The sequence below is a fragment of the Phodopus roborovskii genome, unplaced genomic scaffold, assembly GCF_943737965.1.
Source record: "Phodopus roborovskii unplaced genomic scaffold, PHOROB, whole genome shotgun sequence".
In the NCBI taxonomy this organism is placed as follows: domain Eukaryota; kingdom Metazoa; phylum Chordata; class Mammalia; order Rodentia; family Cricetidae; genus Phodopus; species Phodopus roborovskii.
In genome coordinates, this window is record NW_026126525.1 from 10,063,857 (window position 1) to 10,208,035 (window position 144,179).

Below are 144,179 nucleotides of genomic sequence, written 5' to 3' on the forward strand. Positions count from 1 at the left end.
AGTGTCTATATCTATGTCAATGTCTGTCAACTAGTATTTAGCTCCTTCAGGACAGCTGCCATTATCTTTATCATCTTTGTGTCCTCCAGAGCAGCCAACTCAGAACTCAACTCACAGAAAGAAGTACTCTGTGGGTGCTGAGTTGAATGTGACTAAAGGTGACCTGCACTGTAGTTCATACAGCATAAAGGTCAACAGTAAAGCTTTACAATTAAACACCAGCTCCTTTATTCATCCTACAAATTCCTTATGAGCACTGAGATAGGAAGGTTCTGAGGGCATAGCAACAAGTATGTTTTCTTTATAAAAAATGTAACCCATACGTTCCAAGTATAGTGTTAGAACTTCCTGATGTTTAGGAGAAAAGCTGTACCATGTATATGGCCCTGTCATGTTTCCTGGCTTTCCTTCCCAGTATAGTCTCTAAAGGAAATGCTGTTGAAACAAGCTCAGAGGGGAAAGATCTTCTAAATCAAGCATCAGGGATAAATGACTTTCTTCTGGTTTCACAAATTACAGTTAAAAGTTTGCTAAAGACTAGGGGAGAAATGGCTGATGCTGAATGAGAAATGTAAACATGACAGGATCTAGATCAGTGGTTTGCTATTTTTTCTTTTACTCTTTGCTCTTTTGGCTCTTTGTGGGTGCCTGCCACAAAACTCCCAAGTAAACCACACTCACAGAGGCTTATTCTTTCTTATGAACACCTGGCCTTAGCTTGGCCTGTTTCTAGCCAGCTTTTTCTAAAGTATTCCCTCTACCTTTTGCCTCTGGGCTTTTGTCTTTATCCTATATGCCTTTCTCTACCTCTTACTCTGTGGCTTGCTGTTTAGCTGGGTGGCTGCCCCTGGAGTCCTCCTGCTCTCACTCTTTTATCTCTCTCCCCAAGATTTCTCCTCCTATTTATTCTCTCTGCCTGCCAGTCCTGCCTATCCTTTGTCCGGCCTTGCTATTGACTGTTCAGCTCTTTATTAGACCAATCAGGTGCTTAGGCAAAGTAATACAGCTTCACAGAGTTAAACAAATGCAGCATAAAAGAATACAACATGACTTTGCATTATTACATTACTATTCCACAGCATAAACAAACTTTAGGTAATTTAACTAATATTCCACAACAGTGGTTCTCAACTTCCTAATGCTGTGAAATTTTAATACAATTCCTTGTGTTGGGGTAACCCCCCCAACCGTAAAATTGTTTTCATTGCTACCCATAACCATAATCATGCTATGGTTGTTATGAATCATATGTAAATATCTGTGTTTTTGGATGGTCTTGAGAATGAATAATTTGATCCCTCCAATGGGGTTATGACCCTCAGATTGAGAACCACTGATCTAGGGTCCTCTGGGACACAGGTCTGTGGCAATGCCTGTGAGTGAAGAATTTCATTAACTGAGGTACAAAGATCAACCTACTGTGATGGCACTACTCCCAGGCTGGGATTTGAACTGGTTAACTGGAGAAAGGTGCTGAGCAGCAGCCATCACTCCCTGCTCTCTTGCACCTGACTGTGGGAGCTCCTTCCCCTTGGCTTCACTGCCAGGATGAGGTGGATTGCTGAGATGGCTCTTCTCCTTTAAACTGCTTTTGTCGAGGCATTTTATCCCAGCAATAGGACAGAAAGTTAGTCTGTCAGTCATTGTGATACCAGTGCTTATGAGGCTGAAGCAGGAGGATCATCTGAGCTCAGGAGTCTGAGACAAGTCTCTAAAACATAGTGAGACCCTGCCTGTAAACTAATTAAAAGACTTGTGGGGTGGGAAGCTAGGGGTACAGAACAGTAGGGCATGTACTGGGCATGTCCCAGGCCCAGAGTTCCAGCTCCAGCACCACAAATAAAGAAGAGAATGGAGGATTATAAAAAGGGGATAGCAGAGAACAGTGTGAGGTACCTTTCAATCTGGAGACGTAAAAGGCTGACATGAGATGGTTGCTTGAGCCCAGGAATTTGAGGCCAGTTTGAGCGATACAATGAGACTTAGAAACAAAAACAAGCAAAGACCCTCTGAGCATGGTGGTGTGCTGGTGTGCACCTGTAGTCCTGTCTTGAATGAAACAGTAGGATCATAAGTTCACGGCAAACCTGGGGTAGACAGAGCTCTCTCTCTCTCTCTCTCTCTCTCTCTCTCAAGAAAATGAGCCTAAATCATAACATAAATTTGCAGAATCTGTGCTGAAGTTTTACAGTTTTGCAAAGTTCTTGTACTACTGCAGTTTAGGATCACGGGTGAGGAGGAGTACAGGGAGAGGGGCAGCTAAAAACTATAAACACATCTGTATCCTCACTTCTTGGCTTCCTGCTTGGTATAGTATGGTAGACGATGGAGTAATCTTTAACCAAAAATTACTTAATGGTGTAATTCCAAACATTTGGATTCCTTGGCCTTTGGATATCAGATCTCATGCCCTATCAGTTCTGGCTCATTCAGTAAAGATTTTCTATCTGAAGACTATCCTGTTCCACTTGAAAATATCAAAAAAGATACCATCCTTCAGACAGAACTCTACTTGCTTCATGATAACTGATCATAACACAATGAGCTGAAATGCCTCTGGAGTCATGTACATGTACAGAAATGGAATAAGTGGGAAAATTAGTTCTCTAATTAGTTCTTTTATTTCTTCGTTCATTCCTCATTAGACAAATGGGCTGTATATATTTAAAAAAACACTTACAAAAGGTGAGTGTGCATTCATGTATGTGCTCTATTCCTTATAAAATCACACAGTACAAGCAAGGCATGGTGGCCACGCCTTTATCCCAGTACTCTGGAGGCAGAGGCAGGCTGATTTCTCTGAGTTTGAGGCTAGTCTGCTCTACAAATCAAGTTCCAGGACAGCCAGGACTGTTACACAGAGAAACCCTGTCTCAAAAACAAACCAATCACAGAGTTCAATTATGGGGGTTCCAGCCAAACCTACAAATCTAACCTACTCACTTTCCAAAGGTCCCACCTCTAAGCACCATGGTCAGATCAAAGTTTCACCATCTTAAGAAAACTACCATAAACATATGCAGATTAACTCAGCCATGAGCTGGAAGCTGGGAAAACAAACCATATTTAAACTAGTTGTACTCAGAGAGGCACGAGGGTTACATGGAAAGGATAAAAGAAAAGAAACTCCTCAGTCTTCTCAAATGCCTCTTGTGTGTGTATTTGTTGTGATCCTGTGTGGTGCGATCCTGTGTGTTGGTGTGATCCTGTGTGTTGGTGTGATTCAGTGTGTTGGTGTGATCACAGAAATGCTTACAAGAACCTGCTCATGGAATCCTCACAGCTCTGTAAAGAAGAAAGTATTATGCACATTCTATAGGTGTGGCAATGAAAACATGGAGATGTGAGTAAGTCTGCTAGTCACCCTCACCTGCTGGCCCAAGAGCAAGTGATCGCTGGGCTCATCACTTTAGAGCAGACCAAAGATGTTTACTCATAGCCTAAACTAAAAGGAGAGAAAGAGGAAGAGATGGCTGTCCCACAGTCCCTTCCTCTTCCTCCTCTTAGTGCTCCTCCTACCCCATACTTCCTCCTCTTTTTGTTGTTTGGTTAATCTTGTTTATTTGTTTTTGTATTTGTATTGGAGTTGTGTGCTGGAGATTGCTGTACTCAGGACATTCTACCAGTGAACTTCACCCCTTCCCACATCCCCTTTGAGAACATGCACTCAGTGGCCTGGAGACCTCCCACTACACCCCATCTCCTAAAGTGTCCAGCATTTCATAAGTGGGAGTAGGCTGGATCCAGGCTTTTACACGTGAGCTTCTGGAAGACTTCATAGACTCAAACTATACCAAAGACTGTTCATCTAAACATCGTTATAATTTTTGTGCCAATTACATTGAACTCGGCTTCATGGAAACCAGTCAACAAGTAATTATTATGAATTTGTTATGTACAAGCATTACAATGCACTGCAGAAGGAAGAAATCAGTATATACTCTTTGTTCTCCAACTGTTGCCCTTCTAGTAACAGAGAGAGAAAGGGGAGGGAGAGAGGGAGACAAGGGGCAGGGAAGGATTCTAATAATGAGAAAATATTTTGAGATACAGCCATCTAGTAGCTTGAAAAGCAAACAACTGATGAGGAAAATGAGATGATAAATATGAAACAGTATACTCCCTAGGCATGTTGGTGCAGGTTTAAAAATCTCAAGCTCCTTTAAAAATTGAATTTGCTAGTTATATTGAGTCATTCATTCAGAGATAGCCTGAGGGTAAGGACATTAATTAAAACCAATTGTAGCAGATCCAAATACAGCGCAGAGCACTTAAAAACTTAAAAGGGTGGAAGAAGAGGTGGGGAGCAGCCTCCCATGCTTCCAGACAAGAATTGTTCTACAGGGGTCAAAAAGGGAGGGCATTCACAAAGACAGTTCTATCAGAAGGTAATCGAGTGGGAACGAAGGAGCCTGGCTACTCTAAGATTATATTTGGCAATATATTGTAGTGGCAAAGCATATGAATTCTAACAGCACAAAGACCTGTTTTGGATCTTGGCTCCCCTGAAGAAAGTTACTTGACATCTTTGAGGAGAAATAATTAATAATACTTACTTGATATGGTGCTTTTATAGTTCAAATAGGAAACATAAATTAAATACCCAGGAAACTGTGAGCGCTTACTAAATGGTGTCTATTGTTATCATTCCACAATTTAAGGAAATGCTGTTAAATTCGGTAAGTATCTATTAAGTTGGTAACCCCTAATGCCATATTAAACAACAGGAATGTTATTAGGCTAGGTGGTCTTTAAAATGTTTTCTATATTAACAGCTTATGACCAGCATATCTCTACTTATGAGTATGGCCATTGAGAATTGATAAGGAAGGATTTTGGATACCAAAATTAAGAGAGGGAGCTGTCATAGGAAGCAATATTTGAGATAATTGAAGATTCAAAAATTCTCAGGAAGTCCTACATATGACCAGATGAATCATGCATGACCTTTAAATGTCACAATGAAAAGTGACATGCCCTTGCCATCAGGGGCTGATGGTATAGCTTAGTGTTAAATCGCTTGCCTAGGATATGTGAGAACATGAGCAGTTCCTAGCACTAGGAGGAAAATTCCCTCTGGACAAACAGGAAAAGCATGTTTACAACGATCCAAACCTAGAACAAATTCTATTTTACGTATAAGGACTTGGGATTTTAAGGAAGAAGATTAATGCAGTCTTTTTATAGAAACACTATTATGTAACTAAGAAAGAATATGATTGTTTTGCCTGGAATTTTACCAAAAGTAATTCACCATTTTAGAAATGTCATGTCACTTTTATGGCCTACCACACATAAGAGCCGGTCTGTTGTTATAGTCATGGGACTCACATTAAAGCTACATGTAGATACAAGCTTCTAACGTCTTTATTTTGGCATCCACTGTAGTCAAGTCTGAGCATTTCATCACAGTATTTAATGATAAATTACTTTGCTTTTAATTATCATATAGCTTATAACTAAGACATTATATTATTTTTAAAGAAATTATTTACGTACATAAAACATATGATTTATGTATGCCAGGTCAGAACAGGTCAGGATAACAAAAAAAAAAAAAAAAAAAAAGATTACAAAATACTTTCTTTAAATGAGAATGTGGGATCTGAAGTGATTGAGCATAATACTTGATGGCATCACATATCACATTCCATTAATACTGTACACAGAGAGGAAAAAGTAAATTTCACAGTGTTAGCTACATTCTATTCTCAAACACATAGATGTACAAACAGACACACACCAAAAGAATCTACACTCCTTTTACAGTATCTTACAGACTATTAAGAAGAAGAGAGGCAGTAACTCCACTATAGAGGCCTCTTCCCTATACCCTACAGCATTTTAACTCACTGTCTTCATTTTAAAGCAGAGAATTATGGCAGTGTATTGTTTGGGTTCTAATCCTGGCCAGACACTTTTCCCCACCCACCATTCTTTCTTTTTCTAATCATTTGAGTTCCGTATATGTATATGTATATAATGAATTTTAGTATATAATTTATGTATATAATGAATTTTTCACTTTCCATCACCCTCTTGTGTCTCTCCTCTCACTGAAACCCTTCTTCTTTCCAGGCCCCTCCTACTTTCATGCTTGGTACTTGTATGAGTGTGTGTGTGTGTGTGTGTGTGTGTGTGTGTGTATGCCTGTGTGTGTCTGTGTGTGTGTGTGAGAGAGAGAGAGTCTAAGTGTATACCCATGTGTGCATGAGAGATAGAGAGACCCACTGAGTTTAGAGTTGCTTGCATGAACACAGGGGTGGGGTTATTTACTGAAGCATAGATAATTTGTCAGTGGCTACACCACAGAAGAAAATGACATTTCCCCCATCTAGCAACCATCTAGCTGCCAGTACTCCCTCAGAACTCGACGTAAAAAAACAGGGCTTTACACTATATATTAGTTATCTTTGAATCAGTGTTGCCTTGACCACATGAACAAGGGAGAAAAAAAATTATTTTGGCTTGTGATTTCAGTCCATGTATTGTGGTAAGTCATGCTGAAAGCGCCTCGGGTCATGGTGAGCATGGGTTCACATCACCATAGACCAGGAGACCCTGGGTCTGAGCAGGAATTGCCCTCAAAAGTCATCCTAGAGGCCCACTTCTCTTAAGTTTCACCTCCTAATGGCTCTGCAGTCTTCAAAACTGTTCTGGACTTCAAGCTGGGAACCTACAGCTCAAAACATGAGCTTGTAGGTGACATTCCTGATTCAAACTATTACAATGACATATGACTTCTTACTTAAAGGGCAACCCAGATGGCTGGGGCTGTGGGAAGGAACTGGGAGGAGTAGGGGGAGAGGAAACCATAATCAGAACATATTGTATGGAAAAAAATCTATTTTCAATAAAAGGAAAAATCCACAAATGAACTTATGACCATTCTAAGCAAACAAACAATAGACAAAAACCATGTATGTGCCAACAAACACCAGGATAGTAAGACATACAGCTGCTAATAGGCATTTATGGTCAGTATACACACTAACTACTTTTCTAGTTGCTGTTGTCAAACATCTAACCAGAAGAATTGAGGTGCGGAAGGAAGGAGATATTTTGACTCACAGTTTGAGAGTGCTTGGATCAGAAGAGATGGCAGAAGCTCATAGCTGAGCAAACCTCTGAAGCAGAGAAAAGGGAATGTAGGTGTTTGTTTGACTGGCTTCCTCCTTCTTCCCATTTTACTCTGGGCAGGACCCCAGCCTATGGAGTGATGCTTACTTACCATATTCATGCTGGGTCTTCCGTCAGCTAATCATCCCTCAAAGGCACTCCTAGCTGTGTGTTATATAGGTGAATAAAAATCCAGTCTAGAAGGCAATGAAGATTAGCCATGACAATACATTTGGGAAAACACTGTGCTAAACAAACTAAGCATGTTTTATAAGACTTAATTAAACTCCTATTCTGGTGTAGTTCTTAGGATCCAATCCAGACCCTTATGTGTTTTGGGGCAAGTACTATGTCACAAAGCTAAAGTCACAGACAACAAACCAAAACAAAAATAAAACTAATTTTCCTTATTGAACTAAAGAGTATTCTGTTTCTGAGGATAAAATGCAGTGTGTAACGTGTCTACACACTGACAATCTCTTAGAAAAGGATGTTTAGCATAGCAGTTGTGGTAACTGACTAATTCAGGTAATGTGGGGGGGGCGTATTTCAGAGTCTTTTATCTTCAAATGAAAGTCCCCAGGGTGTACTTTCAGGCATTATAGCATGCAAAGGGGGAAGGGGTATTACATAGTGATTCTCCAAAGTCGTATTATATGAAGGAATTCTAACTTGTAACTTCATGTTGACAAAAAAAAAAAAAAAAAAAAAAAAAAAAAAAAAAGGGAACTGAGGAGGTTAACCGGAGAACATAAATTAGAATGTGTGATTAGCATGAGTCATTTTAGAACTCAAGTAAAATATAGGCTCCTTCTTCATAGCAAAAATTAGCTACATTGCATAAACATGAGAAAATATGTGTTCATTCAGTTCAAGTATTGACATTTGGGACAGCAAATGGAGGTACAGAAAGAATGTGTTATTATTTATGCAAAAATAACTGGAAGAAGTTAGAAAATTTGTGGTATTAGAAATATTGTTCTTAGCCAAGTGGTGGTGGCCCACCTTTAATTCCAGCACTTGGGAGGCAGAGGCATTTGGATCTCTGTGAGTTCAAGGCCAGCCTGGTCTACAAAGCTACACAGAGAAACCCTGTCTCACACAAAACAAAACAGATTGTTCTTTCCTGGGTCTTTTTTTTTTTTTGAGGGGGTGGTAGACTAGCAATATTGACACACTAAACAAAGAAGTAGAATACAATTCTGAAATAACATAATTTCTTCGATTAAGATCATTTTAAGTCAGATGGTGGTGGTGGCACACACCTTTAATCCCAGTAGTAGGAAGAGGCAGGTGGATCTCTGCATTTGAGGCCAGCCTGGTCTACAGAGTAAGTTCCAGGACAGCCTAGGCTACACAGAGAAACCCTGTCTCAACCCACCCATCTCCACCCCTGCCCAAAAAGATAATTTTAAAGGTCAGCTGTTGGAAGTTCTCCTAATTTATTGGACACAGGTGTATTAGCACTTGGTTCCTTCCTCTTTCCTTCCTTTTTCCTGTCCCTCTTCCATTTCCTTCTTTGCTGCTGGTGGGGACAGAACCTGTGTTAAGCATATGTTCTACCATTAAGTTGTCACCACCCAGGCCGAGGCTTCTTTCATGACACATAAAGTCCCTGAAGTTAAACCAGCACTGAATATTATACTTTACTGAAGTATTAACCCTTACATGCACAAGTCAATCAAGCTGATTTCTGCGGTGGGAATAGGGCATCATCACACAAGCAGGGATGCAAATGTACTTGTTGTGGCTTAGCCAGACTTTTGTATTATTTAATTAGATAAAATGAAGTATAGAACACATCTATGATGTATCATAACAAAATGTTTAATTTTAATCCAGTAAATCTTTAGCTATAACACATAGTTTCCAGAAAACAGAGGAGATGATGGAACAAAACAAGTGCTGATATATCTATGTACTCAAACAAAGCAGAGGTTTGCCATTGTTTGGAATGATTGTTCCTTCGGTAAGTCAGGGCTGTAAACAAGGGAGTGAATAAAGTTAGACCTGAGAGCCATATTAACAAGGCCCACGGTGAGACCCTGGATTGGAGAGTGGATGGGACAGAGCTCTAGAGATCTTTATATCTGGAGGAAGCACCTCTCTAATCCTGTGGATACGGATGGCCTGCCATCGTCTCTCCTTCCTGCAGCTGTCTATTGACGATGCTTATTCCATTCCAGCTCCTTATGCACGATGTCATAAATCAGCTAGCCCAGTTTTTTTCATTTTCAAAAGAAAGGATCCCCTACTAGGGTCTCTGCATAGTGGTGTTCTCTTTGTCACATGGGAAATGCTGTTACCCTGAAACTGGACATTTTTATGTTTCAGGTGAAGTGAAGCAGTTTCTCCAAGATTGCATGGTAAGTAGCAGAGCCAAAAATCTGTATTCAAATCTGTATTCAAGTATATACTTTTCTAAAATCATTTGGTGCCTGCTGTACCTAGTTGACACATCAGACTATAATTCCTCAATACATTGTAGGTTTTCACAGGGGAACGAGGATGTGGTCCGTTGTAAGAGCATCAAGGAAGGCCAAATAGAGGAAGCCAAGAACAATGTCAACCAAAAAACCAGAAGGGGAAAGCTGGGACATGTGTAACAAATTAGGATAAACTAGAGAGTGCTGAATTTGCAAATGGTGGAGTCTAGGTTATTAAGCATCCTGGAAAGGCAATGGGGAACCCTGTAGAGTTTACTGGCTTAGAGACAGTTACAAGCATAATATGCACACACTCCTGAAAGTTCAGTGTTATTTGGGACAAGAAAAGGACCTTCCTCTTTAGAAGAAAGTTTTTCTTTTTAAAATTTACAGAGTAAGGGAATCCTTCTATTGGACATCTCAGGGTTTAAATATAGATGGTCTTGAGAACGCCATAAACAAGCTCTACTGACCTTTCAGAGAGATAAAGAAACAAAGGGAAAAAGGGAGTAATTAATTATGAGCTTCTAAAAATAGACCATGAAAGTTCTGCTTAAAATGCCTCACTTTAACTTAGATGAGCATAATAATATGCCTGCTTTGCCAGCATTAAAGCTTTGGTTACAAAACTAAACACACTATCTTCACTCTTATTACTCTGGACCCCCAAGCCACTCAATGTTGAAGTGATGGATCCTGTTTATGCTGCCCAGTGGTTTACTTATGGTAGCAATGTGTTGAACAGAAACAGTTTCTCAGCTTCTTTTTCAGCTAATTAGTGACTAAGCAAGTATTTTAGGCAGACCTTCCAGAAAAGTGCTTACGGGTGAAGATAAAATTTGTGTTGTCATAAATCAGAGAGTTGAGAATTCCAAATCCACATCTTTTCTGTCTCTGAGCAGAAGATGCTCCCATTCTTGTAGATGAGGAAGAAGTTCCTCTTCTGATTTGAGCATCTCCCACTCACATCCCAATCAGCGGTGTTTGCAGTGAAGTGCGTGGCTCTGTGGGATGGGCCCTGACTATGCTGGACTATGAAACAGAAGTCACGCTGTAAAGATAATATGGTCTTGTTGGCCATGATGGTCCCTGCATTGACCATTGGCAGACTTCTCTGATGTGAGAGAAAAGAACTGTTATCTCTGATTTGTTTTACTAGTAGATAACTCCTAGTAAATTTAAGATGTCATGGACTAGATGTGGTACCACTCTGTAAAAAGCAGTCAGAAGACAGAGCAGGAGGATCATGAGTTTGAGGCTAGCTTGGGCTGAGCTACACAGGGAGTTCCAGGCCAGTCTAAGCTACATAGTGAGACCTTGTCTTGAAAAATAAGAAACAAACAAAAACGCTGAAACATCTATTTTAGTGGTAATGATGCTCCAGCTAGAAAAATTGTGGAATACAGGGAAGCACTAAGCAGAGTGCTGATGGTATTAACGGGATAGAGGCGTGGGATCTAAATGCTCAGTAATCAAGGGTTTGACATAGATAGTTTATAAGGACAATGGCTAAGGAGGACTTTAAGAAGAACTTTGCTTACTGTCATGGTGGATGACATACATGCTACAATAGTAACAACAGTGAAACACATTCATCTATTAAGATTGTGATTTGAGCTGGGCCTTGGTGGTGCACCCCTTTGATCCCAGCACTTGGGAGGCAGAGGAAGGCAGATATCTGTGAGTTTGAGGCCAGCCTGGGCTACAGAGCATGTTCCAGGACAGCCAGGACTACACACACAGAGAAACCCTGTCTCAAAAAACCAAAAACAAAAGAGTTGTGATTTGAATGTGAAATGTCCCTTAAGTGTATTCGAACACTTGGTGCCCTGCTGGTGGTGCCTTTTGAGAAGGTTTGGAACATTCGGACCATGGAGCTTCACTGGAGGAAGTGAATCACTGGGACAGGCCTTGAGATTTTAAAGCTCGGCCCTACTTCCTTCACTCTGTGCTCCCAGACTGTGGATGCAATGTGATTGGCTTCACCCTGATCCTGTTGCCCTAAGTCAGTACAAACCATTCCTCCCTTAAGATGACACTTGTCAGGAATTTCATCATAGCAACAAGAAAAGTAATGCATGAGAGTAATCCTCGATGATACCCATAGTCAATCTGGAGAAAGGGACAAGGGGAAGGGCAATGGAAAGAGCTGATGGGTTAGGAGAACAGAAACCCTGAGTAAGTCACCACTCTTGCATGTGCACAGCATTGGTAGCTGAAACTTTCACGAAAATTAAGAAACAGCTTATCATGCCTGTAATTTGAGCCCTTGGGAGGATGAGGTAAAATTGTCACAACTTCCAAGCTAGCCTGGCTATACAGCAGGCCATCACGACCTATAATGTGAGATCTTGGCTCGAAAACAAACCAGCACATAACAATAACAACAACAGGGGCTTGGGATATAGTTCAGCTGGTAGAGTGTTTGCTTAGCACACACAAAGTCCTCAGTTTGATCCTTAGCAACCAGGCATGGGGGCCCAGTCCTAGAAACAAAGCACTCGGAAGCAGGATGATCAGAGGTTCAAGACCATCTTCACTGCATAGCAAGTTCAAGGCCAACCTGGTCTACACTAAATTCTATTTCCAAACAATCCCCAGAACCCACACTTAAAATGTCAGATATCAGGGAGGTGCTGGGAGGAAGGGAAAACCATAATCAGGCTACAGTGCATGAAAAAACCCTCTATTTCCCATTAAAAAAAAAAAAAAGTCAGGTGTGGTCTTGAATTTTTGTAATGCAGCACCAGGGTAGGATAGACAGGTGTATCTCTAGGGCTTGCTAGTCTGTTAGCTTAGCCTACTTGGTGAGCTCCAGGTCAAAAAACCCAACCCAACCAACCAACCACTAACAACAACAAAAAAATCCCTAGAAACTAACCCTCCAAAACCACCAAATAGCAAATTGTGTACACAGATGTTGAGAAATGACACATGAGGTTGAGGTTGCCCTTTGGCTTCCAAATGCACATATGTGTGGGCACCAGACATGTACACATCAGTACATACAGGGAACGCACACACATGAATAAACATCAATCAAGATAAAAACAATAAAAAAGAATTACACAAGATAGAGAAAGGAGAGGGAGAGAGAGACAGTGGCATCAATGATGAGAGCACAGAAAATGCAGTTCAGTGAAATACAGATTGTGTCACTTCAGGGAAATAATTTGGAGGTCTTGTGAGAAGGTCTGGGAAGTAAAAAAAAAATCTTAATATATATTTGTGTGCATTTGTTCTATGTACATTGGTATATTGCCTGCATGTATGTCTGTGTGGGGCTGTCAGACTCCCTGAAGCTGGAGTTTACAGAGAGTTGTGAGCTGCCATACAGGTGCTGGGATTTGAACCAAGGTCCTCTGGAAGAGCAGCCAATGCTCTTAACTACTGAGCCAACTCCCCAGCCCTGTGTGTGCATTTATATGACAAGTTCATATAGAAGTGGGCATGTGCATGTGTGTGTGTTATGTGGAGGCCAAAAGACAACTTCAACTCTTGTTCCTGACATTCTAGCCACTGTCTTTTCTTCTTTTTGGCTTGTTTTGTTTGCATTGTGTCTTACTGGCTTGGAACTCACCATGCACACTAGGCTGGCTAGTGAGTCCCAGGGATCTTCCTATCTTCCAGTGTCCTCTGCCTCCTGATCTGTATCTTCATGCCCAGCATTTTTCCCCTTCCTTTTTTGGGTAGGTAGTTTGCAGATTAAACTCAGGTCCTCTTGTAAGAAAGCACTGACTGAACTGCCATTAGGCACAACACTTATTTCACAACATGTTAAAGTTGTCTGCTTATTTGTTTATGGTGCTGGGAAACAAAACTGGGTCATGTGCAACAAAGTGATATGTTTGAATACATTCCAGACCAAGTTAAGGTCATTTTATATTTGTAAAATGGAGTAAAGTACATTTGTCTTACCAACATTAATGTTTATTTTTATTCATTTGTGTATGTGTATATCTCTGTGCATATTCACCATGTGTATGCAGGTGGCCTTGGAGACCAGAGAAGGTCCTTGGACCCCCTGGAGCTAGAGATAGAAGCCCAATATAGGTGTTGGGAACAGAACTAAGGTCCTCTTGAAAAGCAGTAAGCACTCTTAGCCACCAAGTCATCTCTCTAGCCCTATTTTACTAATTATATCTTAATCAAATAAATCGGAGCGTGACTTTTTAAAAAAGTTATGAAGTTGTTGCCATAAACATAGGCACTGAAATCAATAAAATCTAATTTAATCAAACAGTAGTAATTTTGTTTAAAAAAAACCTGAAATCTTTGCTTTTGAGAAAATTGTTGAACAGAATTTGATAGCAATGGGTTACTATTAAAAACATGGATAGGAAGATTTATTCAGATAAAATGTTTCAAATGCCAGCTTGAAACAAATCACAGGACAAGTACCCCTTTCACTCTGAAAGTATGAACCAATTCTGCAATCATATGAACAAAAATACTAGTAAGGCAATTTGGCCTAAAAGACTTTACTTAAGTAAGAAACTCCAATTGGATAAACTATTCCTTTACATTTTCTTTTGTTTTTAAGATTTAATTTTGTGTGTGTTAGATCACAGATGCCCTTGGAAGCCAGGAGAGGGTGTTGTATATCCTGGAGCCTGAGTTACAGGCTCTTAATCATTATGCCGTGTTTCCAGCTCCAAATTACTTCTCTAAAAAGGACAATTTTTCTTTTAATTTTCATTGACACATAATTGTACTTATTTACAGAATGTATTTCTCTAAGTGTTTATATTGTATAATGATCAAGTCTAGAAAATTAGTGTATCCATCACCATAAAGATGAGTAGTCATCAAGAAAATACAAATTAGAAACAAATGAGATATCACTAACAAACTCAGTACACCAAAGATAGATCGGTACTCCTGTGTTTATTACAGCTCCATTCCCAACAGCCAAGGCAGAGATTTTCTATTTTATTCTAATTTATAATTTTTAAAAATCTGAAAAACATGGAAAACATCCTGTAAGTTTTCTTTCATTGAGACAGTATGTCAATCTGTAGGCATGGCAGGCCAAGAATGTTGGCCAGGCGGCTCTTTGCCTTGAATTTGCAGCAATCCTCCTGCCTCTGCCTCTTGAGTTCTGGGTTTATAAGCGTATACCACCATCTCTGTTCTATAAAACCGACTTTTAAAAATGGTCAGTGAAACCAGTATGATGGTAGAAACCTGTAATCCCAGCACTCCAGAGGAAGGATAGTTGAAGGATAGCCTGGGCATCTCATGAGATTGTCTCTCAAACAAAGCAACAAACTCCCAAGACTGTACTAACCAAACATACAGAAACTGTCCAGAGCTTGGGATGTGGTTCACTAGTACTCAGTAATACAGTACTTATTAAAGATGCTGGAGGCCTTACAAACTGAATCCCTGAATCCCAACATGTCAAGGGCAGGGTGTGTATGCAAATTAGTCCTTTACTTTTGTTTGTAGAGAGTCAATATACTTGCTACCATACAGAAAATACCTCTGTGTGTAGAGATTACTTGAACACAGTGTGAATTCAACTGGGATTTTGAAAAAAAAGTATTTATTGACTTTCATGTATTTTAGTACTTTGCCCAAATGTATGTTTGGAAATCTGAAGAGGATATCAATCCCCTAGAACTTCAGTTACAGGTGGTTGTGAGCTTTCATGTAGGTGCTGGGTATCCAACAAGTCCTCTGTAAGAGCACAGAGCCATCTCTCCAGCCCTCACCTCCAATAGAACTTTTTATAAAAACATTTACCTTCTAAATCCTAAATGTTTTAATTACCCTATCCCCAATGATTGTAAAACATAAGACACCAACGACGAACATTTCCCTAGGTAAACCTGAGTCCCAAGATCAGCAAACCTCATCATTTGAGTGCTTTTTAAATACCCACAATGGCCCCCTCTCTTTTCCCTGTACTGTTTCTACTATTAGGCAGCTGATGGTGGTGGGTAGTATCAGATGGCTGAGGTAAAAATGTCAGTGCTTTCCATCTGCCATTCTAGGCATTGTTCAACTAATTTGTGTCACCTTTCATTTTTGGCTCATTCTCTGAGAACTTCCTGTTTATGTGTCAGCTTCCCCTGCAAGGACTGTGAAGTACACAGGGAAAGGGACTGTACATGCTTGACTGTCTCTCCGGTACTGTGAAGAGAACGTAACACACATGGCATGTATGTTTGCTTATTGCGTGTGAGCTAGAAATTTACCTAAAAGGTTATTTGAAGACGTGTGAGACATGTAAGTATCACATTTGTCTGACTTAAAAGTTTGAACTATTTGTTTATCCTTTTCAACATTTGCTAAGTATTTCTATTTTGGGGATTTGTATCAAGAAAATTGATGGGAAATAAGGTGTAAGGAAGGCAGGCTCACTGTCCTAGCCTCCTGAAGTGGCTTGTTTGACTGTGCTGATTACAAAGCTAAAGAGTACTAATTGTTGTTAGTGTTTTTGTCAGCCTAAACAAAAATAGTTGGGATTGAATACACTTCTTCCAGAATTAAGGGCATTTTAACACCTTTCACAAAAAGTGTTGTGTATGTGTGTTGGTGGTGGTGGTGGGGGCGGGGTGGATGCTGCTAGCAAGGGAAATAGAAATCTAAGCAGGATGGAAAAATAGGTAGCTTGTTGGGTCTTTTTAGCTAGAGGCTTTTTTTTTTCTTCACTCATTCACACTTCCTGGTGACAAGATGAAGGTGCAGTTCAGTTCTTCATAAATGATTTGCATTTTAATCACATCCTTTTTTTCCCCTTGCAAGAGATAAAGGCTTTAAACATTCCGTAACAAAGCCCGAGATGAACTGCAACCAAATACGATGCCTTTAGTGGGCTAAAGACAACATATTTTTGAGGATAAAATAAGTTGAACGGTGTAATCGGCTCTGGACCACCCAACACAGAGCCATGCGCCTGGACAGACTGAAAGTGCAAATAAATCCAAGGCAGCAAGCACTCTGCCTTCAGGAGCAAATGCAATTTGCTTCTCGGTCTGTTGGTGGAAAAACCATCAAGTGGCGAAAATAAGTCCTTCGGAACCGAAAATAGCAGGCTCCATTCACGCGGCAACCAATAATATTTCTAGTTTACACTTGAATGTTTTCATTCCGTAACTGCCGCGAACTGCCAAAATACAATTTTATCGCGAGAAGGGAGCATTTTAAAAATAGGACGGGGTAATCGCAGAGCGTCAGAGGTTTTGAAATTCACCTCCCGCTACGCAATTTACACATGCTACCTGTTTAAAAAAAAGAGAAAGACAAAGGAAAAGAAACACACTGAGGGTGTGAAGACGTGCGTCTTCCCCTCACCTGAAGGCTCCTTAACCGGCTAGAAAGCCCAGGGCTCTGCTGTGGGCCAGCATCAGAAACAGTGCGGGGTCCCCGCAAAGTTCCCGCGTGTCTTCCTGCACCCGTGAGCGCGAAGGGCTTGATAATCCCACAAATTTTCTCGGCTCAGCCTAATCTGGGAGAAATCTCTCTCTCTCTCTTTTTTTCAAAACACCAGCCAGGGTGAGGAAGGAAGTGAGCCAGCGGCTTGGCCGCGCCGCGCGCACGCGCACCTCCCGCCGCGCAGCGCTGGAGCCCCGCCCCTCCCTTGCTTCGCCCCGCCCCTCGGCGCTGGGGCGTGACTGAGTCCCGCCGGCCCCTCCACGTCAATCATCTCTCCTCCTCCTCCTCGCACTCTCTGCACCTTGTTATTAATCTCTAAAGCGATAGCGCCCGGACTCCTCTCCCCCGGCCCTCGGGGGTGTGAGCGTGTGTGAATTAGAGCGAAGGCACCGCAAGCTCGCGCCTCTCTCTCTCTCTTTCTCTCTGTCCTCTCTCTTTCCCTCTCGGCTCGGCCCCGGCCTCGGCAAGCAACCCGGCTCGGCAGCAACCCCCGCGGCGGCGGCAGCCTCGGCGGGCGCAGGAGAAGGCCAAGGCCGGGCCCCGCGAGGCTCTCGTCCCGTCTCCGGCGAGCGCGGGCCCTGTCCTGCGCGCCCCGGTCGCCGTCGCCCCGGCCCGGCCCGGCGCGGCCCGCGTTCCCCTCTCCCCGCCCCCTCCCGATCCGGCTGCTCTTCGCTCCCTTCGGCCGCCCTCCGCCGCCTCGGTGGTTCCTCAGGCGGCCCGGCCCGGCCCGCCCGCCCCGCGTCCCCTCCGGCCGGTGCCTCTCCCCCCGGCGGGCTGCCTGCATGTCTTTACTGCCCTCAGCCCCGCCGCCACCGCCGCCGCCGCCTCCCCCGCCGCCGCAGCCCCAGCAGCAGCCGCCTCGCCGCCGCCGCCGCCGCCGCCGCCCGGACCCTGGAGCGCTGAATGCAGGTGAGGAGGGGGCGCGGGCCTGGGCTCTCCCGGCCCTGCGCGCTCGCCTTGCGGGGCCGGGCCTGCCGCCGCCGCGGGCCCTTGGGGCGAGCGAGCGGGCGGGCGTGTTTGTGTTTGCGTCTGAGGTCTGGAGGGGAGCATCTGTGGGGGCCTGGTGCGCGCGGGCGCGCGGGTTTGTGTGTGTGTGTGTGTGTGTGTGTTTCCCCCGCCGCCGGGAAATGGCTGCTGTTGCTGGTTCTGGGCCCGCCGAGGAAAATGAGGTAGAGTGTTTTCCGTGCTTCGGAGCGGGGCCGGGAGTGGAGCGAGGGGGAGCGCGTCCCCCCGGGGGAAGTGAGGTGGGCGAGGGACGAACGTGTGTGGGTGTGTGAGTTGGGACTTTGGCGGGCGGGCGGGCGAGTGAGCGGGCGGGCGGGCGGGCGAGCGGGAGGCGGCCCCGCGGCGAGTGGGTGTGCGTGTGTGTGCGTGTCGGGCGGCGGGAGCCGGCCCGCGTCGCCTCGGGGGGCGCGGGTTCCCGGCCGTGTGCGTGTGGGGAGGGGGCCGGCGTCGGGGGACCCCTGAGCGGCGTGGTCCTCCCGCTTCGAGGCCGGGGCCCGGGAGCCTCGCAGGTGAGAACTGCTCGGCGGGGCCCTTGGTCGTGGACGCGGGAGGGAGTGCGGCCCCCATGGAGAGCGGGCGAGCGGGCGGCGGGGGCTCAGGCCGCGCTTGCCGAGGCTGGGGCCGCGGCAGGAAGCGCGCCGGCCTGCAGCGCGGCCTAACCGTCTTCGCGCCCGCCCGCCAGCCGCTCGCCCGCCCGCCCGCCCGCCGGCCTCCCCAGACGCTCTCGGGACGCCGTGCTCGCGCGGGCCCTGGGCGCCGCCCCGGGCCTGGCCAGGTGAGGGTCGGGGGCGGGACACGCGGGTGGCGGTCTCCTGTGCCGCCTCCGCGTCCCCCCTAGGGAGACGGAGGCGGGTTTTTGGCGTCCTAACTGCAGGCCTTTCCTCGGCTGGCGGTGGGAACCCGAGGGAAAGTGATTCAAAACAGTCAATCTCGGAAGACGCGCTGTTGCCTTCTCCGCCGTACGCCCTCCTCCAAGGCTGTGCGAGGAGAGGCCGAGTCTACACGTTCTTTGTTGTTGTTGTTGTTGTTGCAGATTACTTTGTCGTTGGTGAGATTCCCCCCAACCCTTAGAAAAATGCCCTAGGAAGGCAGAGGCAGGACGGGAAGCTGGCCGCCCGGGCCTGTGGCGCGGGTGGGATCGGATCGGGTGGATCTTGTGAATTTGAAATTGCTCCTGCCCTGCCTCCTGGAGGGAAAGGCGTGGACGCAAGGAACTGAGGAGGAGGTCAGCGAGGAAGAGGAAGTTAGCCGAGCTGTCACCCTAACCCAGGCAGCTCATGGAGCTCAGACTGTGGAGGAGGACTGCTCGCTCGGGACCTGAGCTGAGCCGTTTGTGCCCGGCTGTTTAGATGCTTCTCGGTGTTCGTCAGCGTGGTCGTGGCTAGCAAGCGTGTTTTCCTCAAGTCTCCCGAACCCTCACGCAGCAGCCTCTGTGCTCCTGGAAAGCTGTTGTAGGAGAATCCGTGCGTTTGTTTCCATTCTGTTTTGTTTACTGCCGGTTTCCCGCACTGGCCTCTCATTTGTGTTTAGTTAGCCCGCTCAGCTAGACCTTGACCGGGTGGATCACAGAACAGAATGATGCTTTCAGGCTGTGCTCATGGCGAGGGCCCGAGACTGCCCTTCTCTGAACCAGGTCTCAGACACAGAAGGTTGTTCCGTTGGGAAGGTGACGGGTGGGAAGAGGAAGAACAACCTCATGTGTGCAGGTCAGCGGGGGGGAAAAAGACTTAATTTTTACAGACCTGTTGGAACCATGGCCATGTGATTCGTATTCATTCTCTTACTGTCTTTGCCATTGGAATATCTAGAGTTTGTGCATTTCTTACCTGTATCAAGACGATGGTATCTTTTCAGTAAGGTGGTGAGAATGGGATGAGAAAACATGTTTAACACATAGTAGGTGCCTTATTTTAGTACTGCATGCTCCAGACAGCTCTGATTATAAGTGTCGAAAAGCGTTGGTAAGTACAAATACACATTAATTATCTAGAACAATAGTGCTTAACCGTGAGTTAGGGATCAAGAATATACAGCTGGGAGTGTAGCTTCATGCACAACTTAGCTTGCCGGTATGAAGTCCTGGGCTTGGTTTCCAACACTGAAGGGCAAACGAAGTATTTCAGAGGCCATTGAAATACATAAAGTACTTGTAAGCATATGAGATGCACTTTTTCTAGAAATAAAGTTGTCGATGTAGCCTTGCATGTGAGTTTATGATAAATAGCCGTATTTGATAATAATTACTGTTTTTTTGAGTAGTCTCTTAGTTTCTTAGGAATTTTTTGTAACATAAACCCTGGGGGAGGATTCTAAGTTCTGTATATAATCAAACATTAAATTGGACCAAAGAACTAGAATTTATATACAGTCACAAAGTATTAAGTGTCATAAAAGAATGATATAATTCTTATAGTTCATGTTGACTGATTTTGGTAAATAAAACCTTTAGGAGTCACTTCTGAGTGGTGGAAGCAGAGTTTTTCTACCATCTTATGATAATTTGCTATTTTAATTGTTTTGTAGAGAATAATAAATGTGTTATTCATTGGATTTTAAGCTTTTTAAAATGTAATTGTAATTTATGTCTTTGGAAAACCGTAATGGTAAGGAGTATAAAGTAAAGCCAGGAAAAGTTAAAAGAATGACAATTTTAAAAATTACTTGCTTTTTAAAATTTGTTTTGAAAGTCTTGCCCTGTGGTGTAGGCTTACTTCATACTTAGCATTCTCCTGCCTCAGCCTTCCTACTGATTACCATTATACTTGGTTCTAATTTAAGGAGTTTTTTGTTTTTTTTCCTCCTAGTTTCCTTTTTGGAGTGTGAGGTGAAGACAGAGCAGTGAGAGTGTGGGAATAATGTCATTGAGAGCTAAGTTCATGTCTCTTTAAAAATACCAATTTTGAGGTTGGAGAGGTGGTTGAGTGAGTGAGAGAACATAGTACTCTCACAGAGGACCGGAGTTGGGTTCCCAATACCCATGTCAGACAGCTGACAACTAACTGTTGGGATCTGATATTCATGTGCACATAACCACATATAGACACAGTTAAAAATTTAAAAATGATTTTTAAAAACATGGTTCCCTATATTTTCTTTGTTTTAACAACAATGATCTTATTATATTTTCTAAATTTTATAAGTATACAGTGAGGTTTTCTAAACTTTCAAAATATCCAGTGAAAGTTTTAATATATAAACAACCACTTAAAAATTATATATATGTGTGCATGTACACATATATGTTTATAGAGATGGTTTTATTAGAAGGCAAAATATATTTTGATTTATTTAAAAAGTTAACATACAAAGTGTTAGATATAACTGTGGAATTTTCAAAAAAATTTGAGTTCCCTCCTATCTCTCCCACCCTTAGCCCCCTTTGTTTCTATCCTGCACCCCCATCTGGATTTATGTCATACATGTTCGTTTTTTTTTCCTTCTCCCTCCTCAGAATCTCTATACTCTTTCTTGTATTGTACTCCATTCTAGTATTGTAGGTTTTACCCACATTTATTCACACTTATGTACATATGAAGAGAGAGCATTGGTTTTGTTGTTCTGCATTTGGGTCAGATGGCTCAATATAATGCCTTCCGGGACACCCAGTTCCTTGCATATTTAATTTTTCTTTACAGCTGAGTAAAATGTCATTGTGTATGTATACCACATTTTCATTATGGGTATCTAGACTGATTCCATTTTTCTTGTTGTCATGGCATCTAGGCTGATTCCATTTCCTTGCTATCATGAATATAGCATCAATAAATGAGTGTGTATATTTATCACTATCGCAGGATATAAAGTCTTGAGTATATATACAGGGGTGTCATAGCTGGTTCATATGGTAATCCTGTTTTCAATTTTTTGAGGTGTTCTGTATTGGCTGTGCTAGTTTACACTCCCACCAGCAGTTCATAGGGATTCCTTTTCTCCACATCCTTTTCAGCCTGCTGGTGCAGGCCTGTAATCCCAGCCCTTGTGAGGCAGAGGCAGAACCCTGTAGTTTAGGTCAGTCCCAGCTTCATATTGAGACCCTGTCAGATAAATCAAAACAAACCACTCCTCCTCCAAAACAAAAAAGGCATCTCCCTACTCCAAACAAACAAAAGGCCAAGTATTTAGATATTTTATTTTTAATTCTGGAAATAGTCATCCTTTTTATTTAAACTAAAGAAATTATAACAAAGTCAAAGTGGAATATTGTTTAGATTTTAGATGTACTGTTACCTAAAGGAGCTGTAAACAACCTTTCCAGAATGTTCATTATAAACACCTTTCATTAAGAGGGATTAAAATATTTAGGAATTTCTGTCTTTACTGCTAATGCCAATCATGGCAGTAACTTCAGTACAAACTTTTAGTGCCTTATGCAGAAGTTTGCATGTCCTGGTTAGTATGGTTGTCTTCTGTGTAGTCACCTACTTGAAGCACCTCATGTTTTGTGACTCCTCCATTCCTCGACTCTTGGGATTTTGTTTGTGGCTCACAGACCATTTAAGAACTGAAAGGGACATTTCCCCAAATTTCATTGACGAGAATTTGTCATAGAGTATTATTTAAATATAACGAATGTGAGTAATAGGCCTGGCTAGAAGATGGTTTATCTTTGCTACAAAGGGCTTCAGGGTATTGGTTTACATGATAATACTTACTTATAAAATTATTTCTAAAAGTTGAATTATAATACTTAAGAATTGCTTTCCATCTTCAATGTAAAATTTGAGGGAAAAATAGTAGGGAAGGGAGGGAAGAGCTCCAAGGTAACAGGGAACAAAACTGTGGAAGGCTTGAATGGCAAATGAATTTTACCAAGTAGTTAATGGTTTGCAATTTTATGAGAACTTAAAAAATTTGGTTGCATTTGGTAGGCATGTCCTTTACTGTGCAATAATTGATAGTCACTGTGGTTTACTAGGTTCTGGCTGCTTGATTTGTTTCCTGTATTTTGAAATCAATTGGATCTGTGAGCCAGAACTCTGAATTTCAGTTTCTGGGGTTTAATTTCACAGAAAACTTTATTTTTCTTTTAAAAATTCTTTTAGTATTTTATACTTTAAAGAAACATTTAGGTGAACCTTGACATGTTGCTTTCTTTTAATTTTGTAATTTCAAAGTTACGATAACGTATGTGAGTCAATCCCAGCAATAACAACAAAAATGTAATTATTAACCCATGTTCCATGCTTCACAATGAAAATACTACATCTTTGCTTTACTAACTGCACTGATACTGGACTTAACTAGCACATGAAATAGATTTTATCTCTGGACAACTTCAATTTTAATTTAGTGTAGTCTTTCATTGTTCAGGGATCTTACAGTGGGAAACCCTGACTCATATTTACTTACTTTCCCTCCAAGAACTTGGCTATGTATCTGAGTATTACTTTACCTTGGTCATGGTTCTCATTTCCCCCTTCCCCTCCTCCTCATTCCTTTCCTCGTCTTTTTATTCCTTCTTTCTTTCCTCCTCTGTCTTCTCTTCCTTCTCCCTCATTCTGACTTCCTCCCCTCTGAGGGCAATTTTTGAGTAGTTTGATTAACTTCTTCATGGTGGATATTTCTCAATGTTTTGCATCTTGAAAATTAAAAGCCTTGTTCAAGGATCCACTCTGTATCCGTTAATATGCCTATTCTAAAGAGAAGTATGAAAAATGTATAGGAGACATTGCAAAGCTTATGGAAACCTGTGCATGTTTGTTTGTTTCTTTCTAATCATAATGTTAACAGAACACAATCTCCTAAATAACCTACAGTGTTTATCCTATAGGTTCATATTTAATGCAACATTATGTGTAAATTTATGAAAAAATAGTGACTTCTGTACAGAATGGAAACTGCTAGTAACTTTTTGTTACTATGACAGAACAACCAAGTGAAACAAAGGAGGGAAGATTTATTTTAACTTATTTCAAAGGTTTCAGCCCATAGTTTGCTGGCGCCCTTAATTTTTGGACCATGCCAAGGCAGAGAAAAGTTGTTCACTTTATGGTATCTAGGATGCAGGGATGGGATGGGGACAAGACATACATTAGCTGCTAACCAAGCGCCTTTAATGCAGAGCCTACAGAGGGCACTCCAGATTCAAACCATAAGTTTAAACCTTGAAACTGTAAAATGATTTCAGGTTTGAAGTCCTTGGCGCAGGAAAAGTGTTATTTATAAGCTGGTGTCTTAATTTATTATTCAATTACTGTGAAGAGACACCATGATCAAGGCAACTTAAAAAGAGAAAGCGTGTAATTGGGGGCTTGCTTATATTCATCAAGGGTGAGTCTATAACCATCATGGCAGGGAGCATGACATCAGACAGGCAGGCATGGCACTGGAGTGGTAGCTGGGAGCTTGCTGTTCTGCAAGTTGGAGGCAGAGAAAATTGGGAATGCTGTGAAACCTCAAAGCCCATCTCCTAGTCACACACCTCCCCAAAGGTCACACCTCCTAGCCCTTCCCAAACAGTCCACTAACTGGGAATCAAACATTCAAATACATTAGCCTCTGGGGGCCATTCTCATTCAAACCACCAAACTGGGCCAAACTGAGCATGCTATCTGTGTGTTCTGCCACCCAGTTTAAAATAGTCAGCCTGCCCCCAGTCTCCCTCCCTCCTTTTTGGATCAAGTGTTTACTGTGGAATGGAACTAATACTTTAAGATTACTAAGTATTAAGGACTAAGAAAATTCATTCCTGTAGCCCTTACACATGTAACCTAAACTAATGTTTCTGAAAATACTGTGATATAGATAGTATGATTCTTAAGAATTCAAACCTTCGACCTTCAATGTTGTAGCTGTTAGAAATTCATTTAGGTTCTCTGTTTCAGTTTCTTCACCTGTAATAAGATAGTAATAGCACTTATCTCACAGTTGAATAATGATTAAATGATATATTCTCAGTGTTTAGAATGGTATCAAGTGGATCTGCAATAAAAGCTATAATTTCAATATATGCTAGCTATTGCAGCTTATTATTTGTAAACATACAAGTTATTTAACATTACAGTGGGACATGTTTGACTCCAGGGTGCTTACTTTTCCATGAATAGGGCATTTAAGTTTGGTTATAGCAAATAAGTAAGTATGCTGATAGTAACATTTAGTGCTATTACAGAGTACATAATAGGTTTTAACTTACAGGGATGAGTAAACAGAGGTGGAAATCCCCTCCACCCCTTATAATGAAATGAAAGGAAGGCAAGAAAATAGGTTAGAGCAACATCTTTATCATTTTCTGACTTTTATTCCTTTATATACACTATCTCTAGATAGATTTTTGTAAATTTCTTTGCACCTTCTATTTCATACTTAAAATGTTCCAGTTATAATAATAGTTAATATTTTCTAGTTATACATTGTGTGCTAGGTTGAGTCAATACACTTTCAGTAAAGATGTAAATATTTTGGTTTTGTGGGTCAGGTAAGATCCTTTTTGCATAATCTATTTTTGTTGTTACAATTTTATTTCTTTTGAGGCAAGATTTCACTTTAAAGCTTAGGCTACTCTATAACTCAATACACTTCTGCCTCAGTCTATCTGGTATTGGAATAACAGATGTGAACTACCATATCCAGCTAAAATTTTGTTTCTTAATCATTACTTAAAGTTATAAAAATTAGCTGGGTGGTGGTGATGCATGCCATTAATCTCAGCATTCAGGAGGCAGAGGCAGGTGAATCTTTTAAATTTGAGGACAACCTGGTCTGCAGAACGAACAGGACAGCCAGGGTTAGACAAGTAACCCTGCCTGACTCAAAAAACAAACAAAAAATGAAGATAAATAAAAATTAATACTACTATCAAGTCAGGGTCTAAGCCGTTTACTAATCTCTACGTTAGTTTTAAATAAAATATCCTTTCTTGTAATGTTGGTGCAATTGATATTATTAATTCCTGTTGTATATTTGAGAGTTGTGAAATCTAACAGATTTCATGAAGGTCACATATTAAGTGGAAGATTGACAATTAGGTTGTTGGAATTCCTAACATGTGTGCCTTCCAGGATGTTTTTCCATTGCCTAGTCTCCTAGAATAAGGTGCACATTTTATAGCATTATAAGGAAGGCCCATCAAGATCTTTCCTTTGCTTATCTCCCTAGTTTTATTATTACTCTTTCCTCTTACATATCCCCTAGCTTAGCCACAGTGAGTGACTTACAATCTGATCTGTGCTTTAAATGTACCTACAGTACCTTATACTTTATGAACCCACTGATGTCTTTAATAATTCACCTCAGGTGGGAAACCTTATCTGACACTTACAGACTTTGCTTTATGACTTTTCTTTTGTGTTTTTAGCATCCTCTGTGTTGGTCTTTGATAAAATTTGCCATAAGGTCTTATAATTACCTGGTTTATGTCTTGGCTTTTCTTCTAGAGTATGTTATTTTGAAGAGTACAGATGATGTATAGTTTATCCTTATGGTTTAAGTTTTTGAAGCAGAATAGGGAACATGTGATGCTTTGTATATAGTAAGAACTTAGGAAATGTGTATGAAACCTGTAAGTGCCATTGTAAGCAGTGGAAATTAATTACATCAACAAATATGTAGTTACAGATGTTAAGTTTTTGGAAAATCAGTTTTACTTTTGGTTAACTACCATGAGTTGAATAGGAACATGAAGATAATAGGGAAAATTAAAGTATGATTATGAGTGAGATCTGGGCCAACATAAGGGATATTAGTTTTGTCTTTATGTCATTGACATAGATTTCAACTCTAGAGCAGAAGTATTTTTAAAATATTGAGGTCTCTTACTGATAAATTGTAAGTTGTAATACGGCTTTATTTTAGGAGACTTCATTAGACTACTCTTATTTTTATTGGTAGATACTGTATAGCCCCCAAATTTCTTACTGATCTATACTGTTAAAAATATTGGGAACTATTGGATGATTTTGAACAGGTTGATAAAGTTTAAAGTTTTCTCCTTCCTTCTTTTTGAAATTGGTAGGGATGGAACCTGGCTGGGTCTTAGATAGGACAGGTGAACACCTGATTTCTGAAATTTATTTTTAAGAATACTAACCTGGGCCAGACATTGGTGGCACACCTTTAATCACAGCACTCAAAAGGCAGAGGCAGGTGGATCTCTGAGTTCGAAGCCAGCCTGGTCTATAGAGTGAGTTCAAGGACAGCCAGAGCTGTTACACAGAGAAACCCTATCTTGGAAAAACAAAACAAAAATCCCAAGCACCAACAACAAAACCCAAACCCACTAACCTGGACATTTGAAGAAGGCCTAGCTTGATTGAGCAGCCTGAGTGCCAGTCCAGCCTGATTAGGTGTAGCTTTCATCCTTTAACAAAGAAGCTTGTTTGTGCATAGATAGAAGGCCACTACAGTGATCCATAGCTGATCACAATGCAAAAATATAACTGACTGAAATGCCCAACCCCATTTGGCACATCTATGATACAACCCCTACACCTAAGGCTCAGGGAAAATCGTGAAAGAGGAGTCAGAAAGATAAGAGCCAGAGAACCAGATTGCTTGCCGCAAAGACATAATAAGGAAGTTGAACCATGAAATCTCAACAATATGGTTGCCTAAACAAGACCTGCGTAATGACAATACCATTCGAAATGTCAATGTGGATGGGTTAATCTCAAAATATCCTCTCCTGCATGCAGAGCGTTATAGAGAGAGGGTGAGTAAGCTCTATCCAGTGACAAGTCCTTTGATAACCAATCAAGAGATCAGCCCATGTTGCACATGTTCATTTGAGCAACACTAAATGATGTAAGTGATAAGTTTTGAATTTGAGAGTGAATTGGGGGTACATGGTGGAGTTAGACATGGGAGGAGTTGGAGTGGTGAGAGAATAGAAATGATGTAATTGCACTACCCATGTGTGAAATTTTCGGGAAATGAAAATTTTAAGTTAAATATTAATCTGGCAGGCAAGAGGAATAAGTTGAAATGAGAAATTTAAGATTTAGAATTAAAATATAAATGGTTAAGTCAAGAATTAGATTTAAAGTGGTGGTATAAGTATAATCAAAACATTGTATGAAATTCTCAGGGAACTAATAAAATAGATTATGTTGAGATGAAAAAAGGAAGCTTCCAAGGCACATTGGTTATTTTGTATGAAGGAGAGAACACAGTTAAATAAATGAGAATATGCTGAAAGTTATTTCGGGGAAGGAAATTAAGAATTTTGTGTTCGTGGTGGCACAAGCCTTTAATCTCAGCATTTGAGAAGCAGAACATCTGTATCTCTGAGTTTGAACACAGCCTAATTAATATATTGAGTTCCATTCAGGCCAGCCAGGGCTACATAGTAAATTCTTGTCTTTAAAAGAAAAAACAAACAAACAAACAAAAAAACAAACAAAAAAAGGTTATAGAAATAGATTGGTGTGATCTCTAGTGATCTCTAATGGAAAGACCCTTCTTAGTTCTTGACTGAGTGTATTCAGTATAGACTTCCTGTCCTGCAGACTTCACAAGTTCTTTTGCTAGGTTCTGAGAACACTGTTGATAACCTGGAGAAGACGGATTCTTTTGTATACTGAAGATAAAGGAAGTAAAATAAGCTGGATTGAAAAAGAATCTGTTTGGCTGAGTGTTTAGCTCATTTGGTAGAGTGCAACTTAGCATCAGTTACCCTTCCTTGGTCTGTTCTATCACCACATACAATTGGGTGTAGTGGCACATACCTGTAATCCCAGCACTTTGGAGATGGAGGCAAGGGGATCAGAAGTTCCAGATTCCTTGGCTACTTAGTGAGTTTAGGGATACCCTGTGATATATGACACCGTGTCTCAAAAAGAAAAACAAAATTAGCTCTTTCCCTAAAAATTCCTAACCAAACAAAACTATTAATCAAAATAACAAATAAATAAAAACTAATATGTGATATGGAAATTAGTGTATTTAAGTAAGATCTAACAGTGAGTCTAATGACAATCATAAGTGTAAAGTAGTGAAAATATTCTGAATATTTTTGTAACAATTATAATGTGACATGAAAATTAAATTCTGCTTTTGGCAAAGTTGTAGTTAACACTATCATATGTAGACTTTGTTTACGTCTATATGAAAACTGATACAATTTCACAGATTCCCTGATACTCATAGACCCCAGGTTAACAATCTACTTATTGTCTCCTGGGTTCTCTCTACTTTGTGTATTTTGTCTAAGTTATATACTTTTCTTTACAGATGGTAATAATTTTTATCATTTTTTTTTTGTCTTTTTGAAAGTAATATGTGCTCTTTTAAAAAGAAAAACTTGAATTGATACTGAAGGGGATAATTTCCTCATTATTTTAGCTCATAGTAATTAAGACTATTAGTGTAGTATATATTACTAAGCAATGTGCTTTTACATAGCCACACATTTTACTTATAAATAAAAGTAGATATAAATAAAAGTAGAATCTTATTGTGTATGCTGTTTTTTAAAAAAATATATCACCTTAATTTTTTTATCCATAGGAATATTTTAGCTTTCACATTTTTATAGCATTAAAAATTTGTGTGCCACATTACAAAACCCTAAATTCCTGCTTTAAAGTGTACCTTAGTGATTTTAGTATATAAATATTATCACCTATGCATAGCATATCCATCAAATATTAGTTTTAATTCCCTTTTCTGCTTTGTAGCTACTAACCTACTTTCTGGTTGCTTGAAAAAAAAAAAGGTTTTCTTTAGAGTCAGGGTTTCACCATGTGACTCTGGCTAGCTTCACTCAGAGAACTGCCTGCCACTGCCTTCTGAGTGCTGGGAATAATACTTGAGTTTGTATGGATTGTCTGTTGTAGGCATTTAATGAAAGTGGAATCACATACATGACCTTTTCTGTCAGGTTTCTTTCATTTACAAAATTAGTGCTTCAAGAACAAGCCATTCGATAGCATGAAATAATACTTCATTCTTTTTTTTTTTCTTTCAAGACAGGGTCTCCTGTCACAAGCTAGCTTTCAAGATGCCATGGATGTTGTATATGTTGTAGCCAAGGATGACCTCAAACTCTGTATCCTCCTGCCCCCACTTTCCAAGTATTGCCAGTATAGACATGTGTATGGATATATTCAGTTTATGCAGTGCTGGGGATCAAGTCCAGGACTTTGTATATGCTAGGCAATCTTTCTACAACTCAGCTACATGTCTAGTCTTCATTCTTTGTTATGGTTAAATAATAATAATGCCCTTGTTTGTATGTGGATATTTTTTTGGCTATTCTGAATAATTTTGCTGTAATATTAGTGTCTAGATTTTTGTTAGCGTACATTTTAGTTTTTCCAGAGTATATAGTTAAGAGTGGAATCCTGGGTAATACAGTAATTCCCTAATGGAGTTTTATGTTTCTATAAGTCATGATTTTTTGTGGCTTCAGTTTAAGATTTATTCAGTCTCCTGATAGTTTATAATTGAGTTAGAGATTTTTTGATGGTTATCAAAACAAAGTGAAAATGTATAAAATGTCTTTGAATGCTTTTGTGTTGTTTGCTTGTGTCTGAGAATGCTCAGTTGATGTGTGGAGGCCAGAGTGTTGGGATGTCTTCCTCAGTCACACTTCTAGAGCCCACATAGGTGCTGGGCCCTGAACTCAGACCCTTACGCTTTTTCTAGCAAGCTCTCTACTCAGTCACTTCTGCAGCTCCCATATTAAATGTGTTTAATTTAAGATTTATTTATTATGTATATTGCATTCTGCATGCATGTATGTCTGCACCACAGAAGAGGGCACCAGATCTCATTACAGATGGTTATGAGTCACCATGTGGTTGTTAGGAGTTGAATTGAACTTAGGACTGAGCCATTTCTCCAGCCCTTGAATCCTTTTTGGTTTTTCGAGACAGGGTTTCTCTGTGGCTTTGGAGGCTGTCCTGGAACTAGCTCTTGTAGACCAGACTGGTCTCAAACTCACAGAGATCTGCCTGCCTCTGCCTCTAAAGTGCTGGGACTAAAGGCGTGTGCCACCAAAGCCTGGCTTGAATGCTTTTTTTAAGGATAAATTCTGTAGGTGGTCTTGCAGAATCAAATAATTATATAATTTGGGTAAATATTGTCTGATTACTCCTTAGAGTTATATAAAAATTTACTACTGGGGGTTGGGGACTGAAAACACATAGCTCTGTGGTAGAGTGATTGGCTTTACAGGCAGGAGGTCTTAAGTTCTATTCATAACACTGAAAAAAAAATAAAAAAAAAGATGCTGTTTCTCCAAGCTCTTATCCGTGTTATTAATCATTGCCATTTTGAGAACTGTCATAAATGTTTTAAAATAGTTGTGTTGGCTAATGATGTTTTTCTTCTTTTTCTTTCTTTTTTTTTTTTTGGTTCACATTTTTGGATGCTTCTGTACTGACCCTTATAGTTTAGAGACTGTTTTTGTTACAGTTTCTCTGGTTGTCTTTTGACCTTTTTTTTTGTTTGTTTGTTTGTTTGTTTGTTTTTTTTTTTTGGTTTTTTGTTTTATCAATATTAAACTTTTTTTCTTTACGACAGGGTCTAATTATATAGGTTTTTTGGCCTGAAACCCTTGAACTCAGGACTGTCTGCCTCTGCCTCCTGAGTATTAGAATTAAAGTTGTGTGTTACCAAGCCTGACCCATCTGTAATAATTCTAATGGTATTTATCTTGCTGAAAAGTTCTGTACACTAAGCCTGTAAAATTCTTTCTCTGTTTATTTTTCTAGGAATGGACAGAACTAAACTTGGCATGGCTTAGTTAAAGCTTAGGTTGTATAGTTAGACTTCACTTTTGTTTCATAGTAGTGGGTTTATTTATTTATTTTTCCCATGTTAAGGATCAAATGGTAGGTTAGGCAAGTATTATTCCTGAACCATATCTCCAACAATTAATCTGTTTTTAAATTTTAGTTAATTGCTTCTTGGGCGTTTGGCCAAGATCAGGTGTAGCATCTGTTCTTACCAGTTTGCTGTCTGATATATTATCTCTCCAAGAACAATATGTATGTTCTTGGAGTAAGTAGGTAGACTAGGAACATGCTATACATTCTTTACGTGTATAGACCTGGCATTACAAGAATAATGCACTGTGTTGGAGGATTTAAAAGAAATTCTACTTACTCATCATGTATGGAGTATTGAATGTTTCTTTATCTCAGTGTCCTTATCTGTAAATTGACAGTTAATATGTAATTCATAATTTTAGTGAAATGAAACATAAGAGTACATATAGATCAAACTCTAGGTATGTGCTAGGATTTAGTACGTGTTTTCTTCTAACTCATAAATCCCGTCTTTCTTTGTCCTACTTGAAATTTGATCCATAGTGTAAGAGGGAGTATCAAGACAGTGTGATTCTCAGTTTTCAAAACTAGGAAAGTCATTTGGGATTAGTACTGATGAAAAAAAAAAGAGCAAATCTTAAGTTAGTAATTAAGAAGTCACTTAGACATTTTTTGATAGCCACATTTTAATATATATAAAGAGAATGTGCATATACATAAATTTCAGTAATTTCTTTTGATAAATTTTTTCTATCTTTTTAATTTAAATTAGAAACACCTTTTTTTTTTACATGTCAATCCCAGTTCCCTTTCTTTCTCCTCCTCCCCTTCCCCCCCCCCCCAAACTTCTATCCCATTCCCTTTCTCACCCCAGGGAGGGTGAGGCCTTTTATGGGGTATCTTCAAAGTCTGTCATATCATTTGGACCAGGACCTAGGCCCTCCCCCATGTGTCTAGGCTGAGGGAGTATCCCTCTATGTGGAATGGCCTCCCAAGGTCTATTCCTATACTAGGGATACATTCTGATCTACTACTACAGGCCCCATAGATTGCCCAGACTTCCTAACACCCACATTCAGGGGGTCTGGGTCTGTCCTATGCTGGTTTCCCAGCTTCAGTCTAGGGTCCATGAAGCAGTTTCTGTGGGTTTCTCCAGTCTGGTCTTGACCCCTTTGCTCATCACTCCTCCCTCTCTGCAGTTGGATTCCAGTAGTTCTGCTCAGTAGTTGTGGGTGTCTGCTTCTGCTTCCTTCAGCTACTAGATGAAGGCTCTAGGTTGGCATATAAGGAAGTCATTAATCTCATTATGGGGGAGGGCCATTTAAGTTAGCCTGTCCACTATTGCTTAGATTGTTAGTTGAGGTCATCCTTGTAGATCTCTGGACATTTCTCTAGTGCCAGATTTCTCTTTAAACCTATAATGGCTCCCTCTATTATGGTATCTCTTTTCTTGCTCTCTTCTATTCTTCCTCTGACTCAATCTTCCTGCTTCTTCATGTCCTCCTCTGCCCTCCTTTTCTCCCCTTCTCTTTCTCTTAACTCCCTCTCCTGACTCCCCCTATTCCCAGTTTGCTCAGGAGATCTTGTCCCTTTCCCCTTCTTCAGGGGACCATGTATGTCTTTCTTAGGGTCCTCCTTTTTTCCTAGCTTTTCTGGCGGTGTGGATTATAGGCTGGTGATCCTTCGCTCTATGTCTAAAATCCATATATGAGTGAGTACATACCATGTTTGTCTTTTTGTGACTGGGTTACCTCTCAGGATGCTTCATTCATTTGCCTGTTAATTCCAAGATTCCATTGTTTTTTTCCTGCTTAGTAGTACTCCATTGTGTAAATGTACCACATTTGCTTTATCCATTTTTTAGTTGATGGGCATCTAGGTTGCTTCCAGGTTCTGGCTATTACAAATAATGCTATGAACATAGTTGCATGTGGATCATTTGGGTATGTGCCTAAGAGTGGATTTGCCAGGTCCTGCGCTAGACTGATTGCCATTTTTCCTGAGGAACTGCCTCACTGATCTCCAAAATGGCTGAACAAATTTGCACTCCCACCAAGAGTGGAGGAATGTGCCCCTCTCTCCACATCCATTCCAGCATAAACTGTCATTGGTGTTTCCAATTTTAGCTTTTCTGACAGGAGTAAGATGGTATCTCAGAGTTGACTTGATTTGCATTTCCCTGATGGCTAAGGATGTTGAGCACTTTTTAGTGTCTTTCAGCCATGTTGGATTCCTCTATTGAGAATTCTCTATTCAGTTCTGTACCAGACTTTTTAATTAGATTATTTGGTGTTTTGGTGACTAGCTTCTTGAGTTCTTTGTATAATTTTGGAGATCTTTTCCCATTCTGTGGGCTGCTGTTTTGTCTTGTTGACTGTGTCCTTTGCCTCACAGAAGCTTCTCAGTTTCAGGAGGTCCTATTTATTGATTGTTGATCTCAGTATCTGAGCTACTGGTGTTATGTTTAAAAAGTGATCTCCTGTACCAATTCATTCAAAGTTACCTCCTACTTTCTCTTCTAAGAGGTTCAGTGTGGCTGGATTCTTAAGTTTTGTGCATGTCGATAGTATGGTCTATCTTCAGTCTTCTATAGGCCAGCATCCAGTTATGCCAGCACCATTTTTTGAAGATGCTTTCTTTATTCCATTGTATCTTTTTAGCTCTTTCGTCAGAAATTGGGTGTTCATAGGTGTGTGGGTTAACAATCGGGTTTCGATTCAGTGTCGATTTTTGTGCCAATACCAAGCTGTTTTCAGGACTATAGCTCTGTAGTAGAGCTTATAAGTCAGGGATAGTGATGCCTCCAGAAGTTCCTTTATTGTACAGGGTTGTTTTTTGCTATCATGGGTCTTTGTTTTTCCATATAAAGTTGAGTATTGGCCTTTCAAGGTCTGTGAAGAATTGTGCTGGAATTTTGATGGGGATTGCATTGAATCTGTAGATTGCTTTTGGTAAGATTGCCATTTTTTACTGTGTTGATCCTACCTGTCCAAGAGCATGGGAGATCTTTCCATTTTCTGGTATCTTCTTTAATTGCTTTTTTGAAAGACTCAAATTTTTTGCTATACAGGTCTTTCACTTGTTGGCATTATCCCCAAGATATTTTATGGGGGTATTGTAAAGAGTGATGTTTCTCTGATTTCTTTCTCAGCTCATTTATTGTGTATATGTATTAGGTCTACTGTACTGATTTTTTATATTTATTTATTTATTTATTTATTTTTGGTTAATCTTGTATCCTGGCGCTTTACTGAAGGTGTTTGTCAGCTGCAGGAGTTCCCTGGTAGAGTCACTTATGTAAATTATATCATTTGCAAATAGAGAATTTGACTTCTTTCCAATTTGTATCCCCTTGATCTCCTTTTGTTGTCTTACTACTCTAGCTAGACCTTCAAGTACAATATTGAAGAGATATGGAGAGAGTTGAACAACCTTGTCTTGTTCCTGATTTTAGAAGAATTGCATTGAGTTTCTCTCCATTTAGCTTGATGTTGGCTGTTGGTTTATTACTGTATATTGCTTTTATTATGTTTAGGTATGTTCCTGCTATTCCTGATCTCTCCAAGACCTTTATCATGAAGGGGTGTTAGATTTCGTTAAAGGCTTTTTCAGCATCTAGTGAGATGATCACATGGTTTTTCTTTTGCAGTTCGTTCATTAATAGATTTTCATATGTTGAACCATCCCTGCATCCCTGGGATGAAGCCTACTTGATCATAGTGGATGATTTCTCTGAAGTGTTCTTGGATTTGTTTTGCCAGTATTTTATTGAATATTTTTGCATCAATGTTCATGAGGGATATTGGTCTGTAGTTCTCTTTCTTAGTTGTGTCTTTGTGTGACTTAGGTACCAAGGTAATTGTAGCCTCGGAGAAAGAGTTTGGCAGTGAACCTTCTGCTTCTGTTGTGTGGAACACTTTGAGGAGTAATGGTATTAGCTCTTTGAATTTCTGGTAGAATTATGCACTGAAACCATCTTCCTCTGGGCTTTTTTTGGTTGGTAGACTTTTGATGACTGCTTCTATTTCATTAGGGGTTATAGATTTGTTTTAATGGCTTATATGTCCTTGATTTAATTTTGGTAAGTGATATCCAGAAAATTTTCCATTTCCATTGAATTTTGAAATTTGGAGTACAGGTTCTCAAAGTGTGACCTGAAAATTCTCTGGATTTCCTCAGTGTCCATTGTTATGTCCCCTTTTCATTTCTGATTTTGCTAATCTGCGTGTTTCTCTCTGTTTTTTGATTAGTTTAGATAAATCTTGTCTATCTTGTTGATTTTTTTTTTCTCGAAGAAATATTTAGGTAATTTTTATTATAAGTATTTGTAATGTACTCACAATCATCTACCTGATTAAGAATTACTCAATTCAGATTTAATTCTCAACAGCTACTTCATGATATTTACATACATTATTCATTATATTACATTGATTAAAAATGTTTTATATTTCCTTTGTGGAAAATAAAGTATTTTGTAAAGAAATGGAAAATAGAAAAATATTTACATTTGTCATAGTTCCAAGACAGTAAGGTTTTAAAATTTTGTTTATTTTTTAGAAATTGTAATTTCTCCCTTCCCCTTTAATCTTTCATACAGTCTCATGTCCTTCCCCATTCTCCTTCAGATTCTTTGTCTCTTTTTTCATGAATTATTACTGCATAATGTATGTATTTGTACATGCATATATGTTCTTAAACATAACCTGTTCAGTTTACATAGTTTCACTTGTATGTATGTTTCAGGGCTGACTGGCACTGGACAACCAATGGGTGTGTTCTTCCCTGGGGAGGGCCATCTCTTCTGCTCCCAGCTTTACTAAGTTGCCTGTAGTTCTTTGTATAGGGTTGAGGACTTAGGGGCTTTTTTGTAGTCTACTTTAGCATGTTTGTTGATGTCTCTTGTTAGCTCATGTTTTGGCAGTCACATTGGTGAGACTCAACAGGTTTATCTTCTGATGCTACTAAACAATTTTACAGCAGAGTCCCTGATCCTCTGGCTCTTACAGTCTTTCCACCCTCTTCAACGTGTCTTGAACCTCAGGTGTGGGAGTGTCTTGTAGATGAATATATTGGTACTGAGCTGCAAAATTCTGAATATTGATTAATTGTGGTTTTCTGCAGTGGTCTGTTTTGCAAGAAATTTCCTTGATGATGAGGTGAAGATTGTACTTATCTGTGGGTATAAGGATAACTGTTTGTAGCTTGTTACTAGGGATTATGCTGTTTTTGTAAATTGGTTATTGTAGATTCTCCCCTAGTAACCATAATTTCACTAGCACTGAGTAGTTAGATTTTCAATACCAGTCCTTGACATGGTTCATGGGCATCATAACTGGGTAGAAGCTTGCATGGCCCCTTTCAGTATTATGAAATCTACTCCATAGGGTATGGGCATTCAGGTGGTTCCAATTCTGGGTTCCTGGGTCAGGCTTCTGATGTACATGTTGTCTTCAACAGTAGGGACTTTATTTTGTGCCATCCAGGAGTTACCAAGGACAGTAGCAATAGGCTGCAAGTTTTGGGAGCCTCTTAGACACACCCCCCCCCTTTTTTTTTTTTTAACTTTTTAGGACAAAGAAAATAGCTTTGCATGGGTTTTATCTAAATGTTTCTAAAATGTTACATTTTTATGCCTTTTTGTCAAAACTAACTTCAAAATAAAGTTGTAATAGTAGATATGGATTATGTGTGATTTTCAAAAATTGATAACAAATACCATTCTTTGACTCTATATCTACCTGTTATTCCTAGCATGTTATATGTGTATTTTGTTACTAGTTTGTGTTGTCTAGCGAATGGAATGAAAGGGTATTTTTTATGTAACAAAACTAGACATTTGCTCTTCTGTGACCTTTTTTAATTGTATTGTTAAGGGGGCATTTCTACTCTGGGATTAAAGTTGGAAGTACATTATATTTTGTGTGTTTTGTTGCTTTTGTGGAGTGTCTTCCTACCAAGAAATAGAAATTGAGGTTAAAGATTGTGGGTTGTTTGTAGGAAATGAGTAAATAAATTTAGTTTCTTCTGAGAAAATACGGGTTTCTCTTTCAGTGCCTAGCTTTTGTTTTTAGTTTGGACCGTAGCATGGGAACATTCTTGACTCAGAGCCTTTGTAAGTCCTCAAGTTGTTTATTCTTTTACCCATTTATTTTAGGAACTATTTTAAAGTTATTACCTGTTTTAAACCTTGCTCATTCAGTATAAAGCACTACCTTTTAATAGTGGTTTGTATGAGTAGAATGGATATTTTGGTGAGAAATTAATCATGTCCCCTTTTCCCCAAAAGTTTGATCTTTTTGTTCAGTGCTGTTTGGATGGTTGTGAGTCAGCACTGAATCTGCCTTTCCTTTGAATCCTTTCATAATAAGATATGGAACACTTTCCTTTGTGTTTTTTGAATGTTATTCTGGACATTTTGATTATTGAAAATTTTGTTTCACTCTGTAGTGGAGGCTTACAGATTTTAGATTTAGATAATGCTTTCTCACATTCTATACTTTGGTTTTTAGAAAAGTAATGTTTTATTACCTCTTTATATATCATTGTTTCCTTCTAACACTGACTGGAATATTATATAATTTGGTTTGTATCAAAAATATGGGACAATTATTACAGATTATTTCTATGCTTTCATATTTTTACAATTTTGTATTCAAGATTTAATTTAAATTATTTGATCAGAAAAGTAAAGTGATACAAAAGATTGTGTATCATGAAAAGGATATATTAGTTGAAGTTTTAGTTTTCATAACTGCTTTCTAGGAATTGAAACAAACAGTAAATTAGTTTGTTTGCTTTTAGATGCAATATAACCTTTTTCATTTTGTATATGTGACTGTTGTTTTAAGGCAGGGTTTTATTACGTGGTTCTGCCTGACCTAGAACTCTGTATGTAGCACAGAATAGCTTTGAATGCACAGAGACCCAGCCTCTGCCTCCTGAGTGCTGAGATTAAAGCCATGTGCTATTCACCTACCATAGGTAATTGTTAAACAAAATTTTGTAAAGTATTAAGTCATTGATTTTTGTATATGATCTGTGACAAAGCCTGAAATTGGAAAGAAAAAGGAGGATTTTGTATGAATTGGGTTTTTTTTTTTTTTTTTTCTTCAGGTTTTTGGTCCATCCTTCTCTTTTTAAACATGTTGAGCCAAATGTAGCTCTTTTAGTCTATATGGTATGTGATCCCTTTATAGGCATTCTTGTAGTTTGTCTCATTTTGGATCTGAATATAATTTATGGTTGAATTTGTTTACAGAAGCAGAGATGTTATTAAATCTAGGATTATCTGAAGAAATGTGTTTACCCATTTCCCAGATTGTATCACCAGTGGATTTAGTGGGATAATTTTTTGTGTTAATAACTTGTTAGTAATTAGCTCACAGTGGGCTTGACCTTCTTATGTCAAATATTAATTAAGAAAATACCCTACAAGCTTGCTTATAGGACAGCCTTAAAGAGACATTTTCTCAATTAAGATTTCCTCACCCTAGATATGTCTAGGTTTCTGTCAAGTTCACAAAAACCAACCAGAGGTATTTCTCAACTGAGGTGTCCTCTTTTCATATGACTATCAAGTATCTGTCAAGGTGGTTTAAAAAAAAAAAATCTGACCAACCCAATGTAAATGTATACCATTAACCATAGCCCCTTCCTATTAAGTTTTATAAAAATGATACATTATTCAAATATGCTTTTCATCTCCTTATGTATCTTGTGGTTGATACATAACAGGCATATCATGTCTGTTTGCTTTGCTTAATACTTACAGTTCTATAATCTTAAAATATAAAAATGCCCATGGAATTCACATGTGTTATATAGAAAACTTAACTTTCATTTTTTCTGAAAACTTTGAGAAATATTTAAAATCAGCAAAATGTGGTAGAAAACAAGCTCTCTATGTGAAAAATGATTACATTCTTTGTGCTTTATAATTATTTATACAACTTTTATGGAAAATAGGGTTTTTTATTATTATTACTAGATTTTTTGGGTTCCAACTCTGTTGCCAGATGATATACCAAGAACACTAGGGACCCCCTTTGGGTTCTTGGTGTCATAAATAATTTAGGAATGAACTTATGTGGAATATTGAAGGCATTTTTATTAGAGTTTAAAGAAAAAAAACCATCCCAAGGTAGGCAAGCTGTAAATCCTCAGTAGGTGCCTGGAGGAGGGAAGGATAAAAGCTATGCCATGGAGGTTAGACATATGCTAAGCAGTCACATAGCATGGAGGGAAGCTTTAGGGGAAAAGTAAGGAAATCCAAAAGTCAGAAAAGCGTATTTACATTCTGGCCTGTATCCAAAGGAAAGAGGAAAAAAAAAAAAAAAAAAAAAAGAAAAGAAAAATGGAAGAGGTGTACTTTTCTAACTGAGGCCTCAGGCAAAACTGGTCAAACCTCATTGTAGCTTTTTATATTGACTGGAAGGGATAGGGAGCAGGAATCGTGGAAAGGAAGAGTTTAGTATCTCATTAAAGGAAAATTTATTTCTTTAGCATGGCTTAAGTTGAGCCTGCCTTTGTAGATGTGGTCCTTGGCCAGGTTATTGATCTGGCCCAACTAAAATGTTAGATTGCCACCTAGGCCATAGATTCTGTTCTTTTGATCAGAAGGATTTTTTTTTTCTACTTTAACATTGTAACTTCAAATAATGTAATATGATGAGAATAGAACTGAAGAATTGGCTTATAGAGTGAGGATACATAACCAATGAGGAGAATTTGCTCTCCTTTTACTAGAGGGAAAAATGACATGAGAAATTTTGAGTGTGGTCTTATAAGCTAGCTTTAATTTCTTGGTACATGATGGGATACAACTACTTATTCTTTATATGCAACAAATTTTATACCTCCTGAAGGTAACTCTTGGGATACTATTTCTTAACTTAGAAATGGCCACAGATTTGGATTTTTGGTTTAAGGGTACATATGAGAAAGAACAAAGGAAAATGAGCGAATAGCAGTAGAGTTGAGGATGCAGCCTAGTGGTAGAGATTTTAGGCATATGCCAGGCCACTAACAAAATAAAAAATTAAATCAACTATATCTATGCAATTTGAGAGGATAAAATGTAGATACTTAATTGGACACATGTGGCTTTGACATTTGCTATTGTTTGATCTGAAGTGGATTTTCTTTTCCTACCATTTTATAACATTTGAAAATTGCCTTAATTGTGATGATGGATATCCTCTTAGCTCCCACAGATTCTAAGCAGTTTAAAAAAAAAATCCTTTCTCATTTTACACACCAATCCCAGTTACCACTCCCTTCTCTCCTCCTGCTGCCCCTCACCCCACCTCCCATCCACTTCTCAGAGAGGGTAAGGTTTCCCATGGGGAGTCAGCGAACTCTGGCACCTTACTTTGAGGTAGGACCAAAGGCCTCCTCCCTATATCTAGCATGAGCAAGGCATCCCTCCAAAGAGCCAACTCAAGCACCAGAGATAAATACTGGTCCCACCACCAGTGGCCCCAAAGACTGCCCAAGCCTCACTTCGGTCACCCACAATCTGAGGGCCTACCTAGTTTGGTCCTATGCATGTTCCCCTCTGTTAGTCTGGTGTGAGTGAGCTCCCACTAGCTGGGGTTGGATATAACTGTGGGTATCCCCAAACTGTTCTTGACCCCGTTGCTCATTTTATCTTTCCTCCCTCTGTCCAACTGGATTCTGGGAAATCAGCTCAATGCTTAACTGTGGATCTTTGTATCTACTTCCATCAGTTGCTGGATGAAGGTTCTATGATGATAATTAAGGTAGTCATCAATCTGATTATTACAGGGGAAGGCTAGTTTAGACACCCTCTCCGCTGATACTTAGGGTCTTATTAGCTGGAGTCATTCATCCTTGTGGATTCCTGGGAATTCCCCTAGTGCCAGGTTTCTCCATAGTCCTGTGACTCCCCCAATCAGGATTATCTCTTTCCTTGCTCTCCCTCCCTGCCCTTTTCCCATCTCAACCCAATCTCCTCTCCCTTCTCTCTTTTCTCTTCCCTTCTGCTCTCCTCTCTCCCCCATGCTCCCAATTTTCTCAGGAGATCTTGTCTATTTCCCCTTCCCAGGGGATGCATGTATGTTTCTTTTCGGGTTCTTTTTGTTACCTAGCTTCTCTGAGGTTGTGGATTATAGGCTGTTTATCCTTTGCTTTTGAAACATACATACTGTGATTTTCTTTCTGGGTCTGGGTTATACCTCACTCAGGATGTTTTTTTCTAGTTCCATTTGCCGGTAAATTTCAAGATGTCACTTTTTTACTGCCGAGTTGTACTCCATTCTGTAAATGTACCACATTTTCTTTATCCATTGAGGGGTATCTAGGCTGTTTCCAGATTTTGGCTATTATGAATACTGCTGCTATGAACCTAGTTGATCAGATGTCTTTGTGTGGGTGTACATCCTTTGGGTACATGCCCAAGAATGGTATTGCTGCGTCTTGAGATAGACCAATTCCCAATTTTTTGAGAAACCACTGTGCTGATTTCCAAAGTGGCTGTACAAGTTTGCACTCCCACCAGCAATGGAGGAGTGTTTCCCTTACTCTACATCCCCTTCAGCATAAGCTATCATTGGTGTTTTTTTATCTTAGCCATTCTGACAGGAGTAAGATGCTATCTCAGAGTCGTTTTGATATGCATTTCCCTGATGGTTAAGAATGTTGAGCACTTTAAGTGTCTTTCATCCATTTTAGATTCCTCTATTTAGTTTTGTACCCGACTTTTTAATTGGATTATTTGGTGTTTTGATAACTAGCTTCTTGAGTTCTTTGTATATTTTGGAGATCAGTCCTCTGTCAGATGTGGGATTGGTGAAGATCTTTGCTTACTCAGTGGGCTGCTGTTTTTTCTTGTTGACTATGTCCTTTGCCTTACAGAAGCTTCTCAGTTTCAAGAGGTCCCATTTATTAATTGTTGTTCTCAGTGTCTGTGCTACTGGTGTTCTGTTTAGGAAGTGGTCTCTTGTACCAATGCATTCAAGTCTACTTCCCCACTTTTTGTTCGATGAGGTTCAGAGTTCAGTGTGGCTGGATTTATGTTGAGGCTTTTGATCCATTTGGACTTGAGTTTTGTGCATGGGGAGAGATGTGGATCTATTTACATTCTGCTACTTGTTCACATCCAGTTATGCCAGCATCATTTGTTGAAGATACTTACTTTTTTTCATTGTATAATTTCTGAAATGGATTTTGTCTTCTGCTATAAAAGCAGTAAGTCTTGTATTGGACCCCTTGAATGCAGTTATTTTCAGGGCTTAGCAAATTTGAAGTGGTTTTGTGATTTTTGTCACCATTGATGATTGTACTATGATTATGAAGACAATGGCATGATTTTTGTTTTAGTTGTCATGGCTCTGTAATTTATCTAGTTAAGTACTTTTGAGTATAAAAGGGAGTGACAATTACCTTAGAACTATAGGTATAAATTATAAGCAACTTGGGGAAATCAAGATATATATTTACCTGATTAGGATATAACAGAAGACAAAACTCAGCTTTCTGTAGTAAGAGAAGCATACTGTGTGTGGGTGCTGCACATGTGATTTATTGAGAAATTTGCCTTTTCTTTTGTCTGTTTTCCAGACCTTATGGGGTCAGCTTTCTTTATAGTTGGAGGGCTATGTGGAACTATCTGGGCTTTATCCTTCCTTGTTTAAGATCAGCAGGAAAGAGGATCCTTCTTTCACAAACATAGAATGGGTCTTGAGCATTGTCTAAATGAATTCCAGTTTCAAAAGGGACAGTCATGTGCTATTAGTCTTAGGTATGGAATAACTGAGCAGTACTCAGATGGAGCAATAGAATTACAGGCTATTAGACTAGATGTAGTTGAATTAAGGAAACTAGTTGTAGGATTAGCTTTTCTAGGAAAGTAGTGCAGTGTGGCACAGGGGAAGGAATTGGGGAGCAACACAGTGTTCTCTGTAGTCTAGTGTGGTTGCTCATTTGCATTTCCCCTTGGGCATCTGTTAAAGAGTTTCTCCAAAAGCCTAGAATATATAGTGTTTTTCTTTAAGTGAAAATATGTAGTATAAAATGATTTAACTAACATGGTAGTTTGATCAAAGAGTATACCAGGATAGATTACTGGTGTAAGGGGTGGTAGGTAGTAAGGCATTTCTTAGATGCATTATCAATGCCATGGACAGGGTCAACAGCATGGTGGAAGCTTTGAGTTCAGGTCACAGCACCAGAGAAGTGTGGTGGGTTCGCTGACAAGAGTCAGGGCCCACTTGAAAGAGGAGGAAGATTCTTCTTAAATATTTTGAGGGTGGGGTGGTTCATCAGAGCCTGCAGCCAGTTTCTTAGATTAGCAGGAGAAGACAGGGAAGGGGATAGGAAAAAGGAGCGAAAAAGAAAACATTTCCTTTTTTGATAACTATTATTTTTAATTTATTTTTTTTATTTGCTCATATTCTCCCTGTATACATTGATCTTCCCCCAATGACCAATTTCCTCAAATAATTATATTAATAACCATAACATTAAAAAAATGCAGTGTGTGGGGGTGGTGTCAGGTGACAACTTTCCAAAGTTGGTGGTCTTCTTCCATCATGGATTTCTGGGCTTGAACTCATATCATTAAGATTATATAATAGGCACTTTAACTACTTGAGCCATCTGACTATAATAATGATTTTTTTTTATACCCACAGACTAATAGGGATGCCAAAGGAAAAATATGATCCTCCAGATCCTCGCAGAATTTATACCATCATGTCAGCAGAGGAGGTAGCCAATGGGAAAAAATCTCACTGGGCAGAATTAGAAATCTCGGGTGAGTGGAATCTAAAGCATTTTATTTGGGATATATAGCAAAAATTGGCAAGAATATTGCTGTATTTTTAGGCACTTTGTTTTCTGTAACTGAATGAACTAATTGGGAATATGTAAGAATCCTGATGCATTGAGGCATTGTTGGTCTTTTTAGATTTTTTTTTTTTTTTAAGATATTTTCCCTTTCTTGTGAGATTGACTCAAGCAAGGAAAACCATCTATAATTAAATATATTCAGAATTCATCTTCTGAGTAAAATTAGGTTCTATAATATAATAAATTTTGTGTTGACTTTTGCAGAGTAATTTGTAAATTAAAATCTTTGCTTTCCTCCTATTATCTGAGTAGTGACAAAGAAGGAGCCCTGAACTCTATCTGTGTAACTATACCTGCTAGCTGTGAATAGGCATGTTCAGAATATGTTGAAGTAGAATATGACTTGAAAAACTTGTAAACCAGTCTGAAAATGAGAAAAACATCAAATTAAAACCAAAGGGCATTGTATAAAATACCCAACCGATACACTTCAAAGTTAACAAGATTGTGAAAAACAACATCAAAAAGTACCTTAAGACGGGTTAAAGAGACATGATGATTAAAACAGCCCAAATTGAATTTAAAAAACAAAAAGATATTAAAACTGGTAAATTCTGAATGAAGCTATTACTGTATCAGTATTGGATTCTTACTTGTGATAAATGTACCATGAACTATAAGACCCTAATGTTAGGGAATTTAAGCAAGGTACATATAAAAACTCCAAGTACACATAAGTACTTATAAGTGCATATAAGCAGTACATTTAAGTATATACAAGAAGCCAAAAGTTTCCCTGGTTGTGGTGGCATACACATTTAATCCCAGCACTCAGGAGACAAAGGCAGGTGGTTCTGTGTGAGTTCAAGGTTAGCCTGGTCTACAGAGCCAGGACAGGCTCCAAAGCCACAGAGAAACCCAGCCTCGAAAAACCGGAAAAAGAACAACAACAAAAACCATCACTTTGCTTTTATAAATCTTTATATACATTATGCTTTATAATAATTATAAACAGGCCTGGGATCTCTTTCAGCTCTTAGAGTGCTTGCCTGGAGTTCATAAAGTTTTGGCTTAGTATCAGTACTCAGTACCTAATAAATTGGGTATGGGAGTGCATGCCTGTAATCCTATCATTTGGGAGGTAGAGGCAAGAAGATCAAGAAATTCAAGGTTCATCCTCAGTTACATAGCAAGTTTGAGGCCCTTCATGGTTACATGATCAGAAAACAAAACACCGAAAACTTACAAGATAAACATCCCATATTATAAACCCAGAGACTAGCTGATTTGCCCAGACCCATATTGCTAATAAGTGGTAAAAGTCTGAAGTCTAAAGCAGGTCTTCTGATTTAGTGCATGCTTTATGTCCAGTGCTCATAGTCATTGATGTGAAACTAATTTCCTTGAATATGGTATATTTAATTATAAAATCTTAAACTGCTGTTATGAGCATGTTTTCCCGCTGGCATGGTCCCAGAGCTGCGGCAGCCCCAAATAACACACAGAGATGCTGTATTAGATATAATGAATGCTGTTGGCCTGTTACTAGCATTTCTTAGTAGCTAGCTCTTTTTTAAATATTAACCCATTTCTATTAATCTAACTATTTCCATGTGGATTTATCTTACCAGAGAGAGGATCTGGAGTTCTACCCTGTTGGTCCTACATCTTGAAAATCCCCCTTCTTCCTCAGTCCTCCATGTCTCCTAGTCCACCTATCTTGCTTTCCTATTGGCCAACAGTGTTTTATTCATTAACCAATAAGAGAAACATATTTACAGAATGATATTTCCCATCAAACTGCAGTTGTTAATCTCTAATTATAAAATCAGAAATCTAGGGAAGATATTTTTTGAGGACACAATGATTTTCCTCATGGCTAATCTAAGATAAATAATAATAATTCATTGTTTATTTAAAGTTTGTTGACCAATCCAGGCCCTGTATTTTAGATATATCGTTCACTCATAATTTTCATGGAGTGTGTGAAAACTGTTGTGAATGTTTAAAAAAATGAAAGCTCACACATAGTTTGCCACCAAAGTTCAGTTCAGCCTTAAGTTTTATCCTTTAGATCTGGCTTTGAGAGAGGTCTCAGTCAGCCTTGGTAAGTTTCTCCCTTTCTCTTGGTGCTTATCTCTGTCTCTTGCTGTTTCTTCTTTCTTTCTTTCCCTCCATTCATGAAAAAGAGTGACTTGAAAATGGAGTGAAGTTAAAGCAGGCCAGCTGTTTTAGTAATCATTTGCTTCAAATAAAGAGTTCAAATGTCAAAGATACAATATCTGTGTGTATTTGCCCCCTTCTCTAGCATTTCCCAGTTGTTGGGATTCAGGTTTGTCTTGGATCTAGAGTTTATGCTTTAGTGTTTTGCCTTTTAGGTAGAGTGCGAAGCTTAAGTACATCACTTTGGTCATTGACACACTTGACAGCACTGCACCTAAATGACAACAACCTTGCTCGCATTCCACCTGATATCGCCAAGCTTCATAATCTGGTTTACCTGGATCTGTCATCCAATAAACTCAGAAGTTTACCAGCAGAACTAGGAAACATGGTGTCTCTCAGGTGAGGAAACAAAGTCATTATTCACTATATATAAAATTACAAATTTACCCAATAAGAAAGTTATGGGATGTTATTTTATGGTCGGGTTTCTATGTCCATGAAGATCAAAAGAAAGGAATGGTCTTAAGCACAGTGTGTGAGTTGGCTTGTTTAATATTTCTTTTCCTTTGCATTCTAAGTTCCTGCTACTAGTTTCTTGACAGAATTGAGGCAGGGGGAGGTTCTTACTTAGAGTGAAGTCTGATATGACTAATCAGAAATAGTTCAGAAAATATGACTTGCTTATAAATGGAAATTTTAGGGACAAACCTCTGTTAAAAATATGTTTATATTTTATATCATAACTCTTTAATGAAATCTAAAAACTTGATTAAAATGGGTTTATAGTTCAAGAGTCTTTAAGACTTCCTTCTTGAAGCAGGGTCTTAGGTGTTGCCCCAGCTGGCCTCAGTTTGCAGCAGTGCTGTTCTGGCCTCCCTTGTCTGGGGACTGTAGGCGTGTGCCACTACACTGGCAAGACTTCCTTTAGGAGAAAACATTTCAGGACCTTAATTAACTTCCAAAACAAGAATTTTTTTTTTGGTGTATGTGTGTTTTTCTATCTATTTATTGGCTTTAATAGGAATAATTCCTTAAAGTTGTTCTTAATAACTATTGTGTTATTTGTTCTTTTACCACCCCTAAATGATTTTATGAATGCTTATTTTTTTTGTCCTTTACTAATGAAGGTATTATTTTTTCCATAATAAATTCAAAATTTCAATTACAAACTAAGATCTTACCTGTGTTGTCTTTTTCTCTTCTGTGTTTGTCTTTATTGATCTGTTCCTATCTTTTGTCTTGTACTTTAGTACACATATTCTGTATTAGGTTATATTTTGTTTTTCATATTTTTTTTAAATAACATGTTTGTTTATGTGTGTGGATTTGCACATGTCATCACCTTGCATGTGGAAATTTGGTGGGAGTCTATTCTCTCCTGCATGAGGGTCTTATGGATCAAACTTAGGTTGTCAGCCTTGGCATCAGATATCTGTACATACTGAGCCATCTTGCCTGCCCTTTCCTCATGTTTTCTATTATTAGATTCTGCTAATATTATTGCCTTGTCCTGTATTTTTCTTTTTGTTTTTAATTTCTTTTCATAATATTTTGTCATGACTTAGTTATAATAGTGCAGTTGACTACTAATTTTAGTTCATTCATCAAGTTTGTTAAAATTTTACTTTCTTCATTCTGGGTGGTGGCGTATGCCTCTAATCACAGCATTCAGGAGGCAGAAGCAGGTGGATCTCTATGAGTTTGAGGCCAGCCTGGTCTACAGAGCAAGTTCTACAAATAGAAAACCTTGTCTTAAAAAATAAATAAATAAATAAATAAATAAATAAATAAAAATAAAAACTTTCATGAATTAAGCTTGGTTCAAGGTTTTATAGGTTTTAGATACTAGTAACATCTGTCATACTGATTGGCATCTGCTAGATATTGTGGATGAAAGAAAAACTTGATTTAGCCTGAGATTGATGTGCAGTTCATATACCTCTGAATTTAATCTGTGCTACCAAATGAGTAAATTATAGAAATATTTCATAATTGTAGCACTTTAATAATATTATACAGCATTTTGGGATTAACATGAACAAATGCCTTGAATGTAAACATCACTCATGGTGTGTTAGAAAGCTAAGAATGATAAAATGTTGGTATTTATAAAGCATGTTATATTGTACTAAAACCTTTAAAAAAATTTTTTTTAAACAGGGAATTGCTTTTAAATGACAATTATTTACGGGTTTTGCCTTATGAACTTGGCCGGCTCTTCCAGCTACAAACTCTAGGTTTAACAGGTGAGTGACTTAAAAAGAAGATAATGTTAATACTTAGTATTGAACTCTTATAATACCTTTTTAAAGATGGTTTTGTTAAAGTATAGGTCAGTTTTGTTACGACTTTGAGAATGTGAGAAGGGTTACTTTAAAGGCATTAGAAATATAGTGGTTCAGATATTTTATCTTCTCCTGTCCACTTTGTTCCCCACATCCTCTTACCCCTCCTCATTTCTCTCTCCCCCATTTGGGAGGTAAGGTTTCATAGTCTAGCCCAAGCTAGCCTTGTCTCCATATTCATTCACTCCATATTAGAGTGCCCCCCCCACCTCCCGCAGTGCTGGGATTACAGATGTGAGCCACCACTTCTAGCTTTATTTTATTTTTGCTAAATCTTACATAGTTAAACAGTCATCTAGCTAGAAGAAGGTTGATGGAGCAAGCCTGTTCCTCTTGATTGAAAACTGTATAATGTTTATCATTTTTATAAGCATAGATTGATGAATTGAGGAATTAGTACTTTATACCCTATTTATAATTATCTTTAATAGGAATAATTCTGTTGTTTGGAACTTTCAGAACACCTATTTTCTACATTCTGGTATTATTGATTCAGAGCTCATTAATGATACGTTTAGCAATTTAAAATTGAACCTACCCTTTGGGCCAAACATTCTTAATGTAGCAAATTGTAGCATTGAACACGTTAACATGACTCTTTTTTCCACATTACCCTGTACATTCCCAAAAATTTGTCTGTCTTTATTTTATTAAAGTATTAAGTCTTTAAAACTAGTGTCTAGGGCTGAATATATAACTGAGTAGTGAAGTGCTTGCCTACCATATACAAGGTCCTGGGTTTGATCTTCAGCAATACCAAAAGCAAAACAAACCAAAGCAACTACTGTTTGGCTGGTCTTCATTGTAGTAGCATATTTTTTTTTTTTCTATTACACAAATTCATTAAGATCTCTTCTCTTATCAAAAGGTCAGGATTGTCAGATAAAAGAAAAAATATGAACTTTGTTCTAATTATAGGAAATAATTTGAATTAATAAATTTTAAAAAATATTTTCAGGTATCTTAGCCTTGTTCGTGCTTATGGAGACATCCCTCTTACTAGAGTGAAATTTCAATAATGATTCGTATTGTCCTGATTTAACAGGCTCATTTTTAAAAATTACATTTTGAGATCTGAGGAATGTGTCTGGAGGATAAGTTATTTGAAAAATTCAGAAATGACCAATTTGGGGGAGGGGTTGGCTTTACATTTTTTTCCATCCAGTATAGTTTTATCATAGTACTTCTCTTCCCCCAAGCTTTCCTAGATCCTGCTTAGCTCCCTACAATCATAGGCATGGCCAAGACAGTAAGTTGGAAATGTTGACATAGCAAGATAGAGGACTCTGGTTAAGAGCTGCTGTTCCAGAGTACTAGAGTTTGGTTCCCAGAACCCATGTTACAGGGTTCACAACTGCCTGTGACTGTGGCTTCAGGTTATCCAGCCCTCTCTGGCCCCTGTAGGCACTTGTACTCATGTGCACATTGACTCACAACAGGTCCCGCCCCCACCCAACACACACGATTAGAAAACAAAATTTAAAAATTGTCTTTAATTTTTATTTTTAATTTTATTTAATTATTAATATTTAATTTTTATGAGGAGAGGGAGGGGAAGGAAAGGGATTTTCCTGGTTGCTTTTTTGTTGTTAGCTTCATTTCTTTTGGTTTTTCAAGACGGGGATTCTTTGTGTAGTTCTGGCTGTCCTGAAACTCACTCTGTAGTAGACTGGCCTCAAAGTCACAGAAATCACCTTCCTTTGCCTCCTGAGTGCTGGGATTAAAAGTGTGTACCACCAGTGCCTGGCTTTAGAAGTTTCATTTCTACTTTGATACTAAGATGCCTTTACCAAAATGATACTATTTTTTCTCCTTTTTAAGAAAAACTTTAACATTTCCATTCAATGATAACCCAGTTTTTAACATACATGATTTATACACTGCTGAGTTTAAATTGATAATGTGTATTAAGAACTGTGATGATAAAGCCCTGCATAGTGACACACATCTTTAACCCTAGCACTCAGAGGCAGGCCGATCTTTGTGTTGGAGGCAGAGTTTATGCTACTAACTAACTAATTTTTTTCTTTACTACTTTTTCATGAATAGTGGCTAACATAATGCAATTGAGTAATCCTGGCCTAGGGTTCAGTATGTTTCAAGCAAGTAGCAAATACTGTAGCAAGCTTCATAAAGCTAGTTATGCTTTGTGTAGAGAACAGTTACATGGTAGTTACACTGTGGTTGCTTTGGCCTATTTAGTTACTTACATAAGCAGCTACAGAAACTTCCTTGTAGAAACAGATAAAAACAGGTAAAGCTTTGAATAATGGTTGTATAGTACTAAAGCATAGGACTTTCCTCCCAAAAACACTTTTTGACCTGCTCCGTTTCCAACCTGGGCTGGTTCACCCCTCCTTAGGCAACCTGGTGGTCTCCTGCTCCCAGGAAGTGACCATATTGATGCCGAACTTAGTGCAGACACCTGATCAGCATAGCACACTACAGCTCAGAACTCCTGGACTCAGGAGATCCTCCTGTCTCACACACCTGGCGCCAAAAACACTTTTTTAAGGATTTTTTTTTTTTTTTTTTGTAATTTTGAGACTAAAGTTGACCTTGTTCTTTTCATTATTCTTACTTATGAGTATGGTGGTTTATGTCTTTAATCTCCCAGTACTTGAGAGACAGAAGCAGGCTGGTGTCTGTAAGTTCTAAGCCAGCCTAGTCTACCAAAACAAGTACAGGCCAATTAAGGATTATATAGTGAAACCGTTTCATAAAAATAGCAGCAGTGGCAATAACAAACCAAACAACAGCAAAGGAAAACAAAATTCATTGGGTAAATACTGTATATTTTATGTAAATTGGAATATGATGAGTGAGTTTGTTCCTGGAAAGTTCAGTAGAATATTTCTGTAAAATTGTCCTTATTTGTATATGTTCTTTTGGAAAATACTTTTCAATATATTTTTAGTTATAAGAATGTTTATTTGGGAATTAAGAAATTTAAGTATGTGTGCCTGTGTATAAGTTTATGCTTATGAATGCCGGGGAGCCAGAAGAGATACTGGATCCTCTGCATCCGTTGGTGGTTGTGAGTGACCCATTTCAGGTACTAGGTCCTCTGCAAGAACAGTATATGCTCTTAACAGCTGAGCCATCTCTTCAACATTATGATTAAGAATTTCTAATAGTTAATGATTCATTTCTGTTAGTCTGTACTAGTTCTACAGAGTGGAGCCAAACTGGACTTGGAACTTGAAATTTTCCTGCCTGTGTGTTGCACTTGGTTATTCAACAGTGCTACCACATTCACCCAATTGTTTTGAAATTTTACTTTTATATTGAATAAAAGTAGGAAAAGTATATTTGTTAAGTATATGTACCCTTGATATATTTTGAGAGTTTACTATGCCTACATTACCTATCATTTTAAGCAGTTTTTAAGTTTTTTTTCCCCTATCTTAAGTTATATCATTTACTTATTTTCAAATAAACATTTAGGGCTGTATATACTGTCTTATTTTGCCTTTTGTTTCATATTTTATCTATGATTGCAAATATTTTTCTTTCTTTTGAAATGTCTGCCTAGATAGTAATCCCTATTAGATTAATAATTTGTAAATCCTATTTTGTAGGCTGCCTCTTTACTGTATTGTTTTCATAAACATGTAATTCCCCCCCCCCTTTTTGTATTTGAGGTCGTATACCAAAAGTCTTTACATGTTTTAGTATTCCAAAGCAATTACCCTATATTTTCTTATGCTGACATAGTTTTGTATGGTAAGTTCTTTATTCATTTTGAATTGATTTGTCTGACTGGTGAAAGATAGGGATCTAGTCTCATTCTGAGTCAATTTTGTTGCTTGACATGAGTTTATTATGCATGGGTTATATGTCTTCGGGGTTTTTTTTTTTTTTTGGTCTTTGTTGTTAACTTCTGTGGTATCAGTTATAACATTACCCTTTTCATCTTTTTTTTTCATTTATTGAGATTTTTCTATTTCTTTAGTCCACATAAGGTTTTATTTATATTTTAAATTATCTTTGTTTTTATTATTTTTAAATTATGTTTTAAAAAAATTCATCTCTCAATCCACTAAGTTATGTTTTTTTCTAATTTATCATTAGGTTGCTTATGTAAAATATTTTTACTTTTTCAGTTATCAGTACTTAAGAATGCTTTTGCTGTATCACATAAGTTTTGCTAATGTATTTCTATTTTCACTTGTTTCACGAAATGCTTCAACTCTTTGTTCATTTTTGAAACTAGAAGATTTGGATGACATGTTATTGAATTTTTGTATATTCATATAATTCCTGTAGTTCTTCCGTTAAGAAAATACATGTGGTCAGAGAAAAATGTGCAATTTTGTATTTTTCAAATTTGTTCAGATGTGTTTTTGGCTGTCCTGGTAGATGAGCAGAGTGTATATTCTGCAGCAGAGTGAAATGTCCTATAAATGTCTGTTAGGTGTACTGGGTCTGCAGTATACTTGACTTCTCATGTTTTTGTTGTCTCTCTGACTGTTCTGCCCTTTAGTAAGCATGGGATAGCGAAATTTGGTGTTGGATGCATGTGTATTTTACAGTTACTGCATATTCTTGGTCTTTTTTAATATAATGATCTTGTTTTCTTTTATAATTTTTAAAATTCTATTGTAAATATAGCTTCTGGGCTCTATCCCATGGAATATCAGTTCTCACCCCCATACTTTCATTTAAAAAATAAAAATAAAAAAGATTTACTTTGGACAGTTTTCATACATGCATGCAATTGATTATATTTGCCCTCAGCTCCTCTCTCCCTCTCCCTAGACTCAATGTGTCTTCCTTCTACATTCGTGTACTGTCCTTTTATTTTTGAATGGGGATCCACTGAGTCCAAATAGTGCTTGCTGGAATGTTGACTGATGTTGGCTTGATCTTGTATAGGTCTTACGTAGGTAACCATAGCTAAACACTGAGTTCCTTCAAGCTGTTACTTTCTTTCTGTCCTCAATTCTGTTTTGCTGAGCCTTGTGGATCAAAGGGTTGATGTAGATGTTCCATTTAAGCCCAAGCACTCAACAGTTGTGTGTTAGCCTTTTGACTAATTATGAGTCTGTATAACAAACCATTGCCCACTGCATGAAGAGCTTTTCTGTCAAAGCTGCAAGCAGCACTAATATATGAGCATAAACAAAAATTTGTAGAAGGCAATTTGATAAACTGTCCACTTAACAAAGCAGCATTCATGTTAGGCCAGGGTTTACAATACCTTGCATGAATTTCCTCCTGTAGAGCAGACCTCAGATCCAATTGGAAAGCAATTGGTTACCTCATGATCTTCATGTTTCTATTGCACCAGTGGGCACATTTTGCCTGGCAAATAGGTATTATAGCATTCTGGGTACACTATTGAGTAATACCATTAATGACTTTTTTCTCCTCCACTGGCCTGAATAGCATCCTCCAGTACTCTGAATACCAGCCACTAGGGAGAATGTTTTTAGGCCAGTTCCAGATTAATTTCTTTGTCCTGCAAAACAATATTTTGTATGTTATGCATCTAGTTATGGTGGCAACCAAAAGCAATGGCAGTAGCTTGTGTTGTTTTAGGGCCTATACTACCCACCCCCAACAGTTCGTCCCATGCCTGGCACTGGGGTTTTATTTTAATAATCCCTATCTTTGTTCACCCTGGCAGGCTACCTGTGTTCAAACTTTTCTTTTGAATACTTTAAGTAGTTTACAAATTAGTGTATTTATGTAAGGGCTTTCCATACAACCTTAGTTTTGCTTAACCCACCTCTCAGTACCCCTTCCCTGTCTCCTTCCCCCTATCCCCACTTAAATCTTATCACAAGTATTTTATCCCTTCACTCCTTAATATCTTTTTCCTTCTACCTCTTATGAGCACTTTCTAGCTTCCTGACCATTATATTAAGTGGGTTGTCCCACTTAATATAATGTATTCCAGTTCCAAACATTTCCCTGCAAATTCTATAATTTCATTTTTCTTTACAGCTGAATAAAATGCTATTGTGTGTATGTTCTACATTTTCATCATCCATTAATCAGTTGATGGACATTTATTAACTAGCTGTTGTAGACTGGAGCAGCAGTGAACACGGGTGTGGGTACACTTCTGCGAGAGAGTGTAGAACTCTGTGGAACCCTTCGGGTATATACTGGAGTGCTGTATCTATCTTGGGTGTATGCTGGAGTGCTGTACCTATCTTGGGTGTGTGCTGGAGTGCTGTATCTGTCTTGGGTGTATGCTAGAGTGCTGTATCTATCTTGGGTGTATGCTGAAGTGCTGTATCTTGGGCGTATGCTCAGGGGTGCTGATTCTATCTTGGGTGTATGCTCAGGAGTACTGTATCTATCTTGGGTGTATGCTCAGGAGTGCTGTATCTTACTTGGGTGTATGCTGAAGTGCTGTATCTATCTTGGGTGTATGCTGAAGTGCTGTATCTATCTTGGGTGTATGCTGAAGTGCTGTATCTATCTTGGGTGTATGCTCAGGGGTGCTGTATCTATCTTGGGTGTATGCTCAGGGGTGCTGGGTGTATGCTCAGGGGTGCTGTATCTAGGGTGTATGCTGAAGTGCTGTATCTATCTTGGGTGTATGCTAGAGTGCTTGGGTGTATGCTCAGGAGTGCTGTATCTATCTTGGGTGCATGCCTAGGAGTGCTGTATATATCTTGGGTGTATGCTCAGGAGTGGTGTCTCTTGGTCACATTATAGATCTTTTTTCAGCTTTTGAGAAACTACTTCACTGATTTCCATAGTGGCTACACTAGTTTACAGTCTCACTAACAATTAACAATTCCTCTTTCCCCACACTCTTTCCAGCATTTGTTGCCATTTGTTTATTGACCATAGCCATATGACTAGGGTCAGATGGGCTCTCAAGGTAGTTTTCATTTACATTTTCCTGCTCTCTGGTGGTGTTGAACACTTGAAATGTTTATCAGCCATTTGTATTTTTTTTTTTTTAATTAGCTACTTGAGAAGTTCTTTGTATATTCTAAATGCTAATCCCGTGTTAGATAATAAATATAGCTGGCAAAGATTTCTCATTCTGAGGCTATCTTTTCACTTGATTACCAGTTTCATTTGCTGTACAATGCTTTTTAATTTTATGAGCTCTGGTTTGTTGATTATTCCTGAGCAATTGGAGTCCTATTCAGGAAGTTCTTAACTATACCTATGTCTTGACGTGTACTCCCTACTTTTTTTTCTAGCAGTTTCAGAGACCATTAATAATCACAATTAATCTTAAAAGGTATGTATTGATTCCTGTTACTTTGTTGATTTTTGTAGTGTTTGGTTTTTTTAACCCCTCTTCTCTTGCTTAATATTTATTTCCTGTAGCCACATAAATTTTTCTCTTCAATATGAGGGATTCCTTTAAGTGTTTTCTGTAGAGCTGGCTTAGTAGTCAAAAATTCTTTGAGCCTTTATTATTGTTATTGCATAATTTTTCCTCAATTATGATAGATAGCTTTATTAGTATACCTGTATTAATCTGGGTTGGCAGTTGTCTTTCAGAACTTAAGATACATCTGTCCAGGCCATCTGGATTTTAAATTTTCAGTTGAAAAATCTACTTTTATTTTGATGGGCCTATGTGTGAGTTGGATTTCTCTTTTACTATTTTCAAACTTTGTTTTGTATGTTTAGTGTTTTAGTTATAATCAATCAAGGTATTTCCCCCCCCCCCCCTTCTTTCTCTTCCCTGGTTGGAATCCTAAATGTCTGCTTTATTTGAGTTGATTCTTTTCTTAATTCTGGGACATTTTCCATCATGATGCTTTTAAGAGTCTTCTTTTCTATGTTCATTCTTTGTAGATTTGGTCTTTTCAGAGTATTACATATACCTTGGAATTCCCATTGCCATGGTCTTTGTCTTTGTTCTTATTTGATTATTCTAGTTCTTTGGCCTTGTCTCTTTTCCTAAACATGGGGAAATTTCTGTTATGATTATTTTAAAAATGTTTTCTATGCCTTTAGAATGAACTGTGTTCTGTTCTTTTTTCTGTGCCTACTATGTATAGATTTGGTAATTTCAGAATTTCATACATGTTTTAGTCCCACTTGTATCTTTCTAAACTGTTTTAGCTTTGTCCCTGCCTGATTGATCTAGTTCTTCTACTTTTCTTCATGTTCAGATATTCTGTGTCCTTGATCTGTGCTATTGGTTGAGACTCAATAATTTTTTATTTGACTTAGTGTGTTTTTAATACCCAGTGTTTCATCTTATTTCTTTGCTTTTTTTTTAATTTGCTAAATTATTTTGTATTTCACACTGACTTATTTCCTTGTGTTCTGATTTCTTTGAACACACACAACAATCCTATTGAGGTCTTTTGGTTTCCATCTCACTGTCATCATATGCCATTACTATAGGATCAGTGATTTTGAAAAGTTATATTTTCTCTTTTATTTATGTATTGGCATTACTGTGCTTGATTTTGTTTTCATTCTCTCAGTGGAAGTAGTTGTAGTATTCATGTGGGACTTAAATGTGTTAGAGTTGTGTGTAGTTCTCAGTCCAGGCAATCCGGGTGCCTGGTGTAAACTCTGCATGGGACAGTAACTGCTAGAGCAGTCACAGCTTCTTGAAAACCACTGTACAGGTGTTATCTTAGTCATTTAATAGCAGTAGATCCATTTGACATTATTAACTGTTGGAGGATGAACAACTAAGAATGTCACAAAGAATGCTCATATTTTAGATAATAAATAAGTTGGGGAGAAGTAGGTTGGGTAAGGATAAGGATTAAATATTAGACTTGGAAAGAAAACAAAATTGAGGTGCGTAAAGTAGCTCGGGTGTGGGGGCATTAGGGTCCACAGATTTTGAGCTTGTTAAAGCTGTGGAAGATTTTAAAAAGAGGAGATAAGGATGAGAGAAAGAAGAAAAGATGTAGTAAAACTATCCTAAGTCATATGCAGAGTGGAGATTAAATAATAGTAGAGAGTAAGAAATAAAAAGAGTGTTTATGAAATAAATTGCTGGCTCAGTTCTGATGAGTTGAAAGGTGAAGTTCTCAAATGGCCCTGGTTTCTGCATGGCACACTGTGAGTACTAGGGGAAACATGAAGCCCACTTTAAATGTGTTTGTGTGGGAAGGTGAGTTTCTTGTAGCATTTCAGCTAGTAAGCCAACTGAGTTGTGTCCATGATACCTTACTTTTCCTGCCTCTTTTGACAATTTTTTTTATATTAGTTTTTCATGGTTTTGCTAGAGTTTAGTTGTACACCTCTTACATTTTGTCATTCCACTTGGAATTTGGTAAGCTTGATGGATATGTATGTTAATGGTTTTCATCAGATTTGAGATGGTTTTAACCACTAGTTCTTTAACTGTTTTAATTCTGTCTTTTTGGGACTCCTATCATGTTGGTATTCTTCATGGTATATATCTAAGATGCCTTTCATCATATCTTTTTCTTAACTTTTGTTATGTTGTGTAATCTCATATGTCTTCACCTTTTGGTCCTTTGCTCCTAGCTGTCAAGATTGTTGAGCTATTCTAGAATTTCCTGTTGTTGTTCATTGTTTTCTCGTATTTTTCTTTCTATAGTTTTTTTTTTAACATTTATTTTTCAGGTGGAAAAAAAATCAATTTGAAACTATCCTTCAATATTTGATTTTGAGGCAGTTTCTCATTGTTTAACACATGATGACCCTGAGCTTATAATCCTCCTGTCTCAGCCTCCTAAATCCAAGGATTACATGCCTGGCTTTTTAAATTCTTTAGACAATTTTTAAGGCTCATTACACTTGCAGCTGGTTCTCTACTTACAATGGAATTACATCGTAATAAATCCATTTTAATTGGAAAGTATATTTAACTACACTAAACTCAACCACAGTACACTATGCTTTTGTGCTTTTCTGGAAACTGCAGCTTGTAACAGCTGCCTATCATCCCAAGATAGCTGACTACGTTTTATTAGCTTGATAAAATACTAGAATTGAAATATGGCTTCTTCTAAACACATACTGCTTTTGAACTGTCCTAAACCTTAACAGTTAAGTTGAACCCTTAAGGTCAGACTGTTGATATTATAAGTAACTGATGAACAGTTTTCTTATCTATTGCTTTCTCATCCCTTAGCTTGGCTCATAATGTATTATTTCTTTGTATTTTTCATAGTTTTTTTTTTTTTTTTTTTTTTTTTTTTTTTTTGGTTAGAATTGGACCTTTAAGTAAACATGACAGTTCAGAAAAACCAGAATTTTATCTTGTACTGTAATTATGTGTTTGTGTTGCTCTTACAGTTTTTCTTCTTGCTTTAGTGAATTTTCAGAGGTAATTTTGTATTGTGGCCACTGAAGTCTTTACTCAGGGTCTGAGATTTTCTTTAAATGCTTGGAACCAATAAATTTTCCTGCTTTGTTTTGTGATTCTATTTGGAACACACTTTATTGCTAAGCTGGAACTTTACAGCTGTCTGGTAGCTTTGCTTCCTGCCTGGACATAGTTTCAAGGTCAAGGTGTAACACAAAAAATAAAAAAACCCAGATATTGGGGTTTAAGCTGCAGATCAGAAAAGCAAAGCAGCCGGCCACTAGCTCTTTCTTCTAACTCAGTCCAAAAGGGGGTGATCCTGTCTTTACGAGCTTTCCACCAAGCCTCAGACTGCTTCCTCTCCTGAACATGACTGGAGGCTAAATCTCAGAATGCATCCTGAAACACTCTTTTATATACTACTCTAGGCTTGGAATTAAAGCTTTGAACTGTAATTCTCTTTTAGACTGATGCGTGCTAATGTAGCCCTGGGTGGTCTTGAACTCATAGAGATCCATCTGCCTTTATCTTCTGAGTGCTGGTATTAAAGATGTGTGCCGCCACCACCCAGATTCTATAGCTGTCTAGTGTGGCTAACTTTGTATTTTGGTCCTCATTGGCTTTATTAGATCATAAGTAATATATCACTACCTTAGTGGTGAAATAAGCTGTTTTTAAGTCTTTTCCTGTATATAGCCCTTTGTATGTGGATGCACTATAAACTGTAGGAATTCTGAAGATTTTCATTTGTTCAGCCTATTGTTTATTCTACCTCTACCATCTCCCCCACTTCCGCAAAGTTAAACTTTGCCAGTAATTAGCTATTAATAATTTTCCAAACCCAGGTTCAGCCGTTACAGGCTAGGCTTACAACTATAAATAATTTTGTACACTCTATCACCCTTTTACTAGAGCATTTGGGGAGGTGGGGAGGAGATCCTTCAGCTGTGGACAGCAGTCAGAGAGACACCATACAGATAAAGACTAGTCTTCATGATGTGAAGCTGAAAGAGCTCTAGTTGGGTTGCTCTGGCAGTCAGTGCAGGATCAGAAATAAAAATTTCAAACGTCATTTTTCTTAATCAATTTTTTTCCCCTTAAGTGAATTCTCTCTGGGTGCTGGAGCCGTTTGGTAGTTCTTTTTTTTTTTTTTTTTTTTTTTTTTTTTTTTCAAGATCTCAGAGTAATACATTACTGAAAGGACAGGAGTATATTCTTAAAAATATGCTTTTAGCCAAGTTCATCTTTGTTTGACTATCATAGAATGTATGGTAAGGTTAGGAACCCTATCTTATCTCTTAATGCAGTCCAATAATATGGTAAATGTGAGATGGTAAAGTGATATAGCAGGCATGTATTTTATAATAAACTTTTTTTTAATGTATGGTAGTGATATATTCTAGTATAATGTAATATATGAATAAGTAGCAGTTTTTGTTATTAAATATTATATATTCTATATAATTATATATCCTATAATCTTATGCAGCTGGCAGCACTGACATCATAACAAATGCACAGATGATGAATACATCATGCTTTGATGATAAGAAGGCAGTTATGTTACATTGTGATAAAATGTTTTTAGCTCCATTTTAATCTTAGGGCACCACCATCACATATGTCATGGTTTGTTGAATGTCATTATGGAGTATATAGCTGATTTGTTACTCTTGCATCCAGATAGAATAAGGCAGTTGATTCTGAGCCAGATATAAGTGTTCAGATTGCCATGAGCATGTTTCATGGTGCAAGAGATCATATGAACTTATAGTTATAGAGCAAAAGGAAGCCATAATCAATATATTTACCAAATACATTGATAGAAAACCATCAGCTAAGTGGGATGTTGTCTTACTCTTAACTTTAGGGCTAGTGGAAGCTGATAGCTTACTTGTAGTTAATCTCAAAAGCTTTACTTGATAGTCACAACCATGTTAGGTCTAATACAGGGGTTGACAATAACTCTGAAAAGGGATTAAAGTTAGCCTCGGATAATTTTCTATTTTAGTTTGTAACATTCTGTCTTCTCAGTTGCATATTAATTAGTCTTCCGAATCCTCATCATAGTTATAGCCATTTTACAGCTCTTAGTTGCTAGTAGAACCACTTTAATTTTTATCAGTTTTGTTGTTCCCTTTTATGGAGTGGCAGATTTGAAGACTCCTGCTCTGCCACTTTTGATTATTTTTTAAAATCTCTTTCTTGAATGAATGCTTATAGTTTCTGTCTTTAAAGCAATTATCCATTTTTCAAAAGCAGTTTCCCACTTTTTTCTTTTTCTGTTTTTCCTCTGGCATTGACTGATGCTACATAAATATTTAAGTGAAGTTATAAAGTTCTTTTACATCTTTTTTTGGGGTGTAGACTCTATTTTCTTTTCTGTTGATAAATGGAAAGTAGTTGTAGCACAAGTAATAAAAGCCCAGACAGCTATTGGGGTTAAAGCTGAAGATTAGAGACGCAAAGTGGCCTGCCACTGGAGAGTTCTCACCTCTTTGGTTAAGACCAAAGGGGGATGGATGATCCTGTCCTCAGAGTGACTACAGACTGCAGTATTCACCACCAAAACCTCAGACTGCACTGAGCTCGTGCCTTATATTCCCTCTAGTGCTGGGGTTAAAGGCATGAGCTCTGTTTCTCTTTTAGACTGATTTCATTCTCATGAAGCCCAGGGTGGCCTTGAACTCACAGATATCCATCTGCCTCTATCTCCCAAGTGCTGAAATTAAAGGTGTGACCTCCACTGCCAGTCCTCTGTGACTTAACTAGTGACTTAGGAGTGTGACAAACTAGTAGCTTAGCTCTTAACTGTGTTGTTAAGAGCTAACTAATTGCTTAGCTCTGCATTCTGATCTTCAGGCAAGATTTATTTGTTAGATTACAAACAATATATCACTACAAGTAGTGTACAGGCTTTTTTGGACTGCCATCCCATGAATCACTACACAGAGACTTATTATGAAAGCTCATCCTATAACTTAGACTTGTCCCACTACCTCTTAAATTAATCCATTTATATTAACCTATGTTTTGCCTCATGGCTTTTTACCTATCTTGCCTGTCTTGTTTCCTCTCTGTGTCCTCTGGTGTGTCTCTCCCACGCCTAGGTTCATCTCCTCTACCCCTTCTTTTTGCTCAGAAGTTCCACCTTTACCTCCTGCCTAGCTATTGGTTTTTTTTTTTTTTTTTTTTTTAGCTTTTTACTAAACCAATCAGAGTGACACATCTTTACACTGTAATACAAACAATATTCTACAACAGTGAAGATTAGAAATCTTCAGTATAATTTATATGACCCTTTGAAAAATATTTTTAGCTTTTCAAAGATGCCACCATTGTTGTTTATCATATTCTGATGTATTTGATCTTTTTATCCAGTCTGTTTTTAAGGTGTTCTCTTTGTCATTGTCATGATCTAGTTTGTATTAAAATGCATTTTGTTCAGTAAACTAAATCCTTTAGTAAACTTTGTGTATATTGTGCAGCATCTATCAACTCAGGCATTAATTTTTTTTTTCAAGTATGCAAACTTAACTGTTTGGTTACAGTGTTTTCATCTATATATATAATTTTACTTTGTTCGTATTTAATCTTCCTCTTCCAAAGTACCTCGCCCATACTTCCTGAATTCTTTTGCCGGATTCTTACTTCTCTTACATAAAATGTGGTTCCCCTTTTATGCCAATTTTTAAAATTGGCTTTCAATACTTTATAATTTTTTTCCTATTTATAGGTTGGCCATCCTCCTGTCTTTCTATATAGGGTTAAGTTTGTTTATTACTTCCTTTATTTGATATATGAAAGGCTAGAACTGCTTCAAATGTCCTTATCTTGTCTGTTCTGTTTTTGTGTTTGCTCAGACACATTGAAGCAAGGTGTGAGACCAAAGGCTCTTTCAGCAACAGTCTGCTGTTACTGTGAAGGCACACTGTTGTGTAGTTATTAAGTAGGGAGAAGAAGCTTGTCAGTTGGTACCAGGGTTTAAGGTCCTCAAATATTTTCCCATCACTATTGAAAACTAGAAGAGGGGGACACATGGAATGTATTTTTTCTTCTTGTAGATCTATGAAGCCTTCATAAAACTCTGATTTGGAGAAAATAGTTTTTAGGACCAGGCAGGACTTTTGGAGCACATACTCTACAGTAGTTTGGATTACCAGTTACTGGTTGTAAAGATAGGGACGGTAACTTTCAGTCATTTTGCATTTTGGAGAGAAACCATGTTTCCTAGAACTGTAATGTATAAACTCTTTTATTTTAAATTTTATTTCTATTTAATATTCAGAATTTTGAGACCCATTTATGTTTTCTTTAGTAATTTCCTTGAATCTGTTTTCCCCTCTTCACTGTTTTCAGTATATCTGCCAAACTTTTTTCCTCCTGTGGTACTTAAGTTATAATGACATACTGCAAAGTACCCTAATATTTAAGAATCCAGCTTGACTGACTGTATGCTTGGAAATAGCAGTCAGAAGAAGGTGCACTGCATACCTCTGAGAACAGGACTCAGATGAAGGTCCAGAGCATTTCCAACACCCTTTTCCTTTTATCCTTTGAAGTTAACTGAAAGCTGCCAAACAGACATACAGCATAGTCACATCATTTTACACTTCAGTCATACATGAAATTTCCAGGACTTATACATTCTCCTAACATGGTCATTATTTTTCTGTAAACTACATGTTGATGGGTAAATGAACTACTGATAGTTTAACAATTTAGAACTCCATGTCTAGACCTTTGATGAGTTTTGCTTTCCTGGGTCTGAATGCTAGATAATTATATGTTTACTTAATTAATGCTTCCTTCATTTATTAAGGATATATATTATACAGGTATCGTGTGTTTTGATGCAGCTCTTTTCTCAATACTCAAAACATTTTTCACATTATTACAACAAAACTATCCTTCTACATTTCAATTAAGTTATTTTGGCAATGGATTTTCTTGTTTGAAATATTTGCATTTTCCTCATATAATGTTAATACAAATATTTTACATTTATCTATTTGTATGCAAGGGAGGCACATGTTTTAGTCATAGGACAATACTATTATAGAAGTTGATTTTCCGTCTACCATGTGGTTCCTGAAGATAAAATTTAGGTCATCAGGTTTGGCAACAAGCAGCTTTACCCCACGCATCTCACTGGCCTGAGACCTCTTTATGATATTATTCATTCCTCCTTAAATAGAATTGTTATGTTTTGGATATCAGTCTGTTTTTAAAGATAATGTGGACTCTATAGGGTAATTTAAAAGGAAATCATTATTATGTATACATACATACATACATATATATATATATATATTCACACACTTATGTACATGCATGTGTGTATTTCTTTTTGACAAATTCAGATTTTAGGTTCATACACTGAAATTTGGGAATAACTTTTGAAGTTACTATTTATGGCTATCTAAAGTATTTTAATATCCATTATAATTTCTTTATATGTGTATCATGAATAAAACAGTAAAATTCAGTTTGGGAAATAAGTATTTTGTCCCATAATGTATACCCTGAAATTGTAATTGTCATGTTTTTATTTTTGTTTTCTATTTAAGGCAATCCTTTATCACAAGATATTATGAGCTTATACCAGGACCCAGATGGAACCCGAAAGCTACTGAACTTCATGCTTGACAATCTTGCAGGTAACTTTTTTCTTTCTTTTGGCAAGGTGAGGTGTTTTGAGACAGGGTTTCTCTGTAGCTTTTGGAGCCTGCCCTGGAACTCTATCTTTAAATCAGGCTGGCCTTGAATGCACAGAGCCTGACTCTGCCTCCTGAGTGATAGGATTAAAGACATGCACCACCGCTGCCCAGCTCCTTGCTGGTAAGTGTTAATGACAAAGCAGTGGAGTCTAGATGTTATCAGTAGCTGATATATTACAGATTGCTTTTATAACTGCTATAGGTTTAGAATTTCTTCCTTATGCAGTCAGGACCTACCCTCCCCCCAAGTGGGTGAGTACTTTCTGTTTATGAAGCAATGTGATAAGATTTCTTGTAGAAGGTTTTATGTTTTAAAATGATCATTATTACTTTTGTTACTGTTGTTGTTGTTGTTGTTGCTGCTGCTGCTATTGCTACTACTACAGCTGAGACCTTAAGAGTCTTTAGTCTTACTGTGCAGCCCTGGCTATTCTGGTCATAATGTAGATGAGACTGGTGTCAAACTCTCAAGAGATTCACTTGCCTCTTAAATGATGAGGTCATTATATATGCCACATATGGGGAGGCATCAAAGGAGGCCAGAACAGGGTGCCAGGTTCCCTTGGGCTGATTATAGTTTTGAGCTGTCTGATATTAAATGCTAGACACAAAACTCAGGCCCTTTGAAAGAGCAGCATGGACTCTTAATTACAAAACCATCTCTCCATCCCCAGGATCTTTAAATTTTATAGGTATAGACTGAGATTAAAAATGTTTAGTTTTTTTTTTTAATTCAGTTGATGTTAATTTTTTGTTAAATCCTGATACTTGACTGAGATACATTTATTTACTTATTTATTTTTATTTACTTTCTGTTTTTCGGGGCAGAGTTTCTGTGTGTCCTGGCTGTCCTAGAACTCTCTGTATATATCAGGCTGGCTTCAAACACAGAAATCTGCTTGCCTCTGCCTCCTTAGTGCTGGGATTAAAGGTGTGTATCACCACTGGACTGAGATACAATATATTCATTGTTCTCTTAATTTTTTATTTAATGTTAGTTGCTTTCTATAAGTTATGCCATATTTGTAGAATAATTATTTGTATATCACTAAGTTTAGTTTAATATATTTTTTAGAGTTGTTTGCATTTATGTTTGATTCAGAATTGCCAGCAACTTTTATCTTCATTGTTGTCATTTTGTTTTATGAGAATATTTTTTTTTGTTGTTGTGGTTTGGCAGAATATATATCTAGGCATGAAGTTTCTTTGCAAGAAGTTTTATAGTACGACTTTAATTTTATAAACGCTTTATTTTGCGTGTACTTGCCTTTCTGTATGTATTTGTACTACATGTCTGCAGTGCCTGCAGAGGTCAGAAGAAGCAATTGGATCCCCTAGAATTGGAATTACAGATGTTTGTGAGCTGCTGTGTGGGTACTAGTAATCAAAACTGGGTTCTCTGTAAGAGAAATTGATGGGAGATGTCATTCTGTAAATATGTTTTTCTTTTTGGTTAATGAATAAAGCCCTGTTGGCCAATAGGAAAGCAAGATAGGAGACAAGGAGGATTTGGTGAAATATAATAGAGTCAAGATGTAAGGTCCAGACCCTCTGTCTTGAGCAAGACCACGTGGAAATACTTATATTGATAGAAATGGGTTAATATTTAAGACAGAGCTAGCCAATAAGAAATGCTAGTAACAGGCCAACAACTTTATATCTAATACAGCGTTGCTGTGTGTTATTTGGGGCTGACGCACCTATGGGACCAGACTGGCAGGGAAAACTGCTCATAACAAATAAATGCTCTTAACTGCTGAACCATCTCTCTGTCTAGAAACATGGCAGTTATTATCTGAGATGTACATGCTGGCAGTGGTCACCATTTGGTTGCTGGTTTAATTTTCTTAAGTAATTACAGTACTATTCTGCTTTCCATTTCTTTGTTTTTGAAAGTAATGTTATCTGAAAATTACTGCATTTTATATAATGTCATTCTTTACAAAGAAGTTCAGAACATGTTTTTATGACCCATTTAATGTCCATAGGATATAGAATGGTATTTCTTTTATGCGAGATACTAATATTTGCTGCTTTAGTTTACTTTGTAGAAAGTCTTGCTCCTAGATATCTGTCAGTTTTTTCTAGGGAGAGAAGAACCTAACTTTTGGCTTTATTGATTCTCCTTTATTACATGTTTATTTCAAGTTTCATTAATTTCTTAACTATTTCTTCAGTTCTACTTTTTTGTGTTTTATTTGCTGTTCTTTTTCTAAAAAATTGAAATCTGGATCAATAATATCCATTTATGTCTCTCTAAATACGGTTTTTAAATGTTTCCCATGGGCTTCCATTTATATTATTATTACCCAACTCAGCACTTTTTAAAAACTTTTTTTTTTAAATTTATCTGACTTTATATGCATTGGCATCAGATCCTCTGGATCTGGATTTACAGACAGTTATAAGCTGGCATGTGGGTTCTTGGAATTGAACCTGGGTCCTGGAAGAGCAACCATCTCTCCAGTCCCTCAGCTTTTACTAATACCCCTGTTTACCCTGTGAATCACATAGAATTTTATTTCTTATTTCCATGAGAGTTCAAGCTAAGATTTTTAACTTAATTCTATTGTGGTTAGAGAACATACTCTTATTAAAAATTTTAATACATTATGAGCTAGTACATTCTTAATTTTTTTAGGTGTTAAGTGCGCACCCTGAATATTGCCTGTGTAGTTGTTTGATGTAGACTTTAATTAATTAATATATATATATATATATATACACACACACACATATGTTTATGTTTGTTAAACATTTATTGTTTCTGTGTGATGAGTGTATATTTAATAACCACTTTGGTTCATTCATATTGTGTTAGACTGCTAAAATTGTAGATTTGCCTGTTTCTTATTACTTCAAATACTTAATTCTGTGTGCTAAGCATGCCGTTTCGTTTTTAACATTTTTTGTATCTTTCTAACTTAATGTTTCCTCAGCTTGGTTTAGATTTATTTTGTTCAGAGGTAGTAACTTAAATTATAATGGAAATCTTTCCTCTTTCAACATAAGTATGTCTGTGTTACCTTTACATTTTCTTCCTCCCTCCCTCCCTCCCTCCCTCCCTCCCTCCCTCCCTCCCTCCCCTTTCCTTCCCGTTTCGAGACAGGGTTTCTCTGTATTGTTTTGGAGCCTGGCCTGAAACTAGCTCTGTAGACCAGGCTGGCTTCTAACTCACAGAGATCCAAGTGCTGGGATTAAAGGCGTGCACCACCAACATCTGGCTTTCCTTCATATTTTCAACCAGTTCAATGTAGTTTACATTTTTGGTGACTTTATCTTCAATCAGTGGAGTGTTTAGAAGTGTATTGCTTAATATACAAGTGTGGTAGTTTTCCTGTTGTGGTTTCTTGTTTGATTATATGTAGGAACATTCAGATAACATATTTAAGGCTTACCCCAGTTTTTAGATTAGTTTATCTATGGTCCAAGGTATTGGTTGTCATAGTATGTATTCCATGAACTCTTGAAAAGCTTGCTCATTATATAATTGGTGAATAGTATAAAAATGTAAATGGGAACATGTTGGTATGGCACTCAAAATTCCTCTTATATTTTTTCAAATTTCCCATCTGGTAATCCTATCAAATGGAGATATGAAGGAGTTAAAAATTCTCAGCTATAACTATGTATTTATTTATCTCTCTGTTCATCTGTCAGCTTTTGCTTCTGGTATTTTTTTTTCAAGATTTATTTCTACTTTATGTGTTTGAGAGTTTGCCTGCATGTATACATGCATTTATACATGATCATGCATGATGCCCAAGGAGGCTAGAAGAGGACATCTGATACCCTGAAACTAGAGTTACAGATGGTTGTGATCTACACTTTGGGTTTTAGGAACTGAACTTAGTTTCCTATGCAAGTGCACTAAATAATTTTAACTGCTGAGCTGTATTTGCAGCCCCTGTTTCTGGTATTTTAAGCTCTGTTGATTGTCACATACATGTTAGGGTTGTTAATAGTTAGTGGTTTGGTCATTTCATTATGTAATCATGTTCTATTTTTTGGTTTGATCATTTCATTATGTAACTAATGTTCTATTTTTTATTGTCCTGAAAACTACTTCATTGGATATCAAATAGCTATTCTTGCTTTTTGAAAAGTTAATTATTTTTAAATATTCTATATTGTATTTGAAGGATATGTTGAATAGTTGAGTCATACTTTGTATTCACTCCACTAAGATTTTATTGTGACTTATGACTTACTTTAACTATAGTCTAGGAAGCCATACTTGGTACTATAATAGTTATTATAATTTTTTTTTTCCTTTGGCCATCAAATACAATTTAAGAAGTGATGGTGAAATGGGTAATGTTAATCCTCCTAATTTTATCCCTTATATTTTGCTTTTTGTTTTGAGAGCTTCCTTTAGCAGTGACCATTCTCTAAAAACAGCTGTGTTAGTGATCAGTTTTTTAGTTTTCCATTACATATTCAGCTTTATTTCCTTATGATTCTCCTCTACTAATCTCAGGCTAACAGTAGTTTGCAGTGTCAGGACTACATGTGTGTACTCATGCCCAGCTCCTTGATTTCCAAAGGATATTTTTACTGCATATGTAGTTTTCACCTGGCAGTTCTTTTTTTGTTTTCTTTTTTAATGTAGCTGTCAAAGTTGGAGTGTTTCCTTAGGCTTCCAGTGTAATTTAAATTGGCGTTTTCCAATGGATAATCTGTTAGGACTTTGATGTTTCTGAAAAACTACAGAAGTTTATTTAGAATCTATTTTGTTATGGATTTCATTATTTATTTTTGGGGACAGGGTTACTCTGTTATCCCTGACCCTCCTGGAACTCACTCTGTAGGCAGGCTGGCCTCAAACTCACAGAGATCCCCCTGCCTCTGCCTCCCAAATGCTGGGATTAAAGACGTGAGTCACCATTGCCTAGCATATTTCCTCATTTTAAAAGTCTGTTTCTCTCTCTCTCTCTCTCTCTCTCTCTCTCTCTCTCTCTCTCTCTCTCTCTCTCTCTGTATCCATTTATTCTAAAAGCCAGTGATTTTTATCTTTTGTAATTTGTACACTGTGTCCTGTCAGTAGTCTCACTCTGGTTCAACAAGGTGGGTTTGAAAAGTTCTTACTTCTTGGGAAATGGTCTGTTTCTGGTGTAGCAGAGCATCATAAATAATTGTCTTTGTCTTGGAGGCAGGGTGATTTTGGAAGGCTATATTTTCCTGGAATCCAAGTGATTGCAGGTTTAGGGTAAATTAGGGAGATCTTTTGGGATAGGACATTACAGAAAATTGACAGTAAAGTATCTCAACTACTCTTATCTTTGTGTCCTTGGCTTTGAAGAGGCTGAGGGAGCTGCTCTTGCATTGCGTTGACTTTATAAAACAGTGGAAGAGAGAGTGGGTAGTGAAAGCCTCATTAGAAAATTTATGTCCGTTTTCTGTTTTAAGATTTACCAGAATGTTAAATTTTCTATATAGCTTTGATTTTGTAGTTGGAATAAAGCTAAATCACTGTGACTTACCTATGTAATTAAAAGAAAATATTTTGCTTTAAGTTTTAATTTTCATAAAATCACACATTCAGAAATATCACTAATGCATTTCTTTTAGTTTTTCAAGACAGGTTTTCTCAGTTACAGAGCCTGTCTGAAACTCGCACTGTAGACCACGCTGGTATTGAACTCAAAGAGATACACCTGCCTCTACTTCCTGAGTGCTGGAATTAATAGCATGCACCATCACTGCCCAGCACATTAATGAGTCTCTTAATGTCCGTTTCTGATACTGGTTTTATGTTCTCTGCTTAGCTCATTTTTGAAATTTAATTAAATGGGTTTAGTGTTTGTGTTTGTGGATACGTGAGGAGGTCAGAAGATTCCTTATCTTGCTTGTTTCTGCCAAACATGCTAGGTGGGCTTTGAGCTTCTTGCCAATTTTCTGGCCTCTTTCTGTCTTATAGTAGTCCTGGGATTACATATGCAAAAGGATTTTTACATAGGCTCCATGGATGGGGATTGAATTTATTCAGGCACGTATCATAGAACTTTTACCCACTAATTCCTGTATATCTATCTCTTAGATATCTTTCAGTTTTAAAGTCTTAATTAAATTCTAGGATTCGATAAGTCCTTATGTGGGCCATTATAGCCAAATAGTAAATAGGTTGATTTGGTATTAGAAACTAAATGATACTGATTTTTGTAAACATACAGGATTATTTGATGTTTTAATTTTTTTGTTTCAGTTCATCCAGAGCAGCTTCCTCCGAGGCCATGGATTACATTAAAAGAACGAGACCAAATTCTGCCATCAGGTAGGCTTCTCCATCTTTGGCTTTTAAAATAAATACTTATTTGAGATTTGTAATTAATAGGCTTTCATTTTACCCACCCCCCCCCCCAAGGTGTAGATAGGTTTCAAAGTATTGATAGACTTTTAAAAAACATTAAGATAGTCTTATTGTATAAGTAAACATAAGTAAACATCTTGTATCTTATTACATTGGTGCACTGGGCTAGAAAACTATTCCTTGTGCTGCAGCTTTTGAAAGGCCTTATACAATTTAAGAAAAATGAGCAATAATGAACATTCTTCTGAAAATTTTTTATTTTTCTTAGGTATTTTATCTGTCTTGAAATGGATACTATTGATAATTAAAAGTTTAAGTTAGCTTAGTGGTAATGTCAGAATGAAATTTAAACCATTGTCTTTGTGCAGACCAGTAACAGTTTGATATTTTTGTAGGACTTTTTACTGTGTGTTAAAGTTTTGGAAATTCTACTTAAAATAAACTGTGAAGGTACTAGAGAGAACCTCAGTAGTGTTAGGAGCATTGCTAGTCTTGAAGAAGACCTGGGTTCTCACATCATCTATAGTTCCAGTTCTAGGGTGAAATAAATATATATATATATATATATATATATATATATATATATATATATATATATATATATATATATATGAACTCATGCATACACATAGTCTTTTTTTTTAAATTGTGAATTATAAGTGCCTTTGAAATCACATCCATTAAGTATTTTTATGATACTTAATTTCATTTCAATTCAAAGTTCAGTGTGTGTGTGTGTGTGTGTGTGTGTGTGTGTGTGTGTGTTTTCTAAGACAGACTCACTCTGATACATAGGTCTGTGGTACATAGGTCTGGCTGTCTTGGAACTTGCTATGTAGACCAGACTAATCTCACAGGAATCCACCTGCCTTTACCTCCTGAGTGCTGGGATTAAAAGTGTGCCACTACACCTAATCTGTTGGCCTTTTTAAAAAAGATTCAGAATATTTTAGTATTGTGTGGAATATGTAACTTCTTCATGGTTCTCTTTGTATTTTAATAATGCTGAGAAATAATTCTGTGCAATACAGTTTCTTTCATAGTCACTACACTGTAGAAAAGCCTTATCAGTCTGTTAGTAGACATTGTTTCAAAATTACCACAAATAATACTTGATTTAGTATGATGCATATTAAATGATCTAAGTAAAACACTTAAGTTTTCTTGAATTCCTTGGATTAGGTAGATATATTTTATAATTGGCTTTCTGTAGCGAGAGTTTTGTCTTTCCTGCTCTTAAAAGAGTATTTCTTTATGGAAGTCTCTGTTACTTCCTTGGTTAGATTTTCATCTTGTGTTAAGTGAAATTAAACCAGGTGATGAAAAACAAATACGTCATGTATTTGTATTTGAAATCCAGATTTAAGAAGAAAAAAATTCACATAGGCCATAAATGTAGAAGGGTAGGGACCTATGTGGGAAGAGGAAGGAAACTTACAGAAGAGGACACATTGCAGGGGTGGAGGGGTGATTATGAACAAAATATCTGATGCATGAATTGTGAGAATGAAACCCATTATTTTGTATGATGAACACATACTAATTAAAAATACAAAATGAGTTTTATATATTAAAAAATGAGCACAATTTTCAAGCTCTAATCCCTTCTTGAACACAATTTGGAAGAAAAGCTTCTACTGTTTATTGCACAGCTTTATTTTTATTAAGAACAGAGACAATACATAGAGGTAAATACTAACTAGTCAGTGAATTCTTGAAGTAATGTCTTCTTAGGGCTAGCTGTTTTGAAAAAGTAGTAATGATTCTTCTTAGTGTGTGGTTGGTATTGCCTGAATAGATTCTAAGTGTCAACATTGAAAACTGCCCTTTTCTTCTGTTGAATAGAGAGATGTGTATAATAATAACTCAGGGTAATTAAGAATGATTTACAATTACAGTTGCAATCATTAACTGCGGTAATCAAGACCAGTTAGTGAAAAATCTTACAGATAAAAATGGAGTGTAAGAAAGTTTTAATAGCCGTTTAATTAATTTATACTTCCATTTAAAACCTGTAAGCATGGCATTGATGCAGGGTTTAGTCCTTGTTAGACAAATTATAACTGCTAGACTTGTCTAGGAAAATCTTACTTCACAAAGTCTTGTATATGAACAAAGCCTTATGTCTTACTTCTTTTCCACTTTACAATGGTATTCCAAATCTGGAGAGGCAGAATATGGTAAACTGAGGGTGTTTCACTTGATGATGTAGTGGTTTAGGAATGGTTCTGGGTCATTTCCAAAGTAAATACAGAGGATATAAATAACTCAAACCAGTATATACAAAGTGGCCATGAACCAGTTAATTTACTGCCTTTCCTATTACTGAAACCGTATCCTACTTCAAAAATGTTACTTCATCTTGAATTGCTTACAGATTAATTTTGTTGTTCTCAACCATGTAGATTTGGTATAAGCATGTGGTATCCCTTTTGAAAGTATGTATTAGTAAAAAGAGTTCTATCCTTGATATCCGTTTTTGTTGTTGATGATGTTTTTGTTTCTTTTTTTATTTATTTGCCTCTACAAAGAGATTCTAATGGGTACCCAATATGGAAAATTATTGAGGAAAATTATTTTAATATGCATGTTAAGTTAATTCAGGATTTTGTTAAATTTTAGTTCCTGTTTCTCAGATATTTAGTGGCCGGAAATTAGGATTTCCAAGCATTCAGGTGATTATCGATACTGCTGGGCCTTTGAGCATATTTTGGAGTAGTGAGGGCATCTAAATTATTATTTTGCTTATAGTGGTTTTTATAAGTAAGTCAGAATCTTACAAAATTTTATTTCAGAAATGAATATTAGATTGGCAAAAAGACATTTCTTATGACTAAATTTTGTTAGTTCACCCAATTTTGGGTCAGATTAGTGGAAGTAATAATAGAGCCTCAGAATATTAATTATCAGTATTTTGATAAGAAGTAATGAAATTTAGAACCCTTTAAATATAATGAAACTAAAGTTTGCTTTTTTATTTAAACGAAACACTTCTCTCAGTAAATTATAATTTTGAATTTATTAAGTTTTCTTCAAAATTTTGAATCTGGATAGTTAAATCCAGACTATTAAGTAAGCATTGGTTTAATGTACTTCAGTGAAATCATCAGGTAACACTTTAAGTGAAATTGTCTTTAACTTAAAAGGTTAATGTAAAAGTCATAGATCTTACCTCTGTGAATAATCCTGCATTCAAAGTGAAACAAAGAAAAATACATTATCAGAACTTACATTGGGCAATTTGCCTTAATGATATGTGAACGGTATTTGTGTGCTTATGCATGTATATTCTTGATATTTATTAACAAATAGTTGCCTAATTTCCTCCCTGTTGTCTATTTTTTTTTCCTGCTTCTTAGCATCATTCACGGTTATGTGTTACAATGTGTTATGTGATAAATACGCTACTCGGCAGCTATATGGCTATTGCCCGTCCTGGGCATTAAACTGGGAATACAGGAAAAAGGGAATTATGGAAGAAATTGTTAACTGGGACGCAGATATCATTAGTCTTCAGGTAACACTATAGAAATTAAATTGTGTTTAACTTAAAGGTGAACTAAAAATAATAAAAGATACTTTTTCTGGGAGCTAGCCTGTGTTCAAAGCAAAACTCAAAACAAATAATTCCTTTCTTTAGAAAAAAAATTAAGGATAATTTTAATACAAATTTAAAAGAGATGTCCACAGTGTAACTAACTATATTGCTGACCAAGGACACAGATGCACTTATTATTTTCTGAAATTAATCTTGCCTGTCACCCCTCTTAACAAGCCGCCTATGAACAATTAATCACAATTTCTGATAGAGAAAATTGCAAAAAGATTACTACTCTTTCAGGAATATAAGTTTTACTTAGAGTTGAATTCAGAAGAAAGTTTTCCCAAAGATGTTCCTTAAAGTTAAATATTTAAATGTTTAAAAAACTGAACAGTGAATCATATTTTAATGTACTTTTTATTATTATTATTATTATTTTTTATTTTACATGTTGATCCCAGTTCGCTCTCCCATCCTCCCTCCCTCTTACCCTCTTTCCCCCCTCACATGCACCCTGGCCACCCTTCCCTCCCATCCCCCCTCCCCAATTCCACATGTAGGGCAATGCCATTCGGTGGGGTCATGTACTTTATATATAAACTATTATTAAAATTTAGACTTGCCTAATTTTGTTTCTTTTTTTTTTGTCCAGTAGATTTATATAGCTCTATATTAGTAAAATTTTTATATCTGTTTGATTTCTTCAAAAATCATTTAAAAATCCCTTTCAATTCCTTTAAAGACTTGTTAAGGGCTCAGATCTCTTGGTATGTGGACCACTTTGAAGAAGGACTCAGTTATACAAATTACATAGCCTTGAATTGGAGAGGAAGGCTTTAAACTCTATTATTTAATAACACTGTATTTATTGAATTTAACTGAAGAAGAAATATACCTTAGAAATTTAAATTCCTTTTCAACCAATTTTTTAACTAGTAATTAGCTCAAAATATTTAGCTAGTAATTAGCTCAAAATTTATTAACTTCAAAGCATAATAAATGTTCTGAAAATTTTAAACTGACAAATAATTATATTTATTAAATATGGTATTTTAATATATCTGTACAGTATGGAATGGCTAAGTCAAGCTTGTTCATTGCCACCACCTCAAATAGTTGCCATTCATTAAAGATGCTTTACACATTTTCACTATATCCTGGGAAGACAGCTGATGACTTCCTATTTGTTTGTTTGTTTGTTTGTTTTTAGCTACATAGTAGGTCCTAGTCATGGATACATAGTGAGATCTTTTCTCAAAAACAAACAAGGAAACAATTTTTGAAAATGGAAACAATTTTTGGAAATGAAATAGTTTGGTAGTTTTATTTCTTTGTTTTGTGTCTTAAATTACTTGAAACACAACAAATAAAAAAATCTTTAAGGATTAAATGTTCTTATAAACAGTAAGAACAACCAGAATAGGGGGAAAAGGAAGCAAATGAAGTTAGGCTATGATTCACTGCCTAGCTTTTGCTTTAGTATTCATAGTAGTAACATGCTCATACCTTTGTAAGTGTAATATAGTTTGAAAGATAAATCAGAGTCTATGAAAACATTTCTAAAAGCCATAGTATATTACAAAGTATTCTGGGAAAGTTCAAAAATTGAAAGTATGACCAGGATAAAATGCACTCCTACACATCAAATTACTAGTATGTTAAAGCCACTGGAGTATTTTATTGTATATTTCTTTTTTTGTTCTTTTCATTTAGTTGACATTCATACATTTTTAATAAAATGAGATTCTACTTACTGTTGACATGCTTTGTTTATTCACTTAATGCATGTTATTGATCAAATTCTTACGATCAAATTTTTAAGTAGGTGCCTATGATTACAATTTTCCTATTGTAGGACAGTTAGCCACAGGTTTTTGCTATAAAATTACACTGTTAAAAGCACTTTTATATGTCAGTGTCATCACCTCCATGTTTGATTATTTCATTTGTAATGGTTTGTTTTAATGTTCTGTAGATCAAAGAATAAAGTCTCTAATTTAATAGTTAAATCAGAAGAACATTTTATAATTGCTATTTCTAAAATTTTCTGGAATTTGAGATTTTTGTTGTTGATTCTTTCATACTCCAGCTATTATTTCTTTATGGCACAGTTTAAGAGAATAAGAAATTTAATCTCTACTTTTTGGTGATAGATTTAATATTTACTACCATATAACCTATCATATGAGCTTTGTTTAATTACTAGTCTTGAGGAAGTGAAATATATTGGAGTCAAGTCTAATTTGGGAGTCAGTAGAGCTGAAATATAATCCTACTCCTTTTGTTAATTAGTACTTCGAATTTGAGAAAGTCATGCTGTCTTTCTTGTGTCTTCATGTTTAAAATCCTGCTAGTGACACAATAAGAGAGATGCATGATAAATTACATATATGATGTGGTTTTTAATCACCCCTTACTCGTGCAGAGTATGTTTGGTCTTAATAACACTGTCATGTATATAATAATTTTTCTTTCATCTTAGGAAGTGGAAACAGAGCAATACTTTACTCTATTTCTGCCAGCATTGAAGGATCGTGGATATGATGGGTTTTTTTCTCCAAAGTCACGTGCCAAAATCATGTCTGAGCAGGAAAGAAAACATGTGGATGGTTGTGCAATATTCTTCAAAACAGAAAAGTAAGTCAGGAAAACAGAGATATGAACTTAATGACTTTGAACTTTCTCACATTTACAGTAGTCTTTAGTATGACTCTAAAAGGTAAAGCAAGAAATTACAAGTGTTATAGATACTAAGGCGTTTCCTTAGGAAATATACTGAAAATGAAGACATTTATTATATTCTTCATATTAGATATGAAGATACACTTTGAAATATTTTCATAAAGTAAAATATTAGTTATATGTAAAGTGGAATTCTAGTAACAGTAATGTAGATTTCTTTTTGAGATTTTATTCATATATGAACCTTTTTATCATTTTCTACTAATATTTTATACATCTATTTAGTAATGTATTTACTAAATGCTTACTGAACTTTTGATGCTAAGCATGGATAATTACTAATCTCACTAGAATTTCAAATATAGTAGGAAAAGATAGGAATGTAGACAATCAAATATACTATGATTTTATGTATATAAGGAAGTTGTAGTTATATGGATGAGGAGAGGACTTAGGAAAATGAGGACTTAACATATTAACACCAGTTAGTAGAAATGAAAGTGTGTCAACATATTAATACCAGTTAGTAGAAAGAAATGTGTGGAAGGGAGATAGATTGAATTACATAGTTAATACTTGATACATTGACAATTATCTACATATAAGATAGCGCAGTATATGTGTTTATGCCTGTTTCCTAGTATTTGTCTACTTAATCCCCATTATAACAAAATCAGGCATCATATATTGTATGTGAATAAAATCAGTGAACTTGACAGATACTTGGCACACATCTCATTTGTATGTATCTAATTTCTTGTCTTTTCCATGAATTTTTAATAAACATTATCTCATTTTAGATAAGCATATAGAACTATATTTAATGCCAGAATATAGGCAGTTCCTTATTATTGTTTTGTGTTGCTTATATGTGTATAATCTGAAAAAGGCCTGACCATTTGGTATAGGATAATCAGTTAGGGGGCTCACCCTTGGGGAACAGTGTTTCTCCTGCTCTTAGTGTCTATCTCTTAGTTGACTGTAGTTATTTGGGGTGGGTGAGGATTCAGGGACCTACTTTTCTTCTTCCTTCATGGAAGAGGTGGTAATAGTGCAAAGATTAGGAAATCATAACTTTACTATTTAATTTGGCTATATAATCATGAGTAGTTTATCCTTTCAGGTCTAGTTCTTCACTTGTTTATTTTATAAGAAATGACATTTTTATGTTGTTTACAAAGTAAAAGTTGTAGTGATATATTGTTTGTAATTTAACAAACAAAGCTTATCTGAAGAACAGAATGCAGAGCTAAGTCACTAGTTAACAACACACATAGTTAAAAGCTAAGCTACTAGTTAGCCATAGATAACAGTCAGTGGTGGCCACACCTTTAACACTGGCATTTGGGAAACAAAGGCAGATGGATCTCTGTGAGTTCAAGACCACCTTGGGCTACATGAGACTGAATCATTCTAAAAGAGAAACAGAGCTCACATCTTTAATCCAAGTGCTAGAGAGGAATATAAGGTGGGAGGAGACAAGAGAGATGCACTCTAGTAGTCTTAAGAATTTGTGGAGACAGGTTCACGATTTTGGTCTGAGGTAGAGATAGGAGTAGTGGCTGGCTGTTTTGCTTTTCTGGTCTTCAGATTGAACCCCATTATCTGTCTTCAGGCTTTATTGCCAGTGCTACAAAAAGTAATAGTTGTAGAAGAATATTTTGACTCCATATGCATTTTCAGTGTAGACTGTAATTTTTTTATTATTATTACTACCACCTGTCCATTTTGTGTCATTCAGATCTCCCACCTTAAACAACAGTTAGGTAGAGTGAAGCTTGGTACGATCAGTGCCTCTTCAAACACTAGAAACCATACTTCATTAGAGAAGTCAATTTATTATAAAGTTGCTTCTCTTTGTATTGATTATTTAATTACATGCATTCCAGATTTTTAATTTTTTAAATTTAAATTTGAAACAAGCTTGTTTTAAATGTCAATCCCAGTTCCCGCACCCTCCTGTCCTCCCCTGTTCCCCCCCCAACAACCCCCATCTCATTCCCTTCCTGCTCCCCAGGGAGCAGACTTCCATGGGTATTTTTCAAAGTCTGTCATATCATTTGGAGCAGGACCTAGGCCCTCCCCAACGTGTCTAGGCTGAGAGAATATTCCTCCATGGGGAATGGGTTCCCAAAGTCCATTCCTATACTTGAGATAAATACTGATCCACTACCAGAGGCCCCATAGACTGCCCAGTCCTCCTAACTAATACCCATATTCAGGGGGTCTGGGTCAGTCCTATGCTGGTTTCTCAGCTATCAGACTGGGGTCTGTGAACTCCCCCTTGTTCAGGTCATCTGTCTCTGTGGGTTTCTCCAGCCTGGTCTTGACTCCTTTGCTCATCACTTCTCCCTCTCTGCAGCTGGATTCCAGGAGTTTGGCTCAGTGTTTAGCTGTGGGTATCTGCTTCTGCTTCCATCAGCTACTGGATGAAGGCTTTAGGATGGCATATAAGGAAGTCATCAATCTCATTATCAGGGAAGGGCATTGAAGGTAGCCTTTATTGCTTAGATTGTTAGATGGAGTCATCCTTGTAGATCTCTGGACATTTCCCTAGTGCCAGATTTCTCTTTAAATCTATAATGGCTCCCTTTTTTATGGTGTCTCTTTTCTTATTCTCCTCTGTTCTTTCCCTGACTCAATCTTCCTGCTCCCTCGTGCCCACCTTTGCCTTCTTCTTTTTCCTAACTCCCTTTCCCCTTCACTGGGGGACCATGTATGTCTCTCTTATGGTCCTCCTTGTTTCCTAACTTTTCTGGTGGTGTCAATTGTGGCTGGTAATCCTTTGCTCTATGTTTAAAATCCATATATGAGGGAGTATATACCGTGTTTGCCTTTTTGTGACTGGGTTGCCTCAGTCAAGATGATTTCTTCTAGTTCCATCCATTTGCCTGCAAATTTCAAGATTCCATTGTTTTTTTTCCTGCTGAGTAGTACTCCATTGTGTAAATGTCCCACATTAGCTCTATCCATTCTTCAGTCGAGGGGCATCTAGGTTGGATCTGGGTTCTGGCTATTACAAATAATGCTGATCTGAACATAGTTGAACAGATGTCCTTGTTGTATGAATATGCTTCTTTGGGGTATATGCCTAAGAGTGGAATTACTGGATCTTGAGGTGGACTGATTTCCAAAGTGGCTGTATGAGTTTGCACTCCCACCAACAGTGGAGGAATGTACCCCTTTTTCCACATCCTCTCTGTAGACACTAATTTTTATCAAAATACTTAACCCATATGAAAAAAGTATGCAGTATTTTTGGTAAGAGGTAGGACACAGATTATAGACATGTATAGAATTAGAATACAGTGAAATATTCTAGTGATCTCTTTTTAAGGTGGAAGGTGGTTGCTGACTATTGAGCCATACTGTTATCCTTCCTAGTTTTAATTTGTCAAGGCTCATTTGGTCCTTAAGATTTGGCAGTACCTTTTAGGCCTCATCATAAACATCATTTGTTTTTAATAATTAAAGATACCACAAAATCTTGTTTGATCAAATGCCAAAAATGAGTTTTGCTTTTTTATGCAGATGTGACCTACAGTAGGCAAACATGTTAGAAAATATAAACATGCATTTTATACATGGGCTCTGTGTGTGTGTGTGTGTGTGTGTGTGTGTGTGTGTGTGTGTGTGTAACATTAAAGACAGATTTGATGTGGGATAATGCTCTTGTTCACTGTAAAAATTTGTCATTTATATTGATTTAAGAAAAAGCTAATTGGCCAGTATCCAGGCAGGAAGTATAAGTGGGTCTACCACCCTAGGAGAATTCTGGGAAGAAGAAAGAAGAAACGATCGAGCTTGGCATGGAGTGGTTAATTTTTATTTATTTATTTACTTAATAGCTTGTGTTGCAAAATATCCAGTAAATTACCTCAAGTAAAATCCTGGAAGATTGAGGTTTGGGCGTTTGCTGGTTTGTTCGTTGACTTTAAGTTGAAATAACAATGTTAATTCTGTATCATCAGGAATAACTTCAGCATTTTCAGTGTGTATGAAAGCTCTCTGCATTTTGAGGGTTGATAACTATATTGAAATAGTCTGTAAAGTCCATTAGTACCATAAGGGTTTTTACTGGACAGTGTAGGAGAGGAAGAGAGTAGTGGAGGAAAGCGAGGAAGGAAGGCATAGGTGGGAAAACAGCTTGGTGCTATTAGACATTTTACGGTTACCACGTATTTTTAAAGAACAGTGCTTCTAGGAAATTTTTCTATGAAGACTGGTAATAAATGTCAAATTAAATTCAGAGGCAGTTTTTCCAAATGAGGTAACCTCTAGATTTTACCTAGGAAAGACCAGGTACTTTTTGTATTATTAAATATAGTTTTGGGGTTTTTTTTGTGGGGGAAGGCATTCAGAAGTTGTAGTATCACTCCAAACTTTACACATTTTATAAGTATTCTCTTTGTCCTTTAGGTTATTGATTACTTTGATTGTATTTATTAGTCTTGATTTTAATTTTTTGAAATGAGGTCTTGATCTCTGTCTTCCAGTGCTAGTTTGCCATCAATTAAATGTGGGGCTGAGAGACAACTCTTAGAGTGTCTCTTTCTGCTGTTGCAAAGGACCTGGTTTGTTTCCCAGATCCCGTATTAGGCAGCTCACATCTACTAGTTCCAGAGGATTGATGCCCTCTGACCTCTACAGACACTGCATATATGGCACACAAAAATTCACATAGGCACACACACATGCTACACATAAAAACAATACACATTTAAAATAGTGTAAAGTTGGGATGTAAAATGGCTTTATGCCAAAGTTCTACTTTTCAAATTTGAGTTAATGAAAACTGTTCATCTACTATCCAAGGTTTATTATGGGTCTTAAATTGACAAAGGGTGTAGAAGGGCCTTCAAGAGTTTTCAGCACCCAAAAGGCAGAGGCTGGTAAATTTCTGTTAGTTCAAGACCAACTTGGTCTACATAGTAAGTTCCAAGCAAGGCTACAAAGAGAGACCCTATCTCAAAAACACAAACAAAATAACATTAAGAGCTATACAAATACAGAATGGTATTTGCCTATTTTTCTTTCATATTTATTTCTAGTCTAGTTTACATTTACAAAGTTAGTTTTCTTACATGCTAATGATTGATGAGACTCAAGGTTATCTTTTATATATTTCATGCTGAGTATACATGAAGAGATTTACAGTGAAATGATACAGAAAGGTAAGAGTTAACTGTTGATAATTGTGAATTGCTCCTCCTCCCATTTTCACATTTCTTTATGTGCATGGGGTTGGCTGATATCAGCACCAGTGACCTGTGTGTAGAAGTCAGGGGCAGCAGCAGGAGGAGTGCATTCTCTCCTTCCTCCGCGGTGTGAATTATCAATCGGGCCTTTCCCACACAGACCCATCTCTCTGGTTCATACTATCTACTCGATGGTGGTCTGTGTTCATTTTACTTACAAATTTGGGGAAGAGTGCTATTTAAGTCTTAGTTGCTCACAGTTGGTGTTCATTGTTGTCTCTATAGCTTTAATGTAACCACATAGCAGCTAGCACATTACTTTTAGACTGCACAGTTAAGAAAGTGGTACTTGTTTGAATACTTGTTTTGAAAATGTTCTGTATATGAGACTTTCATCATAGTCTTTCTCAAATATATAAGGTTTTTAAATGTTTTATTATAGTTTTGCTTCTTAGTCATATCATTATTGATTATGCATGTCCTTTTTTGTACCCATTTGAGCTCTTGCTTAAAATTTTCAACAAGGGATCAAACAGAAAAATTCTTCTGACATCAAGAAGCTTATAAAGCAGAGTACACCAACCAGAATATAAATACCAAGTGAATTTCAAATACTGGGGGAAAAAATGGCAGACTTAAGACTTTATACATTACCAAAGAATGTTAGCTTGATTTAGTAACTGGAAAATAGCTATAAACCAATGCATGTTCGTTAAAAAGAAATTCAATAGAATAGAGGAGGAATGCTATATTTCAAAATGTTTCCTGCATTTCATTCTGTATAAAAGAAAGTAAAAACCACAGGGATCATATTTGTTATATGGTAGCTGGGGAAGAAAATAAGTGGTTGTTTTTAAGTTAGCCCCCAGGAGGCAGAGGCAGGCAGATCTCTGTGAGTTTGAGACCAGCCTGGTCTACAGAGCTAGTTCCAGGACAGGCTCCAAAGCAATACAGAGAAACCCTGTCTCAAAAAAAAAAAAAAAAACCACACACACACACACACACAACCCAAAATACATACACACACACACACACACACACAGAGAGAGAGAGAGGGGGGGGGGGGAAGGAGGGAGGGGGTGTTATTTATTTAGAGTCTCAGTTTCACTATGTAGCAGTGGCTGGTCTGTAACTGGCTGTGTAGACCAGGCTAGCTTTGAACTTGGAGATATCAACCTTTCTCTGCCTTCCCAGAGCTGGGATTAAAGATGTGTGGCACTACACCTGTCTCTTACTTTGATTATGTGTGTATGTCCCATGGAATTAAGAGTTACTGTTGGTTGTATTGTGTCTGAATAACATGCTAGGAACCAAACTCTGTTTGAAGAGCAAGTGCTCTTTACCAATAAACTACTTAGCTGCCCCTGTTTTAGTGTCTAATACCATTTCATACTCTGCCATTCTTTTTCTTTCGACTTCTTCTTCTTCTTCTTCTTCTTCTTCTTCTTCTTCTTCTTCTTCTTCTTCTTTCTTTCTTTCTTTCTTTCTTTCTTTCTTTCTTCTTCCTTCTTCCTTCATGTTCCTTTTTGCAAAGCCATTTTCTGTCTTGGGATCTTTCCCTTCTTTTACCTAATGTACTCATAGCTTCTTTCTTTACATGATAGTCTTTTCAGTTGAAGGACTATCTTGTTTACTAGTACAGCGTGGAAACTGCTGTCTTTAAGGACCTTTGAGTTTGAAATAGGTCATCTGACCAGACAGACTTATTCTAAGCACATCTGAGATACTCAGAATTGGATCAACAAGTTGATGGGAAGAGCATTATTTCATCCAGAATGATATCCTGTGGCATTGTAAGCTTTTTAGTCAGTATTTTTTTAAGGGATATCTGTGATCAATTTTCAAAGCTAGAGAGAATGTAAAGTGATACTGTTATGAAAGCAAACATGTATTTTGACTTGTAGTGAAAATTATATGACAAACTATGTGTGGTGGTACTTGCTCCAAACTCATTACTAAAGATCAAAGGCAGGAAGAGATAATTACCTGTAAGTTCCTGGCCAGTCAGGGGCTCCTACTTACTCCAAAGTACTGTTCTGGTTCTCTGTAAATAATTTCAAAAAAATAATAAAATTGGGTAAATGGTGTTAAGTAATATTTTAGTTTGTAATGCTCTGATAAAAACTAATGAAAATGTGTTTAATTTTTAGCTGGGGAAAAATGCTGTATTACTGCTTTTTCTTGACATTTACCTTGATAATAGTATTAAAATTCTGCAAATGGGGCTGATGGACTTTATTCTTTCCCTTTAAGTTGATGACTCAATTAAGAGTGTGTGCACCTTTATTTGTCAGGCAAACTGAACAATAGCTTAAGTAAATGGCTTTTCACAATACATAAAGCAGTCTCGAAATAGGCTCAGCTATCACAAAACATCTTCTTGGTTCATATTTAGTTATTAGTCCTTTAGGCTAGAAAATGACAGAGATTAATTATCAAGTGCTTGTACTTGTGTCCAATCCTATTTTTAATGTCTTAGCATGACATCATAACTATATAACTCATCAATATGTGACCCTTTAGATTTACATTGGTGCAGAAGCATACAGTGGAATTCAACCAGGTAGCAATGGCGAATTCAGATGGATCTGAAGCAATGCTCAACAGAGTGATGACAAAAGATAACATTGGCGTTGCTGTGGTATTAGAGGTTCACAAGGAACTCTTTGGAACAGGTGAGTGCCATGTAAATTGTATTAAACACCATTCCAGATTTTCTTATCTCAGAACAAGAGAAGAAAACCTTACAATTTATTACAAAATCATTTTCTGGTCTATTGAGAACTGTTAATGGAGATGGACAAGTAAACAGTAATAATTCTATAAATTATCATATTTCTTGTGATTTTCTGACATATTCTATAGTTTTTATCATTATTTTTACTTACAAGATAATACCTGCCCTTTTAACATAGCATTAATTGAAAAAGTTCTTTGAAATGGGATGTTTTAGTTAGGCTGAATTAGAAGTTACCATGACTTAGTCGTCTCTTGCGAATATGAACCTTTTGTTTTTAATATGAAATAGTTGGCTTGTTGTCTTTAATTTCTTTGTTAAATCTCAATTCTTTGTCAGGGTAAGAATGACATCCTTTTTCTATGTGATACTTCCAGGGTTTTTAGATTATTCATAGCTTCCCTGAGAGTCAGAAATCCATTGTGTGCTTGGCATTAACAAGATCTTTTGTTAGCCTCTCCTGCCTGCCTCAGAGCACTTTATCACTTATTAATGTTTCAGGCAAGAACAAGGTGGTAAGACCACATCAGTGCACATTTCTTCCTATGCTGCCTGTGAAAGAAAAGGCTGTCTTGAGTACTAGTTTGAATTATTCAGACTATATATATATATATATATATAGTTAAATTTCTTTTTTTTCTTCAGTTCTTTAGTTTATCTATTGTTAGACAAAATCAGCCTTTAATGTGAGATTTCATGTTTACTTCTTTTTTTTTTAGCCTTTTCAGTATTTTTATGTCTTTTCCCATCACTTTATTCTTCTGGTATATTTTGTTCTGCTTTTATAAAAAATACTCTCTTTTGGAGTTTTACCCCTTTTTAATTTATAGAAGTAATTCTCAGTTACATATTGTACACTTTTACCTCCTAAAATATATCCCTTATCCTTCTAGAAGAGGAATTTGATGGATAGTAGCAAATAGCTTTTTGGGGACACGTTTTTAATATTTAACGTAGTAAACATTCACTTATAGCCATAAGTGAGACTAAAACTTCTAGGAAAAGGAGACAGCTTAGAAAAAAAACTAAATTATTCTTCAGTTTCATGTAGCAAGTTACTTTATTAATTTATTTTCTCAGTGTTGAAGAAAAGTAAATAAAAGATTGGAAGGGAGAATTGCTTTACCTAAATATCAGACTTACAAATTGGGCCTTTTTCTTTAGAGTTTATATTTCAGTAGAAAAATTTGAGATAGTCTTAGGAAATTTCAGTTTATGTTTGCATGTTAACTAATACTTCAGTAGTCCAAAAAACCTTAAAAAGCAAGAAGTTCCTGTGTCAATCACACTCTAGAAATAGCTCCTACTTCTTTTTATGAATTTAAACATCTAGAATATGTGTATATATGTTTATGTTAAGTGACATTATACCATTAATATTGAGTTTTGTGCCTTGACTGTTTTAGGGTCATCTTTCTGGTAGCATCTATTATGTTTTCTTTTCACAAATTGCTTTTAATATTATTAATTGCTATGTCTACCTTTTGAAAAGTACTGTCTTAATGTTTAACAGAATTTTAGGGGAAAAAAAAAGAATATATATAGCTGAATATCTTTTTCCAAATTACTTGAGTACCAAAATCATTAAGTGGCTGACTAACCTGAGTTCACACCAAGTAATTAGTAGTAGAACCAGGTCAAAGATGAAAGTATACAGACTTTTTGAGAGCATATAATTCTCTTGATTTTTGTTTTGTTTTGAGGGTCGTCATGGCTGCATGTATGCACAGCATACATGCCTGGTACACATGGGGGTCAGAAGGGGTGTTGAACCTACTGGCAGTGGAGTTGCAAGCAGTTGTGAGCAGTCTGATGTCAGTGATAGAAACCAAATTCTGGTCCTCTTCAAGAGTAGCAAGTACTCTTAACCTCTGAGCTGTCTTTCCAGTCCCACAGTTTCCAATTTACTCTTTGGGATCAGCTGAGGTGGTGCATGCCTTTAATTAATCCCAGCCCTCAGGAGGCAGAGGTAGCTCAATCTCTGTGAGTTTGAGGACAGCCTGGTCTACATAGTTGCAGGATAGCCAGGGCTACACAGAGGAACCCTGACTTGAAAAACTAAAAATAGTAAGTAAACAAACTTGAGGATTTAGTTGGGTAGCAAATTCACTCCCTTATTTTATTTTCTGTAGGTTCATGTAATGTTACTGATTTTTCCTACTGACCTTTCACTATTAAACTGGTGAAATGCAACACAGATAACATATTGTGCAGTAGCAAGAAATTAAGTATTGGTTAATTTAACTGGAAACATCTTTCACTAGATGTTTCTAATCTAATTAAATAAGAGGCACTTAAAAGTGCTTGCTTGGTACTGGACAGGTGACTTAGCAGTTAGAGCATGCATTATTTTTCCAGAGGCCTGGTATTTGGTTTCCCAACACCTACATTGGGTGGCTCACAACCACCTTTAATTTCAGCTTACAAGAGATCAGATGCCCTCATCCTGGTCTCTGCAGGTACTGTATTCATTTACTAACCCCATACTCTAATACACATACACACATCATTTAAAATTAAAATAAATAACTTGCTTGTTTTAAGCTAAGAACTCAGCAGATGAAACATACGATAATCCAAATATTATATTATGAAATAATTTCTAGTATAAACATGTACTATTTTAGGTTGATACTACTTTAGGTTCTGTGGGCCACATAGAGTCTATTTGAAAAGTGTAAAACTACCTTTAGCTCACAAAAGCTGTAATAGAAATATATAGTAGACCAGGATTATTCTGTAGGTTACCATTTGTTAACATGCCTGTGATTTATAACTAATATATTGCGATTTACAAAATTATTATTTAGTTTTTCAGATAAGTTCAGGACAAAAATCAATATAAATTTATAGAAAAAAATAAAGGACTAGTTATGGATCTTTTTCAGAGAACTTTTAAACAACTCTTTAAGAAACATAACTTTCTACGTTTTCTTTTTTATGATGTTTAAATATAGGTATGAAGCCTATTCATGCTGCAGACAAACAGCTGCTTATAGTGGCAAATGCCCACATGCATTGGGACCCAGAGTATTCTGATGTGAAACTTATTCAGACCATGATGTTTGTCTCAGAGGTTAAAAACATTCTGGAGAAAGCCTCGAGTAGGCCTGGCAGCCCAACCGCAGACCCTAACTCCATCCCGCTGGTGCTATGTGCAGATCTTAACTCATTGCCAGATTCAGGTATTTACAACAGCATTCTTTCCATGCTTTCAGTTTTGCTTTTAGTCCTTCAAGGTTGAAAGGCCACTTATCTCCTAACAGGGCTTTCTCTTCTAAATCAAGGAACATATCAGTTGGAATTTGAGGACTAACATAGTGACTAATAGAAAAAAGTTTAATAAGGAAACTGATTCCAAAGAAGTGTTCAGTCTTGAGTAAAACAAAACAATGATTGCTTTTGTGCTCTACCACTCGTACTCCTACGCTTAACTGGGAAAATGATGGGAGCTGTCATCAGATATTGGAAGTATACAAGTGGGCCAATAATTGGAGTGATGGCTTATAAATTAATGATTCCAGATTATAATAAGAAGGGAGTTGTGGGAAGATAGGCCTCTCTCTTACTTTGCTCTGATCTACCAGGGCTGCCCATTAACCATGTCCAACTAAAAGCTATGGGGTAGGGTTAGGGTTTGCATCCATACAAGATCAACCTCTTGAGGCACAGAGTTCATTAGAGAAGGGCACTCTTTAGAGAACATTCATTACAGATAGCTGTCTCACTTAATAGTCTTGGCAAGTTTCCTGTGATCTATTAGATATGATGATGATGCGATAATCATCATTGTTGTTGTTGTTATTATTATCATTATTATTTAATCTACACCCCTAGTAGGGATCAAGCCCAGGGTGGTTGCATGTTAGGCAAGCATACCACTGAAATATATCTCCAGATATTATTAGGCTAGTGAAAGATAGTCCCTCGATAGCAAATACAAAATAACTTTAGTGCCTATACTTGGAATTTGTAAATAGTCACCAACCTTAAAATAATTTTGTTCATAGTAACTAAATGCTAAAATCTTGTTTTTGACCCTTATGCCAACTGGCATCTTCTTTCCTTCTTGTCTCTCCCGTCCCATCCTCCCATGTGATTATGCATGTATACATGGTGGTATGTGTGTGCATGTGAGCTCACATGCTCACTAGAACCTTGGGTGCCATCCACCTTGTCTGTCACATGAGGTCCCTACCAACCTAGGGATCACCAAGTAGGCTATACTGGCTGGCCAAACAGCCCCAGGGATCTGTCTGCCTGTATATCGCCAGCATTGGTATTACAAGCTCTCTACAGTACTCAGTTACGTTTTCATGGGTTACAAAGTTTGGACTCAGGCTCTAATCCCTGTATGGCAATCACTTTACTGACCTGTCTCCCCAGCCCACATCCCCCTTTCTTAAGTCTTTTACAAAAATAATTCTGTAAATTCTCTATAAGTGCAAGTTTTTCTTGTATTTTGTATGATTTCTTGAAACTACTTATAATAGCTTTTAGTATTATTGTTAACATAGCATAGTTCACTGGCTCAAATCAGACTGTCAAGGTTGGATCCTGGTTCTGTTTCTTAGATATGCTATACATGTTATTCAATCTGGGGATAGCATTTTATTGACTTTCATTAAATTCTAACATATTGTAAATGCTAGATAAGTTACATTTCCTTTTGAGTGATTCACAACACTGATACTTATTTCTTCATGTTTTGTTAATCATTTTTATTCACTAATAGATGAATGTAATATTAATGCTAACTAATAATTAAAAAGTAAGACTTTTTCATGTTTGCTAATTTGGTAGACACTTTTTGAAGAACTTCTACTCTTTTCAACTTTTTAGTCACATTAATATTCTTGATCTCTGGTGTATAATGTTACTTAGACATAAAATATTCTTCATAGGTTTCAGACTGAGACTTGGCACTAGCTAAAAATGTGTAATGGGGAGAGAGGACTGGAGAGATGGCTCAATGGTTAAGAGCATTAACTGTTCTCCCAGAGGACTGTGGTTTGATTTCTAGCACCCACATGATGACTTAAAACTATCACTAACCTTAATTTCAGGAAACTTGACAGAACTTTTCTGGCTTGTGGGGGGCACCCAGGAATGTGTATGGTATACAGACTTCCATATACAGAATATAATAAATAAAGATAAATAAATGAGGATGAAAAATCTGGTTGCAAATATTTTTGTTTTTATTATTCTAAGTATTCTTTTTATATATCCCTGATGTTGTTGATTGATTGCCATGACTATTGCTAAGGAGATTTGTTTTACTTAGGGGTTTTTATTGCTGGGAGGAGACACCATGACTATGGCAGCTCTTATAAAGTAAAACATTTTAATTGGAGTGGCTTTCTTACAGTTTCAGAGTTTCAGTCCATTATCATCATGGTTGGGGTGGTTGGCCGCATGCAGGCAGATATGGTACTGACTTCATCTTGATATGCAGGCCACAGGAAATTGACTAAGATACTGGGCAGTGTCCTGAGCATAGGAAACCTCAAAGTCTACCCCCACAATGACATGCTCCCTCCAACAGGGCCATATCCCCTCCAGCAAAGCCACACCTCCTAATAGTGCCACTGCTTGTGAGATTATGGGGGCTAGAAGATACTGATCTAGAGCAATATTACAAAAACAAAGTTAAGACTTTTCTGGTGAATGCTGTTTAGTTCTAGAAGTCATGTGAACCCAAAGAACCACTAAGATCAACTATATTTCTGGATGGTCCTGAAACTTTGTTTTAAAATAGGCAAATACTTTTCAGTGTGGTATGAAATTACTGGTGTTCAATTTTTTTTTAAAAAATTCAGACACAAGAACACTTTTTGGTTTGTTTATTTGTTTGTTTCTGATATAGGATGTCATTATGCAGCTCTGTCTTGCCTGGAGCTTCCTGTGTATTCCAAACTGTCCTGCAACTCAGAGAAATCAGCCTGCCTTTCCGCTTCTTAGGTACTAGGACTTAGTATCACCAAATCCTGCTAGTATTTAACCAAACCTCTCTAAACCTGGTGTGCCTATAGAGTGAGATTTAGTAATACAGCTTTGTACTAAATATTAAAAGGTAGTGTTCCTTTTTTTTTTTTTATTTTACTAGGTGTTGTGGAATATTTAAGCAATGGAGGAGTAGCTGACAACCATAAAGACTTCAAGGAACTAAGGTACAATGAGTGTCTTATGAACTTCAGCTGTGGTGGAAAGAATGGAAGCTCACAAGGGAGAATCACACATGGCTTCCAACTTAAGAGCGCCTATGAAAATAACTTGATGCCTTATACCAATTACACCTTTGATTTCAAAGTAAGTAGCAGTCTCTGGGCTGGCATATGAACTATTTCAGATAAAAGCATGTAAAAAGGAAGAATATAAACTCTTATGATTAAGAGTTTGCCGAGCTGGAGAGATCGTATTGGTGGCTTTTAGGGGATCTGATGCCGTCTTCTGACCTCTGTCAGCACCAGACACCCAGATGTTCCACAGACATACATGCATGCAAAATATCTGTACACATGAAATAAAAGAAAACCATCACTGATTCAAACACACACACACACACACACACACACACAGAGTCTCAAATATCTGGTTTAAAAATAGAACTAAAAAGAGAATTTTATTAGGTTTTGTGGTTAATACTGATGTCATTTGAATTCTTTACAAACTTTGATTTGTTTACATTTCACATATTAATGATAATAGCCAATATTTCTAAAATGTTTTGCTGTGTGTCAGTCACTTGGGTATATTGATACAGTTAATCTAACCTTCACCTGTTTTCCACCACCTGTGCTTAGCAAGAATCTAAGCTCCTAATATAGCTAAACTCCCCTGGAATAAATTTATATAATATTCTGTCAAATTTTTAATAATTTTCCAAGTTTCTCGTAGGGGTTGAGTTATAGGTCATGCTTAATGATGATCTTATCCATGAAATTGTATTAGTATATTCCCAGGGTATCCCTGGAACAAGGTTTTAAAAGGAAAAGGAACTCTTAAAAATAAGGGAGCCTGTTGATGTTCAGGACAAGATACCCCTTGAAAGATGGATGGCAGTGGCTCTCTGTGCTTACTTTCCTTTTGCTCATTTTCTGATCATTTCATCTACTTGTTGTGCTTCTCTTTACCTCTGTTTGACATTCTGCCATTTCCAGAATGAATTGTATGTCTGCCTGTTTTATCCTAAATGTATGGATGTAGAAAGTTGTTTAGTATAAAAAGCCTAGAGAAGTTATAATACAAAAGGAAAATTACTAAATATGCTTATTCACATTTTCAATAACCCTTTTACTTTTTTTTTTTTTTTTTTCTGTTTTTTTTCTGTTTGTTTAGTGTTTTGAGACAGGTCTCTCTTTGTAGCCCCGGATGACCTGTAACTCACTATGTAGACCAGCCTGGCTTTGAACTCATAAAGATATGCCTGCCTTTGCCTCCTATGTGCTGGAATGAAAGCTGAAAGGCGGGCACCACTGTGCCCAGCCTCTTTTTTTTCAATTTTTGATATTTGTTTACTCCTTTTGAAACAAAAGTAAGAGGAAAGATCTGTGTTGGTAACTAGTCAAGCTTCCATAGTTATGAAATGAGAAGTAAAACTTCTTGGGAGTTAATATAGTTTTGCTGTTAGCTAACTATCCATTGATAACTTGTATTGTTTTAATCAGTCATGCATGGTGATGGGCAGTAAAATATTTAAGAACTAACTTTCTGGGGGAAATAAGCATTGATTTTTGTAGTGGGTTATGTACTTCTCTAATTTAACTTTATTCACATTGTTGAGAATGGTACTATTAAAGTTGGCAATCTCCAGTATTAGTATAGTACTGTTTTTGCAGCTGAAAAATAAACATATACTTATTGGTATATAGTATACTATAATTGAAATAATACCATTATAATGACCTATAAAGCATTTGCCAGCGTACCCTGAAAAAATAAAAGTTCCCAAAACTAAGTGTTCAGTAGATACCTGTTAATGTTCTCTTGATCTGTAAGTAGGTTAAAAGAAAAGTTTATTTCTTCATTACTTTTTGAAAGATTACTTTTTACTTGCCCATATACTACAATTTTTTTTAATTTGGCATATTAGCTTAAACTATCTGCCTTGATCTTCTGAATTGATCTAAAAATCACTTTAAAATGCTTGTTGAATATGTCTTTCATGCATCAGCTATTGTGGCACATACCTGTAATTCCAACACTTGATAAGGTGAGGAAGTAGGATCTTGAATTGAAGCCTAGATGGGTTACATAGCAAGTCGCTGTTACATTAAATGAATGGATGACTGAATTTCACATGTAGAAAATCTATGAACAGCCTGGAACAGTGAAGGCACATTAGTTTTGCTATCTGCTAATAAAATGAATCAAATCATATGGAACAGGTGTCATATATAAAGGTGTGTGTCTGTTCATGCTGATACATTGCTCCAATGCCAGGATTTGGAGAAATTAGTATTTTTTAACTAAGCAAATTAGGACAGTTTAACTGTAAAGTAGCTTGAGTGTATGTTAGATTTTACTTAAACCCAAGAAAATCTGTTGAGCTTTTTAGTGTTATCATTTATGTATAAATGTATAAAACTTTATGATTTAGTATGCTGTGTTTCTCTATTGAGCTGCCTTTATGTAATAATCCAGTAAATATTAGAGCCTTGTTTGATCTATAGTCAGGATAGCAGGTACCAGGAATACAGGTTACTTAGTTATTTAGCTTTTCCAAATTAAGGCTTGTTCTTTTTACAGAAGGTTTTCTCTTTTTTCTAAACATATTTTTCTTTCCCCTCCCCCATTATCCCTAATCTCTTTCCAGGGAGTGATTGACTACATTTTCTATTCCAAGACTCATATGAACGTGCTTGGTGTCCTGGGGCCTTTAGATCCTCAATGGCTGGTTGAGAACAACATCACTGGGTGTCCACATCCTCACATCCCTTCAGACCACTTCTCACTGTTAACACAACTTGAACTCCACCCCCCACTCCTGCCTCTTGTCAATGGTGTTCACTTACCTAACCGGAGGTAGTGGAGTACAGCCCCGCCAAGACGGGGATCTGTTGCTATGGACCTGTACAGTTGTAAATCAAAGTATGTAGGAGTGAAGTATGGCCGTCCTTAAGCTGCTGCTTCAGGTTCCTTTCATTATGTGTTTGCTATAAGACTTTGTATGTTTTTGTGCATATTGATATCATTTGGCACTAGGGCTGGAACCAAAGTATTACCGTCTGTCTCTATCCAAAAGTTTAATATACTTTAAAATTGGGTTTCTTCTCTTCCTATTATATTAGAAAATAGCATTCACAATTGGTAAGTCACTAATTTGAGGTCCAACACCAGTGTTGTTCTCTAAAATCAAATACATTCTTTGGATTATTTCAAATAAGCCAATCATTTTTGTAAAAAGTGATTTTTACAAACTCCAAATACAAGATTTTCAATAGAATGATGGCATGCCTTATAGGAAAAACTTTTTTGAGTTTCTGTTTTCCTTTATAACAAGCTGATTTTTGGCTCCCAAGTTGTTTGCACATTAACAAAGCACTTAAATTTTCTTGATTTGTACATTAAATGTGATATAGTCATTAGCCATAACAAGACAGTTTGAGAAATGAAAATAATTGCACAACATGCTTTCAAAATCAAGCATAGTATGTGACAGTTTGTTGGCCGAATGCTGGTTGTTTTGTTTGAGGGATCTCCCCCCCCCCTTTCTTGGTCTGCCTATTAGTTGTAATCTTTATAGAAATACTAACTCTAAGCCCGTCTCTCCAGTTCATTTTATAAGAAAATAGCAGATATATACTGCCATATATCTTGAAAGTAGGATTTGGTATTTTTAGGATGCCCACAAAATTAGTGTCTGGTATTTTTCATGTCCACTCTTCTTTGATGTCTGGTTGTAATGGAAAAAGATATGATCCATATCATCTTTACCACTACAGTTTAATGTTTAAAGAAGATTGCTGAATGAAAAGCCCCGGGTCAAAGTTTCAAAAAGGGAAAGCCATATAATATTACACATGTTTTCCAAAATAAGTTAAGTGGCTGTTTTGTTTGTTTTTGTTTTTTGTTTTTGTTTTGAGGTAACATTAAAGAGGATTTTGAGGAGAGGACAGATTTGGGGAAATAGTTGAAAACTTTGAATTATTTTTTTCTGACTCTAGCTGCCAAATGGCCATCATATGCTTTTAATCTTTGTTGCCATATCTGTCTAGATTTGAATTAAGCTACTGGTTTATTCCCATAGTTTGATGCCTCTAGATGTATTGGAAACCAAACCCCCCTTTGTTGTTGTTGGCCTGGAGGGCCCACTTGAAAATCTCACTAGAGAGGCAGAGAGCATAAATACCATCTTGTGGGGAGAAAATTAGTTGGCTGCTTGATGTTAATTATGGCACAGTAACATTGGAAAAGGTTGTGTCTGTGTTTTTAAGTTTTTCTTTATTCTGCTTTTTTGCTGCTATAAGAGTTTTCTGAAATTTATATTTTAAACTTTTCATGCACTTTACTGTTTCTAGTATCAAAATGTGATATTTTTAATAAACAAGAAATTTTCCATTATGTGAATGAAATTTTAAAAGAAAATAGCCTATATTTGTGTCTCACTAATATATAAAGTACAAGTCAAATTTAAATTATTTAATTAGTTTTAAATATATACAAATTGTCTCTTCTTTCAAACCTGACATCTTAGGCTGTTTTATTAGTCTTAAATGATACATTTCCTGTGGTTATTTTATACTAATTTCTTCCATAGTTTACCGATCAGGCTGCATAAAATAATATTTTCCCAAAGGGTAATTTTAGTGGGATGAGGGTGGTGGGATGATGTAATATCACACAGGATTGCATCCAGAAGAGCTCTGTAAAGCCTAACTCCCTTTTAAAAGTGCCTAGTGACAGAGGCGTTGTCATCTATTGTAATTGGAATGTCATTGTAGTTCAGCAAAGTTTGATGTAAATAAAATAGTCTCTTAAAAATGTTAAAGTACCTGAATAAACAAGCAGAAGAAACCCTGATGACAGATTTTCCTCAGTGTTCAGGTATCCCTTCTTATATACCTCAAGCATCCAACATCTAGCCATGCAAATTGATTATCTGAAGCATAGTACTGGAAAGTAGAATAGCATGAAAAACTTAATTTTGTGGACATTACCTTTTTTTATAATCAGCTACTGTATGTTTAATTTTAGATCTTTTGTTTTGGGTGGGTTTTCTGCTCTGGAGGTATATGCACTAACAGAACATTCTTCTTCTTTCATAGATGCATGTTAATTAGCAATGTGAGCAATATTTCCTACCATACTTCACTCCCGATATTTTTTGAGATGTTTGTATAAAATGAAATTTAAAGTTCACTTATGATTGTATATGAACCACAGAGGAGCCCATTTATTAATAAAAATCTTTTTTAATAGTTAAATGTAGAGGGGAAAATAAAAAAAATTGGGAAACATTGTAAACAGCTTAAGTTTATTTTGTGTATGATTGAGGCACTCTGTTGCAAGAAGGTGTGTAATTGGGTCTCTCTGCTTCCAAATGCACTCTTTCAAACCATTCATTATCCTATGTATTTTGATGTGTTTTCGTAAATGTTGGTAGTAGCTCTGTTGACGTAGGTGATTGTGTTTTGTTTTGGGTGGCACACACCTAGGGCATGGTAACCCAATTTTCATGTGCACGGTTTCCCTTTAGCCTCTTGCCCAAATTTCACACACTGTTTCCCCTTTGTTCCCTTTGTAAAAGGAGTGGTATCTTGTTTTGAGCTGCCAGTTCAGATGATCAGAAATGCTGCTGTCCTCAGCATTGTCTTGTCAAATGCATGCCATTTGGAACTTTGGCAGTGAGAAGCCCAAAGGACAAGGTGAATGACATGGTATATATTCAAGTGAATCATATATGCTCATATACTTTCTAGTTCTCAGAATAAGTTAATAAGCTTTATGCCGTTGGGCTGCTGCATATTTTATCTGATGATAAAAGAAAATTTGGGCATTTTATTTTTTTAACTGTTATATATGATTTCTAGTAATTTTCTTAAGAACTGGAGTGTTAAGTTTATTAAAACGGTGTTGTTTGAGGCAGGGGAAACTGCACTGTTTGCCATTATAACAGTCATATAAGTGCATGTCAAGTCACCCCACTGTCAAGCATCAGTATCCTCCTCATAGCTTTACATACTTTGATGGGGAATATTGCAGCATCCTCAGGACTGACATCTGGAAAAGGCTCAAATCCACTTACTGCTCCTTGCTTGTTGACTTTGTTTTACAATATTGTGCCTGGTGTCAACTCTTAAGCAACAGCACTGCCTAAAAGCAAGCAGAGAACAGAATCCCAGCACCATTCTGTAGGCAACTTTTTAGAATTCAGATATAGTAGATCTGTTCAAGATTTATGATGTTTTATGTAAAAAAAAAATTTTGTACAACATAGCTGAATATTTTTGTTTGATTTATTTGATGTAAGGCGTGTGAACATTCATTTGAATATCACATGTTAGAGTCAGGTAATGGCACAATGGGTTCTGAGACCAGCTTACCCCACCCTCCCCATTTGCCTTGTTCGAATCTCTTTTTTTTTCAAATTACATTTCTGATATTCATAGGCAGATATTTAATTTTACTAATAAGCATCTTGTGTGAATGTATTTTTAAAACCACTATGTTTTAGTGTTATGTTTGTAGAAATATGAAATTTACTTATCTCTTTGGGGGGGGTCATCTTAAAGTCATATATCACTGAGAAGGGAGAAAGTTGAAAACTAAGACTAATATCACTTGAATCTGTGGCAGATTATGTTAAAATTGAGGGTGTGGCACATTAAACCTAGAACATGGACAAAATTGTGCTCTGTTCAAAGATTTTGTCTCCTGAGTATGTCTTGTCAGTAGGTGAAATTTTCAGTTTATATTGTATTTTTGAGAATTCATTAAAAAAAAAAAAATCACAGCTCCGACCTGTACACTCAGTAGCAGATAGGAAAGAGAAGGGAAAGCACAAGGAGAAGTAGGTAGAGTGTGTGCATTGAAGGAGCCAGGAGCACAGAGCTTAATTTCTGACACAAAACGTACATTTCCTACTGATAGAAATTGACTTCATTCTAGTACTAATTTAAATTTCAATCATTTATAGTCTTAGTTTCTGACATATTATTAATAGTTTTGCAAAGTATACTAACTGGTTGGTAGTGTCAGTCACAAAAAAACATGAATTGTTTTACAGTATTGGTCCTATAGCAAGCAAAATCTTTGTCACATGTTCAGAGTAACCAACATTTTGACTAAAATGTGAGCTGTCATGTTTGTAAGGTTGGTTTTGTTTTTTCCCTGTTTATCACCATAAAACCCAAAGTAACACCTTTATAATGTGTTAAAAGATTTCCGTTTGGTTTGTATCATATTTTTATGACTTTTTGTCTATTAGAACTAGATAAAATAAGTAGAGAAGTTAAACTTATTTTTCTAAATCAGGAACTTCAACTGAAGTTTTGAGTTTGTAGACAGAAGAGAACATTTATGTTTATGATTGCCCTGGATGATTTTAATTCCACAATTGCACTGCAATTCCCCAATTGAAATTCAAACACAAGTAAATGCTACTGCATCTTTAACCTGCTCATTTACCAAAGCTATAGCCTGTTTAAGAACAGGATGCCAAGAGCATCTTTCGTACTTGTCACTTACATGCTTAAACAGTAAAAGAAATCCTTGGGTATTCTGAGCAAGAGCTGCAGAAAGAGGAGAATGGGAAGGGAAGCAGAAGAAAGATGGGAACCTGTTCAGCACGATGATAGGAAAAAGGCCTGTAGAAAGAAACTGCTTCCTGAAAAGTTTTATTAGTATAATTATTTAAGTTTGGTTTATGCTAGACTTGATTTATTCTTGGATCCAAAGGAGAAACTGAAGTACTCTTAGTAAGATAACTTTTAAAGGATATGAAATAAGGGCGTGCCTATTAAATGTTGTTGGTTTTTTTTTTTTTCTTTTATGGCACAGCCTATAAAATTAATAGCACTGAACTAAAATTAGAAGTATGCCATCAGAAATCATATACCTCTTGGCCTGGTAGCATGGTGTATTCACCTTTCAGAATATTTCAAAAGGCATCATTTGGCACCTCTTACTGGTTATTTTCATTGGCAAGTTCCCTGAGTTTAATTTTCCTGTAATCTATCTGTCGATTCTAAAAGCAAAGGAGTCATGGTAGCCCTCTTTAAAGAAAAAGAAAAAAAAAAAAAGATAATTTCTTGCTCGTTATTTCAGAGCACTGACATATTTTCTTAGCTATCAGTTATTTAGTGTAACACATTTGTTTGTGTGTAGTTACTTGAACTCAGAATATTGGCTCAGCATTGGTGTGCCAAACAATGGCTTTGCTTCTTACCAGACAGACTTAGTATCCTGCTACTGTTTCAACCTTAATATGCGGTAAGTGATGCAGTGTGTGGGTTGCTCTTTATTCAGAAACTACTGTCATTATTCTGTGCTTAATTTACTAAAAGTATATTCCCTTACCTGTGAAATTTCTGAGCGGTGCTCTGCCGATGTTTGAAAGCAAGAGTTTGGTTGGCTGTTACTGCACACTGGATCAGGAATTGTTCAGTGTTGAGTGGCAGATTTATTAAACACCAGCAGCACTGACAGGTGCACTATGGGCATTCTTACAGTTGTCCAAATGCAAACTGTTCTTTCATCCAGAAGAAGCTGAGGTGTCGGGTTAAATAGGAATACTTGGAGTATTTCAAGGACAGCAAATGCTTAATTAACTATGTTGTTTCTGAAGTGAGGTAGCACTTTTGTTTTTTATTTTTAAAAAGAAAAAAAATGTATACTTTTTTTCTCTTTGAAAAGGCCAGGATATTTGATTATATTCACTAGAGATTAAATTGTATCTTATTTTCAACTGTCTAAGTGCCAAGTAATTGTCCATGGACTTTATACCTTTACACTCAGTTTACCATTTGAGTAGGGAAGGGATTATTTATTTTTATTTCCTGGCATTAAGTTGACTAATTTATTATTTTGCTTACAGTTGAGTTAATCTGTGGCCTATATAGTGTTTGTGTAACTCTTAAATGGTCTAAAAGCAAAGCACATGATCATAAAACTAAGCAAGATGTTTTGATAATTTCCCCATGAATACGCGGTAATTTCTATTATTTTAAGCAAATTCTACTGTTTTAGGTTGTATATTTTTTATTTTTATCCTAAGAAAAAGCCAAGCACTAAATCAGTGTATCCTGGTAACCATTTACAATCTAAGCTTTTCTCTTTATTTTTTTCTTTATTAGAGAATTTAATGAAGTGCCATGTAATTGTAGCTTACTAATAATTAATGTTTGATAGACTGTTTCTGTGATATTCTAGACATTTAACTCTTGTCATCGCTGGAGAAGATGGTTCTACTCTCATTCTCTGATAATATCACCAGCTGCTTTATTTTTCTATTTATTAAAACAGTTGATAAGGTCTGGATCTTGACTGAATTGCTCAGCTGAGATGTTTTTCATACTAGACACTATAGAAGATGTATGTGAAAAAGGACACGGGTGGTGGTATTCTTTTTCATTAATGTGAACATTGACTAAACAAAGCAGTCCTGCCTTTTAAATCTTATGGCAGCTCAGAAGGGAGGTGCTTAAGAACCTTAACTATTATGTCAGATGACAAAATATTTTTTTCCGTTTTGGAGATTGGGTACTGCTCACACATGATGTATAGGGCTAAATATATGCTTGTCTCCTTGCACCTGTGTACTCTCCCCTTCTCTCCCACTTCCCCTTTCCCTGTAGGCAATAAATGGCCATTTTGCAACTGCATACTTTTGTCTTGGTTTTTGATTATTTGTGAAATGCTAAGTTTCTTTGGGGTGGGTTCTTTTGTAGAGCAAACTAGGAAACCAAGATAATTGAGATAAAACAATTATAAATTCATACTTGAGTGTTCTTTTGCTTTGCTCTTTTGCTATTTGTTGGAAGTTTCTTAGGGATTTTAAATAGAATAGATTTTGAAGTTATGTGGTGTACTTTGCCAGAAGAAATCAAAAGGGACTTGTTTTACTCTTGAGTGTGTATGAAATGGCATGTACTATGCAGTTTGTTACTTTGGTGATCATGGGAGTTTATGCTGAGATGAAACTTCTCATCATATGTCCTTGAGGTGCTTAGTGAACAGAGGTCTGCTGAACTTTAGGAGTGCACTATGGATATGAAGCAACTGCTAGATTTTAGTGACAAACATCAGACAAATAAGCTGAGTTAAATAGAACTAAACAAGCTTGATAGGTTAGATCTACCAAGGCGCAAAGTAAATTCACATATATCTTTGATGATCAAGCTGCTCCTGGAGATGGTAGGCTCCTTATCCTCCAAGAAATAGTTTCCCAAATATTCTGCTTATGACACAAGAAGATAGCCAAATGTTTTAATATAAAAATAATTTTATATCTTAGTGTCCGGGAAAGAAAACAAGGAGAGGTCATACTGTAAAATAGTTAGAAATTCAAATGACTCTGGATATATTCAACTGAAAACTGATTTTCAGGTATGAGTCAGATTCAAAGAGGTAATGGAAGTAATCTGCTTAGTACTTACTTGAAAGGACACTTTAGATTTTATTTTGGAACAGATTGCTGGCATTTGAAGATTTGCTACAAGTCTGTGATTGACCCTGAGGCTCTTCCCAAAAGCCATTATGTTGGACAGCCTCTAAGAAGTCCTTTATGAAATGGATCTTAAGTCCATGTTTCAAAGTGACTGCCTTAATATGCTCTTAAGATAGAACATTAGAATCATTCACTGTGTAGTTGTGTACTTTATTGCCCTGGGCTAAACAGTCTTATTGGTAAAGTCAAGGCAGTAATCTTAAGTCTTCATGAATTAATTCAGTTTGCTGGGGATCCAAACCCAGGTCATTGTTATTGTATAGCAAGCAGTTTTATAACTGAGCCATTCAAGCACCTGAACTCTGAGGAACTGGATAAAATGCTTCTTAACATTGGTTTTGAGAGGAATGGGAAAGAATTAACTTGTGGACTCCATATTCATGGTACATAAAGATTACTCAGGGTGTCAACTGCTCTATCCATGTTTGTGTATGCATTACATTACTTGCCTCCGTGATGACAGAGAGTTGGGGTGCTGAAAATGAAAGTGTGACCAAGGCAATAAATATTGTTAATGGTGTGAGGCTAAGCACAACAGGAATGATTCTACCTGTGGGAAGTTTGACCCATTGTCCAGTCTTGGTTCATCTCAGAAGATGTGTTAGTACTACCTCTAGTACTCTGTTAAAACATATTTGCCTTGATTCACAGAGGACCACCACATCAGTTAAGGCACAGTTCTTGGGCCCTCTAGTTTGCACATTTCTTTAGTTCCTAAAATGTTAGCCTGGCTCTTAAAATTTGCTGCCTGCATCAACTGTTTTCTTTGGAAGTAGATACTACTAATACATTCCTTTGTTCAGACTGTATGGTGATGTTACCATAGTTGTGGGTCTTCAGTGAGAAGAGATAAAGGGAGACAAGCATAAATGAGTCATCTGCTACCAGTGAGAACTGTAGGTTAGATTTCTTTTCCTCTAGAAAGGATGTTTTGAGGGTTAGGGATAGTTAGGAGATTCAGGTTTCTCTGCCTGTCAAAACCAGTTGTTCCCATCCTAGGCTTTAAGTTACTCTGCAGCACCTTGAAATGGAAAGCAGGATTTGTTGTGTGTGTTCCTAATATATAATTTCTGAGCCTGTAATGTTTGTCCTGAAATAAACTGCTGGGATAATGATCTTTTACACTGTCTCTGTATGCATTCTTTAACAATATGCCTTGACTTAACAGCTGGCTGCTCTGAGCCTTTTAAGATTTTATTGTCCAAGTTTTCTGAAATTTGAAAACTGCACAGCCCCATAACCACCTTCCCCCTCCTCCTTTCTTCTTCTCATCCCTGTGCTGTTTAAATGCTACTGCTTCCCAAATAAACCAGTGCTTTCCACTACATTTCAGACCCATCACTGGTGAGAGCCTTTTGTTTTTGTTGTTTTGGGTTTTTTGTTTTGTTTACAAATTATTTTGGGTTGGATTGGGCTTTGTTTTTGTTGTTTGTTTGTTTGCTATTTTTGGTAGTATATTAGCTTAGTTTTCCACTAATACCAGAACCTGAGGGATCATCTTTTCGGATAGTATATTTTGGCTTGTCATAAACCAGAGTGGATACTGGGAAGTACCACATAGCAAAGAAAGGAAAAAAGTCACAGATGAATTATTGAGCGAATCACCTATGTACAACTGAGGTTTGAACCTACCTGGAACCTTCTGAAGAGCTATGTGGAAGGTAGCCAATGGCTTCTGCACTACATTTTTTTTTTTTTTTTTTAAAGAGGTTAACTTCTTCACAGATGAAAGTTTAACTTTTATAATTTTGATTGAATAGAGATTTAAATTTTCTGTTGAAGCAGATTAAGGGAATACACTCAATTCTTTCAGCAAATGATAAGGTTCTTAATAAAATCAAGCACAGTCTCACATTTTAAAGCATTATATCATATACTGTTGTCTCCTATTTGTAATTGTGGTAAATATACAGTTTACTGTTAACTTACAGTGTGCTATATACAATATGCTTAACATATGTTAGCTTATTTGGTTCTCACAATAACCCAGGTGATCTTCCAGATGAACTGAGTTTTGATCTTAAACATAGGTGAATAAGAGCTGGAGAAATGGTTCAGAGGTTAAGATCACTGGCTGCTCTTCCAAAGGTCCTGAGATCAATTACGAGCTACCACATGGTGACTCACAACCATCTGTTAGTTAGATCTGGTGCCCTCTTCTGGCCTGCAGGCAGACACTATACATTAAATAAATCTTAAATAGGTGAATGAAGGAAAGGCCTGTGAAGCACATAAAGACTATATAGCCAAAAGGCCTTATTGGGGCATGGGCTCTGCAGAGCTCTTGGCATTTATGGTTTGGCTGTAGTGGCCCAGTTCTTTAATATAATAGAGGCTGTTGTAATATATTTGATACCCAATATATCAAGTGACTAAGGCAGTGCTGTAGTCTTGATTCTTTTCAAGACTCAATTTTTCTCAAGGGATGTAGGAAGCTGATGACTGTTTGTTTCTCCCCTGAGGAGGGAGAGCTGCCTTGCTCAAGATCATGACCTACTGTAGAGTGATTACTTATAACCAGTGCCTGACAAAACATGGAATTAAGGCTTAACTCAAGTGTATCAATGTGTAGGCATTTTGAAGGCCCCAAAGCTCCCTGTGCAAACATTTAAGGCTGTTATGGCAGTATTGTTTCCTTAACAAATTTGGTCCTGAGAATTATAATAGATGAGCTCTCAATGTCAGTCTCCATCTCAAAAATTGGTTTCCTGCAGAATCCATCCCATGGCAAGGTAGAAGAGGTTCCGTATACCAGGTCGTTGAATTATAAAATGTTCTGCTGTAGACAGCAACAAAACTTGACATGTAAGGAAATTTCTGTCTGTTTTAGTTGTTAAATGCTGTGGTAAGACATAATAACCAAGGCAACTTTTAAGAGAATTTAATTTGGGGCTCTTGCTTCCAGAGTAGAGTCCATGACCGTCATGGCTGGGAGCATGACAGCAGGCAAGCAAGCACAATGCTAGAGCAGTAGCTGAGAGCTTGCATCTGATCCACTGGCATGAGATAGATAGGTTGAGCTAACTAGGAATGGTGTAGGCTTTTGAAAATTGCCACACCTCCTAATCCTTCCCAAATGGTTCTGCCAACTGTGGACCAAGCATTCAAATATATGAGCCTATGGGGGTCATTCTCATTGAAACAACTACAATGTCTATGTAGTTCGTATGTCAGTAAAAATATGTTGCTCTCATTGAAAGGCCAGTGTAAACTAATTTATAGGGATTTGTGTTCTCTCCACTCAGATATCTACAGTAAGGGGCTAGCAATTATCAGTCAGGATTATATAATACATGGAGTCAAAAGAGGAAAGGGAAACAATAATTTCAAACAGTGAAACTAGCATTTAGAAGATACCACTTTTAAGTATGTTTATGTGCATATTATGTTTTGACTGTATCACTGTGCACTACATATGTGCAGTGCCCACAGAGGGTGCTAAATTCCCTAGGACTGGAGTTAAAAATAGTTGAGTCACCATGTGAGTGCTGGGACTTGAACTCAGGTCCCTTGGAAGAGCACTCAGTGCTCTTAACTGCTGAGCCAATGCTCCAACTTTCAATATTACCATTTTTTTAAAATCAATAAACTGGAAATTGGGGAGAGGGTTATCAAATCCAAGAAGCTTGAGTTTACCCAGCACCATGCAGCCAGACCATGGCAGAACCTTCCCAGAGGAGGCTGTGGTCCAGACAGAGGACTGTTTTGGGGGGTTGAAATCTTAGAGAAAACCCAGAGTTGACTGGAAATGATAGCCAAGGCACTAAAGAACAAGAAAAATTCCCTAGCTTCTCTCCCCTGTAGTTTTTTCCCATGTCTTCCAGTGGCTGATCCTAACCAGAAGTTATCAGTAAAGAAGCCTGAAAAAAAGTGCCCTTAATCCTTTGAGAACAAAGAGATGGTGGGGCATGCATGTGAAAGCAAGCAAGTAAATAATTGCATGCACAGATGACTGTTTTTATTACTTAGCATCCATCCTCAGAATCCAATCACTGTAACTTTAATACAATCATAGTTCAGTGCTGCTGTGTAATAGGATACAATTATCCTTTGTGTATACATGCTCCCCTTGCTGATATACTTAACAGAGCCATCTGTCACTTAATGGTGGAGGTATTTTCAGAGAAATGTCCCCTTCCGTGAAGGTGAATTTGTCATGTAGTTGCACAAGCATAGCTAACGATGGACCACTTTGTATCAACTAGAGTTGGCCGGAACTTTGTTCTACAGTGCATGACTGCTTGGCTGAAGAGTGTTCGCCATTCCTTCCAGGTGAGCACGTAGTTGGGAGTACCTAAACAGATCATGACTCCTCAAACTGGTATCTAAGATTTTCCAGAGTCACTTTTGCTATGCTACCCAATATAGTTCCACTGGCTAATGTGACAATTATGTACTTGAGTTGACAGTTTCTGACGGGAGACACGTCAAGACATTGATGTAGGCCACGGTGATTTTAGAAAGCACATCAAAAATACAGTAAGTAAAAGTAGACAAATGTAGTTCTGTCAAGCTAAGAAGCTGTGCACAGTAAGAGAAATTAGACAGTTAAGAACAAAGGGCTGTTCAGATGGCTCAGTGGGTAAAGGAGCTTCCTGTGTGTGCATGTCTAGTAATCTGAATCCCTTCCACCCTGATATAGGTGGAGAGAGAACTGAATCCATAAGCTTGCCCTTTGATCTCCACATGCACACACACATACACATGTAATGTTTAAAGTTAAGATACAATGTATAGAATGAGATAGTATTTTTAAGTTATTCATCAGACAAGATGAATATCCAAAATATATAAGAACTCAAGAAAGTCCCTCAGGAACCAATTAAAAATGGACTAATAGGGCTAGAGAGATGGCTCAGAGGTTAAGAGCACTGGCTGCTTTTCCAGAGGTCCTGAGTTCATATCCCAGCAACCACATGGTGGTTCACAACCATCTGTAATGAGATCTGGTGGCTTCTGGCCTCTGGCCAGCAGGTATACATGCAGACAGAACACTGTGTAAATAATAAATCTTTAAAAAAGAGAGAGAGAGAGAGACCGTCCCCCCAGCAGATTCAGTTCTAGTAACTGGTATGTTTGCAAAGTTAGCAGATTAAAAAAACCAAAAAAAAAAAAAAACAAAAAACAAACAGGAGAGGAGGAAAAATGGACTAATAAACTAGATAGTTCTCAAAGGAAGACATACAAACTGACTCAACAAATACATGAAAAATGCAGTCTCACCAATTGCAATGGTAATAGGAAATATGGATACTAAGGAAATGCAAAACAAAACCACAAAGAGATATTTCATCACAGTTGGAGTAGATGTCTACAAAAGGAAATAGAGCTAGGGAGATGCCAAGGAGTGGAGACAGCTGGGTCATATGGTAGATTTATTTTTAGCCTTTTGAGAGTTCTCCACACTGTTTGCCATAATGGCTGTACCAATAGTGAATGAAGAATCCCTTTCCCCCTAGGAATCCCTAGCACTTGTTGTCGACTGTTTTGTTGATTTTTGCAACTCTGACTTGGGTAAGATGGAATCAAAAACTTGTTTACATTTCTCTAATTACTAGGGTTGACATTTTTTTAATACCATTTCATAGTTTTTCTTTCTTTTGAGAGCTCTGTACCAGGCCAATTTTTTTTGACAAAAATTAAAATTAAGTAAATCCCCAAAAACCTCTATCAAATATTTAATTGACAGATTCTCTCCCATCCTATGGTCTTCCTCTTTACCTGATTGACATAAAGCATTTTAGCTTTATGAAGTCTCACTTATTCCTTGTTCTTAATTCTTAGGCAAATTCTTGGAGTTCTATTCAGGAAGTCCTTCCTTAAACCTTTATCCTATGGAGTATTACTACGTTTTCTAGAAGTTTCAGTGTTTCCCGCTTCAGGTTTAGGTCTTTGATTCATGTGGAATTGGTTTTTGTGAAAGACAATAGATTCGGGTCTAATTTCATTCTTCTCATGTGGGCATCCAGTTTCCCAGCAGCGTTTGTTGACAATGTTTTTTTTTTTCAACATATGTTTTTAGCATGTTTTGTCAAATATTAAGTGGGTGAAGTTTATGTGTGCTCATGTTTGGATCTTCAGTTTTTGTTCCAATGGTTTATATGTCTTTTTGTGTCAATATCATATTGTTTTTATTACTTTTGCTCTTTATTATATCTTAAGAACTGGCATTGTAATTCCTCCAGCATTGCTGTGTCCCCTCCACCCTTAGGGTTTCGGTGTTGTTGCTGTTTCATGAATTTTAGTATAGTTTTGATTGGATGCATTGACTCTGTAAATAGCTTTTGGTGAAGGGGTCATTTTCACAATGTTAATTCTACCAATTCATGACCACGTCTTTCCATTTTCTAGTATCTTTCTCTGTCTCTTTCTTAATAGTTTAAAGTTTTTATTGTAGAGGTTACTTCCTTAGTTAGGTTTATTCCTTGATATTTTATTATCTTGGAGGCTGTTATGAATGGAAGTATGTCCATAATCTCCTCTGTGTGTGTGTATGTATGTATGTATGTGTGTATATATGTGGTATATACTAAAGCTATTGATTTGTGCAAGTTGATTCTGTATCCTGCCACATTGTTGAATTTGTTTTTAGATCTGTAATGTATATCATCATATTATTTGTAGTTATTGATAGTTTGACTTCTTTCATTATTTGTATCCCCTTTCCTTCTCTTGCCTTATTGTTCTAGCTAGTGTTTGGAGGGTAGTGTTGAAAAGGAGGGGATAGTGGACATCCCTGTTTCATATCTGACTTCAATTGGATTGCTTCAAGCTTTTTTCTACTTAGGATGGTGTTGGATATGATATATAATATATGTTCCCTCTTAGCCTATATTCTCTAAGACATTTTTCATGAAGGCATGTTGGATTTTGTCAAAGGCTTTTTTTTTTTTTTTTTTTTTTTGGCATGGTGGTTTAAACATTATTGACTTGCATATATTGATCATTCTTTGCATTTCAGGAATATATTTTCACACTTATTAAAGAATTATTCATAATAACCAGAAAAGAGAATCACCTACATGCCTATCAGTGTATGAATGGATAAAGAAACTGTAGTATATATTCACAATAGAATATTACTCTGCCATAAAAAAAAGGAATGAAATCCTATCATTGGCAGCAATGTATACAGAACTGCAGGCTATTATTTTAAGTAAAATGAGATAGAAATGCACAAGTGTATGCTCACACACATTTATGAAAACTAGTAAATCAGTTTCATTTAAAACATGGAGTAGTGATTTCTGAAGACTGAAAGTACAGTGGGAAAATTTGAATAAAAGCAAAACAGAGTAATTAGTTCTGATTTTTTTTTCCTATACCACAGTAGGGTAACTTTGGCTAAAACAATATCTGATGTATTTAAAAAGGACTTGAAGAGTACAAAACTTCGAACAAAGAAAGGGCTGCTGTCTGTTAGCTTTCTTGGTGTTTATATTTACATCTGTAGATCAGTGCTGCTGCTTCTCATTGCAGTGGTCATCAATTACCATAGAGCCTTATAACAGATCAAAATACTGAGAATGAATGTTGATGACCAGACAGAAATAAGACCTCTGCATCACTGTCTTCAAGGCTCAGGAACACCACAGAAGAGGAGCCAAAAGGAATGTGTGAACCAGAGGAAGGGAGGAGCATCATGGGATGTTGTCTTCTGGGCATGTCATGGGCATCACACTTTTGAACTCAAAGCAACTGTGATTATGTCCACAAGATTAGGCCTGTGAACCATCCATCATGGGTGGGGAGGGGCTTACCAGGCCCTTCCAAACTGTGAGCTTGGTCAAAGAAGTTTCTCTTTGAAGTAGTTGGCAGTAACATAGCTGGTTGAAGTTTTGATAATAAATTGCTTCTGGATTCCAAGCTATTCAATGGGATATCTGCATTGCCCCATCCTAAGGGATAGAACTGAAGAACATGAAAAGGAAAGTGTTGTTAAATACTGACTAGACATGGCTATTGTACACTTGAACTTCTAGCACTTGGGATTGACCTGTGCACAGCCTATCCAAGGTTAGACTCCTTAAGTGTTAGAAGTAGGCAGGGAGTCATGGGGACGCCACCTCTTCTTGAGCATTTATAAACAGTTAATGGTTGTTAGGAGAGTGAGAGACATTTTCTTCTGCAGTGTAGCCACTGGTAAGGTACCCATGGTCCTATAAACAAACAACCATAATAAACTCATTGATCATACACCCACACAAAGACACAAAAGTAGGAGAACTATTTAGAAACAGGAAGAGGATTAACAAAAGCGAGAGGAGGACAAGGAAAGGTAATGGGGGCTATATGGGATTAAAATCCAATTGTATACATGTGTAATTAATGTATGCTAATTGAAACACTTCAAAATTCAAGGCCTTAAGCCTGCCTTCTTTCTATAGACTCCAAAGTAGTCAAAAGCATGTACTTACCTCATGTCATCCATCAGCCATCCTTAACAAGCATAAGTACTATTGTAATAGTTAGGGGAGTGATGATTTAACCAAAGCCTTACCTTCTCAGACATGTGCCACAGCTCAGGAAACCACAGCATATAGTTTCAATATCTAAGGTATCCTTGCATGCCATGAGTTATTGGTCCACTTCTCGTTTTTAAGTCTTGCCACACTCCGAAGGATGATAACACCATCTTAGGGCTCTGGGTGGAATACGTTTCCTTGGACCATCCCCAGTATGAAGAGTCGTGTCCCAGTAAGAAGCCTTTCAAGAAATGGAAAGGACTGTAGTGCAGAGGACGTTGGCAATGCTGAGAGGTATTGCAAGATGACAACTAGGGTGATTTGAAATTAAGAAAATAGGAAAGTTTGAGCTGGTGTATGAAGGGCAGAGTGTAGTTTACCAGAGTTCAAAAACTTAGTCATCTAGAAGGAGCTAGACAACTGTTAGCCATTATTTTGTGAGATACAGGAAAAATAGGATTATCTGATGGGATCTGGTGTTACAGAGGAAGTACCATGTCAGATATGTCATGAAAGCAAAGAAATACTCTGGCCTTTCTTTTATCTTCTCCTACCACCCATGCAACCCAGTAAATCTTCACATTTGCCAAACCCATGTACAAGTCATTTGTCAAGGGAGCCTAGGGGAGGTAGATGCTGAGATACAGTTCCAAACTAGGAAAGGATGGGGCAGATTCAAATCCAGCAGCACAAGAAAGGAGGCCACTCCTTATACTTAGTGTCTGTATCTATGATATTTATTAGCCCATTAGTCATAGCATGAAAATAATATCTTGCCTATTCCTCACTTATTTCTGGTAACATATATTTTATGAGTCCTGGAGACGAAATAGCAAACTTTTAAATAAAAGTTTTTATTTAACTTTTATTTAACTCTTTTATTCTGAGATCCAAATCACAGCACATTTCCCCCACTATTAGCTTGCTTCTCCTTAGTAATGTGTAACTATAGAGCCAAGATGACTTGTCTACATTTGGTAGATTAGAGACAATTATGAAAATGAATTGCTAAGCATATGGGGAGGGAAGAGACTGCTGAATCCTGCCTTGAAATACTTATTTCTGCTAAAATCATGATTTAAAAAAAATTTTAGTACTTTCACATCTATAAATATTCTGTGGGTGTATGAAGGGAACCTCTTTGTAAGTGTCACATATTTAAACCAAAATTAGTCCTGTTAATTTTTTTCTTCTACCCTTAATTTGTGCAAAAAAAAAATGATTTGCTTATAAAACTAAGATAAATTTGGAAAGTTTTCGTGTAGTGAGATATCCGCCCTGCACATCTCACTACAGTTTGGGCTTAGAAAAACAGAACTTTATGTCCTGAATATGTGAATTTGTTACTTTGTGGCTAGGAAATTAGACTCATATATGAAACTATGAATGAGCAGTAGGACTTGAAAACTTGTATCTTTCTCCTCCATTTTATAGAGTATATGTCCACTGTTAGTAATTACTAGTCTACTGATTATACTATAATTGTTTGTAAGGAGTTTCTCTAAGTTTGTTATTAGACTCAAGCTCTGTCACCTGTTTATCACCATTATTTAGGACTTAGGCTTTCCAGTTTCTCAGATACAACCTCTTCCATCTCATGGATATTTAGGAACGTGATCCATAGTTGGGAGATAGGGGGAGTATGCATGTGTTTGTTATGCTAGAGTAAGGATGGTTATATATAATCAAGGGTGAGAACTTACAAAATTAGGAAACTTAAAGAAACTGGGCATGGTGGTACATGCCTGTAACTCAATGCCCAAGAGGCAGAGAAGCATGAGAGTCACTCACAAATTTGAGGCCAGCTTGATTTATGTGGTAAGTTCCAGGCCAGCCAGGTCTACCTACCATGACCTCTCAAACACCCTTGCTGTGCATACCAAAACCTCATCTCAAATGTTCCTGCCCTGCCACCAAACACTAAGAAAAACAAAATATTTGTCTTGCGTCTAAAGTTAATTTTAAATCTCCTTTTCAAATTCCAAGTCACAGCAGATGGCCTTAGCTAAAACCTGCACTGGCCCTCTTATTCCTTCCATTGCTTAAGGATGCTCCTCAATTGAAATCCTAATAGGATGACACTCTGTCTGCCAGGACTGAGTGTCTGGAACACCTGCTGTCTAAATACACACTAAAGAAGGCCTTCTGAGTAGACACTGTGGTCTATGCATGGAAATACTCAGCTGTCTGTCTGTGGAGACAGGTGCTATGTCATGTGGGCTCTCATGACTTTCCACATCCTGAAAACCCGTCCTTTCAGTATGTGGCTGAAAGCACTGAAAGTGCCTTGGGTTGTGGTTTTAAAAAAGCGGCTTTGCCGCTTTTCCAGAATAATACAGTTGCCACACAAAGTTTCCAGAACTACATAGCACGACCATTGTTCTCCAGGGACCACATCCTCACAGACCACCAGTGACCTGTATCTTCTGTGTCTTTTCCTTAGAAGATGGGCCTTGATGAACAGAGATGAAGGTAGAATCATCAGCTCTGTTCCAGTCCTCCCTCTGTGGCCCAGAGAAGTGCTAAGAAGGAATTCTGGGAAGAAAACAGGAGAAGGAGGAGAGATAATAAAGAACACACACACACACACTCACTCACTCACTCTCAGTGGTGTGTTTGCTATAGTAGAACAAGGGAAATCACATACAGTGGAATAAAAAGGGTCTAAGAACTGGAATCAAATGGTTTACTCCTCTAATTGGCTGTAGTTTTGTGCTTTAAGGATGTTGTACCCCACAGCAGAGCTAAAATGTTGGCTTTAATTGCTATTGAACATATGTAAACTTGACTTTTAGTTTTAATTTTGTTAGTGGGTGTGCATTTTGGTGTATATGTGGGCATGCACATGCTGTAGTGCATGCATGTGGAGGTCAGAGGACAACTCTGTGGAGCTGACTTTCCTACTTTTATGGTAGTTCCAGGGTTCAAACTCAGGTTGCCAGGTTTGCCTAGCAAATGCTTTATTAGCTTGAGCCATCTTGCTAGCCTTCAACATGATTTTTATACTAACACTTCTTTTTCCATGGTTTAAAAACACTTAAAATTAATTTTACTATGAAAAAAAAGGTGAAATAAAATCTCACACTCCCATATTAACCAGACCCAATGAGATCATGGTTTTAAAATTTTGTGTAGAAAATTGACTTTTCTTTCCTGATGAACAAGAGTACACCTCCAGGTTATTAAATACATTTCAAAACAACAGGATGTTTATTAATATTACATCAATTCTAGTGTTTTGCTATTATGAGTGAAAGTAGGCATGCACTAGAACATTTGCATTCCAATATTAAATTTTACCCTTCTGCATGTTATAGGGAGTATTCAGATACTATGTAGCTTATGCCTGGATGCATGTGAAAACTTGAGTTTCTAGACTGCTTCCTCTGTGACTTCCCTGTGAGTGTTCATAGGGCTTAAACTCTCGACAGATGGTGTGGCCTTGAATGCTTGTTGCTAACTGAGCATGCCAGGAATTTAAAGAGTTGCCTAAACAGGGTTAATACATGGCCTTTGGGAAAACAGCTGAGCTGGAACAGAATTAGAGTTGAGGAGGTTAGTCACATTTTCCTAAAAACAGACTGATTACATGGCAGACTCCAGATCAGCAGAAGCCATTTTGGAAAAGAAAACAGCAGGAAAGGTCTATTGAAGGGGCTATTGCATAAGGGTGGATGGTGCTAGGGTACAATAGTGCTGGCAAATACGGAAAGGGGGCTAGGGAAGTAAAAGGGACAGAAATACTCCTGGAAGTGGAGAATCTGTCCCCAAAGAAACTGTACCTCCCTGCTTCCCAGAAACATGACTTGGGGTCTTGCACTTTGAGCAGTGTGTGGATATGAACTGGAGATCTCCTACTCTACCAGGGTATTAGGTGTTTAACATGCATCATTTACAGGGTATAAGTATATAGTTGGAAAAGAATAACTGCCTTTTTTTTTCCTCCCCTTCACACAACTCCTTCAAGATCCATCTCCACCCACCCAGCCAAACACACGTGGCTGTGGCCTGCCCTTAGGCTGTTGTTTGTAGACTCAGTAAGACTCTTGTTGGAAACTCCAACTTCTAGTGGCCATCTTTATCCAAAACTCCGACTAATCTCTGGTTAATAGAACCTCTAGCTCCCTGTTGCCTACTGTTTCTTCAGTGTTGGCAGTCAAACCCAGAGCCTCCTTCATTCTAGGCAAGCCCTTTGTGGCTGTGCTCTGTCTCCAGCCTTCAGATTCCATGAAGAGAACTAGCTGGTAACTGTCACCGTCCAATTTCTGCATATGCCTCAAGGATCTATTCTTAGTGGAGCACCGTGGGAAGTGCTACGGAAGGTTGAAGTGACAAAAAGCAAGGCAGCCTGAGCTTACAGGTGAGAGTGACAGCGGGAACGACAGGTGAACCCGTGATTGTAATACGAGGTAGTCAAAAAGATTGTTCCAAAGAAACTGTCAGGAAGATAAAAGCAAGACAAGGACTCGTGAAGAAGATGGCTTTTTATGAAGGATGCAGAACAGGATGTCAATTGTGTGTAAGGTCATTACCAGCAAAAGAAATCACATAAACACATGCACCTCTCTCATCTGGGTGCATATATACCACATACAGTATGCTGAGGTGTCTGGAGTAAAGAAATCTACCTTCATGTTCAGTTTCTGGTGTAAACCTGTGCCCAATAAATATGTGTTGAGTATTTGAAGACTTAACTTACAGGAAGGCTTCAGAACAATACAAAGAAAGACCACGGGATTTTACCCCTAGGTAGGTTTTAGTTTGGAGCAGACAAGGAGAGTCATTAATAAAAAGTGCCTGTTGCCAAGCATGAAGGCCCTGGGCTAATCCCCAGGGACCAAATAGTGGAAGGAAAGAACTTATCCTCAAGCTCACAGGCACACACACACACACACACACACACACACACACACACACACACACACACACACCAGCAACAAAAAGGGATTTAGATTAAAAATTGGACCTTCTTCCTTGTTATGTTACATAAAGAAACTTTGCAACCTCTCTGAGTACTTATCTGTAAAATGGGGGAATTTAAGGTTGAGCTATCCAAAACAGTCAAGATTAAACAGGAAGACACTAAACACCCCTGCTAAGTTTTCTGCTCTTCCTCTCTTCACCCCTGCCCTGACTGGCTGTGTGGGTGCTCATTGCTTCCTAGGTAACAGCAGAGGGCAACATCACCCCATCTTCTACCCAAGGTTTCCTAGAATCAGTCATGTTCCTTGCAGACAGCAGTTTTTAGAAATATTTGAACAAGAGAGGGAGAAAGGAATTCTGTGTCCCAAAAGATAAAGAGACCAGTGAGGGACAAACCTTGAGAGAAGCTGGGGACAGCTGCTGCCATGTCTGCACAACAGCTGTGTGTGCAGATCTCCCATCTTTGCAATCTTCTTTGCCAGCTGGGCTGGGGTGGGTAGGGGGTGAGTGCTAATAGAACATAGAGCCTCCCTGAGAATCTTAATGAGCTGGGAGGCCAGCCCTGAGAAGTCTGCTGGACTTGGTTTGCTGTGTGGAGTCTCCTCTTGCCTGAAGCCGTCCTGAGTTCAGCATGTGGCTGCACAGTGACTTTTAATAGCATCCTTACTCTCACAATGCCTTGATTCACAGGGTGCATTTTACTCAGCATATTCCAGTGCCATGGATGGACACCCTCTCAGGGACCACACTGTGGTTCTCCTGCATGAGCCCAGAACCCACACCAGCCACTGGTCTTGGCCTTTTCTCTGCTTTCTGAGATCTGGTTCCTGCTGGGCTCAGAGGATGTCTCTCTTCAAGGGAATGTGGGGACTAGCAGGCTAGTAGAGGGGCTAAGGTATCCTGTGCCCTTCTTTCTGTGGGCAGGGTGGGGCTAGTGAGGATCTCTGAGTTGCCAGCCTGTTGGCAGCCAGACCTTGCAGCTACTTGAGAATGACCACTCTCAAGCAGCCAGAAGGGCAGAGAGATACATGAAGTTCCTTAGGAGTGGTCATAGTGAAGGAGAGATCACCTCATCTATGCTGTGGTTTTCTCACTATATGTGTCTGGTAAAGGAAAGAAAGCATTAAACAAAAGAAGGGGGTGGGTGGGTGGAGGACCTGATCTAGCAGAAGTCCTTGGATCTTGTTAGAACCACGTGTGGACTTTGTCATCAGAAAGGGAGTTTAAATCCTGAATCTACTTACCCTCCCTCTTTCATCCTCAGATTCTGGATCTATAGGTTAGAAATAATAACAGAAGCATCCCTTGTTCCATGTACTCTTTCAGATTAAATTGCATCCCAGAAGCTCTTGTGCATAGCCGTTGACACTGTTGAACTCTCTAGAACCCAGGCTGTCATCTAAGCTATGTTGACTGGTTCTCTACAGGTGAAAGAATGGGAACCCATAATAAAATAATCCACCCAAGATTATAAGACCAAGTTCAAGGGTGCTGGAGAGACTGTCTTGGATTCAGTCGCCTGTACCCAGGAGGTGGTTCACTCCAGTTCCAGTGAGATCAGACACCCTCTTTGGCCTTCACAGGCCCTGCACACACGTATATAAAATTAAAATTTTTTTAGATCTTAAAAAAAAATAAGTTCAAGACCCAAACAAGTATTCATTTTACAGAACTCTCTGCCCAATGCTCCAAGGCAGTTCCTGCATCTGAGATCACCAGAGTTAAAGATGCAATCCAGTTGCAACACTGCAGCCTTTACTGAATTGAGAGTATGGGGTTAGTCAACATTTACTTGTTGCAAAACCTTTGTAATACAGCAGAGTACATCTGTGACAAGCATCAGTATATGCACCTTTCTCAAATTCTAACATTCCATACTTTTCAGAGAATTAAATGTCATAAATATAGTTAAGATTTCCTGCACACCCCCATTGTTTCAAACCTAAAGTCACCTAATCAAGGTTTGAAACTGTTTAAGTAATTGTTGTAGCTAACCTCACAAAAATTATGTATACATATGTGTGGCTTTGCTTGTTAACTAACATTTGTTTTATTTTATTGATGGTTCTATAAAGTAGCTCCATTTATAGCAGGGGTGGCAGGGGATAGCTGTGGAGGGGGCAAGACAGAACAAAGTCTAATGATGTCAGTACAAAAGTAAAAATACCACTATGAAACCCGTTCCTCAGCATGCTAACTGCAAATTTAATAAAATCTATTTTAAACCAAATATTATAGACTGATATGCATTAAACAAAAGACGGTATAACTACAAAAGCGAGGTAAATTTGTCCCCCAGCGTGGGAACCAAATTGAATCTCAATAGGATTCACAATAATGAGAGCTGTCACTTCTGTCGGCATGAACTTCCAACCTTGGTTCCCTGCAGATGCTCACAATGAGCTATTATCAGCCCTCCCCACCCCCCGCTTTGTCTCTGAAGCATCTGAAAACCTTCATACACAATTGTTACCATTTAACACATTGAGACATTCTTCTGCTAATAGAGCTAACACATCAAAAGTTCATGCTTCAAGGAATAAATGTAATATGATACATAAGTATACTTAACGACAGAAGTCAGATGGTCATCTCAGCTTGACAAAGTTCAGCTTTTTCCCCCCAGAAAATAAGAACATATTTCAGATAATTCAATTTATACATGACAAACCTATGGCCAACATTATATTAAACCACTAGAGGATAGTAATGAAAGAAATCTGCTCTAAAATCGAGAATGATGCAAGATGCCTGGATCTTACTGCTGTTGCTGACTATAATGCTTAAAATTTAAGCTGGGACATAAGACAAGGGGAAACATGGGATAAGTAGGAAAAGAACTCAAAGGATCCACACTTGCAGGCATGGTCCTGCACATAAAACACTAGAGTCTACCAGAAAACCCTTAACCCTGACACACTTTTCAGGAAACTGTGGAATACAAAATCAATACCCAAAACTCAGCTGTTCTGTGTGCCAATAATACACTTGCTGAGAAAGCGCACACATGCATACCACATGTTACACACACACAGTCACACTCACACACACAGACTCACATAGTCACACACACATACACACACACACACACACACACAGTCACACATGCACATTCACACTCACACACACACAGTCACACACACACAGAAAACAAATTTTACAAAGAAAGTTCTGCCCAGGGTGAAGAGATGCATGGTGGTTAAGGGCACTGGCTGCTCTTTGAGAAACCACCATTTGCTTCCCAACACTCACCCTGGGTGGCTCATAGATCTAGGGGATCTGATGCCCTCTTCTGGCCTCCCCATAGCAGTAACTGCTATGTTGCTGGCACTAGGCGCCACCTTATCGCATTATCTGCTTTCGGCTTCCTATATGTAACATCATATATTAGGAATTTTTCCAGATTTTGGTGAAATTCAGTTGTGCTGCATGAAACAGGGCTTCTCTTTTGGCTGCAAAGTATTCCTTTGTGGTGCCATAATTGATTCACTCCCTCTACTGTGTTTGTACTGTTTCTTTTCACCATCGGGCCATCATGAACACTCATGTGCGTGTGCGTGTGTGTGTGTGTGTGTGTGTGTGTGTGTGTGTGTGCGTGTGTTTGTGTGCTTGTGTGTATGTGTGTTATATGCCTAAGAATAGAGTTGCTGGCTCATGGGATAGTCCTGAGTTCAGCTTTAATAGATAAAACAAAATACTCTGTTTCTCCATCGCTCAGTCTCTGCTTCCATACACTTGTGTACTTTACCTCTCATTTTCTACACTTCCTTTCTAGAGGCCTGCCAGCTTCACACATCCTTCTTTTCTTTTTAATACTTTATCATTTAAATCACATGTTTCCATGTGTATCTGTGGGAAGGGATACACATGTGAATACAGGTGGGCACAGCAGCCATCAGGCATGCTCTGGAGCTGGAGTTGCCTGATGTCAGCCCAGGGAACTGAACTCAGATCCTCTGAAAGAGCAGTACAGGCTCTTAACTGCTGAGTCATCTCTGCAGCCCTTTAGGCATCTTTCAGGCTCTGGGGCCTTGCTTAACACCAAATACTTGTCTTGTCTTCTCTTCTCTTTGTAGAGTTGGGGTATGCTTGTTGCATTCTCCCCAAAACCCAAGAAGAAAGGTACAGTGAACAAATGGTTAGTGATTAATGTTTCTGCAGACTTTCCCAGTGGGGCATGTTTTCTACCACTGAGCTTGATGACCTGCTTCTGATACCACCACAATTAACCATTTTCCTTTATAAGAGTTGTCATGGTCATGGTGTCTCTTCACAGCAATAGAACTAAGACATCTCCTAACTTTAAAAAAAAAAAATAGTTCAGGGCCATATGGTTTTAGTGCAGAATTCTAGCAGACTTTCAAAGAAGAATTAATGCTAATACTCCTCAAAACAGAAGCAGAAGGAACATTGCCTAATTCTTTTTTTTTTTTTTTTTTTTTTTTTTTGAGGCCACATTCACCCTGATACCTAATCAAAGAAAGATCTACAAAGAAAGAGAATTACAAATCAATTTCCTTATGAACATAGATACAAAATTTTCAATAAAATACTTGCAAACCAAATCTGAGAACACATCAAAAAATGATACCCCACGATCCCATTTGTTTCACCCCAGAGATGCAGGGATGTTTCAACATACATAAATCAGTAAGTTTAATGCACCATGTAAGCAAATGGAGAGAAACACGATCATCTCGCTAGATGCAGCAAAGCCCTTTGAAAAAAATCCAACACCTTTCGTGGTAAAAGTCCTGGAGAGATTTGGGATACAAGGGACATACCTCAGCATAATAGAAGTAATTTACAGAAATGCCACAGCCAATGTCAGTTTAAATGGAGAAACACAAAGCGATTCCACTAAAGTCAGGAACAAGACTGACAAGGCTGTCTACTTTCTCCAACCTATTAAGATCATACTTGGAATCTTTTTTTTTTTTTTTTTGATATTTTTTTAAATTTAATTTTGAAACAGGCTTGTTTTACCTGTCAATCCCAGTTCCCTCTCCCTCCTCTCCTCCCCTGCCCCTCCCCACCAGTCTCCATCCCATCCCCTTTCTGCTCCCCAGGAAGGCCTTCCATGGGGGCTCTTCAAAGTCTGTCATGTCATTTGGAGCCCTCCCCTATGTGTCTAGGCTGAGAGAATATTCTTCCATGGAGAATGGGTTCCCAAAGTCCATTCCTATACTAGAGATAAATACTGATCCACTACCAGAGGCCCATAGACTGCCCAGGCCTCCTAACTGACACCCACATTCAGGGGGTCTGGGTAAGTCCTATGCTGGTTCCCAGCTATCAGACTGGAGTCCATGAGCTCCCCCTTGTTCAGGTCAGCTGATTCTGTGGGTTTCTCCAGCCTCGTCTTGACCCCTTTGCTCATCACTTCTCCCTCTCTGCAACTGGATTCCAAGAGTTCTGCTCAGTATTTAGCTGTGGGTGTCTGCTTCTGCTTCCATCAGCTACTGGTTGAAGGCTCTAGGATGGCATATAAGGAAGCCATCAATCTCATTATTGGGAAAGGTCATTTAAGGTAGCCTGTCCACTATTGCTTAGATTGTTAGATGGGGTCAACCTTGCAGATGTCTGGACATTTCCCTAGCGCCAGATTTCTCTTTAAACCTATAATGGCTCCCTCTATTATGGTATCTTTTCTTGCTCTCCTCTATTCTTTCTCTGACTCCCTCATGCCCACCTCTCCCCCCTCCTCTTCTCCCCTTCTCTTTCTTCTAATTTCCTCTCCCCTCCCCCCATGCTACCAATTTGCTCCAGAGATCTCTGGGGGGACCATCTATGTCTCTCTTAGGGTCCTTCTTGTTTCCCAGCTTTTCTGGTAGTGTGGATTGTAGGCTAGTAATCCTTTGCTCTGTGTCTAAAATTCATATATGAGTGAGTACATACTGTGTTTGTCTTTTTGTGACTGGGTTACCTCACTCAGGATGGTTTCTTCTAGTTACAACCATTTGCCTGCGAATTTCAAGATTCCATTGTATTTTTCCGCTGAGTAGTACTCCATTGTGTAAATGTATCACATTTTCTCCATCCGTTCTTCAATTGAGGGGCATTTAGGTTGCTTCCTGGTTCTGGCTATTACAAATAATGCTGCTCTGAACATAGTTGAACAGATGTCCTTGTTGTATGAATATGCTTCTTTGGAGTATATGCCTAAGAGTGGAATTACTGGATCTTGAGGTGGACTGATTCCCATTTTCCTGAGGAATCACCATACTGATTTCCAAAGTAGCTGTGTGAGTTTGCACTCCCACCAGCAGTGGAGGAGTGTGCACCTCTCTTCACATCCTCTCCAGTATAATACTGATGTATTATTCCAGTATTATACTGATGTTTCTGATTTTAGCCATTCTGACAGGAGTAAGTAAGATAGTATCTCAGAGTTGTTTTGATTAGCATTTCCCTGATGGCTAAGGATGTTGAGCACTTTCTTAAATGTCTTTCAGCCACTTTAGATTCTTCTATTGAGAATTTTTTGTTTAGTTTTGTACCCCATTTTTTTTTATTGGATTATTTGGTGTTTTGGTACCTAGTTTCTTGAGTTCTTTGTATGTTTTGGAAATTAGCCCCCTGTCAGATGTGGGGTTGGTCTTTTACCATTTTGTGGGCTGCTGTTTTGTCTTATTTGCTGTGTCCTTTGCCTTACAGAAGCTTTTCAATTTCAGGAAGTCCCATTTATTAATTGTTGATCTCAGTGTCTGATGTTTTGTTCAGGAAGTGGTCTCCTGTGCCAATTCGTTCAAGGGTACCTCCCACTTTCTCTTCTAAGAGGTTCAGTGGCTGGATTCATGTTGAGGTATTTGATCCATTTGGACTTAAGTTTTGCACATGGTGATAGACATGGATCTATCTGCAGTCATGCATACACTAACATCCAGTTATGCCAGCACCATTTGTTGAAGATGCTTTTGTTTTTCCATTGTATAATTTTAGCTTCTTTGTCAAAACTCAGGTTTTCATAGGTGTATGGGTTAATATCAGGGTTTTCAACTCATACTTGGAATTTTAGCTAAAGCAATAAAATAACTTTAATATATCTATCCTAGTGGGTAAGAAGCAGTAGCTGGCTTGTACTTCTGACTCATTTTACCCTGTTAGTGTTCAAGTTGAACATCTGTCCATGTACTTACTATCCACTTGTAGGTCTCTGGTTTTAGAAATAGTTGAAATAGTTGTTCAAACCCTTTGTCCATTTTCATTCAATTATCTGAAGATTATCATATGGGCTGATTATGAATGATGAGGTCAGAGGGGGACAAGCAGATTTCTGGAAATGAGACCCACATCATATATGGCCACCAGGCAATAACAATTACTGCAAGAATGAGCCTAGGTTTTGAAAGAGACAGAGACAGAGACAGAGAGAGAGAAGGAAAGGAGCCAGAATTTGAGCAGACAACACAGGAATTTCATGGTAGGAGTATCATGACACTTGGATTTTCTAAAAGGCTACTTAACCAGTTAAAAGGAGGAAGAGGGAAGTAGTCCAAAACCTGAATTGACAAAGAGTTAAGTTTTCATTTAGACTTAACTGAACTATTTAATAAATCAAAGATGAAACTATTCATCAACATCTGGCAGTAACGAAAGGTGAAATAAATCAAAGCCCTTGAGATTGGGGCTGGAGAGATGGCTCAACCAAGTGCCCGTCAGAAAAAGCCAGACACAGTGGTACTTGCCTGTAATCCTAACCCTGGGAGGTGGAGAAGGGCGGACCCCTGAAGCTCGATGGCCAGCTAGTCTTGCCACACTGGTGAACTCCAGGTTCAGCAAGAGACTCTGTCTCAAAAAAAAAAAAAGGTGCAGAGTGGTAGGGGAAGACACTTGGCATTGATCGCTGGCCTTTACATGTACATGAATACCCCTGCCCTTCACACACCTGGAATATGCCTAAAATGTCATCCAAGAATGGGAAAACTGGATGAACACTATGGAACCAGAGGCCTTTGTGTAAAACACAAGCATTAAATGTCACACCTACCAAATGTAACTAATTTGGCCAAGTACAGTACCTAGTCAACACACAGTCCCACCTCTCCCCTCTTGTGTGTATATGTATGTGTGTCTCTGTGTATGTATGTGTTTGTGTCTGTGTGTGTGCACCTGTGTGTATGAGAGAGCCTGTGTGTGTGTGTGTGTGTGTGTGTGTGTGTGTGTGTGTGATTGACATCAAGGAAGGTGAGGAATTGCCCTAGATGTGGATGGATGAGACCCCCACGAGACTATGAGATTATAGAACTGCTTTGGAATGGCTGTCCGGAACTTAAGTAAGAATCATGCTAATCACACTTCTTGGTTTGGTGCTGAGTTTCAGAGGTAATAGGGAAGTCCACTAATGACAGACTTGAGAGAGAAGGAAGTATGTGGATAGTTATGGAGTTACACACACACACACACACACACACACACACACACACACACACACACAAAACATAATGAAGGAGCCCACCAGGGCTATGGAAAAGTAGAAACAGGGAGAAGCTCAAAGTTCTGAGGAACAGGGTCTGGAGAGAATGTCAGAGGTGAGGAGGGGCAGTCAGGAAGCAGAAACAATACAGCTATTGACGGAACCACTTTGTCCGGATGTTTCTGTTGTAAATTTGATGTATTGGTGTCTTCAGTTTGGCCCTACAAATAACAGCCCCATTATTCAGTTTGAAACCCCCACAACCATGATAGAAAGAACTTTGGATTTCTATGATCTGTAACTTTTTTTTTTAACTTCAATTTGCAAAAGGGACTTTCCAGTGGAAATAATAGAATGTAAATTGTTTACTTGGCAAAATACCATTGGACTAAGCTAAGGCTCTTCATATATAAGAATATGATAAGCATTTACCTTCCCAGTGCTTTAGAATGGGGTAATAGGGAAAGTTTTCCTCATTTGCAAAAAGAATCCTGAAGAATGTCATACTTAAGAAAAATATAGTCATGAAATAGGAGCTGCAGAAATCTTGGCTAACTAATGAACAGACTGAGCAAAAAGCTAAACACTGGGCTCGTTAAGACTAGCTTAAATTGCTAGCCAGTGGTGATGAAGCCTGCACGTTTGCACAAATAGGACAAAAACTTCATGTCTGTTTTGCTTAGAATTGCTGCCCCATTGTCATTCCATGGAATATTTACTGCTAGGAAAAGTGCAGAGAACCAGGTGCATGTGTGTTTGGAGAAGTGATAATAAACACAAAAACGTTCTAATATAAGGGCCAATTTGAGTCTGCTCTTGCTGCATTCTCCCTAGGGGTATGTGTCCTGAATCTTTATTTCTCCATCCCAGGTTGTACCAGCTTTGCATGATGGGATAAAGGAATAGGTAGATAGATACCTATCCTCTTGGTGCATCCACGTTCTTAGGACAATGAGTCCAACCATGTGGAGTACTACAAAAGAGGGACAGCGACAGCATCTTATTTGGATATTATCATGTGTTTTGACATGTACAATAGTTAGCACCCTTCATATTGCCTCTAGACTGATGTGGTGAACAATGCATTTGGAAGATGTTACTTGATTACACCGGGGAAAAAATGCCTTTGAATTTAAAGACAGGCAATGTATCAGGCTATTTGCCCAGCGTTTGTCCCATGGGAAGTCAGACTCCTGAGATGCTTCAAAAACAAAGGCCCTGTGGTCAAATTTGAGTAATGTGACATGTCACTCCTTGGGAATTCATAGCATACATTTGCACAGTGAAGCCTCCAAGAAATTCTGCAGCAAGGCAGTCATATTAAAAACTATACAGCCCTGTACTTCCCAAACACACTTGACTGTAGAGCCCCCTCTACTTATAGTGCTCAACTTTATAGGTGCTGTGTTAAATGGTACACATCACATGAGATACTCAGGACCTAGTGCCAGGATTTGATGACTTGGAAAGGCAAACAGGGACTAAAAATAATTCACACCTGGACAAAATGTTTATTCACCAATATTCTGAGCAGGTGCCAGGTCCTGGTGGCCATGCTTCTACAGAGTCCTGGTAAATAAAATATAACTATGGCTCCAGGTGCATGCTGTGTGGAATACTACAGACTTCTATTGAGAGAGCTTACATAGCCTGCTGCATAGAGGTCTTCACAATTATTTTCTCTAAATCTTTCCATCTTGTTCTTCCAGACCTCCCATGTTCATTCCCTTCTCCATCGCACGCCTCTTGCCTCATCTTCCAGCTGGTAGTGATCACACTCCTTAGCCTCAAGGTTCTGTGTGTGGCAGCTGTAAGCACAGATAATCCACTCTCCCTATACTCCTGCTTTCCAGAGGGGAATGCAAATGACAGTGACACCTTTCTTCACTTCTCTCAAAGTCTTTTGCATGAAGTCAATGTATTGTTGAGCAATGAGCTCCCCATATTTTTAAAAAGTAGCCCTCCTAATTATATTGAATGTTCTTGAAGGCATTTTTGTTTCTCCAAGTAAGACTAATAAGACTCCTTGCATCAGACTTACATCTGATAACCAGCCAATTCTTAAGGTAAATTTATGAAATCCTGCTAAAATAGCATCTACTTTTCATTGGAACTCAGAAAATACTTCCCTTTGGGGGCTGGGAATGTAGCTCCATTGGTAGACTGCTTACCTAGTATATTAGTGACATCTCTGTTTCTGGGATAAAATGCCATGGACCAAGGCAAATTATAAAAGGAAGGATTTTATTTAGACTTGTGGTTCTGGAGTCCACAATGGCAAGTGTCTCAGTCAATGTTTCTATTGCTGTGAAGAGACATCTTGACTACTGCAACTCTTATAAAGGAGAACATTTCACTGGGGTGACTCTCTTACAGTTCAGAGGTGCTACCATTATCATCATGGTAGGAAACAAGGTAATGTTCAGGCAGATGTAGTGCTAGAGAAGGAGCTGAGAGGCAACAGGAAGTGGTCTGAGACTGTGTTGCGAGTAAGGTTTTTCCCTGCCGCCACCGGTCCCACCTCCACACCAGCCCCAATTAACATGCAGAGACTCTGTATTTGATATTATGCTGTTGGCCTGTTACTTGTTTTTTATCAGCTAGCTCTGTGTTAATTATTAACCCATTTCTATTAATCTAAGTACTTCCAAGTGGTGTGGTGGCACACGCCTTTAATCCCAGCACTCGGGAGACAGAGGCAAACAGATCTCTGTGATTGCAAAGTAAACCTGGTATGCAAAGTGAATTCTAGGACAGATAAAAGTTACACAGAGAAACCCTGTCTCAAAAAATAAAAAATAAAAAGAAACAGAGACAGGGTCCAACTCAGAAAAATGCTGCTACCAAGAAACCTTGCTTGTCTCTGTTCTTTTGTTTCTAAAATTCTTTTTTAAGCTTTTGTTAGTTTTAAGTGGAAGTTCTTATTAGCCACGTTGCGGTGCCATTTGAGGAGCCATATTGTTACAAGTAGGTTTTTCTGCCCACCGCTGGTCTTGTCCCACCGCTGCACCAAGCCCCAATTAACACACAGAGATGCTGTATTTGATATAATGCTGTTGACTAGGTACTAGTTTCTTATCGGCTAGCTCTGTCTTAAGTATTAACCCACTTCTGTTAATCTAAGTATGTCCATGTGGTCTCAGCTTACCCGGGAGTGGGGCCAGCGTCTGGTCTTCCCAGTCTCTCCATCTTGATTCCTCCTTACTACTTTCTCTTTCTTCCTTGTCTCCTAATCCCTCCTATCTTGCTTTTCTATTGGCCAACAGTGCTTTATTCACTAACCAGTATGAGAAACATTTACAGAATGACATCTCCCATCAACACTGGGCAGTATCTTGAACATATACGAGACCTCAAAGCCCACCTTCACAGTGACACACTTGTACCAATAAAACCACATCTACTCCACAAAGCCACACCTAATAGTGCTTCTTCCTTTGGGGGCCTTTCTCTTTCAAACCACCACAACAGGGATGTGGCATGAGCTGAAGCTATGGGCTCACATCTTGGATGACCAGCAGGAAACAAAGAGAGTGAATTGGGAAAAGAATGAGGCTTTTGAAAGCTCAAATGCTACCCACTGATGTATTTTCTCTAGCAAGGCCCTTCTCCTAGACCTCTTCAAATAGTGTCACCAGCTGGGATCCAAATATTCAAATGCCAGAGCCTGTGAGGGAACATTTTCACTCAAACCACATCCTGAGCACATGTAAAACCTTGGGTTCCATCCCCCACTGTTTAAAGATAGGTGTGGTAATATTTGCTCATAATCCTAGTACTGGATAGGGACATGGGAGGATGAGAAGTTCAAGGTCATCTCCAGACACATAGCAAGTTTGAGGCCACCTGGGTTTAGTTCTTACTATGGAAAAAACAAAAACAAAGAAAAACAAACTCAAGACTGATCAAAGACCTAAATATGAGATCCCAAACTGAAACTACAACAATGAAGCATCAGGGAAACATTTCAAGACCTCATATAAGCACTGTTTTATCGGGATAATATTCCCAAAACAAAAATACACAAGGAAGATTACATCACTAAGAAGTTTCTGAAGTTTCTGTATAGCAAAGGAGACCATCAGCAGAGGCACCCTACAGAATGAGGAAATGTTATTCATCTATAGAGGGTTAATATCCAGATTATATGAGGCACTCAAAAAAGGTCACACTCCTAACAAATAATCAGTTAAAAATGAGAAGATAATCTGAGTACATACTTCTTAAAGAAGTATGACCTGACAATATATGAAATATGATGGATATCATCATATGGAAGACAAATGCATGTTAAACTAGTTTGAAACTCTGCCTCACTCTAGTGAGAATGTTTGTCATGAAAAATAAATAAACACATGGCCATAAGAGTGTGGGGGAATAAAGGAAATATCATATATGATTGGTGAGAATGCTACACCTGTTATGAAGAACAATGCATAGGTTCCTCCAAAAAGAAAAAGAAGTCAACATAAAGCCAACAGGATCCCACAAATCCCTCCTGAGTGTGTATTCAAAGGAAATGAAATCATCATGCCTTAGAGATACTACATACCATGAAAGTATGTCATTTGCAGCACAATATATTTGGGGATATTATGTGACATGAAGAAAAGTGAGCATAGAAAGACATGGACTACATGGTTTCTGTCATCTGTGAGAGCTAAAAAACAAAAACAATGGCCTAAAAGAATAATGATTACTAGAAATCGGGGAGTAAGGGAGACATACAGTTAATGAGGCTGACATGGGTCAATGCACACTGTATGCATAAATGTAAATATCACATTGAGTCCCATTATTTATTAAGTGTTATTAAAAGCTAGTTATTAAAATAAAGAGTGAACGGGGAAAGAACAAGTAGGATTTAAAACAAGTGAACTCCCAGGAGCAGAGAATAATGAGCAAGGAAAAGGTAATGGACAAAAAACTACAGAGCCTCAGACATAGAAATGATCTTTATAGATGTATTACATGGTATGGTAAATGTCATCAATAATCCACTTCCAAGTGCCCAGAGGGTGAATGTCAGCTTTTTATCACAAAACATAGCAAGGTTTGAGGTGATGTACCAATAAGTCAATAAGCTTAACAATGTATTCACAAATCAATCACTTTGGATCCCATAAACACTATAACTATGAATTGTCAATCTGTAGTGAGATCTTAAAACGAGAAAGAAAAAAATTTGCTGACTTAGCTTAAGTATGAATTCAAGCTTAGCTGGGGACCCCTTTCTTCAGCTTCACACCTTGCCATCAATGTGTTCTGAAACTGTCTTGAGAAACATTTTAAGGAGATTTTGCACAGGTTTATTCCACTGTGTCATTAATTCATGGATTTTTCAAAAAGATTTATTTATCTCTATTTTTCTATGTATGACTGTTTTGTGCATGTGTGTCTGCACACTGCTTGCATGCCTGGAGCCGATGGAAACAGATGAAGGCATCATATTGCATGGAACTGGAATTCGTATGGTTTAAGCCACCATGTGGGTGCTGGAAATTGAACCCAGGCCCTCTGGGAAAGCAGCCAGCGCTCTTAACCACTGAGCCATCTCTCCACTCCCTGAATCATCATGTCTGTTGGAGTTCTGTCCTTTGTTCTGATCTTCCTCATCATTTTATCCTTCCTAAAATTGATATGACAATCATCCCATTTAAATAACCTTTATATTGCAAGGTCTATTTATGATGTCAGCACTGTGATGTCACCAGCTAATATTGAGACAGAATAACAGAACATTTTGATGTTGCTTCAATCAAGCCTTGTGATGAGCACAATACAGCATTTTGATGTTGTAATGGAGTACACTGATGGGCTCTGCACAACTTGTGATTTTACAGTGGGTCATTGTGATGTAAAAGCATGGCATTACGATTGCACAGTAGTATTGTCATGTAGAAGCAGAGCGTTGTAATGTCACAATGGGGCAGTTTGATGGAACAATGGAGCATTCTGATGTCAAGGGCAATACTGTGATTTTAAAAATGGAGCATTGTGATTTTACCATGTAGTACTGAAAGTAAAGAATCAGTACTGGGATGACAAATCCAGCATTTTGAGGACACAACTCATCACTGGGATAGAACAATCTAGCATCCTGGTGGTATGTAATAAAGCACTGGGACTGTCTGCTGTGGAGCTTTGTAATGTCAGGACAGAGTACAGTAATTGATGCCACAATTCCCATTGTGATGGCCAAATCATGCATTGCGATATCAGACTTCAGCTCTATGACATTACAATGGAGTATTACACTGTTACAGTGGATCAATGTGACGCTAAAATGAGTGAATGGGATCACGCAATGAAACATTGTGATCATCATGGCACAATGGAACATTGCTATGTCACAATTCAGTATTGTGATGTCAAGACAGAGCACTGTCATGCCACAGTTAAGGACTGTCACATCACAGCGTGGGACTATGATATCCCATGAAGCACTGTGATGGCACAATAGAGAATTGTAATATCTTAACATAGCATTTTGATGTGACAATGGAACACTGAGATGTCATAGTGCAGCATTGTGGTGGCTCAGAGGGAGGGTGTCATGATGGCTCAGTTCGGAACTGTGATGTCATGATGAACATTGTAATATCACAATACAGCACTGTGATGTCAAAATTTAACACTGTAGCATCAAAAATAAAAGGCCCAAAGACTGATGTTGGGGTTCAAGCTTCAAGCTGAAGATCAGAAAAGCAAAGAAGCTAGCCACTAGCTCTTATCTCTACCTCAGACTGAAAGGTGATCCTGGCACCACCAAACCGCAGACTGAAATCCCAGACTTCACTGCTCCTCAGATTCACTCAGACTGCTATGCTCTTCTCAGTGTGGCTAGAGACTTCACTGTCTTTCTATCCTCAATGTGGCTGGAGAATGAATGCCAGCTCTAAGACCCTGTTCCTGTCTTATCTACCTCTCATGAGTCCTGGGAATAAAGGCGTGTGATCCCAAGTGCTGAGATCATCTTTGGGTGAGCTTTTTCTCTTTAGGACTGGATAGATTTTGTGTAGTTCAATGTGACCTTTAACTAACAGAGATCTGTCTACCTTACTTCCTAAGTGATGGGATTAAAGGTGTGTGTACCATCACCATCTGATCTCTATATCTTAAGGCTGGCTTTGCTTTCTGAATCCTCAGGCGAACGTTAATAAATCATAAGTAATATGCCATCCCATAACACTGATGTCAAATGGAGCATTTGTGATGTCACAGTTCAGCAATATGATAAAACAATGGAGTATTGTGATAACACAATAGATCATTTTGATGGCATAATGCTGTATTACAAAATAGGTTGGTGAAGTGTCAGGGGTATGAGAGGAGATAAGGGGGGGGAGTTGAGTGAATTTAATCCAGACACATTGTAATTATATATGGAATTCTCAAATGAAAAAGAAAAGACATAGGCTCATCACATAAGGCCTTTTAGTTGGTAAACTTCTTCTAAAAGTTCTTGAATATGCTAAGGAAAGACAGCAGTAATGCCAAAGCAAAGAAGAGACCAAAAATTAAATAAAAATTATTATTTTTGTTTTCATGAAAAGCTAATGGTTGGCTTAAAATGGAATGGCTAGGGGCTTAAATTTAAAATATATTTTTTCTAGTTTTTTTTTTCTTACTATTTGGTATTTTATGATAAACCACCTGGAAAGGTTCAAGTGCTTTTTTGCCTGCTTGTATACTGATCCTGGGAACTTGGGCTAGTGCCTGGAGAGCTGACATTCAGTCATGAGAACAAGGATTATGGGTCATGGTAGGAAAGCAGGAGCTGGAAGGAGCTGGTGACTGCTAAGCTGACATGTAAGTCTATGATGCCCTCCAGACTTTCAAAAGGTCAAAGCATTTTACAGCAAAGTGTGTCGGCTGACTCTACATCATACTGTTTTGATATTTTTGCTTTACCACGTGTCTGTCATCTTCCAATAGTCTAATGGCAAAGAAAATGTTACCAAATACTGAGCGTTATTTAATTTTACATGTTCTGAAGCATACTGCCTTTTTTTTTTTTAAGTATTTCAAAACAATTTTCAAATATTTCAAATCCAAAAACAATTCATGGGAAAGGGGTACCATGGTCACTTTTCACTTAAAAATTGCTTTAATATCATTTATCATGAGAGAAACACAAGTTTCAATCACATGATGACACCACCTTACACTTCCTAGAACACTGGAAATGCATTGATAAAGCCAAGCTGGCTTAGAGCAGCTAGAATGAATGCATCAGGGCTGAGAGTCAAGGGGTAAGTGTCACCATAACCCTGGGCTGAGAGTCAAGGGGTAAGTAAGTGTCACTATAACCCTGGGCAGTCTTGTCAACCTTGGTCAGTTTGACAGGTGCCCACCAAGATAAGTGTTCATCTTTGTCATATAATTTGAAAAGGCTATACATGGATTTTATTAAATCAGGGCAATGGAATCTATGAACACACACACACACACACACACACATATTTGCCATTGTCAATAGTAGTGTTATTTCTAACAGCCAGTGCAGGTGACTAGGTGAATACATTGTGTTTTATACACTGATATAGTTTGGTTTTATGTATGTAAATAATAAAAAGAATAAGCCACAAATATATGCTGAAGAATAGTTTAAAAAATATACTGTATTAACAATATTGTAATATTAAGTTATTGTTTCCTTAAACCTTTAATGTTATTAAATATTTATTTATGAATGAAATTAATGTTATAAAATACATGGAATCTCATTAAATCCAACAGAAAATTTTCAGAGCCATATGTGGAAAGAAGTTTCATAACTATTGTTATGTGCCCCTAATTTTATAATAAATCTTTCATATCCATAGGCATTTTATTTTGTTTTGTTGTATTTTTTTTTCAATTTGTTTTTTGAGATAGTGTCTCTTTATGTAACACTGGCTGGCCTGGAGCTCACTATGTAGACCAGGCTGGCCTTGAACTTGCAGAGATCCACTTACCTCTGCCTCTGGAGTGCGAGTCACCACCTTGCCCAGCTTCTATAGGCATTTTAGAAGGAATGGGAGAGAAGAGTATCTAGCAGCTACAAGGACTGACAGTGATCAATCAGAGCACTCAAAAACATTATTTGTCCTCCAGAATTTCAAATGCCACAAAGCAAAACTTGACTTTAAAGAATCCTACCCAGGCGCTCAGAAGGGCTGTATGGTCTCAAGAAAATGGGAATAAGAAGAATCTTTAAGGCTTTCATAGTTAATGAGGCAATAGGAATGTCAAAGTGAAACTCAAGTACAGGCTTTAATTGTATGTTATTGAGAATGATATCAGTCGATATTTATGGCGCAATATGAGAGAGCGATATTCCATGTAGTGACTTATGGCATGTTTCTCAAATCTCTTTAGTCATAACTTTTCCCAGGAAAAGAATGTTTCTGAAAATGTAGAGTCAGTGGACAGCTATTTATCATCTTGTCTCCTTTACAGCATGGCCATGAGAAGGTCAAAAGGAATAAGATGGCTCTGAAATGTTTGAGTTAATGGACACTTCATAATGTTCAGATCTTCATAATGTCCAGATCCAGCTACAGCTATGTGTGTGTCTATTTTTAAATAAGAAAGTGTGGTTGGTGAGAGAGTCTGCTCTGGAGCTGGCCTGCAGGGCTTATAGCTGATGGATTAACTGAGGCTTGCTGTGAGCATTTAGCAGGTTCTTTGAGCTTTTAAATTTAAATTGCTTAAATTTAAATTCTCGAGTTATTCATATGTAAAATAGAGGTGGTGATAGATAGTGCTTTCTTTCCTCCTAGAGTTATTATGAGAATCAAATGTGTTAATGTATGCGGAGTACTTACAAGAGAGACTAGCACCTTTAATACACTTTGAAAAGTATTAACTTGAAAATAATAAGTACATTCTAATGCCCTTTTTAAAGTTCTGTGGGCACTCTTGATGGAGAGCAGCTTCTAAACTGGGTCCCAGTGACCCCCGCTCTTCGTATGCATATCCTCAGGTAACTTCACTTCCTTTAGTGTGACTTGGACCAAGAGACTTGCTCATAATGTCCCCTGAATGGGGTGATGAGATGTCATTTCCCAGGTTAGGTTATGAAAGGGGTATTTAGGGAACTCTTCGGCCTTTTTACTTTTTCACTCTGACAAAGCAAGCCACCACATTGTGAACTGTTTTACTGAAAGAGGGGGCACATGTCAAAGAATTATGGATGTCTTTAGGCTAACAGCAATGAAAACCCAAGAACACTGCAAGCCAAAAAGCCATCAGAGAACTGAATTCTGCCAAGAATCAAGTCAATGAAGCTGGATGAAGCTTCTTTTTTGTTCCCTCAGAAGATGGAAGCCCTTTGGACACCTCAGCTGGATGTTCTCAGACCCTAAATCAGAAAACCCAGCTAATGACACCTAGATTCCCGATCAATGGAAATCATGACATAGAGTTTAAATCACCAGTTTTTAAATAATATTTATGCAGTAAGTAATATGTAACAAATGTATATATTGGTATCACATATGGGTACTTTTGTGCTGAAAATATCGGAACTGGTTTGGGTATGGGATAATACTAGATTTTGAAAAGCTTTCCATTCAATTACATTCTGTTTATCTGTTTATTTAGTATGAATACATATGCACATGTATGTACACACATGTGGAGAAGTCAAGAGGATAATTTGCATGATTAATTTTTCTCCTTCTACCATGTGGGCCCTGAGGATTGAAGGTATGCCTTATGCCACTGAACCATCTCATTGATTCAAGACTGGAAATGGTTTTAAGAACATGATAATGAAAGGAAAATTGCCTCAAATAAATGGTAGAACTCTAGACCTTGAAGATATTGCCTGTGAGTGCTCCTAATGATGCTGGGCAAATACGTAAAAGCATAGAAAGTATAGTCTTGAAGAGCAGTTTGTACACTTGTGTTCACAATAATATTCTCTATAACAGCCAAAGGAAGTGAACTTCTAAAAATATAATAAAATACAACAAAGGTTATGGTCAAAGTAACTACATGAACTTTCATTGACCAATATTTACAATCAAAATAAAGTATTGAGCTGACAAAATGTCATATCTAATTAGGAAGATTTCTCTCTCTCTCTCTCTCTCTCTCTCTCTCTGTGTGTGTGTGTGTGTGTGTATGTGTGTGTGTGTGTGTGTAAAAAGAAAGCTGAATATTTATTTTAAATTATTAGAAGCCAGTACATAAAATTCCCCTAAAGTCAAGACACAACATTTCAAACATTAAAAACATAGAGCCAAATAAGAAAAGATTTGAATTAAAAAATAGGAAAAATGCAAGAAACTTTAAAAAAAATACACATACTCTTTGTAAATCTGTTTTACTTCTCTAAACCATGTTTATTTCTAAGGGCATTCATAGAGAACCTAACTCCTCTAGACAAGCATGGTGATAACACAAGGGAGAGTCATGGGAGATGGGAAAGTTGGAGTACCATTGTGAAAGGCCATGCTAAACTAAGCACTTGGAACTTAATCTTGAAAGATGTAGAGGAGTTATCAAACCATTTTAAGTAGAGGATCAGCATGGTCACAATTACTTCAGTCATCAAGGATCATGCTCTTGGGATCATATGACAGTTCTCTAGAAAGGTGGTTTGCCCAGGATGGTTATGACTGTGTCTTCTGAAGGTAGCTGATCAGCAATGGATGGGTGACCTAACCCTATGGAAGGCACCAGTCCTGGGATTGACCTCACCTCACCTCTTCTCAGATAACACTCAACACCACTGGAGAGGTGCCAGATCCTAGTGTTCTCTCCTGAAACTGGCTTATTATTGTTCTTTTACAATGCAATCTCTCCTCAGATATCTCAGCCAATCAAACCTGGCCTAAGCAGCTGTGGACTAGAGGATGAATGCACTAAGTACACACAGGCAGCATCTCTTGTCATCTTGCACTTCTGGTGAGAAGTGACATGACAACTAGTGGTAGGTACAGCAGCAGAAGCAGGTACAGACATGAGAAGTCCAGGAGGCAGATTCCTCAACCTCTAACATCCAATGCCTGTGGGAACATGGTCAGTGTGACCATGAGATCTTGGAGTTCTTGCTGTAAGCAGTAGAATCGGGATCTGATTATCTCAAGGAAAAGGATATTCACTAAACAGACCTTAGTGCTGCTCAGAATATAAGTAGAGAGTAAGAGCTGGGAGCCATACACTACCCCAATAGTAGTGTGTCAGGCAATGATGGCACACACCTTTAACCCCAGTACTCAGGAGCCAGGGGAAGGTGAGCTCTGAGTTCAAGGCTAGCCTGGTCTACATAGGGAGTTCTAGGTTAGCCAAGGCTACACAGAGAAACTGTCTCACAAAACAAAAAACAAGACAGAACAAAAAAGACTAGAAGGCAAAGAGGAAGAAATACAAGAGTCTTGCATCAACAAGAGTCACTAGGAGATTATCATTCACTATCAAGGTCTCACCATCCCTATCTCTTGGGACCACTCTTGTTGACTCCAGATAAACATGCAGTGTCTCTTCATCATTGTCTTTCTTTGGGTTCACAGTCACAGGGAGTAGTGTTCACTCTCTAATCCTGGATGCTCTACCTATAGCAGTAAGAGTGGGAACCAAGATGACTATTTCCCACTCCACAGTGGAATAAAGGCACTCACTGGAATAGACCAGAACTATACACAGGATTGGCAGGGCATTACTCTTTAATAACAACAACAGAACATGAAAAGTGACAACCTGGCAGATGTCCAGGGTTTGAGGAAAAGCCAGGGAGCTGGGTGCATTTATTTACATTACTCATTCTCTTTGGGGGAAAAAAAGTGGACATTTTCCAGGTTTGCATGCCTATACCTAATTTCAAAAAGTCACACAGATATAGTTCTAATACAAATTTCCTTAGTTTCACTGCTAGCTTAATATTTACAAGCAATAAAAATGGTTGTTTAAAATGTGTCACACAATTAAGATTCAAATGCATTCCTGCTATTTGATAAAGATACGATTTTATTTCCAAATGTCAACATGTTCAGAGCAACATCAGGACAGATGGATGCCAAATGCTGGGGTGATAATTCTACCTATTTTCAGTAGAATTGTCTTTTATAGATAATTTCCTCTTTTTTCTATGGCTAGTATATTTCTTCAGTTCAGGTGAGTACAAAATGCTCTCTCTCTGAAGTTATTAAACCATTCTTCCATGAGCTTGGCATTATAGACCTCCTGTTACAGATGAAAAGCCTGGGAAAAGGGGCTCCAATTAATTTTGAAAAGTTCAATGAAGATTCTGTAGCTCAAATGCAATGGTAACTGTACAATCATTAAATCAGAATCATACAATTTCAGAGGGCAACCAAAATTTTCTCTTAAGTTTTTTGAACTGCAAAGAATTTAACCTCAGCTAAATTTGTAAATGTCATGGATTGAGTAATTATTATTGCTCTGGCACTTGTAGGAGATAGATAGCAAAACTGTCACTTCCCTTTGTCTCTGTGAACAAAAGTTAAGTGTAGCCTCAGTGTTGACCCTGCACAAGTAAAACCAGCCAAAAGAGATATTACTCACTCACGAATGCAAAGCTCTTAAAAAAAAAAAAATGTTTCCATGGGAACCATCAGGAACAGACTCACCAGGAACAGTAATATTTTCTAGATAACATCTCCAAAATTAAAAAGGGAAAATTAGCAAAATAATATAGAAATAAAAAGTTAGCCCCTCCAATTAAAATGTCCTTCTCCTTCTTTAATATCAGCACTTGTCCCAACAGTGAAACACAGTGTAAGTAGTAGTGACCATTATGGTAGGAGCAAAGAGGTATTTTGTTATGTTTTGGTTTTGGTGAAACAGTGTTACACGTAGCTCAGGTTGGCCTTGGACTCTCTATGTATCAAAGATGACCTTGGGTTTATGATCTACCTGCTTTGACCTCCACATATTGGGATTGCAGGTATGCACAACTAGATCCAGTTTATAGAGTATTGGGTATTGTCTTAGTTATGGTTTTTATTGCTGTGAAGAGACAACATGACCATGGCAACTTTTATAAAGGAAAACATTAATTGGGGTGGCTCACAGTTTCAGAGGTTCAGTCCATTATCGTCAAGGTGGGGAACATGCAGGCAGACATGATGGGGGAGAATCCTATATCTTGCTGGCAACAGGAAGTCAACTGAGACACTGGGAGGTATCCTGAGCATAGGAAACCTCAAAAAGCCTGCCCCTGCAGTGACACACTTCTTCCAACAAGGCCATATCCACTCCAGCAAAGCCATACTTCCTACGAGCACCACTCCCTATGAGATTATGGGAACTAATTACATTCAGACTACCACAGTTGGTAATATTCAATTCCCAGAAGGTAAAACTTTACATTTTCAGTTAATTTGAATTAGAATTCAAATTAGAATAAGGAACTGTAGAAAAGTCTCCTGAAAGTATAGTCATTGGTGCTTTGGACTAAAACAGAACGTATTATAAGGAATTTTTCAGTGAAAATACATTATTTGGTTCAAAAGATATTGCTCAATATGCTACTTAGGATAGCAACAAAGATTCCTGGAAGGCTTAGGTGCAGGCAGAGTTTCCCAGGATAGAATGAAAAGACTCTTGTCTGGAGGTGGTGAGAAAAATGCTAGAGACGAGTGAAACAATGCCCGAGAGGAAGGAGTAAGACGCGTGTATTGTCCAACACCAGCCTAGTCTGCAGCCCTAGTTATTGCCCCTCAAAAGTTTCAACATCTGTTGCCTACTTTGAACTTGAACTAAATAAGTGCTCAGAATCAACATAGTCTTATATGTAACAGGACATAGTCTTATAGCTATTTTTATGTGTTCTAAGCAAATGATCTGATGTGCTTTTGAACATTTACTTACTTATAGTTTATGTGTGTCAACAGCCGGACTACATGTGAAAGCTTGGCCTATTCCCAGGCCAATGAACTTTGGAGGTAAGATCAGATTATATGTCAACAAAGAGACAGATGAGGGGAATTTGGTTGGGGATGAGATTGATTTAGTCAAGTAGAAGTCTAAGATGCTTACTAAGTGTGAGCTATTGAAAATACATAGTTAGTAAGCCAGGGCCACATGGTTGCCACACACCTGGCAAGTCAATCTTTAACATCAAGATTTTATGCCTGTCAGGCCTGTGTCACAATGTCTGACTAAAGTGGGACAAGAGCAGATACACACTGTGCAGGCTATAACCTGCTGAGAAGCACCTGGACCACACAGCACTTCAGACCCTTTCAGACCCTCTCAACCTCACCAGTCACTGGTTCTGATTTTGCATGGGTTCTACTGATCCCTACCTGGGAGTGTCAGAAGCTGTCTCTGTAATCAGAACCAGCCGAGCGGCCCCGGTCTGTTCCTGAGTCAGGGAGTGTGGATGAGGGAAAGGCTAGCTAATAGAATTAAGAGATGGAAACACAAGAGAGTCATCAGGAGAGACGATTCAGTCCATACTGAATGTCCTGTTTATTTCATACCTCCAAATTTAAGTCATCAACCAAAGGAGGGGTCAGTCACAGAGGACTCCTATTATAATGTATAAAGGGCAAACACAACTATTTCTCCTAATCTGAAGGCACTCCATAACCGCATGTACTCTCTGCTTAGGATGAGTATAAAGCTGTCTAGACCCAAGTCTATTGTTATTTAGGTAAGAGCCATTCACCTCTGAGGCCCAGGCATCCTGTAGCCAGTAAACTAATGTCTTAAGGACAATAGAAATGCTCTGAGCTCTCTGAACACATGGCAAGATGGAATGGATTTCATTTATGGTCCCAACAATTCCCCCTCCTTAAATTAATAAAAAATTAATACCTGTGCTTCTGTAACAGGACAGATGACTGCACCATGCCTTACATTGCCTTCTTCAACCTACCAGTGCTTATCTGTCTACGAATCACACATTCCGTCATGTGTTACCTACCTTAGGTTGTCTTCGGAGGCAAGAAAGTCGTACCTGTCCTGGGTTAACAGCCTCTGTAACAAAGAATGTTAGGGGGTGGGGATGGTGCATAGCTTGATGCCATGTACCTCTAAGCCAACTTTTCATGAGAGTTCACAAGTGAGTTTGTCAGTCCTAGGTAACATGCGCTTTTATGGCTACCACCACCTCCTGCAAAAGGAGAGGATAAAGCAAGTTAAAATGGCTTTTTAAAATTGGTCTGGGGAATCTCGGATGGCTTTGGCTCTATCAAAGTCTAAATCTGTTTTTCTAATCACATTGTATCTAAAGACTCATAAGGGATCACATCAGATTCCAGTCAGAATGAGCTCTGACCTCTTACATCCATAAATACTTACATACATAGCAAAGGTTACAAATGTCAATAATTCCAGTATGATCAGTAACAATAGACATACAATTTGCTGGGTTACAATTCTCATAATTTCAATTTGATCATAAGATAATAAAATGTTCTCATGATGGGTGGAGTATAAATAACTTTTTCCTTTTCCCTATCTAAAGTCCAACGTTCTGCTGCTTGTAAAGTTCAAAAATAGATTTGAGATACCACAGTCCTTGTGTGCTGAGTATTAACTGCAAACTTTTGTCCATGTCCTGTTCAAATGCTGTAGAGGAACTTTTGCCACTCATCACAGTATTTAATGGTCCTAGATGAGTCCTTTTTTTCTCCGAAAGAGAAAAACTTTGTCCCAATGTCTAGTGTAGTTAACTGCTACAGGTTCAGTCCTTAGCTCCAGGATGAAAACTCACTGGTCTGGGAAATTGATGAATCAAGCTTTTGAGAAACTGGAAATCTTGAACCAAACTGGAAGTCTCAAATCTTCTTTCCTTCTGAAAATCTCAAGCTGATTGTTTCTTTTCTTTCTCAGACTGTAGAGTCAATGACATCAGGGCATCAGGAACACAGGTTCAGCATGTCTCAAGTCCATCTTCCTCTGCTCTGTGCATCTCACCAAAAGGTCTGGCAGCCATCGGGACTTATTTTCTTTCTTCGAGAACACACAAACATGCCTTCTACCCTGTATTAGGACAGGATCAGGCCCTTTCCATTGCTTAGTGTATGGATCTTTCCATTTGACTTGAGCAAAAATTGCTCGAGTTTCATCATACCAGAATGTTCACAGACATCCACATTCAAAAAATTTAAGAGGAAGAGTGCATGATTTAATACATCATGTGGAGACTGGGGGCACAACTCCCCTCTCCTTATTTTTAGAAGTTGCGTTTTCAAGGAGCTATGAGCACATTCCACAATTCCTTGCCCTTGAGGGTTATAAGGAATGCCTGTTCTGTGTTCAATATTCCATTTTGCACAAAATTGCTGAAATGCCTTACTAGTACATCCAGATCCATTGTCTGTTTTTACAATTTTTGGAACTCCCATGTAAGCAAAACAGTTTAAACAGTGACTTACTACATGCTTAGTGGTTTCTCCAGTTTGTGCAGTGGCCATTAAGAAGCCTGAATATGTATCAACACTTATTGCACTTATTTTAATTTGCCAAATTTTGCAATATGAATAACATCCATTTGCCACAAATGATTAGGAAGCAGGCCTCGTGGATTTACTCCTAAATAAGAGTCAGGTAAATATTGTAGCCACACATCACATTGTTTGACACTTTGACAAGCAGTCTCTCTAGTTAAACCAAACTGCTTTCTTAGACTTTTACTATTTTGATGATGAAAGCTATGTGACTGCTGCGCCAATTCTACCTGAGATAAAGTGACCATTCTTGTTAATCTATCCATTGACTCCTTCCCTTCAGCCAGTGAGCCGAATGAGCTCTTATATGACCCACAAAGCATGGTGACTTTCTTTGATGAATGGCACTCTGAATTTGCTCAAAAAGTAGTCTGATCTGATCATTACAGTTCCAATGCATGGAACTGTCTCTATTACTTAAAGAGCTTTAAAAACATAATGACTATCACATTAAATGAATCATTCACTAGAAGCTGAAAGACTATTGCAACAGCTTGTAACTCAACTATCTGGGCTGAAGCTGGATCTGTCTGTACTATATATTCTTTACCATCAATAACATAAGCTGCTTTTCCATTAGAAGAACCATCAGTAAAACCAACATAGCATTTTTACAGGACTACTCCTTACAATATAAAAGGATGCATTAGCACAAATTGCAATAGTCTATGAGCTGGAAACTGATTATCAATTTTTCCCAAAAATTGAGCAAAAGTGATCACCCATGATCACTTTTTGCTATTTTGAAATAACCAATCAACTTGCTGTTTGGTATAGGGAACATGTATTATGTTTGGTTCCCTGCCAAAACATCTCCTAGACTCCATACAGCATATTTATACCATGCAAGCTACTGCTCCAAAATAAGAATTTAACACTTTGGCCGGGGAAACAAATAAGTGCAGCCGTAATAATAGTCCCTCATGCCATAAAATAGGAGTCAGACTATTTTGTGTGGGAAGCACATAAGCCTCCCATGGTTTTCCATAGTCAATATAGTAGCTGCTGGTGCTGAATTGCATTCTCCAATTGTAGAACTTGTCTACCTTCTTTAGTTAGCTGTCTAGGTGAATTAGTATCACTATCTTCTTTCAGATTATCGCTTAGAGGTTTCAAATCACCAGTAGGTATATTTAAAAAAGGACATAACCATTGAATATTTACCAACAACTTCTGAAAATCATTCAATAATCACAAGCTATCTTTTCTAATTTCTAATTTTTGAGGCTTAATTTCTTTAGGATATAACATGTGTCCCAAATACTGAAAGGATAGCTGTCTCTGTACCTTTTCAGATGCAATTACCAACCCTGCTTGGGCAAGGTTCTGATGTAGCTGTTCATATGTTGCAAGCAAAACCTCCTCATTCTTATGAGCAAGCAAAATATCATCCATATAATGAACAATATAGACCTGTGGAAATTCATCCTTAATAACTTGTACAGCTTGAGCCACAAACTTCAGGTACAATGTTGCACTATTAGCCATGCCCTGGGGCAAGACCTTCCAATAGTATCGCCTCATGGGTTCCTTAAAATTAACCAATGGAACACTAAATGCAAATCTATGACAAACTTGAGGAGCCAACGGGATGGTATAAAACAATCCTTTAAATCTACAATAAACTTATAGGTATCTTTTGGTATAGCCATGGGAATTGGTAACCTTGGCTGTAGAGCTCCCATTAACTGCATGGTCTCATTCGCTTTTTTTCAAATCTTATAGCAATCTCCATTTCTCTGATTTCTTTTTAATCACAAAAATAGGAGAGTTCCATGGGGAATTAGAAGGTACAATATGATCATTGTCCAGCTGTTCCTGTACTAACTGCTGAGTAGCTTGTATTTTTTTCTTCTGATAGAGGCCACTGGTCTATCCATACCGATTCGTCACTTTCCCATATAATAGGGTCTGCATGGAGTGCAGGCTTCTCAGTGACCTCTGCTAAAAGTGCCTTAATTCTGCTCTGGGATGTTTCTTACTAGGCAAGATAGGATTGACTCTCCCCTGATTCTCCCTGCCTAGTACTTGATTGGGTAACAATCCCTGCTGGATTTGATTAGTTACAACTGCACTGGGGAATATATAAATACACTCCCATTCGAGCCATAACATTTTGGTCCCACAGATTTACAGGTAAATGAGTAACAATGAATGGCTGAGAAGTCCCTTCATGACCTTCCACATCTCTCCATGCAAGTTCATCGCTACACTGTTCTAGATCCTGTGTAGTGGTCACTGTCTTTGGCCATGTTGACGGCCACTGACTGGCAGTAATAACTGATCTGTCTGTGTGCATGTTTATATACAAGGTGATTTCTGGACTACACAGCACTTCAGACTCTCTCAACCTCATCATCACTGGTTCTGATTTTGCATGGCTTCTACTGACTCCCACCTGGGAGCAATCTAACAGTGTCTGGCCAAGTCCTTCTTGCCTATCACCCTTCAGTTACAAAACAGAAATAACTTTCCTTTCATACTCTAACAAGTACCACTTGTCATAACCGGGAGTACTAAGTAGTGCAAAGAAGAGACAGAATGTCAAACCTCCATCTTCCTGTTGATTATGCCAAGGATATGCTATGGTATATCTTTGCCAGGCCTCAGGTCTCATCTGCGAAATAAGACACAAAAAGCCTTATGGCTTCATGCACTTAAAGCTGTTTCAATTTCTAATGAGAAAAGTGAACAGAGAAGGAAACATTTCCTGGGATAAGGTGAACCCAAGGCCAGGAGCAAAGCTTGTTTGAAGTCACCCATTTCTGAGCTCAAATTACTCACTTAAACGAGGGTTCAGGGAAAAGCCTTGTCTTGAACCAACAGTACTGACAGCTTGCTTACCTGCTGTCAAAATGTGAAGAAGTCTCTTCTGCTTTATTAGAGAGTGAGCTGCACTGC

The 144,179-nt window shown here is 37.8% G+C and overlaps 1 protein-coding gene and 1 pseudogene across 5 annotated transcripts; both read left to right on the forward strand.

Moving 5' to 3' along the window:
- Positions 1–17,574: 17,574 nt before the first annotated feature.
- Positions 17,575–101,215, forward strand: Cnot6l (CCR4-NOT transcription complex subunit 6 like). Of its 5 annotated transcripts, none has more exons than XM_051198305.1 (12): positions 17,575–17,837; positions 44,302–44,423; positions 46,837–47,023; positions 48,785–48,870; positions 64,771–64,860; positions 71,126–71,194; positions 74,590–74,747; positions 77,254–77,408; positions 85,175–85,326; positions 88,346–88,573; positions 91,498–91,700; positions 94,207–101,215. In XM_051198305.1, the coding sequence occupies exons 2-12, from the start codon at positions 44,312–44,314 to the stop codon at positions 94,417–94,419; spliced, it is 1,653 nt and encodes a 550-aa protein (XP_051054262.1). In that variant the 5' UTR covers positions 17,575–17,837; positions 44,302–44,311; the 3' UTR covers positions 94,420–101,215. The 5 variants fall into 5 exon arrangements, with proteins under 5 accessions (XP_051054262.1, XP_051054259.1, XP_051054260.1 ...); XM_051198302.1 differs by lacking the exon at positions 17,575–17,837 and adding an exon at positions 18,017–18,097; XM_051198303.1 differs by lacking the exon at positions 17,575–17,837 and adding an exon at positions 18,328–18,442.
- On the forward strand, positions 31,776–31,954 carry LOC127232501 (uncharacterized; annotated as a pseudogene).
- Positions 101,216–144,179: the final 42,964 nt, after the last annotated feature.

Coding starts and splice junctions, on each gene's coding strand:
- Cnot6l (XM_051198302.1), top strand. Junction 47,024..48,784: donor GGAAACATGGTGTCTCTCAG/GTGAGGAAACAA, acceptor TTTTTTAAACAG/GGAATTGCTTTTAAATGACA. Junction 85,327..88,345: donor CAAGGAACTCTTTGGAACAG/GTGAGTGCCATG, acceptor GTTTAAATATAG/GTATGAAGCCTATTCATGCT.